The sequence below is a fragment of the Anser brachyrhynchus genome, assembly GCF_964034855.1.
Source record: "Anser brachyrhynchus genome assembly, chromosome: 6".
Taxonomy (NCBI): Eukaryota; Metazoa; Chordata; class Aves; order Anseriformes; family Anatidae; genus Anser; species Anser brachyrhynchus.
The window spans coordinates 44,141,933-44,274,664 of NC_137700.1; the positions used below are offsets into that span (position 1 = coordinate 44,141,933).

General features: G+C 47.7%; 1 protein-coding gene across 2 annotated transcripts; it reads right to left on the reverse strand.

The window, feature by feature from the left end:
- Nucleotides 1-16,491: 16,491 nt before the first annotated feature.
- On the reverse strand, nucleotides 16,492-98,086 carry TCERG1L (transcription elongation regulator 1 like). 2 transcript variants are annotated; one of them, XM_080597641.1, is made up of 13 exons: nucleotides 97,783-98,082; nucleotides 96,784-96,930; nucleotides 95,736-95,916; nucleotides 82,209-82,397; nucleotides 53,515-53,640; nucleotides 44,402-44,496; nucleotides 42,892-42,980; nucleotides 38,423-38,577; nucleotides 31,877-31,946; nucleotides 27,280-27,415; nucleotides 24,616-24,705; nucleotides 21,292-21,410; nucleotides 16,492-19,076 (listed from the first exon to the last, which is right to left on the reverse strand). In XM_080597641.1, the coding sequence occupies exons 1-13, from the start codon at nucleotides 98,026-98,028 to the stop codon at nucleotides 18,920-18,922; spliced, it is 1,800 nt and encodes a 599-aa protein (XP_080453767.1). In that variant the 5' UTR covers nucleotides 98,029-98,082; the 3' UTR covers nucleotides 16,492-18,919. The 2 variants fall into 2 exon arrangements, with proteins under 2 accessions (XP_080453767.1, XP_080453768.1); XM_080597642.1 differs by lacking the exon at nucleotides 95,736-95,916 and having other exon boundaries at nucleotides 97,783-98,086.
- Nucleotides 98,087-132,732: the final 34,646 nt, after the last annotated feature.

Genomic DNA, 132,732 nt, shown 5'->3' on the forward strand with positions numbered 1-132,732 from the left:
TTTGCAGGAACAATGGGGAAGGAAGCCACGTCCCCATCCTGTGCCCCAGGGACCGTGGGGCGAGGGAGCCTCCAGCCCTGTGCAGGAGCTGGTGCTCTGCTGAGCAGGGTTGCAATTGCCGTGAGGATGGGGATATTTTTTGTTGTTGTCACCTGTATGTCAGCAGCTGAATAGAGGCTGCAAACCCTCCCACTGAGCCAAGAAGCTGTCGGATCACATTAAGGAGCATTGAAGGCTACTGACAGATTGTGAATGAATATTCATGGCTGTTATTCTGCAGTCTGCACCCTATATAAGCATTATCTAGAAAAGAAAAAAAAAAAAAAAAAAGAAAGAAAAAAGGCTGGAACTGCCCCCTCAAGCCTGAATCACAAAATTTTATCAAAATAAAACTTGGTTAAAAATAATTGAGATAGTGAAGCAAGTTGTCCTTGGTGCGGGCTGCTGCTTCCTCGGGCATCTCTGGCCACCGGCTGTGTAAAGTGCCCGAGTTCCCCAGGGAGAGGCTACGGACGGGTGTTGCAGACAGAGCTGTTGTGCTAAAAGAAATAATTCCCCATTTCTGTGTACTGAAAGAAGAGAGGAGCAGCACTCCGGGCTCCTTCTGCTTGGTTTCACAGCAGGAGGCGCGGCTGCCCCCCGGGAGCTGTCTCCACAGCTTTCAGACCTGTGACCCCAAGGAGCTTTTAAGAAACTTCTGGGAATTTTCTCAGAAAGTTCAGTCTTTTTTTTTTTTATTTTTATTTTTTTTTGTCATGACTCAGAAACCAACAGAAATCAAGGTCAAAGCACCAATGGCTGAGACTTTTTACAGTTTAAATTGACATCCTTTGCCTGGCTCTAGAAGAGACTGAGCAATGTAGTGGGGAAATTGCTGATGCTGCAAGTTACCTGAAACCAGTCAAAGGTCAAGAAAACAACCAGACTGGGAGGGCCTTTAGCAGACCCTGACAAGTCAAGGTAAATTGGCAGGATGATGGTGGAGGAATCCACATCTTGCCAAAGACACAGTCATATAAATTTTGGATGATTTCTTGCAGCCACGTAGGCATTAGGCATGAGATCATTTCTAGGAGCAAGCTCATTTGCTCACTGCGTGGTATTGCTCGTTACAAGTGAAGTGCTAGACAGCATAAAAATGAAACAGAAATCAAACAACGCGAAGTGTTTCTCAAACTAGATTTACCTTTCTCTAAATTAGAGTGGTCTTACTTGGAAAGTGCATCCAGTAATTCTCACTGCCTTGAAAGAGCTGGGCAGAAATAGAAAGTTATCTGTGTCAAAAATCAGTTAACACATGACAAAACAAAAAGATAGGATAGTTGAATTCAAGAAAAAATAAATAAGAGGGCATCCTGTAGAGACACATGGAATTACCAGCGGAAGAGCAAGAAGCATTACATCTGACACTTGTTCCATCTTGGTATCTATAAAACACCAACAATTTCTAGCACCAATTTAGTTTTACTTTTGACTTGTTTGGAATCTGACTTTTTTTTTTTTTTTTTCCTGAAGAATGTCTTTCATGGGGCAAAGCGTGCTGTCCTACGGCAGCAGCACTGTGGACACCACCAGTGGGTTTGGCCACGTGGCCAGACCCAGCCGTGGCCACGGCTTGACGTTGATCAGGTGGCTGCGGGGCAAAGCGATAACAGTACGGGCACTGCTCGGCGAGCTGGAGACACTTCTTACCAGGCTGGGGGCAATCGACTGGAGTACGAGCACACTGTCCATGCATGTAATAAGTGAGCAGCAGAAGGCTTTAAATTGGGACCAGTCTGAGCTGAAACACCCAATGCAATTCTACGCAGCAGCCAAGAAAACTAGCATGGCCTTTGAATGCAAAAAGGGGAATAAAGCAGAGAGCAGAACTCCTGAATTTTCCAAAGAGAGCTCGTCTGGGCTGCCACACAATCTAGGAGATTTAGAAACTCAGTGTTTAAGAAATCTCCAAGAGCATCAGAGGATAGGAAGAACAAACAAAATGCATTTTAATCTGTTTTCAGCTAGGAGGGATGTGTGGCACATCTGCTATAACTTCCCTATTTATCAGGGGAGAGGAAGCTTTAGCCCCTTGAAAGACCTGGTTCTGTACCTCCTATCTGTGCTTTTGAAAATTTCCACCAAAATTAAAATAGAAAAGAGAAGGTGAGATGTGGCTGGTACACTCAGGAGTGACACACGCGAAGAGCTTAGAGAGCCTCGCATATTGGAAATCATTGGCAGAACATCAAGAAAGTCCTCAGCAAAATTAGGAAGAATCCATTTATTCAGAATAACCTTAATCTCGCAAGCCTAATGCTTCATACAAGAACACTGTGTGTCTGTGCAGAGCAGGGTAATTCCCACTTGACTTCCTAGCGTTTTATTCAATTTTGAAACAGAATGAGAAATGCAGGAAGGAGTACCACCGTGTCTGTACTTAGTCCAAGAGGTTTTTACTCCCTTACGCATCCTGTACCACGCGGCAGCGAGGGGAAGGGGCTGTCATTGCCGGATGGGGAGGGAGATGGGATGGGCACTTTCCCAGCTCAATATGTATTTTATCAGCTTTATCACGTAGTGAAATTTTGATTAAAACCTGGACACATTTTCTTTCTTACAGGAGGAACTTTATCAGCTCAATAAAAAATAGCTAACACCTTTCATGGAGGTGGCCAAAAACCAGTGGTTAAATTATCAGCAACTGCTAGTGTTGACTTGGCAGCTTGAAATACGGTGCGGGGCGAAGTCCCACTGGGGAAGGTGTACACGTGGGGTAGCTGCAGAAGGAGGTGCCCTGTTCTCTGGGGCTCCAGGCAAAATCCTCCAACACACCTCTCTGCCCGTTCATTTGAAAGTATTCTCTTGTAGACAAAGGAACATGAAACAGAAATGAGTGACCATGCCACAAAATGCAAGCATGTGGATTAGAATTACGTAAAACATTATTAAATTATGCTGAAGTTTTTATTCCATTTTCTTTATGACATAATTTTTGTATCTATCGTGGTCACAGAAATAAATGATTTAATTTCTGCAGCCTGCACTCCAGATAAAGCATTGCGCTTGGAAGCTATGGAATATATACGTGTTAATCAGCACTGCTACTGCCCATGCCATTACCAGCCATATTCATTTGTTGCCTGTTGCCATTCCCGATTACACCCTTTTAGAACCGATTACTGCAATAACAGGGGGCGGGCAGGCAGTTCCCCTGCTGTGCGTGTCCTTGGGTCAGACTTCTGATCACAGGTGAAATGTGCTTTGCTAATAAACTGCCAATCTACTTTATGTTTTCTGCAACTTCTTGGTTTTGGAAATCAATTAGTATTAATGATTCCAAGGAGAGGCAGTATAGCTTTGAAAACAACATAAAGGAGCACTATTGAAAGACTAAATGAAATACGGTACTATTTCAAACTGCAGACTGAGGAACCGAATGATTTTTCTGTGCCTTCCAATTTAGCACCCTTTGAAAATAAAATTCTGCTCAGCATCAGAATCTGAAGTCTCAAGTGCTGTGCTCCTGACGCCAGCCTTTCCCCGCGTCTGTGTTCTGGGACTGCTTGTTTGTTTTGGCTATTTAGTTAGCTATTGATTTCTTGGTGTTTTAGAACCGTCCTGAGCAAATTGTCCTCCTGAGTTAGTCTCTTCTAAGGAGCTACACTTCATTCTGTGTCCACACAGAAAGTCCATACAGACACAGACAAACCAATATTGCTGCTGAAATGCCTGTTCCTTGCTGGATTTCTCTCCAGCAGCATTAAAAAAGACACTATACATTTAATCTAATACCACCACATTACAAAAATTAGTCACGTACTATTCACAGCCCAGTGTACGTAGCTGCCTTGATTGAAACAGAAATTTGGGGCTTGTGATCAGGAACACCCCACCAAAATGCCACACACCTTTGTACCTCACAAGTACGCTAACAACCCTTATAACCCTGAGCATTTCCCCAGTCTGCCGTTTATGAATGAATGGGGAGGGACTCCCGCAATTGTCCCATTTTATCAGAATACCACTAATCAATAACAAAAACTAAGACTGAAGCACCATTATTGGGCAGGCACCTTTACACCCGGGTTTCCCTGTTCCTTCAAGGCCACCTCTCCCCTCTGTGCCGAGGGACAAGCACCCCGCGGCTCTCTGCCAGCCGGGACCCGCGGTGCCGCAGCCACCAGCCTGCCCCGCGCTCGCCTTGGCTCAGGCGCAGCCCAGCCCGGCAGCCGCTGGGGTTGGAGCCACGCGAGGCTTAACAGAGACGGGAACGACGCGGTGCTTTCCATCAGCTGCAGCAAAATGGGATAGGAGCCAGTCAGAGCTGATAATGAGAGTATAAACTCCGACTCGATAACAAAGCACAAAGCCCTTGATAGATGGAGCCGGGATAAGAGAACAGCTTGTTTCATCTTCTCACTTCGTTTACTGAGACGGAAGAAAATCTGAGGGCAGTCTCTCAGCACGCTGCCTCGAGCCTACGGCCAGAAGCGCCCGGGGAGGGAGGGCAGGGCCGGGGGGGCCGCGTGCAGGAGCAGGAGCCCCTCAGCGGGGCAGCCTGCGGGGTTCGCTCGGACAGGCCACTGCAGGCACGCTGCAGAGATTTGGGTCGGCTGAATAGGTCGTGTTGGTGCAGCGGGGTGCCGGTTAATTTTTCATTTTGCGGAATTAAACCAGTGCTGGTGGGCAGTGACCATCGGATTATTGCTGGTGTGGTATTTACAGAAACAACGTGAGCCACCGCGCTCACGTGCAGGTGAGGCTAAGACCAAAGCGGCGTGCAGAGCCTGCGCTGCGCAGTGCTACGGGGCTTGAGCCTTGGACTCAAGGACGTGATGCTGGGGACGGGGCCAGTGAGCGGCCGTTTGTGCCCGCAGCCCCCCTTCTGTGTACAGCACAACAGGGCATTGCCAGGTCTGTCCAGCGGGCTTTGGAGAGAACTCTGACAGAAAACTAATAAAGCATTAAAAAAAAAAAAAAAGTCTACTCAAGTATATGAAGTGCATCCCAACCTCAGCCGTGCATGGCAGCAGCGCCCTGCTGGAGGAGCCCCACAGGAGGGTGGGCTCCGTGCCGTCCCCCGGCCGCCCCTTGCAGTGACCGTGCCCGCAGGGGCAGCGACCGCCCTCACTGCACAGCCGGTGCAGGGAGCCCCCGAGCGTCCGCAGGAACGACTCGGTAGCATTTCCAATAAAGAGCTTTGCCTCGATTAATGACTTTCTTTCAATAATTACTTCACTTGTTTTGAATTAGGAACTGCGAATGCACTGATACATGGTCCGGTCTGGAAGCTTTGCTCTCCCCGCAGCTCCTGCCGCCTGCCGGCCCTGCAGCAAGGCCTCGCGGCCGAGCCCCTGCCCTCCCCGGGGCATTCCCGGCCCCCGAGCTGGCCACGGGGCAAGTGTCAGACACTCCGTTTGCCACTGAGAAGGCCTGTATCAACTGGATTTAGATTTACGTCCATTTAATAATTTGGGATTAGCATGCTCTGTTACTGAAGGTGCCCTGCGTGCACCTATAAAGGCGTGTTTAATCACCTTGCTGCAATTAACCAGTGGGGATTGCTTCCCAGGCCAAACTGCTCCCACACGCTGCCGGGCAGCTCCTCGCAGAGGTGCAGCGGGCTGCTAAATGCCAGGGGGTGCCCTGCAGCACCGCGGGCGGAGGTGGCACGGCTGCAGCTCCCCCCGGCTCAGCAAAACCCCGCTATCACGGAGCAGCCTCGCTGGAACCGTGCCGTGTCCGGCTCCAGAGAGAACCCGGGGTGAAGTTCCCCGTTTCTGTAACTCCTTCTGGCAGCACCTGCAGCTAGCTGTGACACCTCTGCAGCTCCCTCCCACAGCACCGCGAGCAGCAAGGATTTCCTTTCCCCGAGGGTTTCCTTTCCCCGAGGATTTCCTTTCCCTGAGGATTCCCGCACTGCCCAGCCGCTGTCACTGGCTCGTGTCCGGGCGGTCCCTCCGGACCCCTGAGCAGCACCACATCAGCCAGGCCGACCCCTGGCCAAACCGCCCTACCCCTCAGGGCCTTAAAAATGCGGTACTGCCACCTCCGTGGCACGCACAGCCACGGGTGCTCGTGCCAAAGGGCCTTTTGAAAGCCTCTTTTTAAACTTTTCACAAATTCTTCAGTCATCCCAGCCCCTCTTCTGTTCTGCCTATTTGCATTTGCCTTTCTTCGCCCCAGTATTTGCAGACAATGTTATTATACTCCAGCTTCCATGGCAGGAGAAATAAAATCCGGACACGGAATATTTTCACGGAGCTATTTTAGGGTAAATGTAAGCAGATTTGGTACGGAGAGGCTAATCCTTTCAAGGAGTATTTAGCGATCTCCCTGAGGAGCAGATAAAGAAGGGACATATTTCAGAGCTCACCAATCGCATTAAAATAAATTAATTCTGCTGCGGATCTCCCTGACGCCTCCCTGTGTGTAACGGGACCGGGCACACGCTGCGGGGCCTCTCCCCACCCAATTCCTCGCCGCCCCCAGCCCCAGGGGGGAGCCCAGCTCCCGCGAGCTGCAGGGGGCTCCTGGCAGCAGCTCGCACCTGAGCTGCGCGTTGCTCTCCTTGGGCATCCGCACCTCTCGCTTTACCCGCATTCATATACTTATTTTTAGCTTTTATGCATTTTTACCGTTTGCTTATTCAGTTGGTTTTTTTAAGACTTCGTCAGTTTAGGAATATAAATATCTGAACACAAGCTGCTCCAGCAGCAGATCAATATCAGGGCACGTGTAGCAGACAGGTGGTGCATCAGCTATCTGCGTGGCCACAGCTGTGGTAGCACAACACTTTTCTTACCTTACTTATTTAGCTTAGACTGGTTATAGGGGATACATAGGGGTTGTTAAAATTATGGGGTTTCCCTGTTCCTGTGAATCTTGCTGGAACTTTTCTTGCAGCCCAGCTCCAGAGTGGCCAAAAGCACGCCCAGCTCTCCAGCGCGGGGGACACAGGGGACCAACACAACCACGCTCACCCCAACCCTTGCTCCGCACAAGCCATTTCATCCCGGGGCAGGGAGGGCTGTGCTGCCTTTGCTCCTTTCCCTCGGGAATTAGACCATTCACACGTTCTTTGCCCTTGAGCACATGCTGTTCCTGCAGGGCAGCCCCAGCACGAAGGAGAGCTTATCCTGGACCTTGTTCGTGATCGAGCATCTTGGAAAACGGGGCTGGTGTGAAGGACTGTGCTGACCAGCGCACGGAGAGGACAGCCGGGTGCTTCCCGGGGAGGCTCTGGCACGGCGCTGCTAAAAGCCCCGTCTTATTCTGCTCTCTCACCGAGCCACATTAAAAGATTAATAAAGGAGGTTTGGATCTGCAGGAAAAGTACATGCAGGATTTCTGTTAAGAAGAATGTAAGCCTAACTAGATCAGCGATACCAGCAGTAATAAAATATCCTTGTGATCCTCACAGCCGGGATTAAAGCCTTCAGGCAGCCCACGAGATTAAGGAAATTACTGACATGAAGCACGATCTGCTCCCCTTTCTGGACTTGCATTTGCCACATAGTTAATCAGAAAAAAAATACTGTTTCCCTACTAATAAGAAATATTTATGGTGACACTTCTTTGCAAAAACGAGAATTTTTAGTGATAACAAAGCCCGATTTCCTTTGGCCTGGCTTTTGCAGGCCAGTGCCTGCAGAAACTTACAGGAGAGAGGCTGGATGTCACAACCCCCTGCCCAGCCTGCCCAGCTCTTGCTCCCCTTACAACCCTCATTTCAATCCAAACTGCAAGACTTCTAACAACTTCACTATCGTTTTTTGATGCTTCTAATTTACTGCACTGAAGCTGACTGATGAGGAGCCCGGATCTGCAACGGCCGAGCAGGGAGGGGCAGCGTGGGCGATGGCCGGAGGCTGCCAGGCCCCATCCAGCGCAGGGCTTGCTCCGGAGGAGACGCTGCCGGTGTCAGAGGCCAATTAAAAGCACATTAAGAGACACATCGAGAGTCTGACAAAAGGTTATGGAGGGGTGATGCAGGGCAAACAGCAGCTTGACTTAATGTGAAGCTTGAAAGTGCTGCAGAGGGATGCAAGCATCAATTTGAGGGAATTAATGCCGAAGTAAAAGACCCTGGGGAGCCAGCTCAGCTGGGAGGGAGCACGTCTGACAGGAGGAATGCAGATGTTAATGGAGCTGTTGCTTTGCTAAGTGGCACCATGTCAATAAAAGTGGGCATTAGGGGAGATTGATACAAATTCTAACAACTGCAGTGTTGGAAAACCCTTTCCTGTCCCCTGGGGCTCGGCTCCTGCCTGCCGCTGCGGGACGCGCGGTGCCAGCCCCCGCGCCAGGGGACCGCCACCTGGGGAGAACAGGGGACACACGCGGAGCTAAGGCAGAGACTTTTGCTGTGTCAGGAGCACGGTAAACGAGATTTTGAACTGGAAACCACAGCCTGACCGAGATGTGAGTTTGCACCTTAAACCCCGGAGCTTCGTGCTGGGCGGCACAGCGACCGAGCCCAGCGGAGCCACAGCCACAGGTGCCTGGGGGCACCGGGAGGTGCCGGACTTGGGGACGGAGCCGTGTGGAGAACCCATGGGCCGTGCTCTGCCACTCATTCACACCTGCTGGGCACCTGATTCTCCCCTGCTCACGGAGATCTGAAACCCACACCAGCCGTGCTTGCAAACATAACTAACCGTGCTCAGCACACCATTTCCGAGGCGCTTCAGCCTGCAGTAAATACAGCAACACAAGGGACGTGCTCAGCACCATGGCAGCAGATCCCTCTCCTCTGCAGCAAACTGCAGCCGAGCACCCTCAGAACCCCACCAAGAGGCCGCTGCCCTCCGGCAGGAGACAACAGGGGGGCGGCTTGGCACAAAGCGCCCCGGGCAGAGCCCCATTGCACATCGCAGACCACGAGCCCAGGAAACAGCCACATGCTGTACGGTGCTGGGCACCTGCTGGGTACCTCAAAGAAAGTAGCTGAAATGGCGAGTCTAAAAAGTCCTTGGTCATTAAATGGGATTACTATTTCCCGAGCTCTTTTAAAGCCTCTGTTTCGTAATTGATTGCTTCCCTTTTAATCAGGAATAAAAAAGAACGAGGAGTAGTTGGGAGCAGTTGATCACACACATGTACAAGTACGCTGGGCTGCCTAATGAATCTGCTCAAAGAGAAACCTGTAATTACCCCAAAGCAATCAGCTGCTTCGCTATCCCTGTGTCCCAGGCACTTCCACAGCTCCCTTCACAAAGCCTCATGCACAGCGCCCCGTTCCTGGCCGCCCGCAGCCCGGGGGGCACCGGCAGCACCCCAGCGTGCCGCCAACGTGCTCCTGTAGCACAGCCCCGACCAGGACACGTGCAGCGCGTGCGGCTGCTTGCAGAGCTGAGAGCACCGCGGGTTCCCCCAGAGCAGCGCTGGGCACCTGGCCCCCTGCTCCTTGTGGGCAGCAGTGCTGCAGCAAGGGGAGATGTAACCCTGGCTGCTTGCCTTGCACTGTATTTAAATTTATTACTATTATTTTTAAGAAATCGAATTATTTTATTGAGAAAAATTACTCTGATTGCAGGTGCAATGCACCGGGGACAAAATCCTATATTCTTGCCCACCATTTTGAAAATATATCATATTAAGTAGGAAAACAAAAGCACCCCTACCGCAGTAGGGAGTGAAACCTGGGATGTGAGATGAAGCCTTGGAAGGGAAGGATGGGAAGTGGCTGCTCTGGGGGAGCACCAGTAATTCACTGCTGCCAGCAGAGCCACAGGCTTGGGCTCCCCTCTGCATCGCCGCCACCCCGGCACGGAGAGGTTCGCTCGGCGGGGACCTCAAGGACTGTCCCCTTCTGACCCCCTGCCTCGGGCAGGGACACCTCCCAGCAGACCAGGCTGCCCACAGCCCCTCCCAGCCTGGCACAATTATCCTAATTAGAGAGTGGTGTTACCCTTTTACAAGAAAGGATGCCCCATGTCCTGCTGGGCTGAGGATTTGAGGGTTGCCCCCAGCCCACGGCCCCCAGCCCAGGCACACATGGGGTTAGGCAACACTGAGCGCTGCGGCAGGAGCTGTGCTGAGCAGCTACATGTGTGTTTGGGAACAAAAGGTAGCCCCCCTCCTTTTTTATTTAATATCCCCCAAGCAAAAATTATCAGTTATAACACATAATTGTGGCGAGGGAGAGAAAAGCAAAGTTAAATGAGCTAAACTGTAAACACAGACCCTTGCTGAAAAAGATAAGTGTGCAGTAAGTGAACCAAAACTGGCTTAAACACAGGGGAGAGCGGATAATAGAGTTTAGGAATTAAAGTGGAAAAACAGGAGATGGAGTTTCGAAGGAGGCCGGTGGAGCAGCATACCAACGGGGCGGCAAAGTCGGGCGAAGGACGCGGCGGCCCCGGCAGGACCCCGGCAGGACGGGCCCCACCTCGCCCACGGCCGCGGCCGTTTGCTGCCTTGTGCCGGTACCGGGGCGCTTCAGCCTCACGGGGCTGCAGCGGTGTGCTGCGTATTTTCTTATTAAAAGCGTCACGTCAGAGGCACAAGAACCGGAGCTGTTGAGTATTGCACACGGGAGTGCCCGCAGCAGCTGAGACCACCACTTTATCAATGATTCTGGCTGGGGAGCTCCAACCAAAGGTGGCTCGATGTTTTCCTCTTGAACGTCGGAGTGATTTCACTACATTCACATCGCTTTGGAGCGGTGTCACTGTACCCATACACGTATACATCATCTACTCATTTGCCGGGAAGTAGGTGTCAGACTCCGGCTATAACCCAACGCACGGGTTTGGTAATTACTGCTGCTTGCGGTAGCAGCTAAGGCCGTTTAACAAAGTATATATATTTAGCATGGCAGGCAGAGTAAATGCTTGCTTATAGAACTAGAAATAAAAACCATGTGCAAAACCATCTGCTTCTGTCATTACTGTCAGAGGGAACTGAGTTACTCCCAACCACCGAGCCATCCGCTTTGCCACGGGTTTGCATCGGTGCGACTGAAACTATCAAGGGCCTCAGCTGCAATAGGTTTCCAGTTTGTTTTGCTTCTTTTTTCATCTAATTGGAAATCAGATTGGAGCTGGCTGGACTGAAAAACAATGTTTCTGAGTTGCTTGCACCGAAACTGGCTTCTTGCTGGGCTCGCTGGCAGCCCTTGGGGATGCTCACAGGGTGTGGGACTCGGGCTCCCACTGCCTGCCCTGCAGCCGATCCTACAGCATGGCCCAGGAGGCAAATACATCAATTTCTGCCTCAAGGTACAGGTCCAATGGCTAGGAGACAGTCTGCTGAACACAGCAAAAGCCAGTGTGAAAATACGTGAGGTTCCAAACGTCTCGTCTTCCTCGGTATTACAGGCAGACTGCTGGAGTAAAACTTTATTTACTTGAAAACATCAGAAATGATATTAAACAAAACAAGGAAAAAAAAAAACCACTTTTTTTTCTGCCCAGGACTACAAAATGCCCATTGGAAAACACCATGGTTTCATCACCATGGAGGTTTTATCACGGACAGATAATCACGGGCTACTTGTACAAGACACAGCTGACAACTCCACTGTGGGAAATAAAATTCTTCCTTCTCGTAGTTAAAGCCTAGTGACCGAGATCAGAGAAATCCAGAAACACAGGCAGAAATCTAGAAACATGCCTTGCATGCACCGGGAATTCTCACCCCGAGGCCTAAGGAGAGGAGCTGTGGCTGGCAGCAGGAGGAGCGGTGGGATCCCACCTCAACAGAGAAATCGGAGCCTGTGCTCGGTGGGGGCAGCAGATGCTGGGATGAATAAATCTGTGCTGGGACGCGACTCCTTCTCCTGGTGGAGTTTCAACTTACTTTTCTCACGCTGCACAATTTGCACCATAACTCCCAGCTGCGGAGCAGCCACCCACAGCCTGCTCACAGCCAGGTGCCGGGACGCTTCGTGGGACGGGATGGGCAGGGACTGAAATCAGGCCGGCATTCCCTGCAGAAGGAACTAAGCGAGGAAATGGGGGAGAGGAGAGAGCTCTCCAGCGCCCTGTGAACAGCACATTTTAATTAAGGCCTCAGTTTCACCTAAGGCCACTTACCAAAACTTATGAACGAATTTAACGCCTTACAATTCTTCAGGATCGTAAGTATGAAATGGCAACAGGGTGGAAAGAAGAAACCATGAAGAAATCTCCACGAAGGAGGGGAAGGAGGCTCTCGTGCTTACCCCTCACTCACCACCAAGGGCCTGCAGCCCTGCGAACACGCCGGGTCCCTGCTGCCTTTCTGTGCTGCCCTGCACAGCCTTCGTGCTGGAGAGGGGCTGTGCGAAAGGAAATTTCCCCATTTCATAACTCCACAGCCTGACTGATTATTCTCGAGGAAATATTATGGCTTTATTTTTACACAAAAGCTTCTGATGTTGCAGCTTGTAACATCAGTGCGGGTTAGATGTATCAACCTCCGGTTGACTGTGATGCTTGAATTAAGCCAATATTTTATTCTTTTTGGAGGAAAAATACCACTGATTATAGAAAATTATTTTTTTATATACCAACAAGATACAGGCCTTGAAAAGCTCAGCCTACTGTGCCTACGATCACAGCCTTTTCAGGTGCAGAATGTCTTTATTAAGAATGCTCTTTAAAGTTAAACACATCCGTGTTTCTCATGCAGTGCTTGTTCCGAGCAGGAGCGCTGCTTTCTTGTGATGCCAGGAAAAAGATTTTTCTCTTCAAAGAGGGAAAAAAGAGGAAAACAGAAAAAAAAAGAAGACATTTTACTGGTGAAACGCAACCCAAGACCACGGCAAGGTGACTCTCGCAGCTGGCCTTCCCCCGGCTGCTCCTGGGCACGGCGCTGTGCAGCCCGCGACTCCCCCGCACCTCCACTGCTCCCTCCGCCACCAGGGTTCCAGCTGCCGTTCAGGTAATTAGGGCTCCGTTTGATAACCTTGGCCGCTTTGGGTACTCACAAGGCTGGGGCAAGGCGATGAAGAACACGGCTCCCCAGAGGTGCCCCTTGGAGCTTTGGTACCCCCGAGCTTGTCCCCTGTTGGGCTCCTTTTGGGGGCTCCGCAGAGGAGACCCCGCAGGAGGAGCCCGAGGAGGCGACAGTGGTGGTCCTGCTATCAGCGGGGACAAGGCTGGAGCTTGAGTTGTCCACCCCATTAGGGGAGAGGAGCCACGGGATGTGCTGAAGGAGAAGCTATGGGGCTACAGAGCCCGGCCCGAGGCTGTGCAGGACCACCACTGCCAGCAGCTGATGCTGGTGAGACCCAGCCCGGCACAAACTTGGGAGGCTTAGCAAGCAGAAGCCGGTAACCTGGGGGAATGAATGGCGACGGGAAATGTTTAACATTGTGAAATGGAAGAGCAAGCACCTGGAGGTTGATTTGTGCTACAACAAAAGCGATCATCAAGCAGAAGCATGGAAAATTTGAATTTACCTTCTACCTATACAACAACTGCACCTAATTACCATGCTTTGCTGCGAGCGCAGAAAAACCTTCCATAAGTACAAATTGCAGCAGGTGCAAAGAAAAGCTGAGACAATCGCAAGAAGCAGCACCTAACCCGAGAGCTGGGTGAGTGACGGCAGGAGGCTCACGAGAGGTTTCCACTAACACACCAGAACAAACTGGTTGAATTTGGACCATAAATTTTACACAGAATGCATAAATACAATCAGCACGAAAGGCCTGGGGCCTGGGAAGGCGCCCTGCGGGAGACAAGAGAACGGACTGGTCTGCAGGACAGGGCTGAGAGGGAAGGACCCAAGCCCCGGCCGCCTTTGCTGTTCTCCAAATTTAAGCAGTTACAGCCCAAGAGAAGCCTGACCCTGCTGACGTCAGCAGGAACTTTGTCAAAGCATTTTTATCTATGCATTAATTTTAAAATACTGGTTATTAGGAGATTTATTAGATTTTAAAAATAAACATGCTGTCCTAATTTTCGTGTGCATTTTGCCAAGCCAGAGACTACAGTCCCTCATGTGCTCGAGACTCAGGAGCTGGGTTCCCAACACGTCTCATACACCCCCTACTCCACCTGCACAGCTACAAATTTCACCCTCTATCTTCCAGACAAACGACCACAAAAAACCCAGGACAGGTTAATGCCCACCAAAGCTACGGACAGACACCTGCGGGATCCTGCCCGAGTATCTCGCCGTATTCCTGCCACTAGCAGTGGCACTCCCCCTGCAAACACCTCCTTTTACGCAGTCTCCAGCATTTATTCGCACCTACGTCGAACTCCACCAGGTGTGAAGGAAGGTGACGGCCTTCAGTAGCGCCAGGCACGATGCACAAACGCGACATCGCCCGCATGAAACAAACAGCAATAAAAAAGGAGCAGCGCAGCTTACGGCAACTTGAAAACTTCGCTAACCCACGAAGGCAGGGTTATAGCAAGCATCCCGTTTGATTTCCCAAGGCAACTTTTCACAGAAGTCTTCAAAGTTAAATACTCTGCATCTGTTTCAGCCCTGTCTATACCGAAATGGGGTAAGGTGAGAAGCTCAGTCCCGTTTGTAAGAAAACGCATTTTTGCCGTGTTTCTGGTAGCTGCCCTGCTTGCCTTCCCGATGTGAAGGCATTATTAAATAAAACAACCTGAAGACAAGTAAATGGAAGACAACCATGAAAAATTGTCTGGATACAGAACAGCTCAGACACAGGCACACTTGCCAGAAGTGTATTCATTATGAAAAGCATGTGGAGAGGCAACAATTCTGGATGTCACAGCCACTGCTGAAGAAATACAATATATAGATATTTCATTGGCGGTTGGAAGGATAAATCAAGTTAAATTGCTCACAGAAGCAAACCCAAAGCATCTCGCTGTGAATCTAGAAAAGTAAATTTGCAGTCTCGGGGGAACGTTGCCATCATTTGTTTTCATTTCTTTGACTTCTCTTCATTTATGTTAGAGATTAGCTCTCCGAACAATGATCACAGCAATATAAAAACGCGTTCCCAGAGGAACGGGATGAAAGTAATATTTACCAAAGTAAACTCAAGTGAAGAAATAAAATAGGAAGAACTAAGTTTATATAAAAAACAACAACAACAAAACACGAACTACTTAGGAAAGGAAGACGAAATGACTTTAACTATCACTGAACCACTAAACTTCCACCCAACGATGTTCATCCTCACTGGGAGGCCAAAAGGCAGAAACCAAAGAAGCCAACAAAGCCAAATCCCACAAAAAGCTGCCAGCAGCAGCCTTGGCCTTATTTTCCTGTTGCCCATTCTGGCCAGATTTTGTTCCCTACATATTTTTCATTTTTCCTAAAGGAAAAACAAAACCACGCAAACGTTATTGTTCTTACTGTTTCTTCTTATTTATCTTGTTTTTACCAAATGTGATCCCGCTAAGGGTGGAAACAAACAAATTACTCTTGAAAGAGCGTGGCTCAAGTGACGAGATTACTTGTGTCTTACCAGCCTGCGAAGCCAGCGCACAGCGAGCTCAAGCCCCTGGCAGTGCGCTTCACCGGGGCTTAGTTTTAAATCACAACTTCCTTGCTTTGGAGTATTTTGCACCCAGGAGAGGCCAAAACAGAGCTTGCTGTGCCCTGTGGTCGGCTCAGATTCCCTCCTCTTCCTGAAGAGGTTTCCCAGTGACCCGATGGACTCACAAATACACCTGGCACGCACCTCCCCTTCTGGGCATTTTGGGGGTTTCAGGCCTGTTCTCTACGCTGCCGGCCGAGCCCAACGCCACTAAATGCTTTGTAACTTTGTTTTTCAACACGAAAAATGAGAAAGACCAGGAATCCAGCAAAACCAAAATTAAAGAAATCATATATCCGCAGGAACTTACCTGAGAAAAAGGAGCCCGAACGCGTGGCAGATGCCGGGCAGGGAGCAGCAGCGCGGCAGCCCCAGGGCGAGAGGCGCCCGCGCCAAGGGCGGGCACTGCCCAGAGCACAGCGCAGCACTTCCAGCGTGCGCAGTTTCCAGGGGAAAGAAAAGAAAAAGTAAATACGCAGCTTTCCGTGCCCCTGTGGGCTAAGATGTGATGGGCTCGGACCGCAGCAGGGGCGGCTGCTGTCGCAGGGGGAAGGGAAGCCTCTCCTGCTCCAGCAGCAGGGCCGGGAACAGGGGGCTCCCCGAAACCCCCAGGTTTGGGGATCCAAAGCAGGCAGGTGCCTGCCAGGAGCGATTCACACCCAGGAGATACACTGCTGAGGGTGCTGCAGCCCGATGGGGTGAGGAGGGAGGGGTTAGAGGAACAATTTGTGTTGTGTTTTTTTTCCTTTTTTTTTTTTTCCCTCAAATATTCCAAGTTTATTTTCCGTGGCTCTTTCACCAGAGCAGCCCAGGACCCCGTTTGCTGAAATACCGTCGTGTTGAACAAATGCAATAGCATCAAAATCTTTTCACCTCGACAAAAGTTTTTTCTGGCCCAAGGAAACCCCACGTGCAGGTAGCTTTGCCGACGCTGGCACCTTCCTTCTGGAAGCGGTTCAGCTCATTCCTCTCTGAAGCTGTAGCTCAGCGACTACCAGCAGTTTGCATTGCAATGTGACAATACAAAACCTTCTTCTACTGGACCACGGGGCTCATGACATTTATTTTAGTATTCTTCCATTTTAAATATAACAAAACAGAGCTGCACTTGGAGGCGTTATAACAAACATGTATCACCGCTTGCACCGATCACTCACTTCTGGCATTTCACAGAGCTTCACAAGAAAATCAGACAGATTTATCCATTCACAGGATGGTACGATTCACGTGGTAAGATTTCTGACATGGTCAGGAAATGCTACAATTAAGGAGAATCCCCAAGATATTAATACCCCATTTTATTCATTTCTGAAATAGGGGGCGGCAGTACAGGGTATGGATATGCTCACACATTTAGAACAGAAAGCCACAAAACTGGTACGAGCCACTGAAACAGAAGAGCCTTCATTCAGAAAAGCAAGATCTCATTGCTTTTCTACATGTTTTGTTTTTGTTTTTTTCCCCTTTAAATGGGAAACTTTGCAAAACCCTATGAAAACTGCTATGAAGTCTGTGCTTCGAAAGCCCTGTATCTTTTGCAGGGGTCGCTGCTGTCTGCTCCCACCACCCCTCCAAGTGAACAGTGTTTGTCTCTGCATGATAATTCAGGCGAGACTCCCGAGTTACCCATGGGTGGGAGCGAGGCTCTTCCAGCGACATAAAGGGAACTGTGAAAACCAAGTCGTAAGGGAGCGGCTGTCACTGGTCTTACAAGCCTTCGAAGTCAGCTTGCATCTACCGGCTTGCTGTCCAACTCGCTCGGTCCAGCGGCACAAACCTCGCTTCCTGAGGTGAGACCAAAAGTGGCAGAGGCTGTTTGATCTGGTAATGCCAGCCCGGCCACGCTCCCTCCCTCTCACCAACACACGCTTTGGGTCAGCTCTTGCTTTCACAGAAGTAAATGAGACTTTTTCACATAGAAGCAGCAGGAACGGATCCTGTGTGCACTGCACTCTGCTCTACTGCACGGGGCATTTCTGAAATCGGCGTGGAAGAGAGTGAGAAAAACAAGCATGGAAGAAAAAAAATTCCAAACAAGGGTGAAAAAGAACTGGAAAACAGAAACAATTTTAAATAAAGCTGTCAGCCTGCTTTGGAACTCTACAAACTTTCTAAATTACATCTTATGTTACGTACGCTACTTTGAAATGCTCTGAGTTCATTTTTTCCAAAGCATCAGAAAATACCATTTATTTCCTTGATTATAAAAAATACCCACAACATGACTAAAGAAAAATCACCATTAGTAGGAGAAAATATCATACTGCTCCTACAAAATATAAATCTGTAAATCTAATGAATAACAACTTAAAAATGAGGTCAACTGAGAAAATGATTATGATCACAGATAGAAGAGGAGAGTCCGTCCTTCCCGTACTGTAAAGAGAAGGGACGCGCTGGAGGCTGGTGCGGAGCTGTGCTGATTCACTCCAGCCATTAGATCTTATCTTCACAGGCAGAGAGACGTCTTTGCTCTCAGTATGCTCCATAAGGCCAACTGGTATCAGTGGAAATTTGCATACAAATCAGCAGGCCTAGGAACTCTCCGTGGTTTTCCCCCTTTCAAGTTGAAACCGTTGAGACCTGCATTATTTTATCCAGTACTTCCAAAAGTTTAGAAACTTAAAAAACCCTGAAAATTGGCTTAAAATATTTATTATTAATTAAAAAAGTTAAATATTTATTCATACAAAGATGATGAGAAAAATCTCATGCAGACTTTCCACATACAGGAACATAATTCAAATCATACTGCGATGGTTTTACAAAATACTTCTTGATAGGAACTCTGACGGAGAAGCGTTGCTATCACTTGTGTGCCTGAAAGCACCATTCACAGTAATTAGAGAGCTATTTCTGAAACTTAGACGTTTCCTATGGAACATATGCCAAGATTTTCACACTCTTCACTAAGATTAACGATTAATATCTTATTACTACTACTCAGAGAACTGGACATAGACATGTGAACACTGGGTAATGAATCCCTGCATACCACTGTACTTCTAACCAATTTATGATAATGCGTAAAGTTGCCAAAAGATTGCGATAGGTAATTCCCCTAAATGATGAAAATATCTTGAGATTGTTATGGATGGCATCTGCTTCTGCTTAATTACAAATCTGCACTGGATTCATAATTTGTGTATATTACAAGTAATTTGCATAATTAAAACAATTAAGGGATTGACATATCATGGCAATTAGAAATGCATCAAACTCTGGATGTTGTACAAAAGAGAGCTTCAATATGAAACATTAATTCTTTGAGAACAAAATATCCTTCAGACTCCTGCAGAACAGCCATCACAACTTCTACATACGTTCAACAAACTTCATTAAAGTTTTTCCCAGGGATACCCACTTCTTCGTTAAGCTGTCGCAAGTTTAACCTTTGCTTTAGCGTTCATTGTAATTTCTTACTGCAGTCACAGCATTAACTTCTGTGTTTATTGCCAGTTTCAAGAGCTTTTATCTCATTTTCCGTAGCCTTATCCTGTTTTCTTTGTCCCTCTTTTTAAGAATAAGTATGAATTGATTGAAAAAATGCTCTTGGTCCTTCTTCTTTTGAACAAGTCGAAACCGCTGATCTCTTCCGTACTTCTCTGCAAATTCCTTAAATGTTGTTCTGCAGAAAAGACAGACATTTTAAAGCTGCAACTTTGTTGATCCACCCCGACTCTGACCTGGACGTCACACTTAACTTTTCACGGGCACTACAAGTAAGGTGTGTGCCGGGAAAAATTTGACGAGAACATCTCGGCAACCCCCGCGACAAGGAAGGCAAGGCCAGCGCCAGAACTGCCTGGGCTTCCGCCTCCCCGATCGGCTTGCACGGGTTAACTCCCTTCTTCGGGTTTGGGAATACCTGGGTGACAGCTGAGAGGCCAGGTCTGAGTCATTAGCACCGCACTTGCACAGCACAGGTTACTCCTGCTCTCATCTATCCCCAGCAGTTCAATTCAATAATTAGCCCATAATAGAGCAGAAACACCAGCCTACGCCTAATTGCTAACGAAGGCACTTAGACTGTCAGTAGCACACGGTGCCTGATGAATACTGCGGTAGCTTGATCTCTTCTAGAACAGCAACAAATTAATCGTAAATGTGAGAGTTATAGGCATGACACAATTGAAACCCACCGTGAGCTTTGCTTGGGGATTTCATGGTCAGGACCAACATTTTCAGATGCAGACAGATATTTGAGGACAAAAGCACCGCCTGGTAGCACCTCTGCGGGTCCCCGTCCGGGCGGGCAGGGGCCGGCTCTCTCCAGCAGCGGGTCTCCTCCCTCCCCTCGCTCCCAGGACCCGCGAGCAGAGCAGCCGGGCACTTCCAGGCACCGGCATCCACAGAACAAGGGCCAGGACTTTGTTTTTAAACTCCCGGACTTTTGAAATCTCTTAGGTACACATTGCCCGAGCAATGGTTTCAGGCTTAATTTTCTTTTAGGTTGCATTCACAGTGCTGGGATAAATGATGGAAAACTGGAGTTAACGAAGAATGGGAGCAAAGCGATTATGATGTCGTGCGCATGATTTCTATCATGTGCTCTCTCTGTCAGACCAGAAAGGCATACAGGGAATACTGGAGGTGCTCCAGGTCCCGTCGGTGTTTGCTTTGCTGCTGCCGAGCCTGGCTACTTTGTGCTCCGGCTGCTCACTGAGCCAGTGCCGGGGACGATTTGCAAGGCACATCTCTGGGCTTACACCGTCCGGCTGCACCGCGCCGCCTCCTTGTTTGTCTTGTCAAGGACTTTGTTGAGCTCACTACACCCTGTCACATGAATTTTACAATATTTATTGTTGGCTCTAAACACCGTGTGGATTTGTAACAGTCACTTGAGTAAAGACCTGGTTTGGTTCTATTTGAAATATTTTCTATTTATGTATTTATTCACTGCACACTAGAATCAAGCTAGAGATTATTGCAGGCAGATGAATTTCTCTGACGCTGAGATCTCACAGCTCAACAAAAACATTAAATGGTAAAACGTTCTCTGTTCCTGCAGGCCAGCGTGTTTTTGCCCTTGCAAACTGAAAACGAAATTGCTGGAACCAGCATTTAGCTGTTAGGTTATCCCGGAATAGTTTCTGTTTCATTGTAAAAAAAAAAAAAAAAAACTTTTTATAATTATTACTTCCATAGAGTCTGACGTGTTGTTTGCATCTATATGTCTAGGAAGGCAGAGCTGTACAATTATCTGTACATTTTAGTAGAGAAAACTGTAATTTCTTAGTTCCAACAATTTAACCAGACTTGTTATATATAAACCTCTTTATTTCCACATCATTTACAAATGAGCAAATGCCATCCTTAGCACTGCATTTGCTATCGTGCAATTTTGGATCCATTACTTAAAAATCAATGTAGAAAAATAAATTATTGTACTGCATGCTTTATTTTAATTTAGTGATGTGATATTAATAACAACTTTGTTCAATTATGCTTCTCTTCCATCAAAACCCAAACAGTTTTTCGCTAGTTTTAACTGTATGCCTAATATAAGTGCATTAAGGTACCGATTTTATGTACACTCGTGCGTTATATAATTATACCATATATATGTGTATAAAATAAATGTGTTCTGCAAAATATTACACGTTCTAAATGAGAGAGGGAAAAAAAAAGGAACAGAAAGGGAGAAATGGTATATTCTCTTTCCCAGTAATAACAGAAAATATTATAAAATAGTACTAAAGAAATGTCAACACGGCATTGTAACAATAGATGTGAAACCTTGCTATAAAGAGTACATTCAGTTTTACAGCATTCCAGGACTGATAAGCACACACTAAATGAGAAACCTTATCTGAACAAATCTTCATAAGGCAATGCCATACCTTGGTGATAACTTGGATTCTTCGAGGAGTTTTTTAAATTCTTCTTTGGCTAACAACAATTTATTTTTCTTTTCTTTGTACTCTTCTCTTATCCTGGTCTTGACAAACTGTTCAAATATCTTTTGAAATAAGGGAAACAAGATACAGTATTTATTAACAACGGCTTATGGTATTTGTGCTTCATTAAAGGGTTGTCAATCTCAAGAACTACAACTCTTATCTGCCCTCAGTACTTGCTGACTCAAACGCAGTTGAATGTGCTTCACGGAGCACTCACCACGTGTTTTCAGAAAACAAGCAGATGGGAAAAGGCATAATTTTGACAGATAATATAATCACTCAAACATCGAGTACAACATAAATCACAATTTTCTGACTTGCTCACATCTTCATGCCTATAGCATTATTTTTTTTCGACCCTGTATCTGTACAACTAATTGCATATATTTAAGTTGGGATCTCACATCTTTCCCAACTTGCATTAATTCCTGAAAATGTCTATAACGCTAAACATCAACATCCTGTACGTTACCCCCAAAAAGCCTGAAGACCCTTCAATTCAGTTGTCAAAAAACATGAGCTTACACGTGATTCTCTCTACACATATACCCGAAAGCTTTAATGCCTTTGGAAGCGTTGACAACCTTCATCCTAACAGCGTTTGGCAGCTAAATATGTGGTAGAGTGCTCCATATCAGGATTTTTGGTGTCCTGGAAAGGAACTAAGGACTTCCCTACATCTAAAAATTCTGCCAACTGCTTTATTCACATTGTTAAATACCAAAAATCTGATCCTGCTGATTCTGTGCTATAAAAAGTGAGGCACACTACGCTGCTGAGGAGCTGCTCCTCCGAACGCTGTTAGCTTTCCATATTCACCAACCTTCTCTTTTCCCCACACATTATGCACATTAAATACGATTACAATGGTTACTACCACGGTGGCTTTCGCATCAGCCATGAGGATGCACAGGTGCAAGTCTACATTTCATGAAAGCAGAACTACAACTGGTACTTGGCATGGTATGTGAAAAAGGGAAGAAACAGCACTGGAAAAGTAAACATCAAAGATGGCCATGCAAGAACTACTAGGACAACGCAGGAAATCTAAATATATTACACTGCATGCAATTGCATAAGCTGAATACAAGAGGAGATGGAAAAATGGAACAAATAAAATCCGTGAAACTGTTACAGCTTGCTTTTCTGGTATCCGTAAAGCTATTAACGACAGTAATAAATCAAAATTAACAGATAGCTCATTATCTAATACAGTTGCTTCTTTACCCTTCACTGATCCTTGACTGAAACACAGTAGCATCTTTCAACTGTTAATAACCCCTTGGAAAATATTGCTCAGTAGGCAGATCAATCTGTAAATATTCAATAACGGGTCATTATGTTCCTCAGGCAGTGTAAGGACACGCACCGCCAGAGCTTGCACTCGCGGAAGTCAAACCCAACCCCAACAGATGGTCAAGTCAAGAGGAAGCTCCCTCTGACACGTGCACATCCCACTCAAAACGCCTTCCCTGCCCCTTCCAGGCTACCTGCTTGACCACAGGCAGAAGAAATCTGGTACAGCCAGCCATGCATGCACGCATCCTTGCACTCCCTCGTGCCTCACTTTCACAGTGAGCCAGTTTTCACCCCTAGGTCCCTCAAATATTAATCCATTTGCAGAACTTCACAAGTACTCAAGAGGCTTGCTCTTTGGGCCACACAGTCAGCATCTGTCATGGTAAACGTTTCCATGGATCTAAATGAAGTCTTCTACTAACGTGAGCTGTATTTCGGTAAGCGCCTTCATTAAACCGTCTACCCTTGTCCAGGTCTAACTTTCTTCTTAAACTTCTTCCCGGAGGAAAATGAGGTCTAATTAAAGGGAAGTACTTACAGTGAGTGTCTAGACCTCTTAACTTCAAGTTTAGAAGCTAAAATAAATTACATACATGGCATGTCCTCCCAAGATTTTTTTTTTTTCCTTTTTATTTTTTTTAACCCTGGCTAGTCAAAGAGCTCCTGATGATCATCCTCTTCCACCACAGTTCTGAATCACCCTCAGCCCTCAATCACTCTCTCTCTCAGAGCCAACATCTATCTGATCGAGGCTTTCTACCCACAGGACTGCCGACTGCTCGCTTCTCAGTCTCTCCTTGAACATTAAATACACCCCACAGATGAGGTCCCTGTCAGCAGCGTTTCAAGCAAAGCTCCACATTATATTATGTGTGTTCCTTATGTATTTTTATTATATCATCTCCATGGCTGATAAAATAAAAGAAATAATGTATCTTGATTGATTGATCAAGGTCTAGGTTTTGTCCTTGCCGATTCCCTGAAATAAAATACAAAGCTCCTTGCTTAGCCTCTTATTTAGCAGTATTTTCCACTCTAGCAGTTTCGCTCACATTTTCATTCCCATATTTCATTATTGTTTTATTTCAGTTTTTTTTTCTCAGAAAATAAAATATTGGAAAGGTGGTAAATGAAGATGCATGTGCCCAGCACCTCAGTAAATACCTACAGCAAGCTCTCTGGAGAATCCACAAGACAATATGGGCCCCAGTGCAACAGAATATAAATAACTAGTACATTTTTCATGATGTTTATTTTAAAAATGGACAATTCCATATTCAAAATTCTTCCTTTTCCAGGATGACAAAGAACTGGTAAGGAAGATAAATGACCACAGAGTAAAAAAGTTCACCCTCCCTGCCACATCCCTGCATCACCCCTAAATTTTTTAGACTAATCTGCAGCCCTGGAGTCCTTTTAGATCCTCGTGATAATTAATGCCCAAATAAACAAGGCAGCAAAAAGTATACTTCCCTTTGCAGCTTGCTACAGAAACTACAGCCATTCAAACACATGCAATCACAGCCAACGCGCTCTTTCCATTTACGTCTAGCAAGTTTAGTTATTGCAAAATATAGCAATAAATACTGCCAAACTCCTAGAAAATTTTCTAAGTAATAAAGTAGTCTCACCACAATATGTAACATAAATCAGAGTGGATACATTACCTTATTGGTCATTAGCCTTTCTACAGATGAGTTCCCCAGACTCAGCTGGATTTGTTCCTACAACCTAAGAGACTAGCTCCTCTCTACATGCCAGCTTACTTGCTACCATTTGCCTTTCAAAGGCAACAACACTTTCCTATAAACAAAAGCTAAACTACAAGCCTCACTGACAAATTCAAAAAAGAAACTTCAGTTTTATGCAATGCTTTTTATCTTACCAAGAAAACCGCTCACTTACCGGTGCTAATTTGGGAAATGTTTGACACCAATTAGAAGCTACACGGGAAGTAATGCTCACCTGTTTACGTTCTTCTGAATTTAGCAGAAGGTATCGTGGATCAAACACTATTTTGTGCAACTCTTTCTCCCATGTAGAAAATGCTGAAACCTGTGAAGTATACAAATACAACCGCATTAAAGAATTGTGATAAGGACTGAAAACAAGGAAATGTTCCAAGGTGAAGCGGAAGAGTAGTTCAGAAAGCTACTGAACGCTCTAAAGATGCCTCAGAGCAGCTGGAAGTTGCATTTCAGTCTGGTCCTGGCAATGCTCTGGGCGCACCCATGCCATTATTGCTGGTTTGCTCTAGGACATCTCAGTGAGTATCTGGGAGATGTTAATTCCCAATTTTTTGATGGAAAGAATCTGCAGCAGAAAGGGAAATGCTCTTTTTAGTATCCTCTTTCTATGACAGAAGCACCAATTTCCATTTAAGTAACTATCTCAGCTTTAACTCCCCGTCTTCCAAAACTTTAATGCTAACCCAAATGAAGCTGTCAATGCATGCATACACTGAAGAACTGATAGTGATAACCTTCAAAGCATCATGCCTTCGTATTAAATTTACCACTTCCATCCAGTGGTGTAGGTGTCACCACCTCCATTTCGAGGATTCTACCTTTTTCTGTTCTCTGGAACGGGAACCTGGGTGTGTGCATCCAGGCTCTGTGCACCACCCTCGGGATTCTGTGAAAACTGTTAAACTTTCAGGAGGACAGTAACAAAGGTTACATTTCTACACAGGAAAACTTGCCGCAGACTTAGGAATAGTGCTGTCATCTTGGAGTTGCACCAGAATCATATTTTATTTCTAATGCTACAATATGTTATTCTTTTGTTGATATATTTTATATGAAGATTCATAACTACGCTGAAGAACTAGATCTAGCTCAAGCTCTTTGTAATGCTGTCAAGTACCCTCTTGAAAAATAACAACATTACAAGAAAATGGCAGGAGATGTCCTTTTAAATAACCAGTTTAAAATAACACTAATGGCCTCAGTGCATTTCAAGAAATGCCAGCCAGCTGAGACTAACCAGCAGCTTGCCTGGACATTTAAAAAGGCCTAGGGTAAAAGTAAAGTAACCTATTTTCTAAATGTTTTTAATTAAAAGCAAAAACAAACAGTAAATTGACTACATTTCTTACTCGATGGGCAAGACTGAGTCTTAAACGGGAAACACTTGAAGAATCTTTTTATAGAATACCCTTAATACTTATGAATTTTGACTTATTGTCCCCTTTACTTTAAATTTGTCAGCAGAAGTTTTCAAGCAGTATTCATTTATGGCATTTTTTAAGCATAATTAACAAAATGTATTAATAAAGCAGGTCTGTTTGGAAATAATTTACTGTTGAGCTTCTGAACTGATTATATACCTTTAAAGTCTGCTGATTACTATTGATAAGTTTTACAAGCTTTACTGTTTAACGACAGGATTTTTTTTTCTTTACAGAAATTACATAAACTTCTCTAGAATACATATTTGAAGAGTGTTGGAAGAAGGTGTAAAATCTGCACACACTACTCCAGTGCACACCCGTTTATGTTTGCAGGACTAAGGACGAAGCATGTTATGTTTATTAATTCCATTCCCGCTCTCTGGAAGGAGAAGGGACGCTGGGAGATGAATTTCTGTGCTGGCACCTTTATGTTTATAAATAACTGCATCCAGAATTCCTCATGTTGGTGGTAATATTTATGTGGCCAGTTCAACACACGTTTATAGGTGCTACTGCTGAAAATAAAAGTCAGGCTGCAGCTCTTTACAAAATCAGTCGCTGGCTGCCATTACTGTTATCTGCAATTCGTATTTCACTGTTGGGCACAAGGCTCGCAGCACTTACGGGCTCTGTCTGTAACCTGAGTTTATGCTCCATCTATCTACTCATAATCTCGATCAGGTCACAGGGAAATGGCCAGAACAACTCTGAGCACTGCCCGTAGCTGTCCCACAGGGCTCTCGCCTGGCTGGCAGCGCCGTCTTGTCCCCGTTGGGACAAAAGCCCCGAGGATCCCATGCTTCTGCACTTCAGCACCAGCTGGAAACACCAGGTCTTCTCCAGGAAGCCCAAAGAAATGAGTAGGTTTTCTTAACCCTCCTGAGACTCCAGAATGCCCTCCCCTAACAAGCCGGGCACCACCTTTGGATGGACAGGACATGAATTTTACTTCCCGCTGCTGGGATCATTGGAGTTTGCAGTATGAAACCTTTCTCACGTTTAAAAAAAGCGAAGAGCTTGCAAGGACTGTTTCTGCGTTTCATGCTGCCTTTCAGGCGATACGCAGCACAGCTTCCACCCCATGTCTGTCACAGAATAAACATCCCTGGGGTTCACGTGGGACCGCCAGGACTATGTGGCTGTGTTCCTCCAAGGAGTGCTGAGCCCCTGGTTCCAGCTGGAAGAACTGCCACTTTCGGTCATCTCTGGGTGCATACACAGGGATTTATTCAGAACTGCACCTGCAAAGTGCTGAATGGCCATGTTTTACTGGATGGCATTGGAAGAACAGTCAAAGAAACACAAAAACTACACGTTTAATAGACAGAAAAATACTCTCTCGATAATTCTTCACTTGAATGCCAACTCATAATTATGAAATGATTCCTGCAGTGGTCATATGTGATGCCCTAAGTTCATAAATGAGGTATGTCAGATCACCTAAGTGTATTTCTTACCCCTCTCTCCAGAAGCATATCTCGGAAATGCGTAATGCGCTCTTCGAGGGGAGGCGTGATCTGATGTCCTGATGTCTTCGCTTTTTTCTCCTCCATTTCTGCCTCCCCCTGGTCAGCGGCTTGGGAATCTTCTATTCTTTAACAAGGTAAGACAGAAAACAGTTCAGAAATTGTAAACTTCGGAGGGCATTTTTAACCCTCTCCAGCAAGCGCCTCAGGACCGCGGGATCCCTGTGCAGGCAGGGAGCGGGTTCAGCGAGCGGCCGCTGACGGCTGCCAAGTTCCCCAACCCTGCCGCCAGCTATTTATTAACCGCAGGTCTGCAGGGCCCTGCCAGGGGAGCTCCGGCAACCCGTTATGTGGAGGAACAGTCCATCTGTGTGATCAAAGAGCAACTCAGCGCTGAAATCTGTCCTGTATTTCACGTTACAGAACAGTGACAGCTTCATATAAAATTTGTCAAAGAGCGAAGACGTTAAGAGTGACTTAAGAGACTCATTTTGTTCTCTTTTATTTTCTTGTCTCCGTTTGTGTGCCCCCACACTTGAAAGGCAACACTAACCTTTATGTTCCCATGCACCCCAAGAACTTGCACCTAGGGGAAGCGATCTGGCCATCACCGCGTACACAAACCTGCCCTACACATCAGTGACCCCGCAGCTCCCTAACCCCTGTCGATGCCACAAAGTCTCCGCATTACCGGACCGCCTTTTCCAAGACTGCCCCTGATTTGAATGAAGAGGTCTTTCTGAGAGCTTACTTAGTGCTTATTGCCTGCGTACCTCTGCTTACCAGAACCCCCGAAAAACACACGCGGGTAGCACGCTGTGCTCGTCCCAGGACAGAAGGGCTCCCACGCAGATTTCTGCACGTTGTAACCAAAAGGAGTGTAGAGCTGTGTAAGGGTGATCTCGTAAAGCAATGTAAGGGTGATCTCCACAGCTGTAACCCTACAGAACTGGTGTAATCGCTGGAACCAAACATTTTTACACCAGGTAAATACCTACATAACTTCATCACAGCTGGAGATCATAACGCTGCACTCTCCCAACCCTACCACGTCTTTCCCCATGGGTGGGGGTGCCCATAGCACCTGCAGGGAGATGGGAACCTCCTCAGAGGATGGAAAGGAAACCCAGCAGGGTCACCAGGGCATGGACGTGCCCGTGGGACATGCCACAAGGTCACACACTACACACCCACCAGTAAAAAATGACTTCGGGTTTGGGATGGCGAGAGAAAGCTCCCAACTTCAACACAGCAGGCCAGCTCAGTCCAGCATTCAGACTGCTCTGCATTCATCCTACTGCTTCTGATGGCTTTCAGCAAAAAAGGATTCAATAAAAAATTAAGGTACCTTCTGGGAAGTCCAAGAATCTTAAAATGATCACAACGTACAAGTGAGGATAATGAAAGTAAGCTGCTTGATTCTTAGCTTCCTACTAGGCATGGCTGCATTTGCTAATGATGCAATTTTCACTAATACAGTGTTATTCAATACTTAGGTTTGGAATTTCAACATGAAAACACTTTTTTTTTATTTTCAAGCAAATGGATTCCATCAGTATGTAATCTGAGTCCTACTACGCTATCTTCCCTCTATAAATAATTACATTACACTTACATTTATCCTAGAATGCTCTAGTACCAGTGATTTGAAAGATATCAAATTGTTATTCTTCACAGAACGGCAGTGATTTTTACATTGCAATAGCAAATTTTATTCTGTAACATGATCCATGAAAGGTCCAATCCCATTTCCAGTACACACAAAGAGCTTTTGCAAGATGAAACTGTGAGAAATACAGCACATTGCTCAATCAGCTCAGCACCAGAGGAGCCTTTCTTTTCTTCAATCTTTCTCAGGCGATTGAAAATGTTGCTGAATATTATACAGACTTGCTTTTTTCTCATGCCAAAGATTACAATAAAGAATACAATTTTCCTTAGCAAATAACACAATAATCTGCACAACAAAGTATGTGACTTCCTAGTCAGAAGGGCACATACGGGTTTGCTACTAGCACAATTTTGGAAGCCTGCAAATCTCAGAAAGGACAGGACACAAACTGGAATGCAGGGAAGTCCATCTAAACACAGGAAAAAGCTTTTTGACTGTGAGGGCAGTCAACTGCCCAGGGAGGCTGTGGGGCTCCAGCCGTGGAGATGCTCACACCTTCCTGGGCATGTCCCCGAGCCACCGGCCGTGGGGACCTGCTGAGAGCGGGGTGGGACAGAGACCCCCATGCCCTCCGTCATTCTGCGAAGAAGACCCAGGTGAACCAAGTTTCTATGAAGATTTTTTTTCTTTTGTAGAGGGTACAGTTAGAGCATCACCAGAGTAAGATTTGCCTTCAGTATTTTGAAGCAGTTCCATTACACCCCAACAAAACGCAAGGCAAGTGCACCAGCAGCTTGCGGAGCCCAAAGCTCCTAAACCTGTAAATGCAGGTTCTGGCTGGCAGCCCTGGAACAAGGCTCGTACAAATGTCCACGCGAGAAAAAAGGGGAGTTCTGCCTTGTTCCGTAGTCGCCTTTGGGTGAGGTCCCCTACCAGCTTTGTCAACAGCAAGCAAACAGCAGGAGAAGTGGAAGAGCAGATCTGTTTTTACCAATATAAATTTAATAAGTAAATGTGAAGATAGACCTAAGTGTGAATATCAGAAATGACAAAAATGCTGCAATCAGAAAGCCCTACTGAATACCTGTGTGATGACCCCTCTAGCTGAATTAGGATAAAATGTATTGGAACTCTGAGGCAATTGCATCTTATCATTAGCACCGGGCTTTCTCTAGCAGATCATCTAGAGGATGATTTATTGTATGCCAAAGCAACCACATGATTTACTAAGGTAACTGAACTTCCAGAGAGAGCACAATCAAAATGGAATAGGGATTGCAGCATGCTTTAAAACATACCCTGAAAGCATGTTCCATCTCCTTTTTTGTTGTGTTTAAACCAGAAAAAATATTGATATTGCAAAAACAAGTGAGTAACGTGTGCTTGTGTGTAAAAATGAGATTCAGTTTTCTGTTCTGCAGATTTCATGCACAGCACTGCAAACGTCCACCTAAAAACTGCCTTTCGCTTGTCTGGCTGTCTGAAAAAGCCAAACCCAGCATGGTGCGGGAAAATACCGTGCTGAGATGATGGCTTCTGGGGGACAGCGGCGTGGAGGCCTCGCAGCCTCATCCAGCCTGGCATCCGCGCACTCGCAGCCGACATCTGCTCAATGTCCTCTTGTGAATAAGTGATGGAAATCCAATCCAGTTGAGATAATATTCCTTATTCACAAATAGAGACTGGAAGAGGCACCATAAGCCCAAGACTACTTTGAGGCAGAAATCTCTGAATAAGTGCATTTTTCCCAAGTTTATGAACAAACTTCTGTAGTTTTGGAATTCTGTTTACATGGAGTTCCATCACCTCAAGCAATCATTAAAAGGAACCATCTTAATGGCACACAGAAAATATCTGCTTCTATACACAGGTCCCAGGAGCGGCCCATTATTATTAGACCCACTGATTTCAATAAAAGTGTTCTTAAATACTTTTATATTAAATATCAACTGTTATCCTAACCTTACAAATACAGAATAAATATTAAAAGTTCCTGTATTTACTATATATTAAGTATAAATACATGCTTTTATACTACATATTAAATGCTTACATACTCTGAATATTGAACTCAAGATATCTGATTTTTCCTTCATAATAATATAAACCCATGGGAACTCTACTGAGGTCAAAAAACCCACTCAATGCAGTAAGGTAAGAATGGCAATATAAAAGAGAATAATATTTTCAATATTTTCAATATTGCCACTTGCAAAACACAGAAATGTGTTGTATTTCCTAATCAGAATGCCAACAAATACAGAAAACAGCATTATACATCGTTATTTTACAGAATTATTTTTTACTGTTCCAAACCAGCACATGAATCATCGCCAGCCTGTGCGAACAGCTGACCTTATATGCAGTTACTGGCCAAAGGTTATGTAGAACCAAATGTTCCTAAGGCACCGCTTAAACCAAACTGTTTCTTAATATTTTGGCAAGGGTGGGGGCTTGCTTATTTGGCACAGTTTTTTCAGCCTCATACTTCACACGGATTTGAAACACACATGGTAATAACGGTCAAATAAAAGCATGGTAATACAAATGCCTCTGGACATTTCTGAGCTGGTAGCTTGGCTGCAGTTTTGCCTGACTACAGCATCAAAAGAGATGACTGAAACCTCGGCATCACCGATTGCAGTGAAAAAATGTTACTTCACTTTAATCAAGATAAGGCTTTTATCCAATCTCTTTAAAATAAGGACTTATACTCAGTCATTTTTTTTAAACAATTTCAAAATAAGTAACAGTTACTCATACAAAAATGGATGATCTTTATGGGAAATAGATATTTTAAAAAATGGTGTTGGATGAAGAGTGGATACTTTGAGAACGTGTTTCATAATTTACTGATTTAGTTATCCATACAGAAGAAAATAGCGCTATTTCTCTTTGCACTGATTTGACCAGACTTTAGTTTCCCAAGATTTTATATACATATATATATATATAAAATTAAACTTTAGAACTTACTTATTTCTCTTTATTTTGATGCTAAGATCATCATTTTCATCTCCTGGACAAGAGCTAACACTTTTATCTGCTAAAAAGAAATAAATAGAGTAGTTAGACTTGAACTAGAAAAATGGGAATACAAATTCCCCACATTAACTTTTCATTTCTTGTTCTTTGATTTCTGCTCAGATATTTACTATTTTCCTCTCTGCACAGAGTATTTTAAAAATAACTTATTTCATTAAATCCTTAGAAATCCCTTCATGCAAATGGAAGCGATAGCAACAAAAAAGGGCCGTTTTCAGTCTGAAAAATTGCTCGCTGTTCATTTGTGACACGTTTTTATAAAATCTCATTACTCCCACCTCTCTTCCCCTAAAAACACAACCACAAAGATGCTTTTGCAAAATTATTTCAGTGCTTGTAGTCTGAAGGATTCAACGCCGGTAACTCACACCAGAGCTTATTTGTTATCCCGTTTCTCTGTTATACAAGCGAATGTAGTGCCACCAGTCCCTGCACTCGACCAGCGGGGCAGCAGGGCTATGCAGGTACGAACAACCTCCGTGCTAGCGGTGTTCCAGGGTAACTGCAAGGGACGGCTGCGCCCCTGGTTGGCCTTGTTCTCAAGGGACTCATGGGCAGCCATAATGAATATATACCATACAGAACTGATACTTATTTCTGGAATTTGTTTTCTTCCCGTTTATACAACCTATGTTTTCATCTAAATTCACACGGACAGACCACCAGAAGTAATGTCCAACTGGTTGCTGGTTTGTGCTGGGTGTATTTCAGTAGATCGCCGTGTATCAGTTGAGAAATACAAACGCCAAACCCTACGTGGTTAGCTTGGGAATACCAGAAAGACTCAGCTGAGCCTTTCTGTATTAGGTTGGTACTTAAGATTGTTCTTGTTATTTAGGAAATTATTAAAAAATAAATATAAAATGAATTTTAAACTGAACAGGTTATGGAGATAAAAACTGATGGCTTCACTGCTTCGAATAACTTTGTACAGTGAGATCTGATCTCACTGAAATCAAATCCATCAAGAACTCCAAGAGGTCTGCAGTAAAATAATTTAATACACATAGAGATTAGTAATTATTTTGAAACTTATAACCTAATTTCAAGGTCCTCTTACTTCTCCAGGTCCAGTCATTGAAGCTAATAGACATTTGGCCATTTAACCCAAGCTTCAATTTAAGAACCTTGTTCTTGGCTCATTTTTTCCCCTATTTTAGGGAAGTTACTTATACATTAGAGGGCTTTCAGCAAATGTTAAGGTTTATTTATACTAAGTGCACGAGCACAGCACACACTAAATCACTTCAAAAAGAACAATAGGATAAATGCTAGCCGTAACATTCTGACATGTGAAAACCAGAGGTAGGAACAGAGACCACATAAGAAGAAAATACATAGAAAGTTGAAATTATTTTGATATTTTACCAACTATAACATAAATGATAGTACGGAGAAGTGAATGTCATTTCAAAATAAGGAGAGTTTGATCTCAGCATTACAAATATATTAATCAATTTAATAATGTTATAACCATATACAAATTCACAGAAACTATTATCTTTTCCTGCTGACTTCTTCATTAGGACACCCAATTAAAAATACAAAGAAATAAGAAAAACAATCCATTCACTTAGAATGGAATGCAGTTCGATAGAGACATTATAAAGCTATTAATGAGAGGTTGGACAACCTGCCAAAGCACCAGCGCTCTTAGCTTTAACAAATGGTAACATAACATGAAAAAACAGAGTACCTGATGTTGTTTTCAAAGACAGATTAAGTTACAGACGACTCTAGGTTCAGTGCTGACTGACCAAGCATAATCCTGTTCCTGCCAAATTTCAGCACTAATAAAAAGAAGAAAAAGCCATGCCTAGCAGAGCAGTTGTGTTTATCAAATGCTACACACAGCCCTTCCAGAGCTGGCTAAAGGATGTACTCTGTGATACTCCTGGACATTATAAATCCTGATGTGAAAGTATGTTCTTTCAGTAAAGAACGAAAAGAAAGCAAGTGGTGAAAAAGTCAGGTCCAAAGCAGAAAGCTCACATTTTCAACAAGACAAGAGAAAAACTCACCAATGATGAAAAATGATTATGTGAAGCTCTCAAGCTACTTGAGCCTGAACTCAATTTGAAGTCATCTTAGGAAAAGATCTACCACAGATTTCTGAAAAGAAGGCTATATCATTTTGAATTCTTTTTGTGAAAAAAATACATGGACTGTATATTTATAAAACCAAACCTTTAATTACCATGTCACTTTCAGATAAAAGAAACCTGATACAATACACCCTGATTTCATTATTTACTTCCATCCACTGATTCCTGATATATATATCTCAAGCTCTTCCAGTGAACAATGACAGCCTACACGAAGGAGGGACACTAAATCCTTCTTGCTTTGCTTGCACCAGTGACTACTATGGGTATGCTGCCTTGAAGAAATGGAACAAGATTAGAGTCAGCATCATCGCTTAACGTTTCGGTGTGATGGAAAACTCAGTAAAAGATGACAAATGGTATTTATACTCTCACTCAGGAACCTACTGAATCACATCATATCGCTGGACCTCTGGTAAGATTATAAACTGACTTTGAAAGGGAAGAAAGGCAATGGAGCACAAAATTTAATAATTAATTCAAAGCTTTGAGGAAGAATATTACTTGACAGTAATCCTTCCATGAAATCATGAACCAGAGCACTGCCCCAGTCTGATGGCCTATCAAGCTTAGTGCCGATTAATTAAATCATTCAACTAATCTGTCGTGTAATGAATTTCAGTTCATTTTCCGGAACAAAAAAATTTGCCACTATTTACCTGGTGAGCTAAAGCGTTGCCAATCCATTGGCAACACACACAAATCTGATTTGTAATTTTGTAGAGAGCCCTAGCTCTCTACATGTATCGCATGTAAGACTACGAGTTTAACGTTTAACTATCTATGCTATTCGTAAGGACCAGACTTCTTATTTTTGTTTGAATACTAAATGGTTGAAAATATTTCCGGGAACAGAGTAGACTAAATCATCCCTAATTCTGAATGAGGATCATACCAAGTATGAATCAACATGCAATTTTCTGTTAATGTCCATTTTCTTCGTCTGAAAAAAATATAAATTCCTGACCCTAACATCCAGACAAAAAATTTTCTAAAAACAGAAAGAAAATATCCTTTTTCAGCCTAAGTATTTTTTCTGTCTTCCTATTTAATTCTCTTACCTTCCAGTATCCCCTGACCAAACATGTCTTTTGGGGTTGATGAGGAGTACCACACTCATGGGCTGATGTGCCAAGTTTCACCTCTGGATTTAATTAGATTTTCCTTTAAAGAATTGGTACTGACTGTTTCCTGTTGCACTACTTTTTGGTATTCCTCACCATTTGATTTTTTACAATAAATGGACAGAAATTTCGATAACTATGACGGAGTGAAATGGAAGACTAGAGGCTACAACTCGGGAAAAGTTTCTTATCCCCAGTGTTATACTGTTCTGCTTCCCAAGCAAGTAAAGCCTGTGCTTGTTTGTTGGGCTTAGTGGAGTGCAGAGAGGCTTTTTAGGAGGGACAGTGTCAATCAGAAGGCGGCACAACTTGAGGCACATCAGGACTCTGGAACAACCACCAGGTTCTCCATTCGGGTGACTTCTCCCTGCTGGTGTGCAATGTGTTCCTTGGTAGTTCAGAGACCTTTGGAGGGGCTCTGCGGGGTAGGCTGTGGTTCTCGTTTTCCCTGCTTCGTTTACACACTCCAATGGCCTGCACAACGTGATGGCTTTGTGTGCATAAATCCCCGTGGCATTTGAATACCACAGGGGTTGAGAGAAATTGATGAAAATGTTTTTGTCCATTACAGTAAGACGGAAACATGTCAAGGAATCCTTGAGGGGAATTGGGATATTGGGTCATCATATGATCATACTGGGACATGGAATTAACATTAAAGAGGTAATCAAGGGAAAGAAAACAGCAGCAATCAGATGTTTCACTCCGCTGTCAGAGCATTGCCCCAGCAAAATGGAAGGTCAGCGTATGAGAGCCTGGAAGCGCCACCAGTCCCGGCCCTCTGTTTCGTTGGCGAAGGCTGGCCCTACCCACTCTGGTGGCCCTGTGAAGAGGCTCTGGGGCTGCAGCAGACGGGGTCTGGCACGGAGTGGCAGCACGGCTCCTTGCCCAGCCCTGCTCCGAGGGCTGGAGGCACAGGAGAGGCTGTGGTCCTGCCCGACCGCGAGGGATGGCCTGCCGGGAGCCCACTGGTCGAGGAGCGTGACGCCCTCGTACATCTCTACAGGAACGAACACTTTGTGGAGGCAGGGCAATTGATAAACGAGTAATTTTTCATTTATGCCTAAATTACAAATGCACTTGATCTTTCAGTGGAGTGATGCACAGATAACCTATAACACCCCATGAATAATAATGCTTGCTAACTTTCTCGTTCCTTTGATTTAAAAATTCTAATTAAAACTCAGCAGCAGCAACTAAGCTAAATACATTTGGCAACCATTGTTGCAAACACACAGCTCATCTGTGTTATTTATTTACTCGAGACAAGCTAAGAGAAATGGCAACAAATAATTTCTTTCACCTCAGCAGCTAATATATACTAATTATAACCCAACTGTCTCAAATACCAAGCAACCACAAGTCCCAATTATATCAAGGAAGATGAAGACTATTAGCAGCAATGAAAACCACGGTCATAACAAAATTGGTCCATGAATCAAATCTTGCTGGTACATATAGGTACATAATAAAGGATAGGAGTGAATTGGCAGACATCAGCAATAGTTTTAGAGTCTTGCCATTAATTAATTATAGACCGTGAACCATGACCCTCACTTCTGTCTTTGGCTACCACGCCCCCTTGTCAGTAACTAATCGATCTTTCAATATATCCTGTAATAAAAACATATGCTCTTTTTTTCTCCTGAAGAATGAAATTCAGCAGATATGCTTTGGCATTTTAGATACTGAACCAAAGTTCTATACAAAATACAAAAAGACTTTATGTGAATTTCAAGCATCTGACAATTTAAATTTAATATTGAAATAATGTAATGACATTATATACCGATAAGGACTACACTAACAGAAAACCACTCTCTGCAGCATTTCTCTACAGCATTTCTTCAGTAACGTTCTGCTAGTAACGATAACACAAATACTGATTTATTACTCACTTTTATCTACCTGTCAGCATCAAATTGCAAGTCCAAAAATGCATACTCACAACGTGTTTCTCAACAGTTAACTGGAAGTTTTCCCTCTGGATCAAAGCATGCATTATGGCTCCCGATAGCAGGAACATAAAAGACAGGTCACTTCAGGAGGCTTGTAATGCCATCTTATTTCTAGTTATAAAATACTGTATTTTAAAGGAATGAAAAAAGCCTAATTTTTCCCCCTCTTGGTATTTCTAGACCTCACCGCTAATCAGCTGAAGGAGGTTCTTCTGTGTAACTGTTGTAAAGCACAATATTCAAGGATCCACCAGCACAAACAGCTAATCAAGACAAGCAGTGTTTCAAATGACTGCCGTACATACTAGATGTCCTCCCAGTAACGGCAGATCCTATTGACACAGCTCCTACATGAAAGCCAACGTAAAGCATTAGGAAATGGAGAAAGCACTGACACTGTGTGGAACCGCTCCCAGTAACAACGCACGGGGAGTCAACTGGTGAAACGAGATTTTTGAGACAAATGTGGCAGAACAAACCATGGAGCCACTAGTACATTGGTAAGCCCAGACTGACATGCAGGGCTACTGCTGGATTGGTCACCCGTGGGAACACAAAACTGGAACTGGTCAGCTAAGCTATGGATAGCAGAATAAAAAGACACCATGGTATGAAGCATGGGATGGGAGAACTGCCTTCACAAACCCTGTAGACGGGCAGACAGCAAACCTTGGATCCCTGACAAGTCAAGGCCCTTTTAAACTGTATTTTGAACCACTTACTGCATATCAGCATGTTTTTCTTTTGCCAGTGCCACAAATTTCCCCTTCAGGAATCCACAGTGTTTAAAAGGTGACTGGTAGATTTACATTGAGATTGAAGCACCCATGTTTCCATCAAACCTTTTAGCAGTCATTAGAGATTTACTATTGGGATTCTTTTCCCCCTCTACAACCTGGTTGAATAATCATTAACTACAGCATATCTGCTTTTGTGGAATAACTGAATAATGCATTGGTAATGCATTTGCAATGTACATCTTGGAAATAAGTGTAATAAAACTTAGTGTCTTCCGAGATGTATTTTAAACATCACAGATTCATCCAGTATAAGAAGCCACCTGGTTCTTTATTGCCAGTAATGAGAACGCTCTGTCCCCTAGTTCAGCACTTCAGGAGAGATAAATATCCTGTAACGAACATCAATTTTAATATGATACTTGGCATGAAATCTCTAAAGGAAAACCATTCTAATCATGGTTATCAAATTTTCAACGAACGTACTTAGAGATCAAGACTCTTTCAACAGTTGAGTTTAAATAGAGGCAAATAATCACAGGGCATTAGTTACTTGCTGCGGCCTCCAGCTTGCGCTTGTGCGGCGGATCCTCGATGATTCTGTTTATGTCGCCACGGTGCTTCAAGTCCACCGGCTTCTCCCACACCGATAGCTGCATTGTAGGGTTGAAGAAGAAGACCCGGTCATCTCCAGTCCAGACTACACACCTATTTCAAGTGATAAACTATGCTTAGATAATGTCAAACATACGTATGACCAAGAAATTAACTCTGAGTTGAATTCTTGTCTGTCATTGTTAACTGTGCATGGGTGAGACTCATCTCAGACTGACAACCTGCACGAGGCCCTGCAATCCCATGCAAGTTACCTTGAGCTGAGTAACTCCCTCCACATCAACTACAGGTCACAGAAATGGTCTACACAACCCATAAAAAGCAAAAGGTTAAATACTCTACCACGGCAGGGAAAAAGGAAAAGGAGAGGAAAACACAGTGAATGCTTTGTTCACAGCAAAGGAAGCCACAGGAAAATACATTTTGCATTTTAAGGCTGTAACCGTGAGAGCAGCGAGTCACGGGAACCCCGATCGCTGCTCCGAGCAGCCCGCAAGGCAAGGCCGTGCCGGTGGCGGCAGCAGCCCCAGGGCACCACGAGGCCGCCCGGCAGCTGGAGGCAGGGCCACGGGCACTCGCACCGGGGACGTGCAAGTGGCCGCAGCTGGAGCCCACAGCACCGAGCCCGGGTGATATCCATGGGCTCCGGATCCAGCCTGGGAAACGTGACCAAGTTGCTGCGGTGCGAGCCAGTTTTTTGACGTGTTCAGTTACAGTAACTGTCTCAGCTTGACATCAGCTGCTTTTGCACCAAAGTTCATTTTAAAACAGCTAAAATAATATGAACATAAATAACACACCACCATGACACAGTCAGTAAAGCTCAGATTTACTCCACCGAATCTATATGTAAATAAACTAGCAGAACAGCGATCTAAAGCCTGCACTTTTTGAATTGTAAAGAAAACTAATAAACAGCACATATTCACTCTGCCTTCCTCAAACACATACACACGCGCTTATAACGGGAAAACGTTGGTCTCTGATACATAAAATTCTGGAAAAAACAAATGTTATTAGTAGAAGCCCTAATGCTTAGCTGTTATTAAAAGAAGGGATCAGAAGCGGTTAAAAAAAATAAAAATCTAGTCTGGGTAAAAGACTACAAATATGAAAAACACTCCATCACTGCAAGGTACGATAAGACTATGACCCAAAATTTTCTGTGTACCACTGGTGAGACATCACCACCGACTTTGCCCACACACAGAATAAATGTATATATAAGCTCTGTAAGAAAGAGACTTGGTAAACTTGAAACTAGCATCTTGTTTGGGTACAGCAACGCTGCCCCATGCACATGGGACTGACAAAGCCATTATTTGACAGAGATTATAACCAGTGTTTTTGGAAACACGTTTTGTCTCTGCTGATGTGCTGCTGTGCTCACGGCTCCTCTGACCACTCACGTGGATGCCGATGGTGTTCATTAATCACTGAATGCCACCAGGTCTTGTGTGCCATCACCTCAGGTTAGAGACTCTGGGCTCCCTTGTGACACCTCTTTACTTTTCTGTGACTAATATCATCTGACGTTTAATTTAAAATTAATGTCCCTTTCCCCATGTAACATGCCACCTGTTCCTCCTTGGTATAATAACAGTTTCAATTATCCACAGGGAACGCATGATATTTTGTTTCAGCCACTGAGCATAAACTGGAGATGCAGATATTGCTGTGCTCATTTTTCCCTATAGAAAACTGGTTTAAGCATGAGTAAGGGAACAAGATGATTATATATATTTTGTTTCATAATGTAGAAACGTTTGGTTAACATTCTTGATTTTTTTCTGCCATTAAAAATACCATCTAGCTACTCCTGATAGGTCCTCTGCCTCCCATTTTTCTTGATTTCTACATTACCTTGATGTCTAGAGATCTGCAGTCACTAGGTCGGGTCACTGATCTTTTGGGGCTGAACTAACTCTCCTAGTCTCCTCAATAACTAATTTTCTCAGAGTCTCAGTAACAGGCAACAGTCACGTCAACACTTCCAATGATATCAGGGAAACAACAAAGTGGAGAAAAGAGGAAGACAGAAAGGATGTGCACACGGGCAGTGCACATGTAAGGCACGAGGGTGGATGGACGAAGCACTGGTGATAAGCCGGGCAGAAAATTCCTTTTCTTTGATCACACCCACATCCATGATGCTGTCACTGGAGATTTCTCCACTTCTGACGCTATCGCCCTTTTCCTATTAGCCGTTCGCCCATGCCATTTCTCCCTTTTCATGGCCACAGGCTCTTGAACTCACCTCCTCACCCTCCCTACCTCCACTCAGATCCTACAAATGCTCTGAACTCCAGCTTTGCCCTTAGTCCTGCTGCAGACGGCAGATGTACACAGCTCAGACGGAAGCGTGTACAGCAACCTTTGCAGTCCTGCTAACAGCAGTATGGGATGGCAGCGTATGAGCTAGGATTCCTTCACCTTTTTCACACATCGATTCCCACTTTACACAGTCTGTGAATCTGCAATTGTTTCCCCTCCGTTCTCCCCTCTTTTGCACCTCTGGCGATCTGACCACTCTCTAGCGACCTAAAAGCTGGGAGCAGGAGAATGAGAGAACTGCCACGTGTTCACTGCTTGTTTTATCAAATGCACTCAATACCCAGCATTTACAGACGCTGATCTCAATTTTAAAATTAAACTCTTCTGTTGCAACACTGGTGAGTCTTTACGGTGGCAATAATGCTAACTCATCTATAATAATCCCATCCTACATTTCTGAGTAAGGACTGAAGGATCAAATAGTCATTTCTGTGAATTCTTGCACGAAGTGCTGAATGCCCTACAAGGCTCACAGGGGCTGACAGCATGTGAGCAACTGAAAACTCGCCTTTTGACTTGTTTTGTGGTACCACCTCCAGCCCCACTCAGGTTTCCTGCTCCTGCCCCAGAATGACACCCCAGCATATGCTTGGTGATGTCACATCAACCATGAGTTTGCAGAAGCATGGAGCCAACCTACGGGTGGAGAGTAAATTCAGGATTTGCTGAATTTGTGTTTTAACCTACAAAAAAGTAATTTTTTAATTCTGATTGAACACCCTACAGGCGTGCTCCATCTTCCATCATGAGCCACTGAGCAGATGAGACTTTGTCACCTCAGAACATGGGACAACTCTCTTTGCATTAGGACATTAGGACATTGCCCTTCCCCTCTGGTCCCAAGGATGAGATTTTGATGTCTGGTCTCACACCTGAGCGCTCACTGGGTCACTAAATAGCTCTCTGGAAACTCAGAAATGTAAGGTTTCTCCTTAGAGACTCCAGTATCACAAGTTTAGGTCTGCGAGTGGTGCCCACACACCACTGAGCAGCCACTGCTACAGAAGATGCAGTGCTGTGACCTGGCTCTGCCTCTTTTCCGTAAGAACTGACTGATGCAACCAGTGAGCCTGTTCATGACACTGCTGGACTCAAACAGCTCCACTGTACTACTTCCTATAGCAGCAGCTGTCAAGAACAGAAATGATTAATATAAATCACATTTACGATGTCAAGACTAAATACGACATAAGACTGTGTTTACAACATTGGTTGGTCTGCAAAATGGCACAGAATAATAACAACAAATATTGGCTGATATTTGCTTTAGCCAAAGATCCCACAGACATCAGCCACTCAGTATAAACTTATTATTTCATGGCATATAGGTAAAGGACGTGAAAAATCTTTCTTATCAACCATTCAGGACAGAAAGCGAAATGTGATTTGTATCTATTTAAAACCCACAAGAGCTTCAGTTACCCAGGATGTAGTTAACTGAATGGGAATGTGGTCAGGAAACCTAGGGCATGAGACACAACCTTTCAGAGATTTTCAGATGTAACCTGAAATCGATGCCGATCTTGCCACACTAAGGAACTACCACTGCCAGTGAAATAACTGGGAGATGAAGAGGGTCTGGCCCTAAAGAGCAAGAACATTTCTCATGGGTCTTGTATTTCGTCTTTGATCTATCCAAGAACTGTACAAACTGGGTCCTCAACACATGAGAGATCTGGTAAGACCAGGCCCCTACAGAACAATGCTGAACACAGCACTGCTGCACAGAACACCAGCAATGAAGCACCCACAAAATCAGAAAGAAAAACCACCAGCTGCTTTCTGCCAGAAGTGATTTCTGGCTGAGCTGAGGTTCCTAGCGGCAGCACACTCCACTTACCTCACAAATCCCAGGGAGGTGGCTCACACCATGTTTGCAGCTATGTCCTCTCATTTTCGTTAAGTACATGATTAATGAGGAAAAGCTACACTGGAAGCTTGAAAAGGAATGCAGTGCTGCTACTTAACGTCCAGGATAGTGTATTTTCCCCACGCAAAGACAACTAATGCATGTTTGGCAAGAGAAACAGAGCTGATGAATGACTTTTATTAGCTCTAATTGCATTTGCTTACCATGGTGATCCTGGCACTGGAGTGGATGCCACGGGCTTGTTGCCATTTGAAGAACTGTCATCCTCATTTACTAGTTTAAAAGAATGATCCTTGAAAGAAAGATAGAGATTAGTCAACAAGTAAAACCGATACATAAGACTGTTACCGTCATACAAATCACTCCCTTTAACGTGAAGTGGATTACACAAATTGCCTTTATTCCACTAACAGCTTTACGAACAACCAACTGCCTTGAGAATAGTCCAGATAAACCGGAAATAATCAAAGTGGTGCCCCACTTTCAGCAATACAAATGAAAAACCAGCAGGCACGCTTTTGTCCATGCCAATAGCTCGCTTGGGACAGCGGGTATAATTCTGTGAACTGCAACCACCAGGAGAGCTGCCTCGTCAGAAAGGACGGCTAACGAGGGGGGCAGGCTGGAGGAGGAGCGCTCCCAGCACCTGGGCAGAGCAGCAACTCAGGGAGCAGCGGGGTAATGACAAGGGCCAGGGCTGCGAGTGGCACTGGTGGGCAAGCAGGCACCTCGAGGGAGCCGTCTGAGCAGGAGCGAGAACCAGGGAGCACACAGCACCCCGCAGAGGTCATGTCCTGGCCATGTCACATCATGGCCATCACTTACTGCTTGCTCGTGTGTGTTTTTTCCTGGTATTATGCAAAGACGTAACAGTGACAAGTGCTGAAACCCCATGGGGGGGGTCCCGTTGTGGGGACCCAGCCCCACCCCTGTCCCCATCAACCCCCTTGCTACAGGGACAGGCCCCTCTGCCTACGGCTGCCCTGTGCAGATGGCGCAGCAGCCAAGGCAGGCGCTGTGGCACAGCTGACGTGTACGGGCAGTGAGCATTTCAATGGCTTACAGAAACAAACCGTGAGGAGGAGGTGTGGGAGGAAGGCAGCGATCTAGCTCGGTGCAGTATCAAGACGTGAGAAGCATGTACTTAATGCAAATATAATAAAGCATATATACAGAGGTATTTATTTTGAAAGCACTTTGCTACTTGAAGCACCAAGCATGTGTCCCAGTACCAATACTGATGCAAATGTGGGCAACACCTGCAGAGCCTGGTAGGCAGAGAAGTTTTGCTTGCACAGAGCCTAAAGGGGACAGTGCGACAGGAACATAAAAAAATTAAAAATATATTTGAACTCATTCCACATCTCCTCCTCAGGACAGAGCTCCTGATACCAAAAGCAGGTGTGCACAGAGGAGAAGCGTGGGTGAAGTGCCCGCTGCGGGGCAGCTCTGGGCACCTTCCCCACTGCTGCTTCCTGAGCCCCAACATTGCAGCCGAGAGCTTCGGGGCCGACACCCTGACGCTGCACTGACAGAGCTCCACAGAGCACTAAGACAAATTAAACAGATAGCTCTTTAAAATCGACTGTAGGAAACAATCCTCTATCGACAGCAAAGCTCCAGGTCACAGAGCAGTCCTTTATAGTGACTCTGATTTGTGCAGTTCAATAACTTAAAAAGGTTTTTAAAGGAAGAAGGAAATCCATAGCAGACCTTATCGCCATCCCTCTCCACGGGCGCGCTTTTCCTGTCAGCGTGCAAAATCAAGGTGGGTGGGCAGGAGGGCCGGCTGGATTCCTTCCCTTTATCTGTGAGAAGAAAGCGTTATTTCAGTTAGGTGCAGCCCACACACTGCCGGCCACACACGGGGCTGCGCCCCCCGCACGGTGCCAGGGCTGCTCTGCCAGCAGGCGCTGGCCTTCCTCACCTTCCTAAATATCACAGCTCATTTTACCAGGACTCATCCGTATACTTTTGAGAGAGGCTCTGACTGCACTGAGCTTTTTATTTTTTTTTTTCTAGGAACATGAATGTGTCGGATGGCACCGAGCGGCTGCCTTCAAGGCCCTAGCAGCATTCTTCAGAAGCTTTGGAAATGGATTTTCCCCTTAGTTTGCTGAATTATCACCTCATTGCCAGACGGAGCGAGGAGACTGATGGCAGCAAAGGCAGCGCGTGAGGTGAGCGAACAGCAGCGAAGTAATAAATCCAAGAGGCTCGAAGGGTTCCTTAAACAAGGCTCATAATTAGACTCTTTACCAGACCAGTTGCACTTCCTATACACTAACCGCACTTGCGCTGCCGATGCTGCCTGAGGGGAGCGTTTGTGTGGTCAAGCTGCACAAAAAAAGCTCGGCCGTGCTCAAGAGAAGGGAAATGAAGCGGTGTGGGAGGAGGAGAGGAGGCAGCGGGCAGGGGAATGGGGACACCACATCCCCAGGGCATCGCCCATGCCCCTCTGCCCGCCAGCCCCGGCCCTCCGGCGGCAGCAGGGTGCTGGGCCCAGGCAGGGCCTGCAGGCCGCGGCTGTGCTCTGCCTTGCCTTCTGCAGCAGCCACGGCTGAGCTTTTAATTGCTTTTTAATTGGAAGCCGTTGTAAGAACAAGCTCCCACCCCCCACCCCTTTTACACAGCAGTTGGCTCCAAGCGAAGTGCTAAACACTCGGAGTGTTTCCACGGGCTACAGAGAGTCTGTGTCTCGATAACCGGCCGTAATGAACAGCAAGGAAAGGCAGAAAGGCAGCAGGTATCAGACAGGCCAAACAATCAGAAAAAAGTGTTTTTTTCCACAAAGGTGAAACCGAGCAGTGACAGTAGCGGCTCCAGCGGGCAGCACGCACGGCCGGGGATGCAGGTGGCCATGTCGTGCGGCCCTGCGCATCGCTCCGAGGATAAAAACCCCCAGAACCGTGACTGGGGCCCCACACCCTAATATTTAGATTTCTGCCTTAAATCCTACAACATTTTAGGTAACATTAAACAACGAATGGTGACAATGTTTTCATTCACTCAAGATAAAAACCCCAACAGCAATACCCCAACACCCAGCACCACTGTGCGTACATCCCTGACGAGTTCCAGCACCGCAGCAGAATTACCCGAGGAGGCTCGAGCCCCTCCGAAACTGCTACTACGTCTCCCTGCCAACCGTGCCTGTGTCGGGTATGCCACCAGCGCCCCGGTGCAGCACTGCACACCTGCCTGCACCCTGAACACACTGCTCGAGGGCTCAGAGCACGCCGCGCTGCAGAGACAGGGCAGCACGGCCCGCGCTGAGCGCCGCGACGGACTCTGCTCGTCCCCTGCAGCTGCAGAGCACTTTTTGTCTGCAAGATGGACAAAACTTGGGTAGAGGAGCTTGAAGGAACTATTGGCAAGTGCTGCTGCTCCAGGAGTGCGTATTACGGAGTCGATTCACGTGTGAAATAGCATTTGAATAATTTGAAAATTACTTAGCAGAATAGACATACCTGCAACAGGAACTACATCAAGGAAAAGGCTGGAGCCCACAAAGTGTTTGATTCTCTTTCTCCACTGAATATATCAAAATAATAAAAATTTAAGTGTAAGTCATTTTTCTCAGAGGACAACTTACTCAATTTTTATGGGTAATGAAGAAGAAGATTTACAAATCATATCAATTAATTTCCACATTAAAGGAGCAAGGAGAAGGGAGCAGCTAATATATATCAAAAGGATCTCTAAATCTATCTCTCTTCATTGGACATCTGCTAGCAGGGAATCACAGCATTACTGGAGAAGTTCAGCTTTGAACGCAGTCAAATTACATCCAACTTCATTTTGCCTGCAGGTGGTCACACCCATGCTTTCTCCTCCTGAACTTCCAAAAGGCTCAGAGCAGACAGCCAGAGAGCCGCAAAGGCTGGGGACAGCAGAGGACCTCTCTGGATCCTGCAGGGTATTTCTCAGTGATGACGAGCACAGCGATGCCACACATATGGCTTGGTATTTTCATACCAGGGACACCAGCACAAGTAGGAAGAAACTGACCCCAGGGCGCTCATCTTCAGCCAAGATTAAAACCAGGGTCCTGCTGACAAATATGAAGGCACATTTCATTCCTCAATCTGATGTAAATTACTACGTTTAAAAAAAAAAAAAAACAACCTACAAAGGTAATGCATTCTTGTTCACATCAGTAAGTGGTGGCATAAGCCATGATGAAACTCTCTGCAGAAGAGCTGTGTGAGGAAAAAAACATAGCAAAAAGGACACTTGAGAACCAAGGATGTTTCTCTCATTCACCACGTTGTGAAGTTTGGAGGCACAATTACAGCGCCTGGCTGAAATTTCACTCTGCTAATACATTCTCACACTCTAGAACATGGCAGAGGAAAGACGTGCAGTTTCTTCAACTTCACAAAGGTACTTCACTACCTTGCCCCATGGTTTTCCATCTCTGATTCTGGCACTGCTGCTACCCCAGGGATGTTCTTGGGTTCTGCTGCCACTTGGCGCTGGGAGCACAGCTCTCGGCACGCCCCGGTGTGAAAGCAGAGCACGTGTCACTTACAGACATCCACGTCTCCAACAAAGGTTTTAAATCAAAATAGCATTAGCATGCCTTCTGGAAACGTGCTTGTGGAGGACGAAAGGAACCTTGAGACATCTCCCTTTGTAGCTCCTTTACAAGTCAGTGACTGCAGCGGCGTGGAAGGAGGTGGAACAGCCCCAGTTCGGAGGCGGTTTGCAGGCTCCGGGCTCCCCGCACGCTGGAAGGTAGCACTGCTGAACGGTGCTGTGCCTCAGCGCATCCAGCTCGTGATTCTTCTGCTCTTGCCAAGATGTAATCCCAGAAGAGCGAGCTTTGGAAGGCTAATTACCTCCTGGTGAAACAGTCATACACAAACTGCTGCTCACACAAGGCAAACCCCTGATTCTGTCACGCAAAGAAGGAGCAGCTGAACATGGAGTAACACACTTGCACAATGCTTAACAGACCTTGGGTTTATTTTTGTTTTAGTAGGGCAACCATACCAGCTCCACTTCCAGCTCTACTTCTTTCTCTTCTTACCTATTGCTCTAATCCTAGAAGAAGAAAAAAAAAATCTACTTTGATTCTTTGGTAGTCTTCATCACCATGCTGATTAAGAAGTAGCCAAGAACTCCCATTCATCCACATGCATACATATGCATGCATGAGGAACACGTTTACCTCACTGGCATCATTTTTTAACTGATCATTACATGCATTAATAAAAATAGATTAATGTCAACTGGTAGATTTAAACAAACTGTTGCACGTGTGAAATTCAGGGGAAGTTTTGCACTCCTGACGCCGAAGAGTGGAACAGGAGAGAGAACCTCCAACACTCCCACAGCTCAGGTAGTTCTGGTTTGACGCAAAGGGAGGTACGATGTACAGCACAACTGCTGTTGCCACCGCTGCTCTTACCCTGCTCTTCAGCAGCTGAAGGTTGTCTTGAAGTACGACGCACAAAGGCAGCCGCGCTGACCAAGCCTGGAGACTCACACACAGCTGCGCTCACTCCTGTTTGAACCTTACGCAGTTCCACTTGGAGACTCTATGTGCTGGCAACGCCCGAAGCAACTTCTCAGTTTTTCTCCTTTGAAAAGCTCTCACATCATCTGAGCAGGGATTTGAAGCCTCACAGAGGGACTTGGGTGCTGCATCTTCTGCTAGAAATAGCGTATCGCCAGCGCAGCACACCTACGTGAGCTTCTGCAGCGCACAGCTCACTAAGCGTTCACACGTGACACAGGCTTCCACAGAATGCTGGACAGTCAGTACATATGAAATAAAATGGAAATAAAAAAACGAAAGAATTGGGCTAAACTGCTGAAAGTCGCTGGGCAGGTCAGGGGTCGATTATTTTTATATCCACAGTGATCACTGAGATGGATTTTCCCAAGACACCGAAGTTTCAAGCCTGTGTTTCCTCCATCCAGCTTAAAAATCCTGAACTGGCTGAACTCCCTGGGTTCCGGTGGGGCTGTGTGAACGAGGGAACCCGAGCGTGAGACAAAAGACGCAGCAGAGCCGGAATGGGTGAGGCCAGAGGCGAGGCACAGTGAGGCCAGGTCGGACTGACCGACCGCTCCGCTTGTGCAGGAGAACATGAAACAGACCACGGGCAGGGCTTCTCGGATCCCTGAAGACTTCTTCTAGGACTTGTTAGATCATTACAGATCTCTTCTTCTCGGCACATGCCAGCAAGAACAGTGGGCAAGGTACGTCATTGACCTCTATTGGCCACTGGCGCACGTCTCTCCTCAGGTTTACTCTTTTCTCATTAATCAAACCTTTTTTCTTCCCCTCTTTCACTTAAGTGCATAAAATATACTGCAGGCAGACAATTGAGGCACCATGACGTAACTCCAGCATAATCACACAGCATTTTTTGCCCCTAAACTTAGCAGCATAATTACCAGCAGTGCGTTCCCGCAGCCGCTGCAGCACTGCTGAAGGATGCGCTGGAGGCTGGAGGCTAAGGATACCTGATTAAAGAGATTTCTCTGAGCTTCCACAGCAGGTAGAGAGACATGAATAATTCACAGTATGAAAAGCAGAGGTGAAGTAGCAAAATTATCTTACATATATTACAGAGGATGTAGGCGTATGATTATAAACATGTTAAATGCAGAATTAGAGAGGATGAGGAAGAGGACTGACTTACTCCACGAGAAGCTTTGGACAAGAGAGTTTAAAACTGTTTTGCAAAGGTTTTTAGAGGCCAGACGTCTGTTACTTTCAAATGTAGGTATAAAATTTGACACTGAATGTTGCAGAGAAATGGATTTATTTCAAGTGCACACATCTAAGCACTCTGCTTTTCGCTGTCCCACCAATATTGCTGTATGTCAGTCCTGTCTCTCCCCACAGCTTTTTTTTCCTTTCGTTTTTTGAGATTAGCCTAAAACCCACATGGGGCGGATGCCCAGTTCCTCCCCCTTTGCTCGCTGCCCAGACACGGGCTGGTTTCATTGTGGCTCCGTCACCCAGTCCGTGCCCTGCTCCCGCACATCTGGGTCCGGCTTCCACCCACCAGCACCGCTCAGAGCAGCGGGCACCTCCTGGCATCATCTGTTCCTGCTCCTTCCTGCACAGCTTATTTCACCCCTTAATCGGTGCCTATATTCTGCTTTGCCCCTTTTCTCTGTTATTTGCCAAACGCTGTGTTTCCCACCTTAGAACACCTCTGCTTGAGCAGCTTTTTCCCTCCACAGCAACCTCTTCCCACTCACTCCCTTATTTTCCTGAAGGCTTGTAACAAAAACGGTAGCAAGACGAGGATAAATTCTTTGCCTGCTGTACCACAGCACGGGCTCTGTGCCTGGTGCGGAGGTTGAAGACGAGCAGCCAACACTCTCCGACAGATATTTCCCCAGACAGGGCGCAGGGCGCACAGCACCCCCCGTCCCGCAGCAGCTGTCGTGTCCAGGCAGCCCTTACCTAACCCAGAACCACTGAATTTATGCTTGTCTGCAGTCGTATTCTGCCTGGGTTTACCTTCTTCTCTCGGCTGCAGCCCCTGTGCTATTTCTCAGCCCCTCTCCCGGCTCTTTGCACCCCTGCAAGGCTGTCCGGGCAAGCTGCAGTCAGCCAAACATCTCTGCCAGTTCCTGGCGCCGCTCCTTCCTCTGCTCTTTACGTGCAATTCCTATTAAACTTAAATCGAGTTCAAGATCTTGGCCCTGATCTGAAGCACTCGATGGTCTGAGCGCTGAAGATCTGTGAGGTTATGCGGAGCTCTGTGCGGGTGGCAGCGAACAGCTCCACTCCTCTCGTAAGGAGCATCGTGTACGAGGTGTTTTTCCCTTGACTGTAAGGGGGAAAAAAATCATTTGTACTCGTCGTTGGATATTTCCAGCTTCCAACACAAAAATAAATGCTTACTAGAAGCCAGGACCACTGCAAAGTTTACTACTTGTGCTCCAGAAATACAAAAAATATAGATTAATTTTGTCTTCAGGAAGGAAGGTTTTTTGCATGCTATCATAAGCAGAACACAACTCTGCCAGGTCTCACTGAACACGCAGCTTTCCCTTAAGAAAGGAAGTCAAAGAAAGGCTTATCCGTATTGCAAAACGAAAACCTGGCTGCGATGCCCTGTAAAAGACACGTGTGGGCTGACTGCTGCACCACGGCACCGGCAGCAAGACATGGGGTAGGGGCTGCAGCCCGGAGATAAAGTGCTCCCCGTCCCAGCTGGAGGATGCACGGCTCGGAGAGCCGGCACTCCACTTGTCTGCCCCCGTCCTCTCCTGGAAACTGCTAGCCCTAGTTTTCAGTGCTCCTGAGACAGAGAAACTGAATTCACACTTTTTTAAAGCTTCATAGCTTCAAATCTGCGCAGCAACGACCTGAAATGCAGTACTACTTCAGGCAGGGCTTGGTACCTCCTGAGCCCACCAACCCCATTCATGCTCCCCTCGCCTGCAGAACTGCTGTGAACCCCCTGGCCTGTCCCTGTCCCGATCCTCCCCACACCATGGCCGGGCACTGCTGCCCCTTGGCAGCACTGGGGCTCACACACCCACCGTAGGGCATTTACGCACCCACCAGGAGCAAAGCAGCCCGACGTGAACAAGTGGAGGTGGTCTCACTGCCCCCTTGGAGCGCTGACTATCAGCATGCTGTCCTCACTTTCCAGGTTCAAACCACGGCGTGCTGCCGGTGCTGTATACTCCTGGAGAGATGTGAAGATGCACAGGCGGGGTGACCTTCCAGCCCGGCAGGCTGCTGCCCCTACCCACACGTGCCCCCTCCCCACCAGCGGCCAGACCCCGTCTCCCCGGCCAGCTCCCGGGGGTTTGTCCAATTCTCACTGTTTCGTAACAGCTTTCTGAAGCGCACGCTTCCTTTTCTGTAGCACTTTGAGACTGATGTGTGAAAACGCCTTTATTACTGTTATTTGCCCCTAATTATGATTCTTTCTTTGATTGCCCTTCCAATGGAAATAATGATAGCTTGTAGAAACCTATAGAAAAGTGTGATCTCCTGAAAAACATTAAAGAAAAATCCATACTAAACTTGAGTGAAATTGCCATTTTTCTTTTAAATGCCGTCAGCAGCAAATCAAAGATGACAAACGGAGGAAGATGAATGTGTTTTCTATTCTCAAGGTAAAGCCAGAAACAAAAATAGAGTGTTCATCTTATTTACATTACTTGTATACATGTAGAAACGTAACGATTGCTCTTCCAAAACAACGACCTTTCAACACCGTGGCCCTTTGATTTACACAACCTATTGACCAAACGTCACACAGGCCTAGTCATCAAAAGCCATCTAGACATCGAAGGCTTTATACAGTTTAATCCTCGTTCAGCACAATGGGTGGAATCGGGAGGGTTTGTGTTCGCCTGTCTGACAACAAGACGATTATGAAATTCCTTTGACACGAAATACATTGCAAACGATGACTGCAGTTTTCCACAAGCAACAAACTGCAGAGCAGCAGGACCCTTACACAGAACTTTGGCTTTCTGCCCATGCATTCTTCAACCAGTTTTAGCATTTCCTCCGTCTCTCTTGCTCCTGCCAAGAAAGCAAGTCAATAGCACCCACAGTGACCTGCAGAGGAACACACGGGTCTTAAACGGAGTAACTGCACTGAGGGTAAAAGAAGTAGGTGCTTAGCAAAAGCCAAACTTTAAAAAGCATTTCACAAGAAAGGTGTATGAACTTTCTTTCAGTCTTATATCTGTCATACAATTCTCAAAAATTCCCAACCAGAAGTGGAATGCTCAGTAAAATAAACTCAATTAGAAGGTCTAAGGCGAGACAGGTATACCGGCGGACAGACCTGCTTCAAAGAGAGCCTACAGCTCCAGTTCGGGATTTGCCTAGCATAGGTGACCCTGAAACTTTTATCTTAGCTGTGGATAGAGCCCGTGAGCGTGATGCACCCACAAGGCAAAGGGCTTAGCGGGACGAGCGATGGCTTTTATACAAAACCCTGCACGCAGTGACAAGTACAGTCACTTCTAACACACCGCTTTTCAACCCCTCCACAACTTGTTAACGTTGCCTAGGTGTGAAGGATGAGAAGAATTACACCAGAAACGATATCTAGTAATTCTTGACAAAGCCCAGCATTTGCCACGAAACACAGCTGGCAGCGTGCTCACCACCCCGAGAGACGCCCAGGCACGGAGGGCTGCAGCCACCCCCGGTGGGCAGAGGACTGCACATCTTCACTCCAAACGTAATATTTCACCTCCACTACCAGAGCTCCTGTCTTCACAACAACGACGGGATTGTAAGGACTTCTTGTTAGTAGGAAAGATGTTCTCAATTTTTTTTTATCAAAATCCGATCTCGTTTTGGCCATGATCTGTAAGGTGTACATGTGAATCTGAACAAAGCCACAAGACTTGTTCCAGCTTTTGGGAGAAAGCTCTGTCTCCCTTTCACAACAACACACACATTTACATGAATATGAATAAAACAGTTTTATCACACAGCACAGCACAAAGCATCCTCTGAGACTGCAGCCAACGAGGCTTCATGGAGCAACTACCCAAAAGATAACCATGTTATCGCTGCAATGCTTGTGAATACCATTGGCATGGGAAATGAAAAGCCCAAGGACATTTCACAAACCTGCCTTTTGTGTCACCAAATGCAAAGCTACTGCCAGTTGCCAGACCGAGCAAACGGGATCTGAAACACTCTGAAAATACTTGTAATTAGCTAAAGCAAATGCCATAAAATTTGAGCTGATTTTTTAAGGGTCCCCCATTACTGTGCAGTATGGAAAACATAGTTTGGTTGGAAGTACCCAGATCCACAACATATGCTCCGGTAATATAATCAGTCCACAGAAACATAAACACACCTGTTAACGCCTGATCCATCAAGTTGGTTGTCATGAACGTCACAGCTGGTGCAGACACAGCAGTTACCCTGGCGACTTGCGCTGGCATCAAAGGACTCACATGAGCATCCACTCTGGAGGCAGAACCTGCATTCAAACCATAATGAAATCATTTTTTCTTTCCAGTAGACAAAAATGCCTTCAGAAAAATCTCTTCTTTCAGCCGTATTTCACATAATGCTTGTTCAACCTCCTGTGAAACATTTCTCTCTGCACTCACTTGGATGGTTAAAACAATAGGGGCTGAGTTTACTCGAATTACTGGTGCTGTCTGAACATGAGGCCCATTGATTTTTGGCAAATAAGTACAGGTGGATATTTTAAATTAATATGAATGCATTCCTCAAAACAAGAATTTCCAAGAACATGTTAGTGTGTTCGGAACAGACGTACAGCAAGATCAGTTTTCTTATTTAAGACTAAATAACACACCTCCGATTTCTACTCATTACTCATCACAAACCATTTGTGTCCCACTCTACTCATGGGAAATATTTTGCCAATAACTTACAACAGCAGCTTCATCCACGTGAATCACAGCCTGCTCACAGACAATTCACAAAACAGAAAACCACTGCATTGCCCACGCGCGTTATTCATGATAATGTAGTGATCCAGATCTGCTGCTAAAATCATGGTAATTAAACTAGGATACTTAGCCCTTGAGAATTTGTGGCTCTTGCCAAATTTGAGGTCAAACCTTAAGCACTGTTCTCCTGTTAACCGTATGTTTGGACACCACACATTTTTTCAGGAACTGAAGGAGGTCACATCATCTCACTTCCATCCGTAGTCTCCACACCCTGTTTACAAGCTGCCATTTCAAGACTGAGCTGGCAGTCGGGACACATCCCTAGCTTGAGATGGACTGAGAATAAAATCTGATTTCCCAAGCACGTCTCAAGCTGCAGAACGCGTCGTGTTCAACTCAGTGTCCACTGTAAACGTTTCCCCTGATTTGTTTCTCGGTTCCCAGGTGTCAAGGCAGCTTATTAAGCACAGCTCTCAGTAACACGGGGAACGCTGATCGCTTCCTCGAGCACGACTAAAACGCCTTAGTACGTTATATTATCACAATGGTTACTTTGATGTCCTTTTTCTTTCTCAGAACTATGGTCGTGGGCGTCACCTCGTCTAGTGCCAGTGCAGAGGGACAATTCCTCCTGGCTTTGACACGCAGATGGCAGACACAGCACGCTGCTGCCCACGGACCTGCCACCCACGCTGCCTTCACCCAGCCCTTGCGGTAGCGTAAAGGGGTCTTTGCTGAACGCTGGGGAAGTTCTGCTACAACTGCTATTTTACAGGGTTTCCCATTGGTGCAAACCATGTTCAAACAGCTGCTTTCACCCAGCTGTACGTCTTGCCTGCTGGAAGCAAGCAGTCCACCATTGCTATGGAAGCAAGCAATCCACCACTGCATTGTCCTGCAGGACAGACTGCAGGGCAACACGGGCTACCCGGGAGAGCCTGGCGAGGTTAACTGCAAGCAGCTGGGGGAAAGGAAGAAAAGGAAGCGTTCTATTATTTCTCTTTATCTTTAGCCATTAAATCCATATAGGAGAAATTCCCGCAAGACATGACCGCTAGTGTGAGAAACAAACTATCCTGTGCTATAATAAATTTACTCCACACTTACTTTGAAGGAAGAATGACAAATCAAGTACTTACAGGAGAGGAACAGGACGGTGGGATGTTTGTTGTGCTACCTACACTACTTTAACTCGGCCATCTCTAACGAGACAGCAAACCATTCTCCACCTGGAGCTGACATTCGGACCTCGGGCAGCGATGGTTTCTTTCTTCATGCTCTTCTGCCATAGCCCCTGGCAAACCCATTAACGTTGATGAGCTCTCCGGAAACGCACAGAAACCATCAGTTCTCATTCCAGCATTCAGCCCTAAGGTGCCTCTAATTGTACGGAGCAATCCACGCAGTGGGAGACCCCCCCGTGCGATGAGGGTGCCCAACGGGACGCGCACACCAACAGACTGAGATTCTGCCTTCCGCGTCCTCGGAGACCGTTCCTTGAGCTCGAACCCCCAAGCGCAGCTTAGATGTACAGCACTACACGACTGATTCCACCAGTGGCGCTTTACAGAGCAAGGGTTATTCGGTGTGCTTTTGCCGTTCAAATTAACGCAAGGACCACAAGAGGACACTTTGATCCTACCACTTCCAGAATCAGTGGAGGCAGACCTAAATGGCGTTTCATGGTCCAGCCTCTCCTGGTTTTGGTGAGCTCTGTGCATATGAGCATCTTGCTCTTTACAACCTGCCGTTTGTAAGATTTGTATTTATGATTTGGAGGCTCACATCGCGGCGGGTGCTGCAGGCGGCAGGGGAGAGCAGCGCACGCCGGCCCCACACAGCCCCACGCACGCTGCAGGGCACGCACACGGGGACCTGGCACGTTGCTGGCCCGGCCTGGAGGAGGTACAGAGGGGGCAGGCTCAGGCGCAGGAAGGTTCCCACCAGTTCTGAGGCTTGCAGGGACACCCGGCAGAGGTAAGCGTAGCTTCAGGCACGCCAATCAGTGTCAGGCCACAAACACGATTACGTACACATAAAATTGGAGTAACTTCGTAACGTGCTTAATTATCTCCCGCGTATCGCTGTAGATGAGCTCGGCTGTTTTTTTTTCCCCCCATCAAAACATATGTTGCATGTTGAAACGTGATTTTGCGTTACACAATTTGAACTGCCTCTTTATGGTGATTTATTATCACATCGAGCAAAAATAAAATTATCAGCGCATCTTCCAACATGATAGAAGCAATTAGCTCAAAGCTCCCATCCATATTTGACTCAAGCATATATATACATGTATATTTTTTCATACTGCAGATCAAGTTCAACGGCTTAGTTTAATTTTATCTTACGCTCACCAAATAAGCTGGAATGATTTAAGGCAATCATAACATTTAAGGAATAAATATTTATGCTTTCTAGTTCTTCGTGCTCATAAAGAAAAGGCAGTCTTTGCAATAGATGAATTTAGAATACAAATAAACTCTGTGGATTTAGTTGAACGTCATAATGCAATACAAGCCTTCAGTATGAACTCAATATAACCTGGGCTGCAATAACACCGAAACACGAACCATAAGGAACTTAGCACCCACCCACACACACCCCCTTACTCTGTGATTAAGTTTAAGGGAAATGTTACTACAAAGCCCTTCTGAGAGGGAGGAGTAAAAAAGAGATCTTTTCTATCAAGTCTCTGAATGCTGCCAAGCCCAGCAGGAGCACTGACTAGTGAGTGGTGCATTTTGGACCAGATGACCTTGGAGGTCTTTTCCAACCTTAATGATCCTACAACGACTCTACGATTTTGAGAACATCTGTCCATTTTTAAGATTATTTCAGCGCAGATGCATTCTACTGTCATTTAGAGATATAAGAAGCCTACGTCTCCGTGTAACCGTGACAATGACGTTGCAGGGCCAGAGGAGGACAAAGCCAGACAGCCACAGCCCACTGGGCACGGCCCCGGGGCCCGCTGAGCCCCCGGGGAGCCGCTCACCTCTTCTCTGCCCGCGAGGCACGGCACGGCACGGCACGGCACGGCACAGCACGAGGGATTTGCCTCGCTGGGCGCCACGAAGGCAGCGCCGCCGGCTGAGCGCGGCTGGCAAGAACAAGGTTTGCTCGGCGACGGAGCTTTCCTGCCCGTGTAACTGCTCTCAGGCGTGGGAGGATTGGAATTTTGCCTCCTTTCCTATAGTATTCTAATTTATTCTAGCACCTTGTTTTGCTCTTGGAACACGGCTGTTTTGATTCCTCTGCTTTGTCAGAAACGGATTCTTGCCGTCTGTATGCATATTCATTATACTCTGCTGCGTACAGATAGGATCACCCTTGTGTTTTTTTTAAGACGGCAAAATATGTCAGTGGTATAAAGCCCCAGAATATGATTTTCAAAACTGTACCCACGGCTGAAGAGCAGAAAACCCATTAACGGTATAATTTTGTTGACTTTCAAGTCACTGATGCAACGCTGAAAATCCCACAGTCAATAATAAGCCCAGCAGGTACTCCCAGATATGCTTATTTCTAAGTCAAATATGAGCTGCGATGGTTCTTTTTTTACATCCAAATTGAAATGTAATGAGGGAATCTATTAACAAAGGGTATTAAATATTCAGCGGTCTGGCTCTGCTCAGGAAAGGCTTTACCTTAAAACTTCCAGAGGGACCCACAGAGCAATGCTGATGTCTCACAGGCTTTGCCCTTTTGATACCATTTGGAAATTTTCCTCTTTTGGAAAAAAACAAACAAAACCCAACCAACCAAAACAAGAACAGCCCAAACCAGGACACAACCTGTAAATACAAAATAAAACGCCAGTATTGAACCTAAAACGCTGGAAGAGCTTTCCTCGCAGCGGCAGACTTGGCTGCTGTTTCTCTCTGCAGTAAGTACATACAGAAAACAAGTCCTTCGGGAGCAGAGAGCATCACTTTTAAACTTGCCATCGATTCCTTATTTGTTATTGACAATAAACCCGAATGTGCACAGCCTCACGGAGCAGACGAGCACAGTGCTGTAAAATCCAGAGAGACACCGAAGGAGAAATCCTGGCCCTGAGCAAATCCAAACTCCCTCGTTTCCCACGGGTCAGGAAGTTACTCCAGAGTCTCCTGGGTTCTGTGGATTTCTCAAATGAAAATCTGTGCACAGCAAGCGATGCAGCACCTCTTAACAATCTGATGGGATACAACATGAAATTAAGAGAAAACATCACGTAACAAGCCAGGGACTTGTGCACATACCATAAGAATAACAAGTGCTGCAAACGGAGAGCTCCCACTGACTGCGCAAAGATCCCGGCTTTGAAACGGGGTCTGATTTCCCAGATGTGGCAGACGTGTCGTATCCATACGAACACCAAGCCTGAGATGGACACACGGCATCCAGGCTATCGTCCTTCTGGGCCGGCACCCTGCTCCCGGCCGCAGCTAATTGCAGATGTTGAAGGAGGAGCACAACGACACAGCTAGGATGTAGTAACACACAGGGAAAAAGCGTACGGATAGAGCAGAGAAACAGCATAACGTTTCAGTAGGACACTTCCAGACCTTCAAATAACTACGGCTCAAAGAACTGAATACTCCTTAATGGGATCTTTTTGTCCATGAATGTGTCTTGCACCCGTTAACATAAAAAAAAACCAACCTTAAAGCTACACAGAGGTTTTTACATTTACAGAACTCTGGCCTTGAGCAAGCAGGAGTGCAGCCAAACCAGGACGCAGGTCCGGGGGCTTTTTTGTTTGTTTTTTTTCAGTATGAACATACATGCTCATTCAGGAATAGCTGGTACTGAGTCCGCGAGGTGTTGGATGCAGGGCACCATCCGCAGCCCTTGTCGGGTGTGAGGGATGTCTGCAATACCCCGCCGCCGCCGCGGGTGGCTCGGCAGCGTGCAGCTAGCGGGCGGAATGGAAACCCAGCGCGCGATGCTGCAGGGGAACCTCCGCGTGCTTGCAAACATCATCGGCACCACTTCACACTGAAGTCATTTCTGCTCTCTCTCTAACGTCTCCGCTGGGATTGCTACTGGAATTTAGAAAGCAAAAGAGGGGGGAAGTTCAAAGATCTCGCAAAAGCATGTAATGTCCCAAAGAGCTCCGCGGCTGGGACTCCGCAGGTCAGCAGGACACACCAGAAGCGACACCCCGCACTGCCACACGCAGCCCTGCTACCGGCGAGGGAGGGTGCAGGGAGAAGAGAGCCCGCGGGTCGGCTGGTCAGGGGGAGCAGAGCACAGCCCTGCCTTCCCTCTCGAAATGCCCCCAGGAGCAGCGGCACGGCCAGCGCAGGCACTGCCCGCGGGGCTCCGGCCAGCCCAGCTCGCCCTCGGGATGGCCGGGACCTTGGTGGCGACAGGGCTTTACTTTGTTAATGCTCCCGAAACGCGAACACGCAGTTTAACGCTGAAAAGAGAACGAGGAAATGGGTGATTTCCATCGCTATATCTAACAGCCGGTAACGCAGGCGGACTAGGCAACACCGATCTGTTTTTATGATTGCTGTTATCTCGTTACGAGCCCAGAAGTGAGCGAAGAGCAGGGCCCAGGGACCTGCCTCCTTTAGCACCGACATCCATCACGGCTCAGTAATTCGGGGTAATGCTGCTTATCTGCAAGGGGCGGGCGAAGCCTGTTTCCTTGAACAAAGGAGGGGTTGAACCATAACAAAAATCAATTTTTATGAACCATTCAGACTCCTTCAGCTATGTTCAGCCCCGAAGCTCTGCTTCTGTGCCTTTCTCCTCAAGGTCACGCCACGACTTCCCTCAGGGCCATTTTCTGTTAGCTAAACCCGAGGCTGTCTCGAAGCCACCTTTACCGAGTTCTCTTTTCTTACTCGCTCTTTAAAAGGCACAGAAACGTTCATTAAAAATATTCAGCACTTTATGAATTCGAGTACCTTTTCCCCCACTGCTTCAGACTGCAAGGTGTGGTTTTTGAGCAGAGGCCACTCTCAACAGCGTGTGAAGGAGCTGGGTGAACGCCGGCAGGGCACTTCCCCAGCTCACTGGCACGGGGGCCGCCCGGCTGCAAGCAGGATCTACACGGTTGGTCGTGGTGCTGAGCACCCTGCTCCGGCTGGGCACGACACGGCCGCTGACCACCTTCTCCGCTCCCCCCAGACCCAAAAAGCAGGAAGGCAGCGAGTCCCACCTGGGTTTGGCAGCAGACATCTGTCACCCCTGTCCTGTCCCCTCCGTGCCCCCACCTCCGGCACTAGGTGACTGGAGAAGATCCCCAGCAAACTGCAGTGCGCTGCGATGCTTCACAGGAAGGCACGTGGGCCACAGCTGCCCCCAAAATAACAAAAGCTGGCAAAAAAATGGCAACCACTCTTAGTAATTCTGCCTGGTATCTACCGTGAAAGCAGGTACCCCAGGTAACGACAAATTATGGCGCGTACCTGCGCAGGATGTCAGAGCACTCCCGCATCCGTACCAGTGGCCCTTTGACTTCTCCTTGGGAATCTGAAGCACATTTAACAACGAGATGCCAGCAGGATTTGTTTTGAGAAGGACAGGCCGTGTATCGATGCCATTTTCATCAGGAGTTTACCGAGATTTTCCTCGGAGCCCACAGAAGCCACAGCCAGACTTTGTTCCTGCCCTGCTGGGCGAAATGGTGCGGGACTCGCCCGCCTGTTCCCTGCCTCCCCGCGTGACGCAGCCCCTGCAGCGCGGCCCCTCTCCGCCAGCCTGCGAGCACCTTCTGCTTGTTCCAGTGACCGTGCCGGAGCTGGAGGCCAAAGCGAAGCCAAACCTTCGCTGGTTCACGGCTAACAGAGAAACAGGAGCAGTGGTAGAAAGGCGGTCAGCACGGCAAGGACCTTTCTGAGCACAGGGCATAAAACTGTGCCCCATCATCTGCTTTTCAGCAGAAAACGTGTACCCGTGGCCATGAAGAGGGAATACAGAAAAAGCCTTAGTTTTTTCCTCGTGCCTCCTATTGGGGGGGATATTTGACCAAGCTGTGGTCCTCCCCAGATACATTTGAAACTGCTAGCAGGCTCTGTACAGTTCTGAAAAAGAAGGTCGGTATTCCAAAGGCTGATTTAATTCCTTCTTATTCAGGAAAAACTGGAAGGGAGGATGTGGAAGATGCTGTCAGCGCTTGGACTGAAAGGCCACAGCAGAAGCACGTCTCTTCTCCACTGCCACAGCATCCACTGGGAAGTGCTCCGAAGGTCAAAAAAGCTTAGGTTGAAATTTGCACTTATTTAAATACCAGGAGGCATAAAGCTGTAGGAAACCAGCCCTCATTCGGTCAGAGAATTACTTAAGGAGCTAATTGTCCATCTCCTTCCACGCTTACTGGCCAGCAGAGCCGGCTGTCTCGGCAATCAATCGCAAGTGATCTCCTCCGGCTGTCACTGGGTTATCTCCTTCGGAAAGCCCTCCTTTAACATCCCTCGCTGCTGAGGAATTGCTGGCTGCTTCGCTCTGGCCATGAGCACGCTGCCCAGATTCAGTCCCAGAGCCCTGCGAGCTCCGGCAGCACCCAGCGAGATCCCCGCGGGTGGCAGCCGGCTCCCGACAGGAAGGAGCGGCGTTTGGGGAGCATTTACTTGCCGGGACAAGGATCCTCTGTTACACCTCTGTCACGTCTCTGAATGCCAGGCACACAAGTGAATTCTACTTTAAAAAAAAAAAAAAGATTGTTGGAAAGCATTTTCTTCTACATTATTCATAGCCTTCCATGTAGTGAGACGATTCCGGGGATGACGGACCCGATGGCTGTGCCCCCTCCTGCTGTCCCGGGCAAACGCCGCAGCTCAGCCGCAGGAGCGGTGCGAGCACAGGGACAGGTGTGGAACAACCACGCGATACTGACACGGGCCATTTTCCTAACAACCTGTGGAGGAAATGGCTACAATGACCAAAAAAGTGCTTGGAAAAGATATTCAGCTCTCCAAGTACGGCTGAAGTAGAGAAAAGAATGATCCACTTGTTCTGACTGGGAACACCCCTACCCTGGAGATGCCCGGTTCGTGCCTGGAGAGCCTCTGCAGCTCTCAGAGCCTCCTGCGCGCTGACTCCCACCTCCTCACAAGCCTTCGCCCCTCTCGGGACCCCAAGACAGGACTTCGTTCCCCATCCCAGCTCCCCGGCGGAGAAGCCCCTCACAGCACCATCTGCCCGGGCCGGTGACGCTGTGCCCCGAGGACTGCGGTCACAAATGCCCCTCGGGTGTCCACAGGTTTTGCTTTCTGGGCTGTCCAGGTCGGAGCCGCCGCCAGGCAGCCCTCGTCGGCTTCTCGCAGGGGCCTGCCAGCAGTGAGCCCTTACAAGCGTCTCCTCCCCAGCGACCAGTTGGCACTCCACAGCCCGCCCCGAGCTGCCGGGCAGCCCCAAACCCGGCCCCGGGGTGACCTCAGCTTCTGGACGTTCTCAGCAGGTCTGTTTCCAGCATCTGGAAGAACTGGAAAATTGTTTTTCTGAGATCTATCAATCAACTTGCAAAGCCTGTGGAAACGTCTTGGCTTCCTTTGCTCGTCCAAATGTGCAGCAGCTGCTCTGCTCAGGCTGAAGTCATTGCTTCTCAAGCATTTGTCTGAGGAAACGAATCGACAACAGAAAACAAACAAAGCAGTGGGCACCTTCGAAGGTGCCAAGAAAAAAAGTGCACAAAAAATGATTTAAAAAAAGAAACGAGATCCTTCTTGGTCCAAACCAACCCGTGATAACACAGGCGTACTGGATTGTTGTGCTGCTTTCTGCCAGCCACACAAACAATAGCTGTGTGGGCAAGAAACATTTTTCATCATGAAATTTTAAAGGAATTTTTAAAGGAACATTGCACCAGATCTACATCATCTGGGAGGTACAGGCAACGGCTACAGCTTTTTTTCTTAAAAATACATTTTAAAAATATGCAAAACAGATGCTCAGAATTATGCATGATATTATAGTTCATTAAAAAGAAATCAGGGATCCCAAGAAAACAAACTTGGCACCTCCTCTCTCACTGGCTCCCTTTGTTTTCAGTGCTGCTTAGGTCTGGCTACCCGCAGAACATGGGCCAGTTCCAACTGCTGAGAGGTACGAAAACATGTTTCACCAGACACCAAAACCGAAATAATTTGAGATCATTCTGTTGCTGACTGATGTCCTCTCCCAAAGCCAGGGAGTCTTAGAAGTGCTGAAAAACTCCCTGTTCCCTATTTCAAGGGCACAACTCAGGGTTTCCACTCCTGGCATCTTCCCAGGTTTATGGCATGAAGGTATCCTTCATCTACAAATACTCTCCAGCGGATGCTAGGCGGGTCTCCAGGAGCACGAAGGTTCAACAACTCTGCTCTGGTAGCAGTGCCATCACGGCACAACCCATCCAGCTGTGATCTACGGCCAGATTTGGGAACTTGAATATTTAATTGCCATGAACTCCCCAGCGGGCTGTGCCTTAGAAGCCACGCGTGAAGGCAGACAGCGCCCCGGGCTGCTGGCTTTAGTGCAGGCTCTCCTCGGGCGGGCTGTGAGATGTGCCCCTCCAGAAGCCCCCTGGGGAGGGACGGCAGCAGACCCAGCTTCACGTCGGCTTGGTGCCACGTCTTTGCTGTCCTGAAACGATGCCACCGCTCCTCCAGCAATACATCTGTTGGAAACTGCAATTATTTGGTTACAGATGTGCGAGAGCGGCTTATCCTGATAATATACACATTCTGAAAAAGCACGAGTATTTTTAGAAGCTTAAAGAAGCTCCTATAAATCATGTAAATTGCTGCTACCCAAAGCCAGAAGATTCTCAACCAGCTTCAATTTTTCACCTCAAACAAGCACTGGAAGTAAGGAGAGATGCTTTTGGAGACCTGAATACAAAGTCCAAATGCTAATGTAGTGACAGCCCCAACGCAGCAAACCCACATCGCCGCAGCTCCGCAGCCAAGGCACGCATCCAGCCCCCTCTGCCCGCCAGCAGCTCTCGGGTGGCATCGCACCAGCCCCAGACCTCGACCCGAGCACGGAGCACCACCGAGCACTTCTAAACCGGGGGTCTGGGGAGCGCAGTTCCCACCTGCGTCCTCGCTCCCGAGTCCCGCGACCAGCACCAGGAAAAGGCTCCCCACAGAGGGGGGGCTACTGCTACTCACATCTGATCTCAAGTAGACCAGTATAAAGACAACCAGCTCCTTCCTACACGTCCCACGTGCCCCAAACCGGTATCGTTTTGTCCACGGTGAAATAGCTGCAGGTTTGGGACACAACGGTAACTTCCCACAGCCCTGGGAATGCAGCTGCTCAGTGCAGTAAGCGCTGTGTTGGGTGCTGAGGTGAAGATCGGAAGGAGAGAAGCCTCTTGAGATGCAAGTGGTAATTAGAAACAAAAATCAAGTGCAAACAGATTGACTTCCATCGGCCTTTCACTGAGTTTACACCGTGTTTGGCTGCACAGCGCACCTGCAAGCCACACAGCAGAGCACAGATTTACCTTCCGGAGGCTGGCAGCTAGTTTCTGTTGTTACTCCAAAGGCAATCCTGAACAGAGGATAAGCAAAGTTTTCAGGTCCTCCAGCCAAAGCATACAAATGGGAATTAGAGCCATAACAACCAGGATCACCGGAGAAACAGATTTTCTGCTCTGCAGCTGGAGCACAGGAGAACACTTTTATTAAACAACCAACCAAGTGAAATAAGAAGCGATCAAACAGATGGTGTAAGTAAGAGCAATATATATAGTGCCGGATTGGATCTGATGTGTTCAGGGTAAAATTAGCCACTTATTAAATATGTGTATTGAAACCAACTCTACTGTGTTCCCTGAAAAGAACCGTGACAGACTTCGATTTAAGTACTCCCTTCCTCTGAAGGCCATTATGCTCAGCAAACATCTGCTAATGAGCCATTATTTGTTTAAAAACAGAACTGTATAAATCTGCCCTGATCATACTGGGAAAAAAAAAAAAAGACAATGCTAGGTGACAATTTCAGAAGCTGTTTCAGCTGGCTCTGCTGGGAGCAGAGCAGGTCTTTCTATTAGTTTTTGAATAATTTGAGCCTGGGCATTGTTTCCAGATGAAATTTGTGAAGATTTGGTGAGGGTTTACGGGATTCTTGAGCTTCCCTCCTAGATCTGAGAACATCCCAGAACTGTTCCAAAACTATTTAAACCCAAACGCGGCTCCTCTGCGCTCCGAGCAGAGCTCTGCAGCCGCTGCCCAGCTGGGTGGCAGCCCCTCGGAGCCCAGCTCCCGGGCACCCGCCTCTCAGGGACAATTCCAGTCTGAGTTAAACTCCTCACCTCCTACAAGAGCATGCGAAATGTTCACATTCTGCCCATCAGCAGCTCAGAAAACACTAACGAGGGCAGCTCTGAAACGTAACTGCTGCCACGACTTACAGAAACAGAAATGCTGGGACCTGCCGCCAAGTGAAACTGCGGAGAAAGTACTCTGACAAATTACAAACCTGGGAAGATATTTACAGATAATTTGTTTCTCTTCTGAACCCAGATTTAAATGTATAGCAAGGTGGGAAAAGAAATCATACGTGCCCTTGCAGGACTAAGAGAAAATATAAATGAGGGAATAATTCAAGTGGTTTGTTTCCCACCCATTAATTTCTAATTTGATCTCCTTCACACTTCACTGTACATGCCAGAAGAGAAATATGACAAAACGTATTTATTAAATAAGTATCCAAGCTGTGTCTGTGGGACAGCTTCTATCCCAGGAACCCACACTCCGCTTTCTAAAGCCACGCATGCCGCATCGCTCGAGCAGAAGCCCAGCGTGCCTGCCTCAGCTGCAGGAGCCAGAGGCAACCCCAGAAGCGGGCTGGGAATCAGCGGAAGACAGCGACGTGGAGCGGAGGGACGCGCTGAGCACGGGAGGCAGAGCAGACCCCCCTGCCCCGGTGGCCGCTGCTCGCTGCCAGCCCACGCTGCGCTTTGGCCCAGGCATCGGCTGCAGCATTCCTCAACAGCACTGCTATCGCGAACCCCACGCCCGTTTGCCAGGCAGCTCTGCCCACCTCAGAGCCACCTTGAGCGCAAGGCAGCGTGCCAAGGCCGGGCATCCCCCCCTGCTCGTGCGTGACACTGCTTTGGAGCGGTGACCTTGGTGACACTGCTTTGGAGCGGTGACCTTGGCAGCCCGTCCCGTACCCGTGTGGCATTACGCACACCTTTCCCCACAACAAAGCCATTCCTGCAGCTGGAATTCAAATTCACCACCTCCGTTTCTCTTACAACTAAGACTTCTCAACCAGTAATGCAATAATTGCTTTTTAAAATCTTAAAAGTTTTTTGTTTTTTTTTTTAATCACTCGAATTGGGCAAAAAGGCAGCAAGTTAAGGGAGTAGTAAATGGAGAGGAGAATGAACTCGGACGTGTTTTGTTTCATCTTGAGGTGGGAGAAGGGAGGGTAAATCCCCGCAGATACAAAGATCACGTTCGCCTTGGGCCCAGTACCTGGGTCTCCTCTGCCTTCGCCTCCCCACGTCACCGCTGCAGAGAGCATCATCCGTGGGGATGGATGGAGGCACTCCTGGTCAGGCAGTGCCTCACAGCCTTATTTATCACTGCTTCGTTTGACTGGGAACAATCGAAGATCCGAGTGCCTGATTGTAAAGCGTATCATCAGAAGAGCCGTTCTGGGGCTGAGAGAAGAACAAACAACCTTTTTGTTTGATAATCTGAATTATTCGCAGATGCTCTGAAGCACTTAGGGAATCCTGAGACATGAATCACAGGTTGCGCTGCCTTTTTTTCGTTATTATTTTTTTGAAATTAAGCTGTAACTGAGATAAAGCAAGTGACTGGCAACAGAAGACGGCTCTCGCCACCCTCTCAGCGCCGCATTTCGTAGTACCTGGGCAGAGCACACGGCCCATTTCGCTAACGACTGGCGGTGACAGGCCACAGGAAGAGCCCGCCGAGCACACGACAGGCTGGGCTGGGGAACGCTGTCTCTGGGTGCCCGGTCATGTCACCTGTCCACAGCAGCTCACCACCTGGCACCCAGCTTTAATTACAGACTAATTACGAACTCAGGAGAGCCTCCCCAGGTCTGAGACCAGCCGACATGTGGCCGCTGGTCCAGCAGCACGGGCACTTGGGCACAGCGGCCTGAACCCTCAGCTCCTCCACGCTGCCCTACACAAGGCTTTCGAAGCCCCACCCTGGACATTAAAGGAGGAGGTTTCCAACCTGCCTTTCAACCCTTGCGTGAAGCGGGACCAACAACCTCGTGAAGATGCCTGGAGGAGCCGTCCTGCCCCTGGCCTCCGAGCCAGCTGGTGCCACGCAGCCCTGCCCCGCAGCGGGCGCTCCGGTGCCAGGCTCTGCCAGGTGTCCCAAGCACGCAGGAGGAAACCTCTTTGTTTGTACCCAGAGCCTGGCCCCAGAACCACATTTCTCTGGGACAGGACTGCCCCTGAGCAAGGCCACCAGAATCGCACCTCCGCCACCGAGCGGGCAGCTCACCTGCGGCAGGCCGCGCGGTACGGCCCTGGGCTAAATCCTTCCCAACAGCCGATGGAGCAGCTCGGCGGTTCTGCTGTTGTGGTCGTCTGAAGGGAAGTCCTTGGAGGTTTTTTATTTTTTTATAAATATTTTCTAGCTATGTTTTCATTGTCAAAGAAACACCGGCTTAAATCTAGGCTGAACTGGTTTGGGTTTCTTTAAAGAAATGTGCACAAAATGGAAAAAGAGTATGATGAGGTGTGAAGAGAAACTTATAAAAACTAAAAAATTGAGTTTATGGTTTTCATTTGCGTGCAATTATCACTTGTTCCCTTAAAGATAAAGTCAAAAATAAATTATCGTGTCAAAAAACTGGCAAGCTGTGTGTGTCACTATCAGTTTCAGATAATTAAATGAGATGTATTTTGGAGCAGAGCCAAATCCCGATAATATGGCAATTACTTACTTAGAGCCCAGTCAAGATCATATAACACTTTCCTCCCGCATCTTCATTACTGTCTTGCTTTAAACTCCTCTTTTAAATTATCTCAAGAGCTTCCAGAAAAGCAAAAGCATCACTTTCACAAAGCTTCTCAGCAACAACAGGTTGCTGTCACCCTGCATTTATTCCCGTACTCCCAACGGCCGCTTCCCCACTGCCGGTTTTGTACCAGCTGTTACTCTGCAACAGTCCCTGAGCCGGCCCCTTGAGCAGCAGGAAGCCCAGCGTTTGCCTCTGAAGCCCTATTTTGGCCCTGGCGTGTGCTACAAGGGAGCGCTGCTCCCCTGCTCACCTGGCCCAGGCCTGGGGGACGCGCGGCTCCTGCCGGTGCGGCCGAGAGGCAGCCCCGTGGCTCGGCGACTGCTCCCGTGCCTTCAGAGGAAGGGGACACACCGGCTGTCTTTACATCTATGAAAACCGTTCAGACTGCACCGCATGATTGCAAATCACGACGCTACTCTACAATATGTAATTTTCATTCACTGTGATTTTAACAGGACAATTGATTTCTAGGGAAGAAGAGAAAATAGGATTTCATCTCATTTCATGCAAGCAGATATTTACAAGATACAAATCACGAAGACAGCATGGCTACAAATATTAGATTTCAGTGTGCATTAGGCTGGCATTGTTTTAAATTACTTTTCTTCCACTAAAGTTTATCTGAGAAATTTTTTCCTTCGAAATGATCTGTACTGATACCAAACACACATTACACACGTGCAAAGATATTAATTTGAGGGAAAGGAGAGGAAAATCAGCGGTTTTACGTTGGTGATGAGACGTTTAGCAAGCGACTGCTGCTCTCCACTTTGGATCCCCTATCACCCCAAGCCCTGCAGGGAGCCCACACCGCTTGCACTTACAACGACACCACTTAAGCAACTTTACACTCATTTGCACAGGCACACACACCGAGCTGGAGCAACTCCCCTCCAGCCAGGTTTCTACAGTCCATCAGCTCCGAGCAGACAACAGAAGCTGGGTAAAGACCAATATCAAAGAGAAAACTGACACGTATTTTGTTCCTCCTTCTCTCAACTAGTTTGACAGGCAGGAGCCACGACCCCAGGACAGCCGCCCTGTTCTCAGCAGGCCGGGCCCACGTGGCAGGAGCCATCAGGCGGGCAGATGGCTGCAGGGCAGCCTGGCAGAAAAGCTGCTCTCGAGAACATAACGTGAGGATATAACTTCGTAAGGCACAGATTGAAGGAATACAAAACCTGACCGTGCCATGCTCCGAGGAAAATGCCAGCACGTGCACAAGCTGGAGAAACCTGCTTAGAAGCCGAGATGGCAAAGCCTGGGCAGAAGGCACCACGAATGGCTGCAGGAGTGCTACGGCAGCAGCTGACCTTGCCCCACACTTCAATTAAACAGAGACCAAAACATTTCTTTAAAATCCCAAAGACACATTCGTGCATCTTTGGGTCAGAGGAGGGCCTTCCCACACCCGGCCCTTGTTGGTAGGCGGGCAGAGGGATGAGTTTTGGCCCTTCTGCCGGAGCTCTGCAGGATGCTGCTCCTCACACGCCCTCCTCTCACGAGGCCACTTCCCTCTGCCCTCCTCCTGCGGCTTGGCTCTGCCCCGCTGCTGCCCTTGAGCATCTTCTGCAGGTGAGCCAGCAGCAGGAGGCCGCCCAGTCACAGCCAGCCCACTGCACAGCAAGGCCTGGGGTCTTTCTCAGAAATTCCCCCTTTTCCCAAGCTCCAAAATCCCCACTCCCTACTTGTAACTCCTACGCAAGCACTAGGGCTCTGCCCCGGCCCTCCGCTGACGGCCGGGAACCGCAGCCATCGCACGCCTCGACCTGCAGCGGGACACAAAACCCCGCAGCCTCCTGCCCCGGCCCCTCGCCCACCTTCTGCTGCGCGGTGGGAGCTGCATCTGCCACGGCCGGGCACCTTGCTCCGTGTCCGTACTGCCACCCCAGGGGCAGGCGCACTGCCGGAGTGGGAGCTCAAAAAAGAGGGCAAACACTTCTGTACATCTGCACAGTAAGAACCAACGTCAGGGCACAACTGCTGCCAAGGAACAGCAATGGGGAATTATTTCCTCCACCTATTTTTGTCATTTTGTCTCCTTTCAGTAACCTGCCTTTTTTTTTTTCCTCCATTTTTGAATAATTTCCAACAGATGAGCAGAGAAAAAAGTAAAGCCGGAGTGACTTCAGAACCAAAGTGAAGTCAAAACTAGTCAAAAACCTTAAAAGCTTACAGCTAAATTGCCAGGTTTAGCCATATATATACAGCACACCGTATTATTCATGCTTGTAAATACCACAGGTTAAAAACCAAGTGACCCCCCAGAATCCAAGAAACAATTCTGGTGGCGGTGACCCAGGCACAGCTGCACTCCTGACTCAGGGCGAGCTCGGCCAGCCGGCACCGCAGCGCCCGCACAGCACCACCGGGTGCCGGGGGAGCCCCCAGCCCCTGCACCGCGCGCCCCCGGCCTCCCCAGCACCCTCCTGCGCCCGCAGCGCTGACACTTGTCCGTCAGAAGCCGTTAATTGCAGACGGTTAAACCTCTGATTGCTTTTTGAGAAGGTCTCGCTGCTGCACATGGGAAAGCGGAGGCTTCTTGATTTAAAAGGTTTCCCGGAGGAATCGTTCTGAGATGGGTTTTTGGCCTCCTCGTTTCTCGCCTTTCGGGGGGCAGCGGTTCCGCACACCCCTGCGCCCTCCTGGGGACGCGCCGTGCCGAGCAGCCCGCCCTGTCCCCCAGCACCTCCGCACAGCGCCATCCGCCGCAGGGACCGAGCCCCTCCGCGCGTGACACCAGACATCCCCTGCACCGCCGCGCACAGCGGAACGAAATCCCAACTTACACCCCAGCTTCCGGGGGCAGCAAGAGCTAACACAGACCAATTCCTGACTTCTAATGAATTTCTCACTGCAATACCGGTCGTAATAACGGTGTTAAGTGACTTACTTAAATAACAGAAACAACAAGACCATTGAACACCACCACAGTTTTTAAGCCCCGTGTTCAGAAAAGTAAATTACTGAAATCCCCAACATCTCAGCTGGTGCCCCCGTGTCTGATCCTCGGCTGTACGCAACGCCCACGGTGCTTGGCTTGGGATTAGAGTCCATCTTCACATAATTTGGAAATACAAACCTTGCCCAGAAATCTGCACCCTTTCTATTTTTCAAGGCAAACAGCATAACCCAGAAGACATCCAGCTTCTGAGCCATTAAAGACTGGTTCCTTGTTTGAAGCCACGGAGACAGGATTCCCCGCGGCCACCATTTCACGTCCTCCTGCTTCTCCAGGGCTCGGACGGTCACAGACAGGAACCACGAGAGGTGCCAATAAAATTTCAACTCCAGGACCGATCTTGATATATTTAGTTACAGGGTTTTTAAACACCATTTAAAGTACGCTTCCTAACAGCTACATACATCAAGTGTGAAATTAGATTCCCTGCTCTTGCTTCCATTAATTAACTCCCTGAATCTCTTCCAGTAATCACAGACTGTGCAACAGCCGGGGCAGAGCTCCAGCTCTGCGTTTTCCGAGTTAGCTTCTCTTCCTCCAACCAGGAAAGCTGTCCTTTCTGACAAAGATTTCTCCTAAGCACCAAACCATAACCGAAGCTACCCTAGCACCAACTTACCTGTTCTTCCGTATTAGAAACATGGGCGTGCTCCTTCTGTCCAAACCACTGTCACCCGGAGGGAGCGTACTTTTCCACCCAGCTCTGCCTGCTTTAACAGGGGAGGCAACTTCATTACAAAAAAGGTGGTAGTGCTAGAGTTAGTCCAAAAACTCGGACACCTAAGAGTTGGGTGCCCACTCTGATAAAGACAACATTTGAGGCAGTATGATACCCGATCTCCAACTCTTTGGCCAAAAATAGACAAACAGCCACAACATTTTACAGGCAAGTTCTGCCCCAGTCGCCCCAGCACGGTGCTGGTGTTCCTTTGCCTTCTAAGTGCCACCGTTACAACTCCTGAAGTTCATTTCCATGAAGTGCGTTAGGACTCATCTTCGTTTGCGTTTCCACAAGCAGTACAAACTCGCTGCCACATAATAATTAAATTAATTCATGTAATACCCCTCGGGTACGTGTGGCCAGCACCGCGTGTTTGCAGAGGAAATGTACACAATGTTATTGAATCGTTCCACAGCGAGCAGCAGCAGGACAGTTATCTTTATCCTTTTCAAAGTGATTACAGCCTTCTAAAACCAAGCAACCCAGTGAATACGATCCTCTGGAAAGCAAACAATATGCTAATACAGAAAAAAAATCAAACATTACCATTCTCCCAGCAAAATCATCTTTGCCTACGGTAAACAGCGCGCACCTGCTAGACATAACAAAAGAGAGGACATTGTGTTTACGCGATGCCGCACAGAAAGTCAAACCATTCATTTGCAAAAAGTGAATGAAATCAGGATGCTTATTTTGTGTGATTTACAAAGCCCACAGAATTCTATCATCCTCTGGATTTACCAGGAAAACAAGCCGCGTACAAAGTGAAACCAAGCCTTCCTGCTCACTTAAGAATATACAAATATGGTTACCCGCTGATTTGCACAGACATTTCCTCGGGGGAAGGTGAAGCACAGAAGTGCTTCATGCTAACAGCCAGATGAACTGATGCCAGCCGGCACAAGACGACGGCACGCCGATGGTCCCTTGTGGAGCATCTCACCTCCCAACATGCAGGCACCAGGCAGAGCGGGAGGCCGCGGCCGCCGCAGGGCCCACGCATCCCACAGCTGATGCCCTGCCCAAACCGCGAGCATCGCTGAGCGACACCGCGGGGCCGCCCCTGGCACCAGAAGCCCTACCCGCTGCCTCGTTCTGCCCGCGTGCCTTGCAGCACCAGGACTGAGGCAGCCTGTTTCCAGCATCTTGATCACTTCCTGATGTTTAAAATAACGCATTTATTAAGATTGATATGCCAGTATCTGTAATTTAAATATATCTGAATTCCCTGCTGTAGGCTTTTTAAAGATTATTTCCCCTTAATTCCCACTTATAAAGGGCACGCTCAGGACATTAGTATTTCACTCTTCAGTAAGACACAAATGAGATGTAACTGATGGCTCAGAGGAGCCGCATTTGAGCCCCTGTTTTTCTAGCAGTGGTTCGTGTGTGCGCGCCTAGGGCACGCATCTCGAACTCCGCCGAGCTCATTCCAGGCACTGCTGGTTCTGCTGCCGCACAGAGCGAAACGCGGCACCCTCGGCCGGGAGAAAAGTTAGCGAGAGATTTGCAGCACGTCCCTCCATCCAGCGACGTCTTGCCTGCTGAACTGCCACACAGAGGGACTTCCCCACCCGAGGACCATGACATTGGGCACTGGGCGGATGGCTTTTGGGGTTATCCCTGGCCCTCCTTCCAGGAGCAGCCAGACCGCACACCCCTCCCCGCCTCCTGCCAGGAAGGGAAGCTGTAAGCCCGTGTCTGCCCCAGATGTACGCGGGGGGAAGGCGGCAAGGCAGGGGCTGCGCGCTGCAGGGCTGCCTCCTGCCCCGGGACGGGGAGCGGCTCCCAGGGCATCGCATCCCGATCGCTTCCTTGCTCACAACTGCTGCTGGGCGGCACGATCCCACGTGCTGCAGAGGGAGACATCAGTGCCGTGCCCCCCTGCTGCCCCCCTGCTCTCCCCGTGCTGCCCTCGGCACCGCGGAGGCCCCCTTAGGCGCCAGGCAGGGGCTACTCCTCAGCGGATCCCTCTCGGGCAATGCCGCTCGCTGCTCGTTAATACATTCACATCTGCACAACTTTTATGATCTATTTCCAGTCTTATGAAAACCAACTCCGGCATAAAATTTCAATCTTGTAGTTTAATAGGATGTAATTCTGAAAGAATACAGCGAGTTATGCGGTATCAAACCTCTGGAACTTCAGCTTTCTGCCTGTCGGAGCGAAGTAATTATTTCTGCATGAACTAATCTTTTGTATTTTGGAGAAAAATCTTCAAATACTTATTTCTAGGAGGATTTGAGTTATAAATTAGTTTGGGAATTTAAAAATCAGTAACACAGGAACCAGGAATGTGATTCCATCATTTTCCCGTTTCTTACACACTTGTGCAATGAGGGTGTTTGCGCCAAGGTTTAGAATGACTGGCTTTGGAAATTAGCGTGGAAGTCGACACGATGCCGTGTGTGGCAGGAATTTTTTTCATTTCTGGAAAGCACAGAGGTCTGGTTAAACCGCTGCCTGCTCCTCTAGCTGTTCTACAGACCAGTAACAAGACATGCGGCCTCTCTCCTTTGTGCTGTTTGCTGCCGGCTCATCGGCGAACATCAGCGCAGCTCCTGGGGAGCCTTCGGCTGCGCAGCTCTCATCCCAGCACCTTATCCCAGCTTTTCGGGGCTGGCTGACACGACGGCATCTGCCCTCACTTCACATCGCTCCGCAGGGTCGGGGTCCAGCAGAGCCGCCGCTGCAGACGCAGCCTCCCCAGCGCTGGCGATGGATTTTGCAATTCAAACCAAGTCCTTTATCCAAATAATCCGTGTTTGGCTGCTGCGCGGGGTGAGCGTTCAGCGCGGTGCCAGCAGCAGCCCTTCCCCAGCGGGGCTGCCAGGACTCCTGCCTTGTTTGCAGAAACATTATCAACTCACTCCGAATGCGATCAAGAGAACTAAATTTGCAATAAAATCAATGAAATTCTATTTAGCTACTCTAGGGAAGCACCTATGGCACGCTTAAGAGCATGGAATTTAATTAATTTTCCTTATTTATATTCTGGCCAACAAGCCAAGATTCATTTTACCTCGTTAAATTTATTTACACATATATTGGGGCCAGACCGAGAAACACAAGTCAACCAGAGAACATCCGCTGGGCTCCTGACTTCAGCTAAAGCGGCCATGGAAATCGCTGGGCATTTCTTTCCCACCATCTAAGAGGCAGAACGGGCAGAGCTGTTTGACTGGATAGAAGAAAAAGTTTTCAATATAATGACTATTATAAAAAATCCCACTTCCCATGCAGCATGCGGCGGTCAGGAGGAGAGGGGCAGGAGCCCCCTCCAAGGTGCTCAGATCAGAGCTGCCCAGGCCCTCAGCTCTGCTCCCAGCCGCTGAGGGACGAGAGCACGTTAGTGCCATGGCCCCCTGACCCTTGTACGTACACTTGGTTTTCTTCAGAACAAACCTTCAAGGAGGTACGTCTCAATCTTGGAAATTAAACACAAAGTGTAACAGCATTCTGAAATGATCCGAGGCACGCTTCTGTGGCATGGAATGTACTCAGCAAGTTCACAATTACACCAGACAAACTGTTTAGGAGAAAATACACAGGATAGCGGCCTTTCTAGGGCACGTGGCATTGCAGTGAGTGCTGTGAAATTATTCCTTTATCTCACGCCATAATGAGCATCTTCCACAAGAAGGAACAAAACTCCGCAGATTCTGAAGAACGGCTCCAGGAAGCGATCCATCCCCAGGAACCGCAGGATGCCTTCCTTCCCCCACCCCGGGCTGTTCCTGCACCAGGTTTACTCAACAGCCAGACCGGGCTCAGTACCACAGATTCAGATTAAATGTTAAGAGCGTGCAGGGTCAAATCCCCACTACAGCTTCCTTTTACGATGTCAAAATAAACCAATAAAATTGGCTGCGAAAATTGTGAAAAACAATAACAAAGAAGCCAGCTTCTCTCTTCTCGCTGGTAAGTTAAAATTTCCTCTAGTGAAAGAGAAACACATAGGAAGCAGTATCATTCCTGAGCATCTCTCCATCTTTTATACGGACCTTAGCAAAACGCGCTCCTTCGCCGTGTTCTGAGATCCCCCAGCGTCGGGCGAGCACCAGTAAGCGGCTCAGAGGGGACGTGGGATGGCTTTGCATCACCACACCGTGAGTTATTTCGCATTGCAGCAACATCGCATCCTAACTTTATTAAGCCCTGAAAATGCATACCAAGTTCCAAATGGTTTAATTGCATAAATAAATTTAAGGAAACAACACCAGCAGTCACCACAACAATTTGTTCCTTCAGCTGATTTAAGCCTCACGAACAGGAACAGTAATTCTTGTCCGCGCATCTCCTCCTGAGGGGGGCAACGTAACGACTCTCTCTGCTCCAAACCATCCCATTATCCTTGCAAGGCCTATTTCTTCATTTCAGTCAATTTGTTTTTTTCTCCTAAGACTTCTGCTACTCTGACAATATATGAAGTTCAGATACGAGACTGCTCCAAGCAACAGAAACTAAATGTTAGTCTGCAGTGGGGAAAAAAACGTGAAGCAGGAAGATCCTTTATGGAAAGGTCTCCCATGGTGAAAAAAGATGCCTCGTGCTGCTAATGAGGAGGAGCTGAACAGACTTAGGCAGGCGCTGAAGTGTTAGAGCAGGGGTACAGACCGCAGACATCGACACCTGACCCACAGCGGTGAGGGGGGCAGCTCAGCACCTCGGGAGGTGGAAGAGCCAGGCGGGAGGCAGAAGAGCCAAGCCCTTTTCTCAGTGGAAAAGGAGATCCCAGCCTGCAGGAACCGCCGCGCAACGGGGAGCAGCCCCAGGGAAGGCTGGCATCCCCCTCCAGCCAAGCCAGGACTTCAAAACTCCTGAGGCAGACCTGAGGACAGCGTGAGGCTGGCGGAAGGATCGCAGGGCACAAGGAGAGCGCCAGGCTCTGAGCCCGCAGCCCGCGTGCCGTGGCGAGGGGGCAGCAGCCCCGGGGCGCAGCGAGAAACGCAGCCACCGCGGGCACGGCTCCCTCACGTGCCTCTTCCTTCCTCTGGGAGCAAGCGCTGTGTTAGCGCTAATCTCAAGTACCGGCAGCGATAACCGCCTAGGTCTGCAACTTATTTGTCTCTTGAATGGGGAACAAAACACCCCGCAGGTATTTTGACAGAGTAAATGTTATTGCTAACACATGAAATCGGATTTAAACTCCCTCTACAGCAGCGTACTAGCATTGTTCAAAGGGGAAAAAAAAACTACTACTTGTTTTAACAAGTACTTAAACAGAGTAAATTAAGTCCGACTTTTATGACATTTACCAAGCAAACAGTTGGGCATGAATGGAAGGATTTGGGTTGTTTGCCTTTTCTAACTAGGACATGAAATATTTAATTACGTTTTTGCTATTGTCAATATCCTGAGAGCGCACTCAAGACACCGAACCCATTCCGCCCGGTTCCCACAACAGCAAGCAGCCGCTTACAGGCACAGGGCGCAACCCGAGCGGCACAGACGTGTACCCGACGCCCCCGGCGCAGGGCTCCTGCGGGACGGACGGAGCCCCGCAGCAGTACGGCCCCTGCGCAGAGTGCTGCTGTCCCAGCGGGGCACCCTGCCTTCTACCCGCACTTGGTCACGTCAACACGACTGCAGCAAAAGGAGGGTTACAGGTGCACTTCCATAGGGGTAACTGAAGTGCTCAGACTCCATCAGAACACCTCGGAAACCCCCAGCTATCTGTACAGGCTAACTGAACCGTGACCCAGAAAGCCAGTTCAGATCCGTCCATCCACTTACTTGCATCAATAAGTGTCCCCGACTGACTTCATTTTTCAGTGGGGATGCTGTGGGAAACTTGCAGTACGAAGGAGTTCTGCCCGACACCTCCCTGCGGCGCCTTTCCGTGCAACGTTTGCCTCTGTAGCCCCTCCGTACCAGCCACGCCGTGCTGGGCCACCAAAAGCAACAGGCTGAATTTGCACACAAGGAATCACCGTCAGGACGATCACCTGAGCACTTCAGTTTTCAGCAGAGGTTTGCTGTCCAGCAGTAGGAGAAAATTGGTATTTAAATGGGATCTCTGGCATGATTCTAGCTCAGAAAACCGCTGTACGTGCATGCCTTCCTTCGCATGTGCCAACACAGATATAAAACTGAGAAGTAATTTTATGCTGAATATTAGGTCGAGTAGGAAGTTATCCCTTTAATAACTATAAACATTCATTTGCTTGCTTCGTTACACAGCATTAAAGCTGGGCAGATCATTTACAATGAGCTTGTTAGAACTACTCAGTATTCAGAGTCGAGCTTGTTTTTACTGCTAGACACACAGGACACCCAGAAACGAGGTGGGGAAAAAAGCTTCCCAAGGATATTAATGCCAAAATTTTGTTGGGAATATTTGGAATTGCTCATGATTTTCCATAAATGTTACTTCCTGCTCACCTGCAATCTATGAATTCCGGGAATGTATGGGCTAGACACTCATAACTAACAAATGCAGAAGGAAAACTACCACCGAGTGAATTATCTTAGCGATCTGAAAGGCTTACTAGGGAAAAACACGGAGAGCCACCACCAAAGCCCAGCAGAGCTCACCCAGACCAGCAGAGCCCAGAGAAGCCGTCTGAATGCCAGACGTGTACAAGCTTGGTTTTTTTTTTTTTTTTAATTCATGATTTTATACTTGCAACAGAGGCTGGATAAAGCCCCCAAGCAGTGGAACACCAACTGCTGTGGTCCGACACCAGCTCAGCTCTCAGCTCACTGCCACGTGGCTCTGCTCGCCCAGCAGAGGCTCTGGGTAGCTTCAAGGCACCAGAGCGGGCTGGCCTTACTCCTTAATTAGCACCCTGACGAACCGACTGTTACGGACAAGCATCACCCAGCCCCCCGCATCCAGTCTCATGAGGAGGAGGCAGCAGGACGCGAGGACGGCACAGCCGTGACCACGGCTCTCCCCCAGCACCCGCTGGGACCTCAGCGCCCTGCATAGCCAGCGCCTCTCTGCTGTGGAGAGAAGCTGTTTCCCCCCCCCCAAAACGCCATAAAAATAACTGAGTAATTGTTGTTATGAAAATGTGTTTTGTATCAGCAGAATTTGCTAATGAAGCAAGCTGACAGACACATGAAAGAGCATGTAGAAAAACTCTGGCACTACGAGGTGTTTTGAACATATAATGACGCTTGGCCGTTAAGTTACTGATAGGAAAAATACTTAGTCACTTCCCAGCTGTTCTGTGGCAGGGCAAAACATTAAATTTAAACCATTAAATAATTCTGAAAGGAAGAGAACAGGTGGCAAATGGCTTCTATGGCAGATGGTGCCTTTTTTAATATTTGTACTCACTGCTAATTTAGAGAGTCCATAACCACACACTCCTACCTTACCTTTCCCATTTGAATAATTAAGAAATTGTATGTGAAAAAACAAATACCCCAGCTCCTAATACAGTAGCCATAAAAAAGGCATTAGAGATCGCCAGATATTCTATACCTGAAGTGCCACAAAGCTTTAAATCTGGAAGTTTATCGGGTTTTGGTTTGGTTTGATGGCGGTAGTTTGTTTTAAGAGAGTCCTCTTCAAAGGCTTGGCTTGATACTGCTGGAAAATTAAGTTCTCTCTTTACCAGCAGAGCAAACAAGCACGAAGACCCAGCACAGATCGCTGTGTAGCTGCATCTCCACAAGCTCCTGTTTAGTCTTTACGTTAGATCTGGCACAAAACCCAAGCTAACAGCAAGGATGACATTAAATGGAACATTTTGCCTGGCACATGCAGGAGCAGAACCACCAACAGATGAAAAAGGAAAAAAGGAAGAAATAACCTAAAACGGAGCTCCAACAGCATTTCTGGACCTTTCTCAATTTTATCTGATTGATCTTAAACCACTTCCCCGACGCTCAGCAGAACCGAGCAGCTCACAAAGCTGTGCTCAGACACTTCTCGCTACCCCGCGCTACCAAGCGGCTCCATCCTCAGCTCCCCGCGTTTTATCCTGGTGAACACAACGCCAACCGAGGCGGCCCTGCTGCACTGGACACACGGGCATCCGGAGGAGAAGCAAAGAGCCAGGGGCTTGGCTGAGCCGGGGCCACCCCTGTTCCCTGTCCCCAGTTCCAAGCCACTGGCCTCGCTACCCAGCGTTGGAGCGGCCAGGTGACAGTGTGCTCACCCGGACGATGACTGAAATCTTTCTGCATATCCTGCAGCTCACCCAGGGACAGGGATTCGCGCAGTTACTGCCTTGTTTGTGAGATCTGCCTCCTCCTCCTGCTCCCATGATGGGCCTGCTTTGGAGTAGCCTGCCTCGTCCTCTTCTTCCTCCTTCCCCTTCTTAGTCCAGTTTCTTCCTTTAAGAGACCTGGCTTTCACATCCGTTGCTTCTCCTTGAATACAGGGACGACTGACACCAGCACGGGATGGCCCTGGTTCAGCTGCGGGGCCTGAACCAGAGGCCCAGGCCCAGAGGCATTTGCTTCCTCTGCAAGGAGCCAAACAGTACCGAGAGCATCTGATGGGCACAGGCAGACCCCAGCACAGCACTGCGAGCTGTACATCTCCGGCACTGCCAAGGTCGGGCCATACCTTTCTAAAACATTCTGTCATCTTTTTAGGATTCTGCATTTGTTCAAGGGCTGAATTCCAAAGCCATCGGAGGTGACAATCCTGATAAACACCTGCCCATGTCCTCCCACACACCTCGCCACCCGCAGCCGTCCTGCCTCAGGGCAGATCTCCGGGCGGTATTCTTAAATAGTTGGTTAACCTTACACAAAGCTGGGAACACACGCAGGAGGCATAGCAACAGGACCGTGCTAGTCTGAGCAACCCACAAATATTAAAATCTGGTCACATGCGTTGTTATCCCAACCCTTCGTGCCCCACACTGGGCACCAAAAGGGCTGTTGTGGTCTAACCGAAGGCAGCTCAGCACCGCACTGCCACTCGCTCACACCCCCACAGTGATGGGGAGGGAACCAGAAAACAGGTACACCTCAGGGGTCGGGACAAAAACACTTCAATAGGACAGAAAAGGAGGAGAAAGAGGTACATAACATCTACCCAAACCAAGTGATGCACAAAGCAATCGCTCACCACCCACCAGTCGGTGCCCAGGCAGACCCAGCAGCGGCAGCTCCCTGACAGCCACCCCATATTCCTTGTCCCACACGACACCACGTGGCAGGGAGCCCCCCTTTGGGCCAGCCAAACCAGGACAGTATTCCGATGAGAGCACAGCCCTTTCTCCAAGTCTGAACGGCTTTATTCCTACGGGAACGTTTGCTCCTCAGACTCCGTGAAGATAAACACGCTGCTGTGCTTCCTTGGCAGTCATTTATCTGAGCGGTTCTAATGACTGCTCAACAGGAACAATAATTACTGAGATACATTTTTCATACAAAGATTTCATCTGAACAGCTAATATCAGGACTGCAAATTTTCCGCAAAATTTTAATCTCGCTGTATTTTGCTGTGTTACACTTCAAGTATCAAAAAGATGCGAAATGCACCAAAAATAAGATTTTAAACTTTACTGATATACTGCATTTCAAAAATATATACTTAAGCATTCAAAGCACAAATAGTTTCAAAAATTATCCCAAAGACTTAAATCAGACAGCTTTCCACAGCGAGTGGGGGATGCCACAGTACCTCCCTGGGTATCACGTTCAGAAAGTCGTTACGTGTTGTCACGCTAAGAGAACAGGAGCTTTTCCAGTAAGCACCACATCCAAACCTATCATGAAAAGTAGAAGACCAAGGCTCCATTCCTCCAGTACACTTTATAAACAGCCAAACCACCTACTTGTCTGCAATGTTATTGTACATCTACAATTCATGGCGGCCTGCAGCTCCCTCACGGGGGGAGCGGAGGGGCAGGCGCTGAGCTCTGCTCTCTGGGGACAGCGACAGGACCCGAGGGGACGGCATGGGGCTGGGACTGGGGAGGGTCAGGCTGGGGTTAGGGAAAGGTTCTGCGCCCAGAGGTGGTCGGGCACTGGGACAGGCTGCCCAGGGCAGCAGTCAGAGCCCTGAGCCTGCTGGAGTTCAAGGAGCATTTGGACAACGCTCTCAGACACAGGGTTTGGTTTCTGGGGAGACCTGCATGAAACCAGGAATTAGACTCGACGGTCCCAGTGGGTCACTTCAACGTGGGAGATTCCGTGATTCTATTTCCAGCAGATACCTTTCAACTGCCACCACCACAACCTGAGGATCTGCTGCAAAGGCTGAGTGACACTAAGAGCGTGTTTTCTTACTAAGGTGACAGAGGATGCAACTCAGTTCACGTAGTACCTGTAAATGTCACAGCGTGTCTAAAAACTACTGACACATACTGTTTTGAACTTACTTTTAACACGCTTTCAGAAAGCACCTCTAAACAGCACCAGAAAAAATAACTTTAATTCCAGAAAAGCACCTGTACACCACCTGTATCCACTAAACATTTACGAGAGCACGCTGACAGCAAGACCCATACACAGAAGCCTCTCTCCGTTGCAAAGTATAATAAGCTGCTTCTTAATGCCACCAAAAAAAGCCTTACCTGGAAAAGGTGAAGTCAACACTGGAATTTTGATGGGCGAGAAGGTCAGCACATGGCAGGGCTGGATGCTCGGAGGTGAAGGTCCTTGAGGGGCTTCAGACTCCACCGACATCATCGCCGCAGTGGCTGCTGCGGCCAACGCAAGGGTTTGGTTGCTGCTGACCGGTTTAAGGCTATTCTGGCAACCACCTGGGGAAGAATGAGATACAACATTTTATTTTTAATTGGAAACCGGTGGATTTACGTCAGAATGTTTTCAGCATTTTGAATTTTAACACAAGTTGGCACAACTACGTGGCACGTTCTCCACCTGGCTTCCACTACGCAAGTCCACCTTCATGAGATGCTAGATTCTGAAAATACTTTAACACTGCTTTTGAAACCTTTGAGTTTTCTGCAAAAAGCACACGTAATGGCACCATTTAAATATAAGTTTTATTTTATACAGTGCCTTGTCCAAGGCTACGGGACTCGTGCAGCATCACAGGCACCAGAGCCCTTGCCCACCTCACCGCCATTATTCTAAAAGTCTGAGCCTGTGGTTAGTGCGTTTTTAGATATTTAAACCCCATGCACGTGAACACACCACTATAACCTGGAGGGACGAAGCAAAGTAATATTGGGTGATACATAAGCTGTGCAGTTATTAAATTTAAATGAAAAAATCAATAATAAATGAAGTCAACAGGTTGAACATATCGACCAGTATTTACTTCATCTGCCACGGCTTCACAACTATTCACAAACAGCCTTATTCGGACTTTTCCTAAATATAAGCCGTCTGATTCCAAATCTGAACCTTTGTGTTGCCCGTTATATTCAACATCCAAGGTCAGTGTCACCTACTGGACTGTTGTCCTGTTAGATGCCAGCAAATACCCGAGTTCTGCAAGTTTTATTTAATAGTAACATTCGTCTTGAAAACATGCCATGCAGAAAATTCTGATCATCTTACAGAGGAGCTCTGAAGTTGTCCACCAAATGTAGGCTCAAATTCACTTTTGACTATGTAAGATTTACCTTAAAGTCTTACAAGCTTAAGGGGTAGACCTTTAGAGCTCAATCTTGTCTAAGTATGCTAAATAAACAAGAAAATGAGTAGTAAAAAGTCTTAAGGAAAAAAACTAATTTGACAAACACCAGCTGTTAGTCCCTCTATACTGAGCTATGCATTCAAAAATTAAGCAATCATTAGCTTATTATGTTATTTAGCAAGTGTTTGCAGTTCGTGTGGAAATCCTTCAGGCAGTAAGAGCCAACTGTAGCTCTGCAAAAAAAAAAAAATCACTATTTGCTCAGACACATCACAGCAGGCATTTCCTGCATTTCCCAGATTTTTTGTACCTCCGCCCGGCCCCAGAGCACCCGCTGCCCGCCAGGCGCGGGCCCAGGACCCGTCAGAAGGTGCGAAGGCAGCTCAGCGTCGCGCCTCGGGCCGGGGGGCGCTGCCCCGGTCAGCAGCGGGGGACATACCCCCAGCACGCCCCCTCACAGCCACGGCCCAGCTCTGAAGCCCGGATACCTCAGCCAGGGTTTTAGATCCATCTCCGCATTCACGCACCTGGAACTTTGTGCATTTTAGCTGCTAAGTGCTGTTTTGCTCTCAGTTAGCACTGGGGGAGAAAAGTGGGTCAGTGTTTTGGAAGGAAAACGTTTTGGTTACAGCTAATTGGGGCTCTCGAGGTTATTTATTGTGCTAACTTCTGGCAGCTTAGCTTCTAACTCGTTGTAATAATTATTGCCAACAAAATAAGCTCTCTCTTAGCAAAACAGAAGTCAATGTTTTCAGCAAGCACCACAGAAAAATTCCATTATCGCTACTGCATTTGTCAATTCCAAGCAGAACCCATTTAAAACACCTGCACACGCACTAATACGACAGGCATGCAGGCAAAAATAAACACACTAACAAATAATATTAAAAGGTTTAATCATTCAACCATCAATAGATGAAAAATAGATCATTCTGCCAAAGTCACAATGGAAATATCAAAAATATCAGTGTCCAACTACTGCAGCCATTTTACCAGTTTTCACGTTTATTCACCGGAGAACTAACACGGCTCTTCGGTTAGGTTAAACACCTCGCCCCCAAGAAATCACACTCCCTGCTAATTCCAGCCAGCCTCAGGTGGGAAGAAAGAAATCAACAAAACGTCTTCTGTAACTCTTATGAAAATTAATGTTGCATGGAAAAATTACTTTCCTACTGGCTTCCTACAGGGTACACAAGCAGAAAGGTTGTTTACTTCTCAATTGATTCTTATTTTGGAGAAGACGCAAATCCCCCAAAGAGCCCAGGAAAGCAGCAAAATAACCGAAGTCTTCGCTGCTTGGACAGCCAAAGTCTTCTATGAGCACAGACGAGTAAAACTCTTGAAGCAGTAGAGTTAGCAGGGCGTCCTTATTAAAGTTTCATCAATTCCGTTATTAAAGTTTCATGAGTCAGCCGAAAGAGAAGTTTCGGTGATTTCCCTGCCTTTGATGAGGCTCTCTCTCCCTCTCTCCTACTAAATAATTCCATCAAGCAAGGACTACCCCTGTAATTGTTAATACTTGAGAGCGTATCACCAGCAGGGTGCCTGGGGGTCATCAAGCCCATCTCTTCCTTTGCAGTCAACTGAGCAACCTATCTCAGCAATTTATCAGGCTCAAAGATAAAATATGATTTCCAAAGCAAACTCCAATAGGAACCTGGCCCAGGACATGACTTCAGAGATCGGGATTTTCTTCTGCATTCGGCATAGCTGGAGAGGAGTGGCTCTTCTCAGAAACAAATCTGATTTTGCTGGAAGTATTTCCAAAAAGTTCTGGGAAGGGCTTCTTAGAATCACACTTAATGACTTCATTTACTTGAATTTCAAGAGTCAAATGCCTTGCAAGTAGTAGTAAAATACCATCACCAATATACACTTGAGGGAAAAAAAATAGCAATGGTTGTTTCTCCAAACCTGTTTTTGCCAAGGCATGCTGCATTCTGGGCAGTAAGATACAGACACCCACTTTGCTATTCTTCCCCAGACTGCCATCTCTGCTCCCCGCCAGCAAGCAGATTAGGGGAGACATCTGAGGTTTCTGTGTGACATTACCGAAGAGCGGAGAGCAGCTGAAGAAACAGTGAAGAGATTATTCAGAGACAATTAAGCAAAGGCGGTGAGATGCAGTGAAGGCAATGGAATAGGGCAGCAAGCCCAGCACACTGACTGATGGGCGATCTCCAAAGGTCTACCTGCTAACATCTGTGTGGAATAGGGTCTACAGGCACAGGAGAGGAGCTGTATCTGTTGTACCTTCTCTTTTATTCGAGCACAGCGTCACCTGCCTAAGTTTCTTATCGTGTCCAGCTCCTTGTTGCTGATCTGGAAGACCTATTTTCACGTGGTAGACCCAGGCCAGTCGGCTACAGACATGCAGGGACTGTAGGACAGCGGGTCTGCGCCAGGCTGCAGCACCCGGCGGGATGGAAGGACACAGCAAAACCCAGCTTTGGGCTATCAGTATGGCACAACACATGAAAAACTGAAACAAGATTTTTCCGCCTTGAAGGAAAAAAAATAATTTAACAAGACAAAAGTAAGTACTACTAACACTTGTGAGATATGAAGATTCACTCCTCTAAAAAAGGGTAATTTAATTCGAGACCTTCTCTCTCAGAAAAAACACACATATATATGCATGTGTTGTGCAACTTCACTGTACATGTAATTTAATACATTTGAAATTACACTTGGCTATATAGTCCTTCAGTCTGTTTCTTCAGTTCTGCCTACAGGAGGACATCTTTACCCAAAAAAGATGTGCATCTCCCCAAAGACCTGAATTAAAGAAATAAAAGAGGAGGAAAAAAAATCAAAGAGGCTAAAGACCGTTTTGAACTTTTTGGCTGCCATTGAGGAAAGGAAACTAGGTGAATGTATTTCCTTCTCACTTCTTTTAAAGACCCACTCAAATGCCTTCCCCCCCCCCCCCCCCCCCTTTCAGTCCATTAGCTACTGCAAGCGCCCAACAAAGGCTCTGTAAGAGCTCTGTGGCTTTCGGAGGACCTCCTGCTGGTGAGGACAACTGGCCACTAACTCAAACACTGACCTTGCTGCCTCTTCTCTTCCACCTGAAAGAACTGAAAGACAATTCTGACACAAATGGAGTTCCACATCAACATGCTGAAGGATCTCTATCCATGTATGTGGCTACCGAACATATGGAACCACACAATACTCAATTTATATCACAGCTTTCCAATCGCCAAAATTTCAGCCCTATGCAAATGATCTTTGGTAGTTCATGAAAAGAACGCAAGGACTCAATACCAGCAGAAAAACACTGTCAAGTATTGAGTAGCATCCTAAGGGATTTGTAATACTTTCCATGTACATCTAAAGTAATAAGCATTTTGAAGGCTGTCAACAGACACGCATGTTACGAGAGTTGTATGACATGAAACACCAATTAAATATCGGTTGGTTAAATACCTTCGCCTGAGAGTCAGTGAAGTTAGTAACAGCGAGCTCTTAATCCTCACCCGCAGAGGGACATGCACCATGTCTACTTCTTTTTAAACCAAATACATTTTTTACTTTACTCATAAAACTAATCATCACTAAACAGCCTGACTGCCTTTACCCATTTCTTTCGAGGCTCAAGCTACTTTCCCTCCTCCCAGCCCCGGCCACGGGCACCCCGCTGTTCTTTGGGCACCGGTACCACCGCACAGCCCATCTGTTACTGAATTTGCTGCGCCTACGTACGGCACAATCCCAGCTACTATGTAAAAAAATTAAGAAGTCTATCATTTGTGACTACAGACACTTCAGAAACATTCACTGAATTTCAGCTGATGCTGTCTAAACCAGCTGGAGGCTAGAAGGGGGATTTTTGCACAACAAACCAGATGAATCCTCAGGTCTAGTCCACTGGCTGGGGACCCGTTCTGCAGCGTAGGGTTGCCACTTACCGCTCCAACCTGGAGTCAATAAGTTTTGACAAGCAGTACAGCTGTCACAGAAAGCTCCCCGAGGAGCTCTTGCTGGCAGCCAGGTGGGGAGCAGGGATGAAGCGCTGGCGTGCAGCTCCGCACCCCAGCGTGCTCCCCTGCCATCAGCAGAGCAGCGTGGGGAGACGGGTGCCCCCGACCCGCGGGGCGCAGGGGGGTGCCTGGGTCACTTAGCTTCGTGCAACACCTGTCAGAAAACACTTAGCACTTCCTCTGAAGACGTGTGAAAAAACAACTCCAGAAGAAAGAACAAAGCATTTCAAGTGCGAATTATTGTTTACTATCCCTTATTCCATTTCCCTTCATCTGTGGAGTCTTTAAGAGAAAAAAAAGAGATGATAAAGTCTGAGATGACAGCTCTTTAATAGACTTATTAGACTATTATCAGTATTAAAACTGACAACAACTGTCTTTTGATATGGAAAAAAAGAACATAGTTCAAATGAGTTAAAGCGGCTGTTGCTGTCCAATCCTCCCTCCTGGAGGACAAGCCATGGAACAGGGGGGTACACGATAAGGAAAGGTGCACAGGGACACACGGCTTCTGCCTCAGACCTCATCCCCAGCGGGGGCTCTGCTGCTCCAGGCAGGGGCACAGCATTCACCTCACCACCTGCTCCGGGCTCTTTTGAGCCTTTTGTGGGCCGACGGTGGTGGTGTCAGACACTGCCCTGGCCAGCAATGCAAGGCAGATGTTAAAACACGAGGTAAGATGACCCAACAGGACAAAACCTGATGATTTACTCAAGAAACCCAGAAGCAGCCCCTCTCCCGGAGCTGTGCCTGCAGCACAACCTCCCTGCAGATGGCCGCCCAGCCACCACGGGGTGCCAGGAGAAAACATCTCAGCGCTGCTTCAACCACCAGCTGCAACCTCGGTGCTTCTGAAAACCCTACACCTTGGATCATCTGCTGATAAACATCGTTGGTTAGATGTAAAAGTGATAGTTAGCACTGAAAGGACACTGATCATAAAAATGGTAAGTTTGAACATGTGAGTATCATCTTAATAATAAATATACTTATCCTACCTACATATACACGTAAATACACTGACCAGTACATTTAAGGAATGTACTCAGACCCTGAAATTGATAGCAACTGGGAAGATAAATTACTCTTACTGTTTTATTCATCAGTGGGATTAAAAGGGTTTTTATTACAGACTGTTGGGATCAAACACTAGATATTGTCCTTTCTTGCTTCACTCAGTCTCTACCATCGTAAGGATATTTTCTCGCACCATCAAGTCAACAGGACCGATGCACTTCGGCAGACTAAGATGCCATTCCAGTCCCATACTTTCCACAGGATTAAGTTTAGCTCTAAGAAGGATACACATAAAACTACCCACTCAAGTATGGTACACTTACCAAAAACAACAAAACACTTTTTTTTTTGAACCTGTTCCTGTCAGTTCTGCCCGACCCCTGCTCCCAGCTCGGCAGGCCGGACTGTCACAGCGATGTTGAGCCGCGGGATGAGGGCTGGCTGGCGGGAAGGCCGCAAGCCTTGCTGAAGAACACTGAGCAGGGAACCTGCTCCGACAGAAAACCTTATGTAAGCATTTACAAACGAAGAAGGAAATGGGAAACGTTGCTTAAACTGAACCTACTGCTACAGAACATCACGCTGTTTGAGCACCCGACCTAGCATATCGCTAACTCCAGGCGTTTTGGGAGGCCTACCTGGCCAGCTCCAGGCCGGCACTCCAAACGGGTACAGGACTGTTACTGCCCTCACCAGGGAGGTGCACTTTGGAGGTAATGGGTTTGAGACCCAAAGATGGAGACGGTTGCTTCTTGGTGAACCCCTTCCTGCCACAATCCAAGAATCACCGGACAGCAACTTACAAGCACGGCAGCCCACGGGGCGCTTTGGTGCTCTCCTGCTCCCCGCCGGTGCCCGGGAGCCGCCTGGCACCGCGCTCCTACCACGTTCTTGTGTGGTGTTAGACCACGCGGCTGGGTTTGATACCAACTGTGGTTTTAACAAACTTCGGATGCTTCTTGCAAGGAACGCAGTCTTTTTATCAAGCACAAATACTTGGAAGGCCTACAGCACACAAATTTGTAATACCAGTATTTATTCTTGCAGAATTCAGATTACGGAGAACCTGCTGGCCCTGCTACCCGAATTGCACATGGTTCAAAATTTCAGGTGCTGAGCAGCTTGAAGCAGCACTTATAAATCAATATCACGAAGCAACCGGTCGACTTAAATAGTATATTTATCCCAATACAAAGGAAAACATATTGATTTCCCTATCTTCTGAAGCCAAGAGGGAAGAAAAAACACATAGCCTTTTATGTGTGTTACCTGGTATTGCACACGTCTGCCAGTAACAGCACCACTAATGGCTCACTTTTATGCCCACATGTAGTAAAAATACCTGGCTCCTCACAAACACTAACGGCCCCTGCAAATCACCAAGAGATGAATTTCTGTATAATGGGGTCTTGGGACCGGGTAGGAAAACATGACAAGCAGGTCAGAACTACAAGCCTTTGCCATAAACATACTGCATGTAGCCTTGTTTACGTTACTGGAGTGAAAACCCATTTTACTGGGGCTAAGGTCTGTACTTGTTCGAGTAGATAACACAAAGAGCAATAAAAAGCACAAATTTAATAAAACAAAACAAAAACGTCATGACGGCTGCGACTGAAGTCAAGCGTTCCCAAAGACTTCAGTGCTCCTCTCTGCAGCACCTGACCGTTCCACAAGCAGAGCGGGCTTTCGTGACATTTCAGCTCTTCCAGGCTCCAGGTCTAACTGCGCCTGGCTTTCACAGCCGGGGTCTCCGCATCCCCCAGCCGTTACTGCCGGAACCCCGACATGTTCTGCTGCGGGATCAGCCCCAGCGCCCCTCTATGGCCAACTCTCCCCTCTCCAGTATCAGAGATGAAAAGAGCATCCAGAGGCATACTATGTCCCATCAGCGTCCATCTTTTCACAGACGACTCAAAATAGCCATTTTCTTTTTGTGCCTTCGCCAACACAGAAGCATGAGAAGAATAGCAAAATAAATATCTCCCAGCTTGCAGGCTTTGTGCAGGATTCCTGGCATTAAAAGTCTCAAATTCAGCCAGGTTTAGGAACCAGAGAAGGTCAGAGGTCTTTTGTGTCATGTATTTCAAATTTGTTCAAAACCGTACAACTTTTCAAAGGGAAATTGACCAAGTTTTTATATACAAAGAAATCGCCTTCCTTTATAAATTTGTCTTCAATTTAAACTGAAATTATCTATCTGTATATGTACACAAATTCACACAGATACTTGCTATGAAGAACACTGGCTCAGTTCTGCAAAGGTTAGTGGGATTAAAAGAAAGAAAGTGAATACTTATAGGAAGGATGAAATAATTCTAATCCACATAGGATCAGTGATGCTAAAGTAATTTTGTGAAATTACAAATGAACTCATCTTTTTGATATTTGTGATTTCAATATCAATGGATGAAAGAGCAAAGTGACTGGTTTTGAGCAAAGAGACCCTGTTGAAGTGTAGGGGAAGGAAAGAAACTTTGACTTAGTGGGAAACATCTTCTGTTGAAAAATCTTTTCATTAAAAAAAAAAAATCTGCTTTAAGAAGACTATCTTCCATTAAGGAAGATTCAAGGATTCCATCAAGGATTGTGTTCATCAATGAAAACAAAGTCTTCATTCATTCCAGGTTAGATTGACCCCAATGAACAAAATACTCAGAGCATTTTGTTGAAGATCAAAACAATTAAAAGGCTTTCACTTCTCCAGTATCCACTCACAGCACTTACTGCTCTGACTGACAAGGCTCCCACAACGTTTCCCATCACGTATTGTCCTGCATACAACTTAGCACCTACCACTGCAGAAGTCCGTAGAATCACAGAATGGCTCGGGCTGGAAGGGACCTCAAGGACCTCCCGGTTCCAACCCCCGCCACGAGCAGGGACACCACCCACTACATCAGGTTGCCCAGGGCCTCATCCAACCTGGTCCTGAGCACCTCCAGGGATGGGGCAGCCACAGCTCCTCTTGGCAAGTACCAGGGCCAGTACAACACAAGACCAGTAAGAAAACGCAATTTATGTTGAAACATGTTAGAAAAAAATCTGTTTGAGGAACACCAAGTGTTTCTAAATGAAAACAGATGAAGTGCCTGAGTTTACTCAGCTCTGAGCAGCACGTGCAGAAGGCAGCAGCCAGGCTCCATTTACACGGAAGCTCCTGCAGACACTGCTTTCTCAAGGCTACACAAGTCCCCAAACTGTTGGGCTGAGCCACCGCCCATGACCCTCGCCTAGAAAGGCTTGAGGGCCTTTATTCAATGAGCCATCAGCAGCACTAAGGGAAGCAATCTTCGGTTCTGGGCCCTCTCAGCACCAGCTGCAGACAGGATTTGGGTCAGGTACAGACCCTCAGGTCCCTCTGCAGGCCTGAGAAGCTCCCTGCACAACTCCTGAGGCTGTCCACAGGTGCTCTGCTCAGAGGTACGCGGTATTACAGCCTCCAGGAAGGAGATGTTACGTTACTGGTGCTCCCGGAGTGCCCGCATGCCGTCAGACACAGCACAAGACGCTGCGTTGCAGTGGCCTTGCTGCAGAGCCAGGAAGCTTTCAGTCCCTACAAGCTTTTGAGGCCGTGCGGTGCGGGACCGTGCCCGCGGTCACGGGAGGCACCCAGCAGCTAACCTCGCATTTCAGTCACCCTTCAGCAAGCACGAGTCATACGTGGATTCCAAGGGCCACGGGCTGAAACCCATCATTTCAGTGTAACAAAGTTATGGATTTCTGCTGTCCTCAGCCAGGATGCCTCTTTCACTCCCCCTCCGCGTGCCAGCAGCTGGAGCACACGAGCGGAGGTGGGACCAGCTTTGGTATTTGCTCAGGCGGGCTCTGCTCGCCGCTCTCCCACCCGCGGTTCGTAAAACGCTTCTCCTACAGAGATAAGGGACTTCCATCTGTACCTCCTGAACCTCCCCTTGCAGAAGGCTAGATGAAAGGCTTGCTCTCCAGGTTGTCCCGTGAAAACCTTCCACGCACCAGTAAGAACACGTGGCTTACCGGGGAATTGCTGCCAGCAGTGCTCTTCAAAGCCAGAAACGCCACACTGCAGGAACGCATATTGAAAGCAGCTTTACTACCATCAATAACAGCAAAAGCAGCGAACATCAAGGACCAGAGGGCTACAGCTTTCACCTGAATAGTGGAGCCAAGGCTCCCTCCATAGGCCACCAGCCACGCAGGGACGTGCAGAAGGCAGGCAACGCGTACCCCTGTACCTCTGTAACCCCGTCCCCAGGCAGAGCCGTGCCTCGGGACGCCGCTCCCCACGGGAAGCTCAGTGCTGAAACCCAAACGCCTCAGTGCGAAGCAGAGACCTCGTTCCGAACAAATTAAGCACCCAGGACAGCTAATTCACAGTGCTTTGAGGAAAGCTTCCAGGAAGCTCCTTCAGCAGAGCAAAGCCAGACAGCACAGCTAACACGGGCTATCTGACTCGGTCCGCAGGCGACAGAAGTATTAATCCTTTCTCTGCAAAAACAACAAGGCGCTGCCTTCCTCGCTTACAGTAACGAGTCCAACAGACATAAAACCAGCTATCATTTCTAGGCGGGAAAATAAAGTGTCATTATTCACTTTAGATACACAAAATCATGAGCACATAAATTCATGTTTTGTAATATACTGGAGAATAATAGCAGCTTCTTTTTCTTACAGAAAATAACACCTTCTAGTAGCTCGTACTCACAGCTGTGAAATTACGGGCATTACCATTCACCAAACACCAAAGCTTCATTCCTTTATCTTTGTAACATTGCTGATACACTGAGAAAACAATTATATCATTACTGATAACTGTGGAAGGCAAACCTGCCTGTAAGAGAGGCTTTCAAAATGAATACAGCCATGTAGTCTGCAAAAAGCTTATTAACTTCTCAGTTTAAACCACTTAACTAAGCAATTTGCTCTCAGTATTTTTATTACTCTTCATATTAACTGTAAAGATTATATAGGAAATACTTCAAGTACTACCGTAACACTTCCTAGGAACTTTAAGTATGTTTGGAAACAGCTTCTGATCGGGCTGTAACGCATTGATATCCCATCTTCCCATTCTTGGGGCAGTGTCATAAATACACACAGGAGCTCTGGAGCACACAAACCTCAGAGCACATTATTTCATTAGCATCCACCTGATGCATGGATTGCATCGGTCAGAGAAAACATTTAGAGAGGGACGGGAAGATTTAAGAAGTTAGCTGGGGGGTGTCTTCACACCCTCCCCTGCACCTCTCCCACCTGAAGGGGAACACGGAGAGCTTTCCGGAAAGGAGGGCAGCAAATGCTGAGCGCTCTCCTGGAAGAAGAGCAGGAGCTTGCGCCGTGCCAGGCGGCTAGTGGCACAGGGAAGGAGCCCGAAGGGTAAAAGCTGCAGAGGTGAATGAGTCAGGAGTTTTACCACCACCAACCTCTGTCCGTGCTGCGCAGCCTTAAGAGCAGCATTCTGAAAGGAGCTCAAGACAGGAACTGCAATAGCCAGAGAAGTTGCCATACACTGAAGGAAAAAGGGCTGGAAGAGAAATTTAGAGACTTGAGCAGGAAAGGGCTCCATCATAAATCTGTCCTGTAAAAGCAGCAACTAGAATTAGATGTAGCATGAGTACATGTAACCAGGGCAGAGGAAGGTGAGGCTGCAGCGCCGAGCACCTGAGAAGCACAGTGCTGGACGCAGCCCTGAACAGAGAAGGCAACGGGAAAACAACCAAGAGATGGGAAAAGAGGGGAAAGGCAGAGCCTGAGAAAAGACAAAATAAGCAACCACACAACTTGGTTGCACACCAAGTTCAATTTGAAATGTAAGCAGTGACAGGTCAGCGACGGAATTCACAGCAGACAGACTTTGTATCAGCAGGGAAAAAAAGACGCCATTCAGGGTAATTCTACCAGAAACCTTCTACAGCAGGAGAATAAGAAAGAAGAAAATGGATCAGCACCAGTCTGATCCATCTGAAGATCTGTCAACACACGCCTGGCTGCACACATATTGTTCATCAGGAAGGAAGTCTTCAGAGACAACATAGCTTCCTCGTGCTACTTCGGGACCCCAACCTTGCCGTTAGGCTGGGAAGACCCACTGCTCTGCCTCGCGAGCTCTCCTCATCTGCTACCACATACATCCATTTCAAATATAAAGAGTAAGTATAACACGCATTTCAAACTCTCAGCTTTTGCTGCATTGTCTGAGCCGACAGCTCAGCACAGAGCTCTCTCAAGACTCAGAGCCAGCACATAAATTCACACACAAGCCAGCACATAAATTCAGTCCAGTTTACCAGGTACCAGGCTACCGACCCACCCACAACACGTGCATTTGTGCAGCTACGCCAAACTCCTTCCTCACCACCGCATTCATCATTAAAAATGCACTTCAGGCAAGGCATCCTGTCTGGGAACACAGCTGAGACATTCCCTACACCATCCAGGTGGGAATGCATTAACGTAATGGGTTCTCACCCGTGGCCTCCTTACTTACGACCGCCGTCACCCCCACCAGAGCCACGGCACCACAGCTGAGCGCTGCCGGGTTCTGGCAAGCGCCGAGCGCAGCTTACTGTAAAGGGCTGCTGGAAACGTCAAAACAGAGCTGATCTGAGTTGTTCAACACGCTAATTAATCAATCTGGCAAATTAACCCAAACAGTAATCTCTTCCAGCACACTCTCACTGAACTTCTGTCTTACTGGAAAAATACAAGAAACTGACCGCGTGCTGCACAAAGCACAAAGTACTGCCCACAGCAAGGACCAAGGGAACAAGGGCTCCTCTGCCAACCAGATGACCATCGCCTCACATCCAAGGCAGAAACAAAGACAGCAAGCCATTAATAATATCCTGACTCTGAATTTAAGAACATAAGTTACATAAGTTAAGAACATAAGTCAAGCATTTTAGTTCTTAATCCTTTCTGTGAGACAACTGCTATTCCAAATTAATACTGTAACTCACACAGAGAGAGACTCAGCTTCACAGCAGCGTACTTTGTTCTCTTCCAATCACAAAGCTTAGCTTTTCTATTAGCTGCTGTGACACACCCGAGTTATGCGGATTAATGTCCTTTATTTCATAAATATCACTGTGCATAACTGAGTTCTAATGAGATGATGGATCAGTTACTCTTCTCTACTGATTACTGTCTACACAAACCACATCAAATTCTTACAATTTACAGCAAATAGAACAATCACACGCAAACTGTATCAGTAATTTTTTTTTCTGGTTAATTGAAAATAAGCCAAGTATCTCAAGGGTGGCTTGCCCCATCTTTCTGGAAGTAGACAACCAGCTACGGAATAATCTGTTGCAATCTTCTATAATTAATATGTTCTTTTCTTTCTTTTAAAGTAATTTAGGGGATGAAAAGCACTCTGCCATCAAGGTTCCAGATCAATTGAGAGATTTTCAAATGAATGGAATGAAACCCTTACTTTAGAAAATGGCTTATGCCTCTCTGGAGTTGCATAAAAAGCGGTAAATACTTAATTATTTACTAACCTGGTATCAGCTGAGGTGCCAACACCACTGTGGGAAGAGGCCTGGAGGCAGTAGCTGGCCTGGCTATAGCCATAGCTACTTGATTTGTCATTAATAGAGGTTTCTCATTTCCCTGGAAGAGTCTTGATTCCTCAGGATGTATCCATGCTGAATCCAGAGCAAATGCATTATTTAAGTATATCTGTCCAACACAAATAAAAACATTAAGGTCTGAGATACTTTATTCTCACTTCTACTTCTCAATTTTTCTTTTTAATCTTTAACTCGTTATTATGATGTGGAAAGTATCTCAATTTGGGGACAAACATACAAAAACAGACTGATGCTGCTCCGTAAGCGTTGTGGACAGAGTTTAGCTGATCATGAGAAAATTAACTGGCTCTGAACATGAATAATCAACTTATGCAGCATCACAAATAGAAAATAATAAATGAAGCCAATTGTGCCTCAGACAGAGCTATTCCAGAGCAAGTCTGTCTGCAATTCGGAGACCTCAGTCATCTTCTAGGTTGGAGTGACAGGGACAAGGGACGGAAATGGGAACATACAGTCACAAAGCCTCATTTCAATTATTCAGCTAGTTAAATTTACAGATGTAAATAACGATGGGCAACATGAGGGCCTGGGACCATGATTGAAACCCTGGCGCCAGCCCCGGGGCTGGCAGCGCTCCCAGCGACAACGCTGCCTGCGCTGCACCCCCGTGTCCCCTCCTGAGAGAAAACGGGGAAGTGCTCAGGAGGGGAAAATGGAAACCCTCAAAATCACATCCGGTAGTGAAGTTAAAGCATTTTACCCAGCATAGCGTGGATAAATAGTAAAGATATTTTATTCATTGCATAACTTCACAAAACTGAAGATTTAACACCACCGAAGCACCCTCCTCCGCTCATCACCCGATGACATTCCTTCTCCGTGGGGGTTTCCCTGACAAACCACTGCCCTCCTGCACGCAGCTGCAATTCACAAAACCACAGGTATTCTTCGGCTCACGCAGTCCACACACGCCAGCATTAAACATACTTCAGAATATGAGAATTGGACTTACTTTGCAGTTCGGCAGCCTTTTCTCTATCCAGTTTTTCCCAGCGTGAGGCGGAACCGTAGATGCGTACACAGGTGGAAAAAGAGGAACAAATTCCACACCTGAAGACGGTGAAAATCCTATGACTGGAGAATGACCTCCAAATATCCACTGAGGGGGGGAAAAAAAAGCAGGGAGAGAAGTTAACACCGGGATTTCACCCCGAGCAAACCGATGCTTTTCGCGGTTTCTTAATCAACTAGGAGATGACCACGCAACGTTTCAGAAACAAGCCTCTTCAGCCCAAAAAACGTCCGTGTTTCTTTAGTCGCTACCCGGGCAGCGAGGCACGGCACAGGCGCTAGGAGCTGCCCCGGCAGCGCCCAGCAGCGCGGCGCCGGGCGGGGGGGCTGCAGGGCGGCCCCAGACCGCGGCTTTTCTCCGCCCGAACGAAATTTCTCGGGTACGGAACCAACACGCCAGCCGGGACCGCTGCCGGCACGGGCGCCGCCGGGCGCCCGAAGGCGAGGCAGGGCTGCGGGCGCGGCTCCCACACGGCGCCGCAGCGGGGCACGGGCCGCCGGAGCGCCCCGGGGCTGCCGGGCGGGGCGGCACCGGGCCGGGCGGCACCGGGCCGGGCGCGGCGGGGAACCTCGCGCCGCCGGGGCGCGGAGCGGGCACGGGGCGCTGCCAAACGGCCGGCTGGGGGAGAGCAGCCCGGGGGCGTCCTGCGTGCAGGGGGCGGCTGCGAGCCCTGCGGGGGGGGCACTCCGCAGCCCCTTCCCCAGCAGCGGGGAGGGAAACAAAAAAAAAAAAAGGAAAAAAAAAAGATGAAAACACCGCAGGTCCGCGCGCCCGATGGAAAATCCCGGTGCTCCGAGGCTGGGAGTACCTCTAGCGGCGGCTCCCCGGCACGGCTCGGAGCCCACCCGGGCTCCTTGCGGAGGAGCCGCGCTCCGCCACCGGCCGGCTCGGGGCTGCCCCGGCCCCGCACGGCCCCGTCCCGTCCCGCGCCGCCGTTACCTGCCCGGGGAGCAGCGCGGCGTGGTGCTGGTGCTGCCGGCGGTGGTGCCGGTGGTCGGCGGGCAGCAGCGGCACCAGCGGCTCGCAGGGGACGTGCCAGCCCGGCGCGGACAGCAGCAGCGGCGGCGGCGGGGGCGCCCCGCCGAGCCGGAGCAGCCCCGCGGCGGCCGGCACCGCCCAGGCCCAGGGGGGCTCCGCGGGCCACAGCAGGGGCGGCGGCCGCTGGGCTGCGGGGCCCGGCAGCATCCTGCATGGCCCGGGGCGCCGCCGTGCCCGCCGCTCCGCACCGCCGCCGAGTGCGAGTCGGGCTGAGGCGGGCCCAGGCGCCGCCCCGCTGAGGCGCCGCCCGCGCGGGGCGGGCCGGGCCGGGCCGGGCCGGGGGCTCTCGGCCCCTTCGGGCAGCAGCCGCCGTTTCCCGGCCCGGGGGGGCGCCCGAGAAGGGGCAGGGGAGCGGAGCAAGCCTCGCTGAGCGGCGAGGGGCCGGCACCGTGGCTGCTGGGCGCGGAGCCGCACGCGGTGCGCCCGGGGCTCGGCTGTGGGGGCGGCTCCCACGACGCGGCGGGTGCCCTGCGGGGCTCTGCTGCAGCCCGGGCTGAGCCCTCCGCTCCCAGCGCCTCCGCTGTGCCCCGCGGGGGAGCAAAGCCTCCTGGTGTCACGGTGCGTCAAGATTTGTCAGCGGCTGCCCGCATCTCCGCTGCGGGAATAGCCTCCCCTGCCTCGCTTGAACCCTGGGCTCCCAAGGTGGAGGCCGCTGGAGGCCGGTGCCTCGGGGCAGGAGGTGCGGGCACGAGGCCCACAGCCCTCGCAGCCTGCCCGCAGCCCTCGCAGCCTGCCCGCAGCCCTCGCAGCCTGCCCGCTGAGGGCTCCAGAGCAGCCCCAGAGCAGGGGCGACACCGCCACCAGCCAACACCGCACACCCGCCGCGTGTGCCCTCAGCTCCCGCCAGGCTGTGGAAGAAGCCCTGGGTAGCGCTACCCGCTCCTCGTTAAAACTGAACCCCGTGGCACGTGGCTGCCGCTGTCCCAGCCTCGAGCAGCCGGGAGAGGGTCACCACACGCTCTGCGGGATGGTGCGAGGAGAAAGGGGCACCGCAGCAGCTCCTTCCTGAGGCCTGGCCCAGGTGGCCCCAGGGAGCCCCCGTGGCAGGGCAGCCTCCTGGGAGCCTGGCTCCCTGAAGAGCAGCGCTTCCAGCGCGGAGCTGGGCAGCGGGGAGCTGGGCAGGCCTCTGCTGGCTGCTGGCAGCACCGCAGCTTCCAGCCTCCAGCAAAAAGCGAGGCAACAAGGACCAGACCAGAGGGACAGCCTGAGCCGCGCTCCATACCAACACTTCAGCTGCACGGCTCAAAGTCACTCGATGACAGGAGTTGGACTCGATGATCCTTGTGGGTCCCTTTCAGCTCAGGATATTCTGTGATTCTGTGGCTGCCAAAGCACCAGCCCTGCTCCGGTTCCCCACCGTGACGGCATGGCAAGTGCCACGTGGGGAGAAAAGGCAAATACCCCTCTGTACCTGTTCCCGTGGTAGCAAAGCGCCGCGTTCCCAGGCGGCCTACGTGTGACGGAAAAGTTGGGACATCAGGATTATGCAGATGTCCACAGGCAAACCTGAGGCTTCCTAAAACAGTGTAGAAGAAAGTCAAAGGTCTTAAAAATTCGTATCGTCTCTTTTTATTCACTGCACAAAGGAATTGGGTCTCTCGTGGCAGCGAATAACCTTAGTGAAGTTAATTACCAAGAAGTTTTGAAGTAAAATTATTGTGATACACGGGTAAACACGAGATCAGGAAAATGCATTGCTTACAGTCATCCTCAGAGAGATCCCGGGACGTACAGATTTGAGTAATCTACAAAGTGACAGAAATCAGATAAAGAGAAGATCAGTTCTAAATATTTTAGTGCTTGGTTACATTTTTTAAACACAAAAATCGTGTAATGGTGATTGTAGCTAAACAGAAAAAAATAAATATATAGTGACAGGAAAAAAATGGTTGTTTCCTATGAAATGCAATAATCCTGGAGTAGAATTTGTCTATTTAAGACTTTTTTTTTTGTCTATTTAAGAGCAGTTCATCTCTAAAATACTCAATATAACAGCAAAATAACAAATTGTATTTCATTGGACATAGTTGCTGGGGATTTATTTTGGGGGAGAAGAAACGTGGAGAATTTGAAGGAGTTCAGCCGCTCTCAGTGTCCGCTCACCTCTGCATTCAGAGCATCCTTCCTCCACATCCGCACAGCCCTGTCAGTCACTGGGAGATGCTTTTAACTCCATTTTTCCAAGGTACACAACATTGTCAATACTATTTTTTTTTTCACACAAGCAAGGAAAGTTAGAAGGGACCAAAACCATCCTTGAGCATTCTTCTGTTTAAGGTCCAGAAGAAAAAAAAACGTTTCTCAGAGGAGTTTATTTGCAGTGTTGAAGCCAAATTTAGTTACTGGCAAATGCCAGCATTTTACTTTTTTTTTTCTTTTTTTTTTTTTTTTTCGGGGGGTGGTGATGAGGGGGAATTATAATTCCTTACCAGTGTGCAGTCTTACCAAATACTTTACTAATATTAGCTGTGAGAGTTTGTGCAGGCAATGTGACCTCAGGAAGCCCAAGCTCGCTCAGGTGAGCTGAAGTCAGAGAAGAGTTTCTCAGCTGCTATAAAGACATTTTGTAGCCTGGCTAAACACATGCACACGCAAACATCAGCTGCTTTTTCTTTCGGACTTTCTTTTCCTACACTTCAAAGAATAATAAGAAAAGCATTGTTCTGCTCCTGCCTGGAGCTGGGGAAGCGTTTGGGTATTTTCCAGCCTGCGCGCGTGGCAGCTCTGTGCCATGCCCACGTGCAGGAGGCTCGGCGTGGTCCAGGCTTGGCGCTGCCGTGCTGCACCCTGCCACCACCGAGGAGGTGACCACAGCAGGACAAGCCACACCACTTGCCAGGAGCAGGCGAGCTGTGCTGTGCTCTGCTTTTCCTGGCCAGTCCAGTGAGTGGCAGTGATGCTGAGTTCAGTTTAAGCATCCAGGGATGGAGCAAAGCGCACAGAAACAGCGTCTGGGCAGGGAACGCCATCGTTTGGGAACGGCCCCTCGGCAGCGTTTGGAGGAAGAGGACAAACTCCACTAAACCCTGTGCAGAACTGGGGTGAGCGGTGCAGCACTCGCTGGCTCTGAAGTCACACTTTACAAAGTGAAAAGCTTCAAATAAACTTTTCCGGCTGTGGACTCACCTGCCATACTCACGTGCACACATTCTGCTTCGTGCTCATCTTCAGGGCACAGAGCGGCTTCTCAGGAAGAATGCAGCAGCCCCGATGCTGCCTGCTTCCCACGTGCAGTGGGTTGCTTCGTTCTGGTAGGGGCTGCTCTGAGCAGCCATCCTCGTGCCCAGCCCTTGTGTTTTATTAAGGGGAAGGCTGGAAGGATGCCCTTCTATGCGACAGAGAAGTGACGTGGGTCTGGGTAGTTCCCCAGTTCCTCGTGGAGCTTATTCTCAGGGCCTGTTCCGATGGTGTTCTGCTGCTGCTGACAGATTTGTTACACCTGCCTGTGAGCCCAGGGAGCGGTTACTGTCACATTAAAAGCTGATGTGCTTGAAATGGCCTGTACTGCTGAGAAGGCGGCACAGCAGCACGGGTGTCGTTACAGCAGCAACCCCCTCCAGTCGCTCCGAGCACAACATGGACTGCCCCAGACATGGACTGGCCCTGGACATGAACAAACCCTGGAGGATTCCCTCCCCAGGGCTCTCCGCTGGGTGCAGCTCACGGCAGCAGTGCTGGTGGCTGCATACGGACCCCTTTGGGTTAAAGATGGGAAAGGAGAGGGGAAGCAGGGGTGGAGCAATAGTCCATAAATATGCAGAAGGGTGGCTGGCAAGAAAAAGGGATTACTCTTATTCATGGACCTGGTGGACAGAACAAGAAGCAGCAGTCCTTAACTGTAGCAGGAAAAATCTGGTTTAGGCCTTGGAAGATTTTTCAAAGGGTGAGGAAGGGAACCAGAAAGCCTAGGGGAGTCTCCTTCACCGCGGGTCTCGAGAAAGGGGCGAGGGAGCAACCGCACACGGCTGGCTCTGCCACGAAGCCAGCAAAGCGCACAACGCGGCCACCCGGGATTTGTAGCCAAAGAGAAAAACCTCTCACGCCAGCAGAAGGTTTTATTTTCTTCTTTGTGACAAATGGGGGAGTTAGAAGGGAAAGGCCACAGAGGGAGAAAAGAGAAGCGTTTGGAGCATAACTTTTATCAACTATTGCAATTTCAGCTTGGAAGTGCTTTTTTTGGGGGGCAAGGGGGATCTGAGATCATCCATCAGTCTCACACCTGGTGCACACATTGTCCCTTGAATACCCCAAAGAGTGCTTTAGATAGCCAAAGGGCCAGCTTAGCACTGAAATAAAAGTTTTAGACCCATCATTTTAATTTTTAAGTCTGAAAGATAGGTCTGTACATTCAACAGAGGACCCTTTTCATTAAGGTCTAACCTACAGACATCTCCCACGGAGGATGCTGTTAGCCACCCTTCTTCATGCTGGGGTCATCTCGGCGTGAAATAGGACAATACCGGGCAGCGAGGGAACTTCCTAGTGGTAATGCCTCCAGCTGCTTCACAAAACAGCTGATGAAACTCTCCTTCCCAGCACAGTAGCCACATGGAGGTAAAAATTTACTTGTGATAACCACGAGCAGAATAGCGTTTTGTGCCATTTTGTCCAGGCTTTGCACAGAACTCCCTGTGCAGAGGCATGCAGGCGCATATTTGGATGTGCTGAAGTTGCCTCTAGATGTTAGCACTGACCAGAGTCTCAAGAATTGCATGCTTCAGCAGATTCCTGATAAATAAATTCCTCCCCGTGCGCTATCTGCGAACAGAGAGGCGCAGGGAATGAGGTTTGCCGCTATCTTTGCCGGCGGTTAAGCTGCTCATTTCACACCGTGCAGAGGGGCTGGAGCAGGAGAGGGGATCTCCTCTGCCATCTCTGGGTGTCTGGAGCTGTCTGAGAAAGCACGCCCGAGCATAAGCAGATTTTTCTTTCCAGGTGCTAAACCACCCGGCTCACTCCTCCGCAGCAGTCCAGCCATCGGGAACCCCATCTGAGGAGCTCTTATTTCTTCCCAAGCAGAGCTGCCAAAACATCCAGCCAAACAAATGACCCAGCCAGGTGATTATTCTGTTGAGTTTTCTCATAACGACACAGACTAATAGTCTGTCCCTGGGGTTAATCCCTACCTGCTGTATTAGTCATTTGTTTCCAGCGGTGGTAAATAGCAGATATTTCAGAAATGGATCAAACAAACCGACGATGCACCTAATTGTGCAATGCCACGCTACGAAGGGAAATGAGCTGCTGACTCCAGCTAGCGATCAGCTTTCAGTCTGTAGCAGAGGATTGATTGTCCCTGCGTTTTCTACTCCAGCCAGCAGAATCACAGACGCTATTTTTATTCTCATATGCAGCTCATCTAAAGCTCTGACAAATCCCCCTTTATGGAAACAGTGACAACCAAACTGTAGGCCCTCTGTACCTAGACAGAGGGATTAAACCCAGATGTCTGCAACAGCCGGGTTCTCGTGTGCTTTAGCTGCCGATGCCCGTGCCGGGAGGAATTACGCAGTCCATGCGAGGGGTGCGTGGTGGAACAGACTCCAGGGCCCCTCAGAGCACAAGTCCTTTGCTGAGCATAGTCCTCAAGACAAACGCATCGAATGAAAAATCCTGAAAGGACCTTTTGTGCCTATTCCTGTAATTTTAAATACCACCATCTCATTTTTGCTAAATTCTGTTGATTTCCACATGCAGAGCGTCAAGCCCTGTTGTAACCCCACCAAGAAAACTCTCAGAAACGTCAAATGAGTGACATAAAAAGTGCAACAAGAGTCACTGCAGCAAGACGTACATGGTACATGACTTCAGAGTTGCTAGGAGCCCTTTTTCTGCCTCTCAGGATGACGGTGAGAGCTACCTCGAGGTGCCCGGCTGCCCAGGACACCTCTCCCCCTCTCCGGCAGGAGACCACCGGCAGGTGGCCAGTGGCAGAGCAGGTCCAGCCGTAAGGCCGGCGCTGCTGAGTTCCCAGAGGACACAGCGTAACCACAACAGGAGAAGGACAAGGAGAATTAAAATGCCAAACCATGAGGGAGCGGACCAGAAAATAATCTCTGGGCGGGGGGGTGGATGGAGAGGCTTTGCCCCATCCCCAGCCTGCCCCCGCTGAAGGGGCAGAGGGGCAGCCAGCACCACCTCCGGGCTGCCCTGCCACCGGCACCTTTTGTGTTTCCTAATTATCCATCGATCCCTTTTTCACGCTGTCTCCAAACTTGCTGCCTTTTTAGGTGGACGCATCAGGAGATGATGGTAAATCTTAACCTTGCTAGGTGTGAGACAAACCCGGTGGCAGTTCAGGCAGCTGTCAGAGGAGCATATGATTGCACAAAGATGATTAATTGGCAAGTTAAACTATAAAATATGAATTTCCATCCCATTATACTTCAATCGATCTGTTTTCCAGTTTCTCATACAATATTCTTAAGTTATTTTTATACAGAGGTGGTGTTATTGATATCAGTATTTCAGACTGATTATTTAGGAAGAGAAAACAAACAAGGGACCGCTGCACTTCATTTTTGCTGTCCACATGCTCCACGGAAAGCAGGGGCATGAAGGGGCGAGCAAACATCTGCCAGGCCTGCTAGGGACAGCCAGACCCGTTTGCTAAAATCCCAAGTGCATTCCAATCATATCGGATTCAGAAGTCAGATATCTTTTTTTTCTTAAAAACAGAACAACAAATGCATCATCCAGAATTAAGCTCTGTGGGGTTTTGCATATAGGAAGATCCATTCAGGTAGCTAAGAAAAGAAACAGAAAGGCACTCAAACCAAGAGAAATATTTTAAATGGCGTATTTCGAATGTACACACAAAAGAATAAGTTGCTGTACACATTTTCCTGTTGAGTTGAAGAATAAAGAGCACAGTCATTTAAGGAAAGATTTGTTTTTCGTGCAGTCATATGGAACAAGTCTCTGCTCGGCTTTTAACCCTCTTCGGTAGCCGTTCGAGTTCCAACCCACAGTAGCAAAAGCACACAGATACCCAGGATAAAGACATCTACCCTGGGCCACGCTTTGTCCCAGAGCACTCCTGAGAACAAACGTACCTTGTTTTGATCTGGGCTTTCCTTTAAAAGACTCAGAAAAGTTTCCACACCAGTTTGGGACCGACCAAAGCGCAGACACATCCACCTGCCTCCCCTCCACACTCGGACATCAGATGGGGCGGCTGAAACCCGTCCCCGTCGGGGGGAATCCTCAGTGTGCATCCGGGGGTTGTGCAGGACAGTGGCGTTACCCTCAAGCACCACGTCACTCTTTGAAATTGAGAAGCGCACCAGCTGCCTTTGGCAAGGCATCGTGCAAAGGGACGGGAGCTTCCCCTGGTGTCAGTGAGGCGACAAATCCCCTCACCCCCTCCTGTCTTTTCAGAGCTTACAAATCATCAGGAAGGGATCTGTGGCTCTCAGAGGAGACAAGCTACGGAAAAGTAGCCTTCTCACAATCAGTCGCACCCTCTTAATTCTCCAAAGTACTGAGCCCCACGCTTAGCATCGAGTGTTTGGAGATGTCGGCTTGCAGTTGGCACACCCCAGAAGAGAATCAGTAGGGGAGTCTCGTTTATTTTTAACTTTCCAGCAGGAGGATGGATGATTTGTTGATTCACATTATTCAGCCATCACCAAAAGCCAGGAGATCTCACCTTCTGCATCACCGTAGGTCTGGTACACATTTTGGGTACCCCGGCTGTGATGCTTGGGCAGCTAAGGAAAAACTGTGAGCATCCCAGGTTCTCCGCGAAGTCAGATCAATGAATTCACTCTCAGGAACTTGTTTAGGAATTAACTGTTTCATAATTTCAGCAAAATGTGTACGTGATAAGCTCAAAACATCTAGCTAGCCAAAAAGCAGCGGATTCCAAAGCAACAAACAACAGATGGTGCCATCTCACATCTACCTACTTCTCTAAAGAGAGCCTTGGTGGATAGTCAGATGAACTCTTGTAGAAAGACTAACGGTAGGCTTTAAAGTATAAGGACTCAATTTTTCTTGCTGTCCACTGGTAGCTAGCTAGAACGGGAGGTGAAGAGCGATACCCAGATCGGCACACCCTCGGCATTAGCAGGACGGGCAGAAGATATCACAGTAACTTGCTTATTTACTCTCAAAAGCAAGTTATGTTTCTTCCCGGAGGGATAAAAAAACCTGTCGCCTTCTCACTGCTGTGGGCCACTCGGCACTGTAACGCTGCGTTTGCACGGAGGTTGGAAGGGGTCTTCACACCAGTTCTTACGGCCCTAAGCAAACACTCATTGATTAGTCTCCGGGTCACAAGGGAGCCGTTTTCCAGAAAAGTGTTAGGAACAACACTGCGCAACTCACTGAAAAGACGTCAGGCAGCAAAACAGCCCCTCAACGCAGCTGATACACACCAGGCTGTTCTAGAAATCTGCTTTTTTCAAACTCAGTCGTGAACCTTAAAAGTAACGGAGAAACAGGCACAACTCTGAAACGCAGGGAGCGCTGGAAACAACAAAAAGCGTGGTAAGCTTTACAGCGGGCCGTAGCAGCCGTGCATCACACTGAGTCTTGTGGAAAGTCTTCCAGACTTCCCCCAGGGTGCAGTTTTCTGTCTCGCAGCTCTGTTTGCGGCACGCACAGGGGCTGCAGCTCCTCGAGGACTGTCCCCACCGTCCATCGAGCGAGGGGGCGGCCCTGGGGTGCCACCAGAGAGCCCCCAGCAGTGCTCTGGTGGCCAGGTGGGAGCGCTGGGGAGGTGCTGCACCCACCCAGCCACCCACCGCGCTGCCGCACGCTGCCTGCACCAAACCCGTCGCGTTTCGTGCCAAGGACAGACTTCTCCTAAGGCACCTAATTATCATCAGCCCACACGCTATTTGCACAAATTGCTAGAAGGGCTCGCTGCGAGCGCAGCGCTGAGACAGTTGGTTACCCTGAACTCCGGTTATTTAACAAGTGGAAGGGGAGGGAGGGCGGGCGAGTCGTGGGCACTGCGGTCGCCACAGGTGGTGGAAAATCATTACCCCCTCCACTTCCTACACATTATTCCAGTCCACAAACGCATGTTTTTAGCTTCTCAATTAGGTGTTTTACCTTCCTGTGTTAACATCGTTGTGTCTAAGCTCATTATAAGTTTGAAACTTCACTATCAGCCAAGCAATTCCATTTTTATGAGCTTTAGCCTTTTTTATAGTAATTTTAACACACTTTTGTTACCTAATTATTTCTCTTCCCAGATTACTGCTCTTAAATAATATCACTACAGTTCTGGATTCGGTGGTGGGGACAGCATATACCCGATCACACGCTTATCTCTGAAACCAGTTTGGAAACCAAATGTGAAAATACCAGTGTCGAGGTACCAAAACACGTACCAAGAACTAGTTTTCCCATCTGGAAACCTTCAGATTTAACTTCTCCGACATGAAACCCCCCAATACCGTTGTTCGGTCGCTCAGCTGTAACAGGCGCTGCCCCATGCCCAGAAGAGCATTTCGCAGCGCCTTGGGGCCAGGGCTCTCCCGGTCTCTCCTCACTGCAGCTCGCCGCCTGATTACGCGCTTGGAGAAGAGCTCCCTTCGCAGCTGGCTGCCAGCTTGGGCCGCTCCTTCCACCCCCGGTCCCCTCTCACCATGGGGCAGTGGCTCCTGGGACTCGCTGGCAACCTCTTGAATTTTCAAGGGGAGAGAATTACTGATCACCCCGTTTCAGATAGGTTGTGGATAACGCTGACCGAGGCGTGGCATTCGCCCTTTAAAATTAAGGCAGAAAACACTACAGGAAGTTATTTCCTTGTTTGGTAAGAAGCTTGTGGCTCAGAAGGAGCTGAAAGCTGCAGGAATTGTTAAAAACCTCGTAATACCGCCAGACGCAAGTCCCAGGCTCCGAGACGCACCTGAGGCTCCTGCTGGCTAGCAGAGAGCCGCGTGAGCTGGGCCCGGCTTCGTCGCCTGCGGCAAGGAGGGGAAGCCTTCGGCACAGCCCCCGGGGAAGGGCTGAGAAAGTTCAGGGGAAGACAGAACAGTTGTATTGGGTTGGGTTGTTCTTTCTGTTTTTCTTTGCTAGTTTCTTTAGTTGATAAATTACTGTGAAAAATAAAAACAAATTCACCCAGCGTACATCGGTGCTTGCAGTTTCTGGCGGTGCGTTATCCCCGTCCACAGCACTGCCGTCAGAGCAGGGACAAGAGGCACAGCCACGGCTCGGGGCAGTGCTCGGAGGCGTCCCCACGGCCCCACAGTGCTGTCCCTCCACGCCTCACGGCCTTCCCCAGGGCAGTGCTCTGACGCTTTAGCCTCGGCCCTCGGGGCTGCTTTTCCTTCTGAGATGGCTAGGCTGACTCCTCCAATTTCAAAACCTTAAAGTACACGTTTGGGTTCGCTTGTGGTTGTTTTTCAGCTAGCCTTTGGAGTTCATCTTCCTGCTTCATTTCCCTGACACACCAGCCAATAAAAATAAAAGCAACCCTGTAAGGACTGATATTTTACCTCTGTCCATGCCAGGTGGATGCATGTTCTCGTCTCTCTGGAGATCTCCCTAAGCTGTGTATTTCTTTCTTTGGGTTGAATGTTACCAGAATCATGACTTATTTATGCTGTGCTCAGTTGAAGAGGACAGCCCCTCCAGTGTTAAAAGGAAATACTGGAGGGCAGGAGCCAGTGTTGTTTTCTCTTGCATTTTTCCCTTCATTAGCTGGAGACTCCCTCTGATCCCCGCTTTCCTTTCTGTGTGTGCAGTGCTTGAAGGAAGGAGGTCTCCACGAGAGCACACTTCCACTTAGCCGGGCAGATGCTCTTTCAGTTTTAAAGGCAACATCCCCAGCTGACACTCCTTTACAATATGTCATTCATGTCACAAGCCCGATTTATGTTTTGTTTACTGCTTGGAGAAATCATTCTGTTAATAATAATCTTTGTGTGAGAACTTCTATTTTCAAAATGGTCCGCGGTGCAGCTCATCCCTTAATGAGTTTTCCTGCGGGCTACGAGCTGACATCTAGAACCTGCTTCACTTGGCTTCTTTTACAGACAAATTCGGGTAAGATGCCACAGTCAGCTGTCAGGTACAGAATAAAACCGCTCTGACACGTGGCGCTGCAAGATTAACTTAGCACAAGCCTATTTGAGATCACACACAGAAATCCTCCTGTGGAAAGCCATCCGTAACCGCGAACAAACTCGCGTTTTGGAAGATTTCACAAAGTTACATTTTCGCACAGCTCCTTCCACCTGACCTGTGCGCCCCGCAGCTGAAGTTCAGCCACGCAAGGCACGCAGCTCAGGTACCAGTGCAGGTGCTGGGCGAGGTTAAACACACCCAAGCGATGCGGTGCTTTGGGACACTCCACCAAGGCCTGGTGACTGCCACAGTAAGAGCGGGGACCCTTGGCACACGCCCGGGGGTCCTGTAAATGCACACTGTAGGTAGTGCAGTAGCTGGGGTAACACCTGCAGTGTCCGATTGCTTGACTTCTGTTGCTCTCTATTCTAATTTTTCCTTGTCTGGAACCTCCTTCCCTTGGAGCACGTGTACAGTGTGTCCTGAAGTCTTGGTAGCAATATCACAGAAGTTTGTCATTTTGCTCCTGAGCATTCGCTTCAGTTGTAGTGGATATATTTTGTAAACTATAAACATACACCAAGCTTACCTAAAAAATATTTGTAGACCAAAGCATTTCTTGCTAAATCATTATTAATAAACTAAATGTTACTGCATACAAATTGGTTGCTTTCATTCAACTAATAGTGTTCTTTGGTATTCCATCTATATAAGACACTTTCCTAACTCTATTTTTATAAGATTAGTTCTTAGAAAATATTCAAGAATACTTTAAAGAAATACATACTAAAAAGACATCAGAACAAAATCCCAAAATACCACTTTCTTCTCCCGAAGGAAAAGGAACGGCTATTTTTAACGTGCAATGCACATGATCTTAAATTTTCATAGGAAGATGGAAAGGTGGAAAGATTGTCAGGGACAGAGAGCTTAAAATCTGTTAATGCAGGTCTTGGTAGGAATACACATCTCGATTCCCTGGGCATTGCTCACCACAACATTCCCGGCTGCTGCTCAGCGAAGGGGTTGGTTCACCTCCAGCTGCAACCCAGCTATTTCGTGCGCAGGTCACCAGGGCCGACGGAGATTTTCTCCCTTTTAGCTCCCCGCCGCACTCCTCCCAGCACGTTTCTGCTGGAGACGCACCAGCCCCTTCCCAGGGCACGGCCCTGCAGAGGTCCGGGGGTCACCTTGGGACCCCCCCGCCAGCCCCTCTGAACACAGCAGCTTGCAGAAGAAGCCAGGAGCAAGGGAGCAAAACGATGCCAGGTGCCGCTGCACGCCTGCTGCGTCTTCCCCAGGGGACACCTGGAGGAGGCCAGAACGCTCTGCCACAGCCCTGGCTTGTAGGGGAGACTGATAAGGACCGAAATCCTTTCCTATCAGAAAATTCCCCCGTTCAGCTTAATTTACAAACAGCCTAGGCAAAGGCTGGCAGTGCTATTCTGCGAGGGAGGGAAGAAAAAAAGTTGCTTTTTAGGATATTTTTGAGCAGACTAAAATTGAAAGGAAAAGTACATTAATGAAAGCAAAGCTCAACTGACAAGCAAGCTCCTAAAGGGAAAAAGTAATCAATTCAAGAGGGTCCTGCTGCTAGATGGCGATTACATCCTCCACAGTCTTTCTTTTTAGTAATTGAGTTCTGTGTCTCTTGTTGTGACGCCAAGTAGAAGCGGGGGGGAAGATCCCTGAACATATCAGCCTTTTTTATTACTATTATTATTTATTATTATTTATGACTGCTCTTAAGTCTTTCCTGGGCTCTTCATGGAGTCTTCCAGAGACAACATGATGTAGTACTGGTCCTGCTCGATCGTGCCATGGTAAGGGTGGACATGGTGCAAGGAGCTGAAATGGCTTCCCGAATAATTTGCTAAAGTTAATACAAATATTTTTAAGTGACATTGCCAGCCTTTTAATGAAACAGTTAACAGACTGTAAGTTTAATGCCGTTCCTGAAGAATTATTTATCCACTTAGATTTGTGGCCTCCTATTAAAAAGCCTTCTCCACTTGTGAAATGAACTCCAGAAGTGTTTCATCAGGTGAGGAAAGCATGGTGTCTCCAGCAAAGACTGCCAACTCGCTACAGGTGAAGGGTTTTCCCCAGCTAAATGAAGCGGCTCTATTTCTCAGACAAATTAAAATATGCTAAAAATAATTTTAAAAGACAAATAACTAAAAGCACCGCCTGAACCTGTAACTCCACTGCATACAAACGCACAAAAACTGCTCAAAATTCCAGTGCTGCTTTCTCAGCCCTGAGCCGCAGACCTCAGCCCAGCTCACAGCACACCCCTGAGACCTCATTTTACTCATTTTACGTTCACCTCTCCTTGCCCCACGTCTTAGAAAAGATGGAAAGATTTGTGTTCGTTGGCTTGGAGGAAGAAATGGCCACAGTCTTGTAGCTGACTCTTTTCTGTTCTCTAAGAAGACACTCAGAAACTTAACCCCAACTGGGCAGGCTTCGCTTCCGTGCGTCTGATGTTTCAGCAGACAAAACAGCAGGGCCGGGCAGTCTCCTAAACACCCTGGCCCTTAAATTAAGCTCAAGCCCACGCAGCAGGGGCAGGAGAGGGGCTGCTGCCCTGCCCTACCTCTCAGATCTGGGACAGAAAGTCGGGCTCAGCACGGCTCCCACAGCCGGGCAGGCCCCCGACACTCCTGCTCGCTCGCAAACCCACCGGTTTGCTCAGCCTCTACAGCAAAGCCTGCCAGAACATCTCATGCGTTCAACTTCCAGAAATAATGTGACAGCACTTGAAGATTTGATTGCTCTGATTATATTATTATTTGTTGAATACCAGTAATAGCAGGCAAAAGAAAACTTTTCACTGCCTGGCTGGCAGCAGCAATGCAGTGACGGTGGTACCCAGGAAACCTCTAATTTCCCAGGACTTCCCCATGGCACTGCCATCCCCTGTGGGTGCAGGGGACAGAGGGGAGCCGGGGGGCCCACTTGGGGTCCTGGTGGCCCTGCTGCTGGAGCAGCCCCAGCATCGGCCCTGTGCTTGATGCCGGTCGGCACCACTCCTCACAACCCGCCCCACGCACTTCACACTCCAAGCAAATCTGCCTTTTTTTTCCCCTAAATCTACTAGAAAATCTTCCAATCCATTAATTTTAAAGAAATTGGCTGTTTCCTACAGAAAAAAACTGATGTGCCTGGTTAATCTCTAGATCCCTCGTATCAGGGCTTTGTCATCAGGCAGCTTTGTTTCGTATGCACCACTTACTCCAGTAATCAGATGAGATTGCCGAGCCATCGTGTTATGGTAGAAGGCTGCTCTCTGGCTGCAGAGCTAACATCCAGATAAAGGGTGCTGATGAGTGTAACAGTGCTTGTAGTATTTTAGTAGCAATATTTATGCAGCTGTGTGAATGCGCTTCTTCATCTGGGGGCTCTCCATACAGGCAGGTGGCTGGGAAATAGTCTTGGCCTTCTGTATTTTAGCAGCAAGGCTTTTATCTGCATTTCTCAAATTAAAAAATTTGCTGCTGCCAAGCTCAGCCATCAAGAAACTCCAGGAAGAGTTCCCAGGGCGGGAGGGAGTTTGTCACCTGATGGAGCACGACAGACAGGAGGGAAACGAGCAGGCGTGCTGCTTCGGGGAGAACCAGCAAGCTTCCCCAGGGGCCCGATGCTCCTCCTAACCACAAGCGATCCTCTGCCTGTCAATAAATACACCTCCTCCCTCTCCCCCCTAACTTTCCACCCATCCTCTCTGTTGTAACTTCATTAGTAATAATGTCAGCAGCGCCCCGACAGCTGCAGGTGATTTCAGCTCTCAACTCAGACATAACCTGACACAGAGCAGATCTTCTGATGCAGCCAGGCATCAGGTTTGCCGTTTATCCTCCCCAGCACAGCAGCAGCACAAACCGATCCAGCACACGACCCCCATCCTGAGGATTGTCTGCGAGAGCTGCGGGGCACGTCCCTCCCTCAGGGCACAGCACGTGCCCAGGACAGGACCGCAGGAGGAGCGGCTGGCAGCTACACAACGCCCAGCTCACACCCACGGGTGGGCCAGCACCGCTCCTTCGCCCCCAGAGCCCTGAAATTTGTTCTCTTGCCCTTGCAGCAGCCAAGAGCAGAACTCGGCAGCTCCCAGCAGTGAGCAGCCCCTGAAGCAGGATTTGTTCTCATAAAAGCGCTTGCAAGCATTAAATGTAAAAGAAGAAAAAAGTATTTTAAAGGGGAAGGACAGGATAATCAATTTGTATAACCAGCACCGCGGTGTCTTTCTCTGGACAGGGGTGCCTAGGTATTAGGTCTAGAGAAAAAAGTGTTCAGTGTATGAATGCCAGCATAGCACACAAGGAAAAATAAGTGCATCTTTTTTGAGTGCTAAGAAAGCCATCTATTCCTTAATTGGAGCAAGAGCTTACAGTGAGTTCATTTAAGAGCATCATCTGTAGATGAATGAAATCCTCTTCGGATCTGGAGCTCGTTATTTCACCCACAGCCAGACAGGCCCAGAGCAGCTCCAGCTCCCCCATGTTGAGCACCCACAGGCTTGTGCTGGGCCCGGCAGCACCAGAAGGATCTTAGGAACAGCATAAGGAAAAGGAAGCACTTCAAAGTAGGCAGGTTTTAAGTCCTCCCAGTCATGCCATTCACTAGTGCAGGGAGGTCAGTAACTCAGGTCTGAAAAAACATACAACTTCAGGGACTACCCTGTGCTTCCCAAACAGGGATCACTACATTTGTGTGGGTTTGTAGCAGGTTTTTTCATGCTGACTTACTCAGTTTTGGAGTGAAGAAGTTGAGGAAAGCATTATCAATAGCTTACTGTACATGATTTTTCCTTTCCAGACTGTCACACTGCTGTAAACAGAAAAAATCCAATGTATCTATGATCATTATGTTAGCGTTCATGAAGACACATAATCCACAAAGTGATTATATGAAGGTGCTTTATTAGGCGCCGGAAGTTAGGGGCATGCCTGCCCAAATCTAACTTCGTCTGATTTGTTTTCTTAGTTCTCTTTTATCTCCAAAGATACTACATATGCATTAGGTTTCACAACTCATCTATGCATATTCATTTCCTAGTTCCACCTAGCCTCGCTTCGTATGCTAATTATCTTATCAGTCCTTCTGCGCTTGCGTATCACTCTCTGGTGGTCGTCCGGGTGGTCGTCGGGATGAAGTAAGATGTCTTCATCAGAGTTGAACTTTTTAACCTTTCCTTTTCACGCATGCTCTCTGAGCCCTTGGTCTCAGTCCAAACCGCAAGGTTGGTTTGATCCAGTTCCCAGAGTCCAAGAAGCCCCAGTTATCTAGATGTCTTGCAAATTGAGCATTCTTTTAATCCTCCTTACTCCTCATCATGAATTGGTGCATTCTCATGTTACCCTTGCACATATATTTTGTATCTTCCAAGCGCAGCCTCGGAACAGTACATCGCAAATGTAACATACTAAACAATATTGTATTATTTCTTCTTCTATTACTAACAATTACACTAGAGCAGAATGAAAACACTCGGGAAAAAAAGTTAATCTCATCTCTAAGCAGTCACCCTAGACAGTATAGATTTGTGTTGGGATCTTCCCAGAAAGAATTGCCAAACCATAAGATCCGATCAAATTGCTAGTCATAACAGATGACAACAAACTTCTGCTGGAAGCGGCACGGCGGAGGAGTGGGAGCCGGCTGCTGAGCGCCTGGCAGCGGCAGGCCCGTGGGGAGCGACAGGCCTGTGGTGGCACCGGGCGGCCCGGGACAGCCCCGGCCTCCCCCCGAGCACAGCAGGACATATCCACAGACTGCCCCAAGGCCCTGCTGTAACACTTGAAGGCTTTGGCTGCACTGGTAGAGGCTTTTCTACCAAGAGAGGAAAGCGTTGGGCCTTCACCTCGGGCCAGCTCTAAGCACAACGCAGCTCTGGTTTGAGCTGAGGAGAGCTCCACACGTGGCGATCCTCTGCTGGTCTCCCCCAGGCTCACACAGACATGGGACTGCTGCAGCACAGCGCTGAGAAGTGCAATGTCGAGTTTTACACCATTTACGGCTAAAAATGATCCAGCATCCAGCGCAGATCCTCACTTGTCTTGTCTCACTTGCAGCTCGCACTGATAGGGCTACTCTGCCCTCCTGCAAGGGGCACCGACATGTTTAAATATGTTGTAATTGCAAATGGCATACTTTTAGGGACATTTAAGTTTAGTAAACATGTTCTTTTCCCTACTGATAAGTGATATTCGACAAAAACCGGAACGCTGCGTGCTGACAGATTTTGCTCGTGCGAGGAGCCTGAAGTCAGTGAGCTAGGCGCACTCTCGTTATTTCCTTCCTCAATGTGTTAATTTTCCTCCTTAATCCAAACATAGCTTTATGCAGTTATTAAAGTAGTTTTAATCCAATAAGCACCATGGATCAAAGGATATCCCAAAGGCACAATTCACAGAAAAAAGCTCATGTAAAGTTCAGCAACATGAAATGCAAAGCCTATTTACTACGGAGGTAGAAAAGCCAAAGGTAGGAGAGCAGACGTCTGTAAGATGTGCCTGTCAAGCTCTATTCCCTGTGCCGTAATGCCATCTATCCAATTAAAGTACATTTGACTAATTACCAGTTAACACACTTCAATTAATTTAATTAACATGTAATAGCATTATATCATACAATGATAATACTGTAACTTGTTTTGAGATTAACTTCTAAATTACCACTGAACATGTCCATTCCTAAAGGAAATTAAAATGCAAACATTTTCCCCTTTTCTTTCCAGGGCCTTTTAAGAACAGAGACTCCAGTTCTTGGAAAACTGAAGTCATTAGGTTAGCATATGGGTTTCATGAAACGCATAGGTCTCAATTCATCAGAGACAGATCTTTCTGGATTACAGAGAGCAAATCCCAGTGTTCCTCCTGTGGCAAGGCAGCCCCGGGGGACTTCATGTCAGCCTCTACAATTCTGCCATGGTCTACCAGAAAGCACCAAGAAGGGGGGAGATGTGCTGAGCCCCAGGCCACTGTCAAACCGCAGCCCCTGCAGACACAGACACCCCTCTTTTCTGTTGCAAGTGCCTTAATCACAGTCCAGGTATCCCTTAATTGTAGTCCTTTAATCACACCTCCAGATATCTGCTGAGCATCCACACTCAAACCGTTCTCCACCATTCACTGGTCACATGCAAGTCTTTTCACTCCCTGTAGCAAGAGCAAATGTTGCACTTCAATGCCTTTTCTGACTCCTTAATAGCTCGTTTGCTCCACTGATAAGGCTCTTGGGTACACATCTAGAGCAAACACTGAGCTCAGTAGTGCTTCAGCACAGCAGAGATATTAAAAAGATGGTGCAGCGGCACCAGTCAGCCCTTACATACTTCGCTGCTGCGCAGAGCTTGTCGCCTCCCTCAGCACCAAACTCCGCACACAGGACACGGGGTACACGAGCTGCTCCTGCAGCGGGGGAGCTGCTCCTTCACTCGCGTGCAGGCGCGTCAGTGATGGGCAAAACCAGACACTGCTTCCAGCAGAAGTGCTGGAGTGGGAGGTATTTCTTTGAAAACAGGGAAACAGTTTAATACTATCTTTTATGAATAAAAAGGAATGCATACATTACCCATTCTGAACAGATCCCATGCTTTCTGAATTTAAAAAGTTGGTTCTAAAGAGAAATTCCAACTCTGTCAAATAAAATCAACTTCTTTGAAGTTTTCTTGTGATCGATGTATCACAATATTTCTGATAAAGATGACCTAATCAGAGGCTACATTGCACCAACTGAAACGATCCCCATAAAAATCATCATGCCAGAATTTTTCTTAGGAATCCAGTTAACGAAAGGACAAATAAAATACCAGCATTATTTCCAACCTTTGAAAGTTTCCTATCCGAGCAGTTCTTTTAAGTGCTAATTAATCAAATCAGTGATATTTTTCTAGGGTCAATGATTCATTACTGCTGCACTAGTTGAAGCTGAAGTCTGAAATATGAAACTAAATAGATCATATTTCTTCCATAGATGGTCAAGCTGCATTTACAGGGAGGGTAGACACTATCTGTTGAGTCAAACAGATTCTGAATCACTTTTTCCCCCCTTTCAATAGCAGTGCAGAATTAGTGAGATTAGATTACCAGAAAATGTTCTGCTGATGTCTAGCCAGTGCTTGACCAGTGCAGACGAGCATCACTGGGCTCACCCTTTCTTGTAACCAACCCAACATGAGCCCAAACGGGCTGAAGGACAGCATGTTCCCAGCAAGGTTAATACCTGAATTTAGCCATCACCTCCATACAGGAGGAAAATCTGTTTTTGTCTGCAAGGATGGGGAAGGTTTCTGAGTTCAGGGCTGGCAACAGAAGTCAGCTTTCTGCATGGATTGAGAACAGGGAGTGGATGCAACTCCACATTGGCCACCTCCCTCCATTCTGCTCCCCCTCCATTTTTTTTAAAATGCAAGTCCAGAGATTAAAGTTCAAAATAACATGTTAAAATAAAATGAAAAGACAATAGTGTTAAGATAAAAAAAAGAGCAGTCTCATAGAAGATTACCAAAAAGGATAAGATATAGAAAGAAGGTTGAGACTGAGAGGACAAAGATGGATGATTAAAAAAACAGGAAGAATAAGATGAAGGAGCAAAGCAAATAATGAAAGGAAAATAGAACAAAGGTCAGTTAAAAGAAAAACAAGTTTTAAACTATCTTGCAAATTCATGTCTCTCACATGATGAAACCAAGGTCAGGCAGAACTAGATCTTTACCAAATGCTTCACTTGGACATTGAAGGCCACCGATACATTTCTACACAGAAGAGAAGAAAGGAAAAGTAGCTCTAAAAAAATCTCAAAACCAAACTTGGGGTGGAAGGGAAACTTCAGTAGATGTGATGGCAGCAACATGTGCAATGTTATCTATAGAGATTTTATACATTTAACAGTTAACTAACTTCTGTATGTTATCCTCAAACTTTGTAGTGATCAACTGCACGCATGTATGCCAAACACTGACCAATTCAATTTATCATCATATTCCTAAACAAACACACTCAGACATTAAGCTAATGTAACTGAGTGTTTGAAGAATTTGTCTTCATCAACAAAACAAAATACACAGGTCTTTCAGATCCTCAGATGGAGGGAAACATTTGTGTAATCTCAATGTCAACCTCAATGTCACAGAAAAAAATAGGAATTGACATTATGAGTTATTACAGGCTATTAGTTTTGTGATTTTGTTTTTAAATGTGTATCTTCAGAACAAAAATCACATGCAGAAACTTCTGCCTGCATAAACAATCTAATGATAGTCACAAAAGAAGGTTGGCTGCTTTTGTCAGGCTGCGAATGCAGCTGCCATGAGAGCAGCTCAGCACCTCCACCTTTAACCATCTTTATGAATTTAGGGATTGCCAAGGACTACACAACATCACCGGTAATGCTGCAGGTAATAAACACTGCTCTAACCAGTAATCTGCTGGAGATTTAGAGACGAGTTAATATTATCTGATGCTACCAGAGAGGCTGTGGAGTCTCCTTCTCTGGAGATACTCAAAACCTGCCTGGGTGCCATCCTGAGCAACACGCAGTAGGTGACCCTGCTCAGCAGAGGTTGGGCCAGATGGTCTCCAGAGGTCCCTTCCAACCTCAGCCATTCTGTGATTCTGTACTTTCAGTGCGTTTCTTCAAAGCTACCAACAAAATACTTATATTTTTGGTGATGCTATACAGAAAGCTTCTGATGGAGACAGCTAACCCATCCACCACCCCGCCAGCAATACCTTGGGAACATTAAATAACAGTTTCTGACAGTAACACAGCCTGTGTATGAATGTGGCATTTTCTGTTCCTAAGCAATAAACCTTTAAAATCTGTATAAAAGCCCAGATTAGCCAAGTAAAAACAAGAAGGACCTTTTTCAGAAGAGAACACCCTAATGGGTGCTTCAATAGAGAAAAATATTGGCAATGCTAAAGGCCCTCTGAAACCCTTTCTGTGGTAGCCAGATTTGATAAGATTGTTGAAATTAAAAACATAATGTATATACCCCTGCTGCTGTTGCAATGTTGATTCAAACACACAGAATTGTTCCTTCTGGTTTTATTTCTCCCAGAGACTGTTTCAAGCAGGTCTGCCTCCAGGTACCTGGCTGGAAACATTCCCCACAGCCTCCCATCCAGATCATATTAATATTTTCCTCCAAAGGCACATCTTCACAAGACTTCGCTGCGCTCATGACTAGTAATTAAAAGATTCAGAAAACCTTCAGGACTACACCCACACATGAGAACCACATGGCAACCTGCTGCTGCCGAGCCCCTGATAATAGCCTAATTAATTTTCTATAAAAGAAGAAAGTTGATTAATCACCTCCGCAAACCAGCTCCTTCCTGACCTTCCCAGCCACACGTGGGCAGCTGCTTGCAGGGTCAGCGGCAGCTCTGGGGACAGAGTGGCCAGAGCTTTGCTGAAGACGCTGCTCTTGCTCTGGATGGGTTTTATTGGGGTCACAGCCTCTCGTTAAGCACAGGACTTCTCCAGGAAGAGGTCCCAGGGCTGGGTGGGCTGTGGCAGCTCCTGCCCTGGCGGCTCCGTGGCGTGCCCAGAGCTGTCGGGACAGCACGAGGAAGGAGCCGCCAGCTCGCTGAGGACAGACTGGCTCGTTACCGAACTGAGCCCAGGGAAGGCAGTGCCTTCTGGCTTGGAACCGCACAAACCGCCTGTTTGCACGGGGACCTGCCCAGCAGAGGCACCGCCACCCACAGCGGGACGGACACCAGGCCCTTCGGCAGGGCCCGCCGTGCCCCCCGCAGCCAGCGCTGCGCTAATGAGAGCCAAGGAAATGGGTCGTCTCCGAGTTGCCCAAAGCAGAAAGAGAAAAACAAATTGAAATGTTAGAATAACAACTTATAAAAAACCATTTTGTTTAATTTACAAATGGCTCTATTATCTACTTAGCAATCTTTGTAGCAATGGCATAAAAAGGATAAGAGCATCAGATGAGAGGTATAGGGTAATGTTATTCATAAGCGAGCCTTATCTGTCTGTACAGCTTGCATATTTTCACAAATTGCTAAATTCTTTAACCATTCTGGGTTTGGAAGCAGAGAGATTCATGTCGCACCTCATTTCTCAGAGGAAATGGATTCATATTCCCTGTACAGCCAACTTCTAATTAGTCAGAAGTTTGCAGCTAGGTGATTTTGATGAACCCGTCACAATATTGAAACACTAATTGTGTGAATTAAAATAGAGTCCAGCCACCGGCACTCTTGGTAGAAGTCACAGGTAGCATTCTAAAAAGGAAAGGAAAAGGATAACTTGCTGACAAAGCATCTATGTTCCCTCAAAAAAAAAATCTTCCATCACTGGATTATACAATACAAACAAAGTGGCATATTTTCCTCCCCATTTGCTCTTCCACATGCAAATGACATTCTTCAACAACAAAAAAGTGAATTTTGAGCAATATTGAAGATATTCCTATAATATGGCATAGCAAGATCTTCAAAAGCTTTAAATACAAATAGAGTCTAGTTTTTTAATATGTTTTAAATTGCAGATTAAAGTATGCCACTGACATTATGACTAATTTCTAGTTTAAATTTTTTTTTTAAGCGAGAGCTCCCAAAAAGTCAAGGTGAGAATAGTTTCAAGGGAATAACTAATCTACCTGCTCCAACCATTTCCTTTAAAATGGCTTTCTCCAGTTTACTGGATCTTTTATTTCAAAGGAAGCAGTTTACAGTTTTTCACTGCAGTTTAAGTGATTAATAACTAAGCTCATGGGGTTTGATTATTTTTGTGGTTTTTAAAGGCCAATCTTAATATCGCCTGTTTGATGCTCACCTACAGAAATGAGTAACGCTTCAAACTAAGAGCACAACAGGAAAATAGCACGCTAAGCCAACACTGATTTGTTGAGATTTAGGCAACCGTTCTGCAAACAGGAGCAGTTCCTCCTCTTCTCGGCGCGCTGCTCCCCCAGCAGGGAGCCGCTGCCCCCACCACAGCCCCCTGTCCCCCTGGCAGCCCCCCTTCGCCATCCCCATCCCGAGGGAGGTGCAGGAGCTAATGAGGCCAGCGCTGTGTCTGCTGGGGATTTCGTGCCAGCAGCTGCGGAAAAACACTTCTTGAAGACACCTCTTGGCACACTACTACTTGCTTGGCTACCTGTACACACTGTTTGACACTACAATATTGAAGTGAAGCTTCCTGAAGGCAGAGATCTCAGAGACATCACTGACGAATTAATTTATGGCTAAGTAACTGTGGAGACCCCTTGGAGCCCTGCTGCCCTCCTCCCCAGCCCCTGCGGCATTGCAGGAGCAGCAGCGATGGGCACCCACCACAACTAGGGCAGAAACACAGGCCTGAGACATTTGTTCATTTTATACTCATCTCAGCTGCATTTGGTTAAGCTTTGCAAACTTAATATATTAACAGAATTTAGCACCCTAAGAAAAGATCAGCTTCCTTTTGTGCTAAGCAGGACGCTTGCTTAATAAGGCGCCCAAGCATTCTCATGAAAAAAATTAAACAAAAGGAATATCCTTACCTTATAACATTGGGAACAGAGGCAGGATGAAAGTTCTGCCCTGGTTAATAGAGGTAATTTAAGACCAACCCAAAATCTGAACTCAGGTGCCCTCAGCCCTTATTTTAATCAAGGTATTCTCTCATCCTCTGCCTTCTGTTCCTCGCTGGCTGGTAGCCATTCAGTCTTTTCCACTTAGCAACGGGCCATTACTGTTGTAATCTAAGAAATCCATCCAACATTTCAATAGGGACAATAAAAAGAGCGATTAGGAAAAGTTAAGCTCCTCTTTGCAATGTGTTCATAGATGAAGGAATAAAAGTATGCAACAAAACTCAAACAAGTCCCAATAACAGGCAATATTTACAAGATATACTTTGCTAATGGTTCATTTAACTCTGCAATATCTTAAACTCACTCATTTGTGAAGCGAATTATTCATAAGGCAGGTTATTGCAAATAGATTAATATTCATTGGACAGTTGGCAGAAGATGTACGCTTAAAGTCTCTGAATTATTTGCAAAATAGAAAAGCCATCATTCTGTGAATTTTGGACAGAGAACTGATTGCAATCAGCATTATCCAGAAGTTCATTAGACATCGAAACACCCCGTGTAGAAAGACATCATTTAAGTTAATCACTACCTGGCTGTCAGGCGGAGAGCAGCTTGCTGAGTTCAACATTTTATAGCCTTGGATTGCACACTACATCTCTCTGGAAAGCGAGGATTTAGAACTGTGTTCATACTGCTAAATAAGATATGGCTTATTAGAAGTAATATTTTTAGTTTACATACACTTTGAAGTAGCTCATTCCTAAAGTGTTTTAAAAATAACAGCTTCCAACACAGCTTGGATCTATGATCTGCCAGGCTCTCAAACACCTCTCCTAGCCTTCCCTCAGGGACAACCAGACGATGTATTTACTAGCCAGGCCTGGATTTCGACAGCATTTCTACAAGTTCGGTCCCTGGCTCCGCTTGATTTCTGCGCCCACAGGAGCCCCTGCCAGGCCAGGAGCTTCCAGCGCTGCGGGGTGCTACTGAAGCACTCGGTGCTTTATCTGATGCCGAGATCCCCAAAGGGCCATTAGCAGAAGAGATGTATGTGGTAACAGAAGGGTAAGGTTCCCCCGGTGAGGCAGAAGGGGCGGCAGGCCCGCGGCACAGCCCGTGCCCGCTGCGAGGCACAGGCAGCCCCTCCTCACCCTCCCCGTGCATGGGGTGCCTGGCTGCCAGCATGGGGGCACGAGAAGCTGCCACAGCCAGGGAAACAGCCCCTGCCATCCCACTGAGAGGGTCACGTCCTGTTACAGCTGTAATCGTCACTGCTGCAGAGCAACAAATCAGCAAACCATCCAATTAATCAGAGATGCACGTACTTCTCCAGTCATTTACCTGGCTCGAGAATAAAATATTGGCAACATCCCCCTCTGTACCTGTGTTAACCATCAGCTCTGTGACTGTAGGGAAAGCATACATTAAGCTGTCAAACAACAAAATCCAGCAATGCTCTGGTTGTGAAGTGGCAGGGAATAAGAGAACATGTCTCAGGATAATAAAAATACATTTGTGCTTCTAGAACTTGTCTAATCCACAAGTCCCCGAAGTTACAAATGTTGCCTTGTGCAGTAATTACTGCACTCCGCTATTATAAATGGTTATTTTCCTCAAGTCTTCCACTTATTCATGCACTTTTTTCCTCAACTTGAGAGCAAAATGATGCCCCTAAATGAGGATTTTCTCCCACTTGGTTTTGCCCTGTGATGAAGACAGAGAACATTACCTAGCAAATAAAGCAAGCACACAGCTTGTACACCTTCATTACAACCTGCAAAGGGAGATTTCACCTTGAAACCCACTGCTCCTCTGACTGTGATTCTCGGTCAGGCTCACCTGGAGATCTCTCAGCAATGCACATAATGCAGGGTTTCACAGCTGGCTGTATGAGCCACCAGGTAAAGTGACCTGATGATGTGTGGCTAATGGTGACAGCTGCAAACGGATGCCTCTTACCTCATATACTACCTCACTCAGGGATAAGAGTTTAATTGTGGCTTCATTCAAAAATGTTTTTAATGCACCAGTCACAGCTGCACTTCAGCCAGTAGCACATCCCCAGCAATACAAGGGGCTCTGCTCAGTGCGAAGAGGCTGAAGTATCTCCCATGAGGTACTTAAAATGACACATTTTGGTCCGCTTGCAGAATTTCGACATGCTAAACAGGCCTCTAACCCAGCCTCTGATCTGCTCCTGCCTCCCCTCCCTCCAGGCTCAAGCAGGGACCCAGGCTGCCACCACCCGATTGGGACCAGAGCCCCTGCCCTGGTGACAGAGTGAGGACCACAACCCCGTGGCAAAGGGTTTGTCAGAGAAATACCAGGGAAGCCAGAAGGCCTTATTCCTAAATACCAGGGAAACCAGAGGGCCTTGCTCCTCTCCTCCCAGTCCTCCGCTCAGAGGCCTCACGACAGGGGCGAACCAGGGACTTCAGCAGGTGATGCCACCACAACCTCCAGCCTTGTTCTTCCCCACTCGTGGCCTCCAGCTGCAGAAGCACTCCGCTGCCATGCCGGTAGAAAGCCCAGGTACCAGTATTTCACCACGCTCATTTAGCTTGCCTGCTACAAAATTATGCTCGTGGGGACAGTGCTTCACCCCGAGTAGTGGAAAGGTGATTCCCAGGCACAGGGAATTTCTGTAAGCTTGAATCCACACCCTGAGAAAGGACACTCTCACCGCTTCCCCTCCTCAAAAAATGTTCTGAGAGTTTGGAGGAGAGTAAGGTACAAGGAAATCAAATTAGCATAAACACTGCTCAGAGTAGTACCTAATTTCTTAAAATACTACCCACATATAAGTGTCTACAGCAGCTTCAGGCTTGTTCCCCGCTCGCCACCACTTATGGCCCATAGTCTAACCACACCACGTTACTCCATGGGAATCCTTGAAACCAGATTACTTAATATATGCACATGCAAAATCATCGCACATTTGAATTTCCTAATGAGAACAGAGCTTTTCTGATAAGGCTATTTTTGGTCTAGGCATTTATAACTACCCCATACCAAACTGAAGAGATGCTACAGTTTACATATTCCTCCAGCGTCTGTATAAAATACATGGCTAATGCCAAGGAGCTCATAATAGATTGCCCCTAAAAACCTGCTTCCCTACATAAGGAAAAACAAGCAGCAGCTGAAATCCCTCTGTGCATTGTCCCCTTGGTGGAAAAAGTTTGAGGATTTTAAACGAGGTGCGACCTCAGGGAGCAAAGCCAAGCTCAAGAAGTGGTTATTTTCATCACTTTCACCTAAAAACCTGCGTGCACACTGACACCCCTATTGTTGTAGAAACAGCTGTGAGCCCACGCTTTGCTTTCTCACACAGCGAAGATGCAAAAGCACTGTTAGGAGACACTGCAGCTATGACCTGGGAAAGACGGCCAGTAAAACATGAAGCTCTCAAAAGGTAAGCTCAGTGCTGCACTCAGATTACGGACTGGAACATTTCACCCCAGCACCATGCCGGGATGGGCAGCTGCAAAGCACCACAAGCAAGCAGCCCGTGAGCAGGACCAGAGGCATGAGACCAGCCAGCAAGGAGCAGGAAGAGGAGGGCAGCACCCTGATTTTACCATCCAGCCCTCTTCCAGCCTCTGACCACCCCCGCTGGGCTTCCCCTCTCACCATCACAAGTTTAACATTAAGACAAGCACAAGTGTTATTCCACATATAAAAGCTAAGACCATTTTGTTGCCATAAAACGATGCTTGGCCTAGCTCAGAGTTAGCCTACCTACCTACCATTAAATAAATTAAGTTTCAGGCACCTACTTACCCATAAGTTGTGCAAGAGCTTTTCAAAGGAATGCCAGACACACACTCCTGTAAAAAAAAAAGTCTTCTGCTTGCCAGTTGCCAGGAAGGTACAAGGACACCACACCTGTAACAGGTTATTTTCAGCTACAGCACTGGCCCAGCCTGCACACACAAGGCAGGGTCAAGGGCCCCAGTGGCTGCAGGAGGATGACAAAAAGGCACAAACCAAGCCACAATACAAATTCTCAGGGCACCCTTCGAGGCAGCCCCCCCCCCCTGCTGACCACCCCTCCAGAAGCAGGGGCCTGCCCTTCCCACCCTTTTTATCCCCTCTTGCTCCCCCGCTGCATGGGGGTGGGATTCCCCCAGGTGTGGGCAGTGAAGGCGACGACCCTCCCGACCCGCCCTGGCAGCTCCTCCTCCACATGGGGCAGCTCTGGGTGATGGCAGCCGAGCTCCTTTGGGTGCAGCCGAGCTCCTTTGGGTGCAGCCGGGCTCCTTTGGGTGCAGGCCCGCCTGGCCTCACACGAGTCACAGGCGTACGGCTCGGGCACGCTTCGAAGTACAGTTAGCAGCACACGATCTTTCCCGTTACAATACATTTCTAATACTGCCATTTCATCACATTTGCTTTGATTTGGATTTTATCTGTTAAAAAGCTGCAATGAGAATTTGATTTCTCTCTGCTTAGCCCCAATCAGCTCTCAGTGTTTGCTTTCCCATCTCTTATCTCCGATCTCGCATTTTCTTTCTTTCCACCCCTCGCAATCACGCCGACTTTAAATCCATAAAACTCCCTGAAGTTGCCATGCACAAAAAGTGGCTCGGATTTCTGCAGGAGCGCAGAGAGCACAGCTCTGTCCGCGTTACTGGCTTTAACAGACGACACGTCCCAAGCCCGCACGCTTTCTGCTCTGTGTCAGTCACCCTGTGGCTGGTGGCACGCGCATCGTGTCCCCCGGCCAGGCATGGGGCTGGCTTACAGCAGCAGCGGCCGTGGTGGCTCTGGGGCCCTGAGCATACACGCTGGGTTTGGTCTTTCTTTGTTATTTTAATTTTAAAAATTACTCAAATGTTTCTGTGTTTTGTATATGTTAACTGTACATTTCTCTGAGACACGTACAAATGGCTTCAAGCATCACAGTAACAGGGTAATGCCCTCATCTCCTGACCACAAAAGCACCACGACATGACCGAACCCCGTCAGGGCTCCCCGCACAGCACCGCTGCCCAGCGAACGCCCGGCCCCGAGCGCTGGGCTGCTCCCGTCCCCTCCCTTCCCGACCGCGCCTGCGGCACGCGGGGATGTCCTCCTTCGCCCTGGGCTGCCGTGCATCTTTCCCATGCTGCAAACCCCGACAACACGGGATTGAACTGAGAGGAAGGAGCAGGAGGGGCAGCAGGAGCCTGGTCCCTCAGCCGTGCCATGGGTCTGGGGGGCGGCGGTGGCAGGGCCGCGGCATGCAGCAGTGCGGCGGGGTCGGGGCGGCATGGGACGCAACAGGAGGATTTGCTAAGCCAGCCTTAAAGAGGCTCGGTGGGCTTCAAAATCGGGTTTCAGCCCTCGGATTTTGAGCCTGCTGTAGTAACAAGAAGACCCCAAGGTGGGTATGAGTGAAACAGGTTGGCAAAGGTGTGCACGCACTCGGTTTACTCCTGGCAGCGCTCAGCGCACAGTTGCCTTCTCCTCTGGCAGCCTGCTGGAGTCCTGCTGGAAAGGTTTTTAATACCAACGGGGGAGCAGAGAGAAAGAGAATCGACATGATTTGCTAGAAGCAAAGAGACTGCATGCACACCAGTGTGATGCTAGATGAGGCTGTCTTCAACAGGAGACGAGGCAGCATCTCTGTAACATAAATGAACTCATCGTTTATTCCGCAATCGCACTATTTTATCCTCTCTTAGAGGGCACGCGGAACACTGATGGTGCCACATCTGCAGCATTGGCAGCTGAAGTATTTTATTTATCCGTGCACCAGGCACGGGAGGTATTTGGGCTGTCTGCGCTCCCCCAGCAGCCTGCTCCAGCCGCCTTCTGGTGCCCCAGAGCTCAGTTCCCGTGGGTGCCCAGCCCTTGCCCTGTCTCCTCAGGCCGCGGGCTCAGCTTCGTGCCGCAGGTGGCAGCTCTGCTGCTCCCCTCTTCTATACAGCCAAGTCAGTAGCTTCTGTCTGGATTTTGTATAAAAGGAGCAAGTCCAGCTACTCCCCATGGCTGCAAGCAAAGCCTGCTTGTTCTGGGTTATTTTCTTTCCTATCCTCCCCTGTTTTAGTAGCCCCATCCCTGTATACTTCTGAGAAGAAAAGAAAAAAAAGAAAAAATTTCCTCCAATGAATACTTTGATTCCATGTTTTCTAGCTCCATTATACAATGAATGCCCTTCCTGCATATTTACTGCTTCCTTTTTAGCTCTTAAAAGGCAGAAAAATGGTTAAATGTTTGTAAAGTCTTGTCCTACACTTCCAGAAGTGGAAAATAAATGAAGTGAGTTTCATTTCAGGAGGCTTTTTCTGATATTCCCTGGGGCAAATTTTCTAAGCAGCCGCAGAGTCGGGTTGCATCAAGCATGAACAGTATCGTACATATATATATGTATATATCTTAGGTTTCAACATTTGAAGTCATCCCAGCAAAATTCCTCTTAATTTTATACGTTGCATTAATTTCAAGTCAAGTGCGTGCATTATGGTTAGAGTCTGCTGAGTCAGGACTATGCACATCTTTTCTACTTTTATCATTATTCCTTTATGGTTTCACAAAAATTGAGTCTTGTTATAATTCAACCACCCTGACTGATACCGTGTAATTTGGCACAGAGTCCTTCTTTATAGTTCTCTCCAAATTCACCTCTTCCTACAAGTGGGTGTCTTTCATTATGGCTGACATTAATACTGAATGAACTAACAGCTGCTTCTTGCTAATGAGCCGGAGCAAAAAGAAATATATCTCCGTGGCTGCAGTTCCCAACTTGGCAGCCTGCCTGCTGAAATCTCTCTGAAGAAATCTGGCTCGCTAGAAGCTGGGGTCTAACATGTTTTTGGTTTTCTGTTGAGTTACAGCAACATTTTGTACGCTGATAGTGTATTTCTATGTGGGAAAAGCAGGAATATACGTTCCTTTAATTTATATTCCCTACTTTAAATGTTAACTGTAGTAACAAATTTCTATGTGATCGTGACACAAGCATCGCAGAGCCTAAACTCTCTAATATTCTCCCCATCCTGCTACGGGCAATGTTATAACACAATAAACAACCGGTAGACGAAGAAAAAAAGCAATTTATGCATTAACAACGCCCTTGCCACGTGGGCCGGAGCAGAGGGACCTGCAGAACCGTATTGCTGGCCGTATCCGTGCCTCCCCAAGCCTAGATACCCAGGGAAATCCTGCCCTTGAGCGAAGAGGAGTCCTGCCGCCGGCTCCCAAGGCCCCAGCTCTCGTTCTGGGTCCTCGCTCTGCCCCACGCAGGCTGCAGCAGCTGGCTCCTGGGGGCCTGTGAAAGGTTAATACAAAGCCTCTCACATCACTGGATCGTGACAAATGAGCATCCAGTGCAGACAGACGGGGGCTGCCTTCGGCATGGGGGGTGTCAGCAGCGTGCCCGGCTGCCCAGGGCAGGCGCTCACGGGCTGCGCTGCTCGGAGCACGCCAACACCAACCCTGAATCCAGGTGGCGTTGTCCCTAACAGCACCCAGGGGTGCTCTGGGGAGGTGGGAGAGCCCTTCCCTCGGGTCTGCCACCAGAAAGGGGAGACGTTTTGTTGGTGGTAGCAGCAGCCTCCACCTCTGATGTCCCCTGACCAGAAATGCCCCCGTGGGTGAGGGTGGAAGCAGTCTGCCAAAGCATCTTGGGGATATCTCATTTATTTGGCTTTGGTTTTACAGTCCTTGACTCCTCGCTTGCAAGCACTGAGTCTGAGTAATAAAAAAAGGGAAATAAACCTAGTGGTGGGAGAAATGTCCGATGAGTCTGTCCAGAGAAAACCGCCACTGGTCCCTGAGGACGAGGGCTGGAAAGAGCATCAGGTTTGGACGAGCATTTGCAGAGCTTTTGCCATAGTCGAATGACAGAAGAGTAAAATTTTCCCACCTAAATCAAACGTGTTTGCACACTTTCCCCGTTTGTTGCGTGCTTAGCTTATCCTAACCAAAGTTTTGCCAGCTCCTGGAGAAACAACATCTGGAAGGACTACTCTGAGCTCGTTCAGCTCCGCGCAGCGAGCCCCCGCGGCGAGGGCAGCGCACGGCCACACGTCCTCTGCCAGCGGGCGCGGAGCGGTGCCCAGCTGGCCCCCGGGGGCACGCAGCACCGGCAGCTCTGCCCCTGTTCTGCCATCCTCAGGTGGCTTTCTTGAATAAAGTCGGGTAGATTTTTAATAACTTCATTAAGATAAAGGTCCCTTCAACCTATATGAGAGAGATTTTCCTTTGAAATTCTGATTACCAACAGGAGCAGGTTGCCGTGTGAGTTTACATCAGAGGGGAGATTTAAGGTTAAGGTTGCAGTTACCCAGACTTACGTGGACAACTGAAACAACAGCAGAGGAAACACTAACTTTACTGTAAGTAAGTGAAGGATTGAAACAAGGGTCCCGTTGTTGACCTGAACCTTAGGAATGCCGCTTGTCATGTGTCCACGCTAAAACAAGGGGCTGGAGACCCGGAGCCTGAAGGGACCTGAGCAGAGGGATGCTGCACGGCGGGCTCAGCACCACGAAATAATGCCTTCTGACATTGATCTGAAAAGTACGGCATAAAAACAGTCAACGCTTCCTTTTCTAAGAGCATAACTGCAAAGTTTCTGACAAGTTCAGTGTTTTTTGCAGCATTAAAATCCTGCTTTAACCAGAGAAACATTTCCCCAGGAACATTTTCCTGTCTAAAGCAAACCAAAGTTGTCAAGTGAAGCTTAAAACATTTCTGCTGGAGCACAGTGGTTTAATTTCTGACTCATTTTCATGATTTACATTGACTATTCAATAACTAAGAAGTTCGGAGATTAATTTTACTTTGTCTTTGCTTCAAATATATTTGATGACATTACTTAAGTAATTTGAGTGGGGATTTGGGGGGGGACAGTGCAAGGGACTGGTGAAAAAATTTTGTATGATAAACAGAATAGCAAATTATACTGACTTACTGTATTGCGAAGGACCTTTGAAACATCGTCTCTTGTTTAAATTCAGAAGTTTGAAATGCAAAATATAGAAGGTTTTATTTCTCCCTTTTGGTGAACTAAATAAAGCATCATGGAATCAGCTTTTATTATTTAAATACAAGGGGGCAATGTGAGCTGGTGCAGTCTGAACGTGAAGCAGGGAAACACGTGGATTGGAACAATTAGTGCAAAAACCATCTGCATCTCTCGTTAATCACGGGTACCTTCTAGTAATGGAGGTGGTTTTTCTTAACCTTTAATTGGAATTCATTGAAATAGCTTTGCTTCAAAGTGTTAAAGCTATTTCTGAGCTTTCTACTTGCACCTCTACCTAGTTAAGAATCGATTGGTTTTAGGGTACTCTGAACAACAGCTATTTCGAGCCAGAGGCTGGACTTTTACAGAAATCCCTGCTGCTAGCGGTGTGAGGACACCAGCTGTCCCAGAGGCAAGCCCTGCCTGAGCCGGGGTCAGTGCTGCGGTCTGTGGCTACGCTGCTGGGCCGCGCAAGGACCTCGGCTTTGAGAGCACGTTTGCTAGAGAGGAAGAGCTCTGGTGGTCATCCAGGTCAGCTACACATCACAGATGCTTTTAATAGGAGGGTTATTAACATTTGAGATGGCTGATAATGTGCACACACCCCGACCGTCTGAGCGAAATGTCCGAACCCTTTAGAAGCTCCGTGGTTGGGGCCGGTTTAGGAGCACCGGCAGAAGGCACCCGTGGAAGCAGCGATGCACACGAGAGGCCTGCAGGGTGGATTGCAGTCTGTAACGTTTTTAGGAACCCATTTTCAGCTTATTTCAGTGACACTCCGCTGCTCTGTCTCTCAGTATCTGATGACTTCTAACAGGGATTTAAATTAGCTGTCGGTGTGGAGAACGAGATTAAATCAGAGGTGGTGTTACTGGGCCATCGCCGCTATAAAAGCTATTAGGGAGGTACCGATCCTGGCGGTAAAGCAGAAGCATGAATTGGAGCTCAGCCTCCCGCAGAGACCTGCAGTGCAGAGGTCCCTGCTCCCACCTGGCCTTTCGGGGTGACACCTTCACGGTGGCAGATGGTGGCTCCTCAAAGTGACCTCTGCCAGCACGGGGAAGCGCGCACAGGGGGGCGTCGGGCTAGAGACACTGCTGGGGGTGGCACTGCTGGGGGTGGCACCGCTGGGGGTGGCACTGCTGGGGGTGGCACTGCTGGTGCTGTGACACGGCTGGTGCTGTGACACGGCTGCCCAGGATGCCTCACCCCCTTTATGTCCCTGGAGAGGTTTAAAGAAAAAACAACATAAGAGAACTCAGAGCCCAAAATCAAAGTTTAATGTCCGTATAACAGTGCCTACCGTCCCCCCGTGTTCACAGCAGTAACGCCAGCACCTCTGCCCCGGGGGCTGCCCTCATTGCCACGGGGCCGTGGTTCCAGCACCCTGCCCCAGGCCAGGAGCTGCTCACACGCCACGGGGGGGCTGTCCTGGCCGGCAACCGGGGGGTCCTGCCTGTCCCTCTGCTCTGCTCTGCCCCCCCTCGCCTCGCAACACGCCTTGCTCCCAAACACCTGGCTTTCACACCGCGCCAACAGCGAAGACGCCGTGCCGGTAATCGTTTCACATTGCTGTCACCGGGAAGCAAGCCCGCCGTGCTCCGCAGATTGCAGCCGTGACGATGGTCAAAATATGCCATCCATAGCTCCCCATCAGAAAGCACAAAGCATTTGTATGTAGCAGTGCTCACAAAAAGTGCTGAAAAGTGGCAGTATTACTTCTAATTCCTTTCAGAATGGCACGTTATTACCAGGGTATTAGCTGAGGTTTCCAGTTTTCCTAGTTCTTCTGATTTAGGAAAGCAATGTAAAGATTCCTAGACACTGCACATGAATAATTTAGGTATCACTCAATTCGTCTTTGAAACACTTCACGATTCTACCAGGATCATGCAAATGCTGAAACTACCTTGACACATCACATCACAAACGAAAATGAGTAAATTTATAGTTAAAAGACAGGTTAATGCCCAATAAATCTCAAAATATGGATCGGTAAGTCTGAGAGCTGCACACCCTGAGTATGTATGAGATGCAAACTTTTCATGACTGATAGGGTGAGAGGCTGTAGTACAAGGCTGGGAGACATCCTATTACTGCTGATTTAGGCTAAGAATCCAATGGAAACTGCTTAACACCGGGCACTTTAAAAATCAGAGGATGTCGTTGTGAGTTTAAATAAAGATTTAGAGCCCACATTTACTTTCCTGTCTCTGAAGGTGTTGACATTTATGAATAAGGATTTTGAAGTGAAAGTGTGTCATTTGCAAGAGGGCATATCAAAGGAGGGTCCTGAGTCAAGGAGAAGCCATAAAGT

Excerpts from the sequence above, each read along its gene's own strand:
- TCERG1L (XM_080597641.1), bottom strand. The coding sequence starts at position 98,028 with ATGCTGCCGGGCCCCGCAGCCCAGCGGCCGCCGCCCCTGCTGTGGCCC. Across the intron at positions 82,398-95,735 it reads GGCACCTCAGCTGATACCAG|GTGGTTGCCAGAATAGCCTT; the intron begins GTTAGTAAATAA and ends ATTCTTCCCCAG. Across the intron at positions 27,416-31,876 it reads ATCAAAATAAAGAGAAATAA|AATAGAAGATTCCCAAGCCG; the intron begins GTAAGTTCTAAA and ends ACCTTGTTAAAG.